At 49.8% G+C, this 118,407-nt stretch overlaps 2 protein-coding genes across 2 annotated transcripts in view; both read right to left on the bottom strand.

The window, feature by feature from the left end:
- Positions 1-7,158: 7,158 nt before the first annotated feature.
- On the bottom strand, positions 7,159-92,436 carry DAAM1 (dishevelled associated activator of morphogenesis 1). Its single transcript, XM_056493067.1, has 26 exons — positions 92,191-92,436; positions 74,644-74,741; positions 57,252-57,466; positions 44,612-44,701; positions 36,175-36,246; positions 34,898-34,992; positions 32,885-33,218; positions 32,374-32,484; positions 32,183-32,286; positions 31,686-31,752; positions 31,243-31,360; positions 31,027-31,165; positions 30,614-30,672; positions 30,100-30,287; positions 29,468-29,773; positions 29,270-29,377; positions 23,945-24,048; positions 19,010-19,094; positions 18,143-18,249; positions 16,346-16,434; positions 15,822-15,990; positions 14,994-15,101; positions 12,572-12,632; positions 11,846-11,977; positions 10,514-10,684; positions 7,159-9,983 (listed from the first exon to the last, which is right to left on the bottom strand). Exons 3-26 carry the CDS (start codon positions 57,432-57,434, stop codon positions 9,774-9,776), a joined length of 3,210 nt encoding a protein of 1,069 aa, XP_056349042.1. The 5' UTR covers positions 57,435-57,466; positions 74,644-74,741; positions 92,191-92,436; the 3' UTR covers positions 7,159-9,773.
- Positions 92,437-116,859: 24,423 nt separating this feature from the next.
- The window catches only part of LOC130254104 (inositol 1,4,5-trisphosphate receptor-interacting protein-like 1), an 8,023-nt gene continuing 6,475 nt past the window's right edge, over positions 116,860-118,407 (bottom strand). The window contains 2 exon segments of the mRNA XM_056493326.1: positions 116,860-117,249; positions 117,251-118,334. Of these exon segments, the coding sequence (XP_056349301.1) occupies positions 116,860-117,249; positions 117,251-118,334 (1,474 nt within the window).

Here is a 118,407-nt window from a genome sequence, read left to right on the forward strand (position 1 = left end):
CATTTCCTGTGAAGAAATTTCCCCTAATATCCAATTGTAACTTCTTTTAGTACAACTTGAGACATTTTCATCCGGACCTGTTATTTGTTACCTGGGAGAAGAAGTAACCCCACCTGGCTACAACCTCCCTTCAGGTAGTTTGGAGAGGTCCCTTCCAAACCACATTTTTTTCCAGTCTAAAACACTCCCTCAGCCACTCCTAATATCACATCACTGTTGAGCAAGTCAGGTACACAGGTCTCTACAGCCACATTTTTAAAAGTATGTTTTAAAAAATATAACTGAATGGTTTTAAACAGGACAAACCACATGAAGGCTGCCTGCCAATGCAGTGCTTGAAATGCTGCTGTGTCCCAGCTCTGCTGAGGATTGCTGCCTCTCACCCAGCACCACAGAGTGGGTGAGGTCTGCACCTCACAATGGCTCCATATGTTCATCAGGGAGAAAGAAACCAGTGGATTAAGCTGCTGTTTAGCTCTGAAAAGTCTGCCTGTGGTTTCAGCTGCTTGTTCTTAGGTGAGAAAACATTACACCAGGTGACTCCTGGCCAAGCCACTATGGGACATCACCCCCACATCTCCCACATGCCCATGCTGGTGTTACCCACTTAGACATCCCCTTTCTTTGGGCTGAAAAACTCAGGAAGCAGGAAGACACTGATGTTTTAGACACTACAAAACTGGCTCTGAGGTTCTAACCCTCCAGCCTCTTTTCTTTTTCCTCCCTTGAGACGAGCCTGGACAAAGCATATTGCACAAATCTTATTTGCTCAAGGATATTTGGACATATTTTAGCACACCAATAATCACGTGGATTATTCTGTGCAAGGTATTCAGCATAAGAGAAAGAGGAGTTCAAGTGATTTGAAGGCCAGTTCAGCCCTGAATACCAGAGACAGCTTCAGTCAAAGGCAAATTAAAAATGAGTCCTTGGGCTCTTTAGTCTCTTGTTGACTTTCCAGCATTCTTAAACCCTCAGTTTAAGAGTACCTTACTGTTTGGCAATGATAACATGCCACTGACTGAACTAATGCATTATATCTCAGAAGGAAAACATTAAGTCTTGATGAATGACAAGCATTTTAGAACATACTGCTCCAACTGCATGCAGTGGAAGTTTTCCTGCTGATTTAATCATCAGATTCATTCAAGTAGTTATTTTCCACTCCTTTCCTAATCTGTGGATGAAACCACCATTCAAAGCAAATGCTGTGTGCATACCTCACGAAGTGTGAACAATTAGCAGTCCAATTAGCAGTATTTACAAATGACAGCCAGATGGGCTGTAAGAGCTGCCATCAATCACCAGAACTGGGAGAGCTCAGGAGTACTAAATACCCCATTGCTGCCTCTCTTTCAGCACTGGTGTTAATTCCTGTGTCCAGCAGATGCCAGCAGAGACCTAAGCAGCCAGCACAGCTGTGCTGATAGTGATCCTGAGAAAAGTCTCAGAAATGCTGCTTCCCACATATGAGCACTCAAGGCAGGGGTTGTGACTGATGCCCAAAGAGCACCTCATCAAAACCCAGTTTGAAAGACAGATTCAACAAATGCTGTTCTTTGGGAAGTTTGTTGTATGGGCTGAAATGAATAATTTGGAAAGCACATCAGAGAAGTGGCATTTTGTGCATGCAAGCAGAGCTGCAAACCTGCAGCCTGGAGGGCTGGTGAGATCAGCCCTAGTCTGTCAGGGTGCTTTGTTCAGCAGCACAGCTGCCTCTGCACTCTGGATGCTTTTGTATTTCACATGATGATTCTCATTATTAATAATAAATGGGTGCACATCTAGGTCTGCTTGCAAAGCATTAGAGACACAAAGTAAGAGCTAGAAAGAAGAGGTCCCAAGTCCTCCAAGGGGAATAACCCACAATAAGATCCAGTTTTGGGGGCCTCATGCCCAACTGCATAGCGTTGCTTTGCTGCTGCAAGCCTTGGGCTTGCTGTGACCAGTGGGGTGAGTCCCAGTGGCTTCACTGGGGCTGAATTTGGGAGGACAAGGCCAGTCCTCCTCCTACAGCATGGCCAGCCCTCCTGCTGTTCCCAGTTTGCAGAAGAGTGATGGGTTTTCAATGCCATCACTACCTGAGTCCTGAAGCATCTACACTCACCACAGCCCAATGCTTGGGCAACAGCTCAGCATTTCTAGGATTTTTTTTCCTAAGAAATCACCTCTGCAAGAAGCAGGAAGAAAAGTGATGTGGAGAGAGAGACAGACTGTGAATCCCTGTCAGTGGCATGAAATGGATGAGTCACAGGGGAAATCAAAGTGAAAGTAGCAGAAACCCCAGGGCACAGCACTAATCTGTCTGGGAAGTTGTGGATGATCTCAGCCAAGAAGACCCCAGCAGGCTGTGACAGAAGGAAATTTAACAAGGGGGCTGTTTGCTGGGGCTGTTTGTACTGGGTGGCAGAGCACACCAGTGTGCCCACAGGCTGCTGGGGTGATCAGAAGAGATGAGCAGGACCTAGCTGTGATTCAGCAGAGAAAGTAAATTCACCCTGAGAGAAACTGCTTGTTATTTTTGTTATTTCTTGAGCTCCTCCAGGTTCAGCTGGTTTCACAAGGACAAGCACTGCCAGAAGCCCACAAAACCAACTGGGGAGCAATTTCTGAGTACTTGGGACCCTTAATTCTGTACATCCATTATTCTCACCTTTATTTTTAATCTTATCTCTTGCATAGTCCATTCAGAAGCTAAGGGAACATTGAAAGGTAATCATAAAGGTAACAAAGTCTTTTTAAAAGCTTTGTTTAGACCAGAGGATTGTGCCTTTCCTCAGGGGCCTTTTTTTGTGTGCACTGAAGAGTGTAAGGTGTTGGGACTGCACATAGACACCAGGCTGGCTCCTATGTGAGATTATGGAAAACACCAGGCTAGCCCAGCCCACCCCACTCCATCAGAGAACATCTGGGAGGATGCTGGTGCTTCAAAACCACTCTGGATGGGCCCTATAAATTAACACACCCTCCCCAGGCTCATCTACCTTCAAGGCAGATGTGGACAAAACCAGCAAAATAAATTTCTCTGAAATTCTCTCACCCTCCCAGCAATTCCATCACAACCCCATAAATGTAATTTGCTTACCTGATTTAGCAACATACTCTGAACTAACCTCAGCATCAGGGATAAAAAATGCTCTGAGTAACCAGGTCACTTACTTTTTTCCAGTGGAATCTAATGTGCTGCAGCACTTGTGCCTGATCTGTGCCTGTGGCTTCTGTGCTCAGTCTGGTGCATTTTACAGAACATTTGGTAATACAGCATCCCTGAGGTCATGTCAAGTTCTGAATACAGCATCTGAATTGTGGAGTCTTTACAGAAAATGTAACTCAAATGGTGATTGCCTCCTGCTATTAAATTGGAAAGATTTGCCATAAAAACTAGTTCTTGCCTGAGTGCTTTTCACTGATTTTGTAGCAAAAAGAGTTTTAGGCAATGATCAGGAGCTGGGCAAAGCACAAAGCTGGGACTTCCTTACTTTTCCTTGAGCCCAGGGGATGTTCTGCACAGAGCCTGGCCAAGTAAAGCCCTGTCGAAGTACACAGCACAAATTCAAGCAGATGGAAAAGCTGCTGGTGCCCCTCAGCACCCAAAACCCAGGCAAAGCCAGGGGCACTGTCGCAGCCCAGCTCACAGCAGTGTCCTGGCAGGGACAGGGCTAGGCAGCAGCAACAAAGCTGTGTCCTCCAGACTTGCTGTGGTGTTGCCCAGGATAATCCTGGTTTAGAGCAGCTCTGCTTGCTGATGCCAAAACCAAAGTGTCCTGTCCCTCTGCAGAGCCACCTCTGAGCTGAGAGCCCATGGGCAAATACTGAATATGGGCCATAAAGTAATGGGAAAATGGCAGTTGCAATGACTTACCTTCACAGAATTGCTCTGAGAACTGGGAAACTCCAGCTTAATTTCAAGTTCTTTGTGGTGTGACAACAGAGTACATACAAAGTGTCAGGAAAGCTGGGTAGAAACAGGCTCCCAGCAAAACCCTGGCACTGGGGCAAGCCCTGGGACACTGTAGTGCAGTGGGACATTCTGGAGTAATTTCAAAAGCCATGGAAGCAAGTTCAGGTGACCCATGAAACTGTTCTGAGTTATTTTATCTTACAAACATGTGCATTTTTGGTGCCTGCATGTCACACACTGACCTGGAGGTTGGGCATTGCCAAAAGCCACAGAGAAGGCACAGGCTGTAACCTTTGGCTATTTGACTTGAATTACAATGGGGAGAATTAAAATTAGCCCTCCTCAACCATGCTGGGGGAAGCTTACGTAGAAAATTTTACATGAGAACTTTTCAGACCACAGTAGAGATCGCAGAGGAAAACAAGAAGCAGAATTGAATTTGTACTTGACAGCTCTAAAATGCTGAAATTGGGAAGTGCCAGCAGATGGCACTTCCCTCAGCCTTTGCTGAGGCTCCAGTGGGGCCTGGGATTTCTCCCTGGCTTGCCTGTACAGTCTCATCAAGCCTGGTTTAAGGATAAAAATTAAATAAAACCCTCAGAGTTTTCAGGTCAAAGCACTCCTGATTCAGAGAACTTTCCTTTTTACATGCATCTATTGGAGGATCCTGAACAACGCCAGGGAGAGAGCCCACAGGAGAGATGTCTGCAGGATTTGCTGCAGGAGATGGAGTAGAGATGGGACTCATCCTTACCCTCCTGCATCCTTTGTGTCCTCTTGGCCTCTCCTGTCTCCCCCAGAAGCAAAACTCAAAGAGTGTGTTCACCCAAAGCACAGGCTGGTGAAATAACCAGCTTTTATTGGAGCTGGGAATCATAGAATCCTAGAATTGTTGAGGATCATAGAATCATAGAATTGTTTGGAATCACAGAATCATTTGGATTGGAAAAGATCTCTAAGGTCATTGAATCCAACCATTCCCCCAGCACTGCCAGTCTCACCATTAACATGTCCCCAGGTGCAGTATCTACATGGCTTTTAGATACCTCCAGGTATGGTGACTCCACCACTGCCCTGAGCAGCCTGTTCCAATGTTTGGTAACTCTTTGGACAAAGAACCTTTCTCTAATATCCAATCTAAACCTGCCCTGGTGTAACTTGAGGCTGTTTTCTCTTGTCCTGCTGTTTGTTACCTGGGAGTTCAACCCGACCTGGCTCCACCATCCTGTCTGGGTGTTGTAGAGAGTGAGAAGGTCCCACCTGAACCTCCTTTTCTCCAGACTGAGCCCACCTCCAGCTCTCCCAGTTGCTTGTGCCTGTTCCTGTGGCAGTCCAGCAGATTTGATCAGGCTGTGTGATGATGGCAAAGTGCAGTTTTACCCCAGAGCATCTGCTTGAGGTGTGCCACGGGGACAGTGGCAGTGGGGACAAGTCCCACAGCACAGGTGGGAGCAGAACTGGCAACATCCCTGCTTTGCTCACCCTTTCCCAAGGGCCTCCAGCAGGGATATCAAATTCTGACAGGCCCATTGGGCCCACTGTCCCCTTTCTTTGGGGTGAAATAAATAGTCCAGAAGTCCAGCAGCTCCTGCCAGAGGGATGGGAGCCAGGTGTGTCTCCCCATCCAGCCATGCCTGCCCTACTTGCTGAGCTGAGCTTTGCATGCAATGCTGCATCAGACCATTGCCACAAGCCCTTGACTCATCTTTTCCAGGGGGAACAGGCTGAGTGCAGGAGGTGCCACCCAACACTGCTCCCAGTCACCCCAGCCTGTGGCAGCAGGGAAAGCTGCTGGGCTGGAGCAGAGCACAGCCAGGGCTGGCTCAGCAGGTTTGGTGCCACCAACCCGGGTGGCCCCATGGGACAATCCCTCCAGGAGAGCCGTGCCCAGCAGCTTCCCTGGCACCAGCAGGTCTGGGCAGGTTGGGATCATCCAGCACAGCTCATGGCTGGAACTGCAGGGAACTGCCAGGATCTGGGGCACAGGAGCCTTTTCCAGGTGAAAAGCCAGACAGCCAGGACATCAGTGGACATGGGCTCACCCAGCACAGGTGTGCCAGTCCAGCACAGTGCCCACCCTGGTCCCCTTTCCTCTGGGATGACAAATATTGTATCTGAAATTTTCATTCTTAAACAATAGATGCTACTAAACCAGCCGTGTGGAAGGGTTTGAAGTCGAGGAAGCTTCAAAGTTACTAGGATATTTATTCCCATCAAGTATCTTGGTTGAATAAAAAGCTGTCCTGACCTCACTCACATCTCCCACAGCCACCCTGCCCCCATCCTGGGGACCATCACACAATGGCATGGTCCAGGAAACCTGCAATCTGCCATAAACCAGAATTTCAGGTCCTCATTGGTTTGTGGGGTTTGGCCAGCTTGTTCACATCTATTTATGGACAAACCCAGACCAGCCCTATGCTGGGGACACGGGGATTTATGATGGGAAGAGGAGCTGAAGCCATTCCTGTTTTCCTTGGGTCCTGTCACCACACAGCCCTGGGCTGCTTTCCCATGGCATCACCAGCCCACAGCTGCCAGGGTGGTGATGGAATCTGTGCTCCCTGCCAGCCCCAGTCCAAAATGGGAAGCCCATGGGGTCAGAGCACAATGCAGATGCTCCCACTGGCACAGGCAGTGGGGCCTGGGGGTGTCTTTGGGTGCTGCAAAAATCACTCAAGAGCACTGGAAAAAAAAGTCTTGATGGAAAGGTGTGTGGGAAAGGAAAAGGTGAGCAGGAATAAGCCAGGAGGGGTTTGGGCTACTGCCAGGGAAACATCACTAGCTAGGCTTGCTAGAGGCACAGTGGCCAGCACCTCTCCTGGAAAAAAGGACAGGATCCAATCCCATACTGCAAAACTGGCTGCTGCCTCAATGCAGCATCCTGGAAAAGCCCCAGTGGGCTTTTGGAAAAAATCCCACCAAGGTGGGAACAGGAATCAGCAACAACAAAACAAGGAGAAATGAACAGGTTCACCAACTGGGAGGCATTTCAGAACCCACATGTGGGTGACAATGTGGGTGCTGCAATCCTGGAGGGTGAAAAAAACCCACCTGCCTTAAACCCAGCAGGGTGGAAAAACCTCCTAAAACCCATCACTCAGGGGAAGGGTGAAGGGGTTATCACCTGAGCCCAGAAATGCCTGCAAACACACCTGAAAAAAAGCAACCCTCAGAGAGCCTCTTTTCCAACAACTGCCTCAATTCCTAATTATCCCATTCTTTTCCCCTAAAAAATAACTCACGCCTCTGCCGTGTACACTCACCGAAATCGTTTTGCTTTATTGCATATTGCCATCTTAGAAAATGTACAGTCTCATAACAATACACAGCATTTCCCACTAGCTACAGCTACTAACATCCTTGCACCTAACAGACTACCTTAGTCACTACGAAGCTAATAAGGTCCAAGACATAAACTTTCGTTTACAAATTATTATGGAGTTTTTTTTTTGTTTTGTTTTGTTTTTGGCATTATTAAAAAAAAAAAAATCATCTTTAAAATACACACCCAAGAGAAAAGAGTGGCTACTTACACCAGCACCAATCTAAAAGTAGTTTTCGACAATGGCACATGGAATTACCTGCACACAGCCTTTGTACTTATTTATAGAGATATAATATTTTTTCTTTTTTCTATTTTTTTTTTAAAGAAAACAAAGAAATGGCAAAGTCAGCCTTATAATCAGGCTGTTGTAAAACAATAAAAAAAAAAACAAAACAACAACCCAAGAGGTTTGGAAGGGCAAGAGGAAATCTGTCAGGAAAGGTCCTGATGTGGCACTGGGGTTGCAGAGGCAGGAGTGGGTGCTGGCAGCCAGGGACCCCAGGAGGAGATCACCCTTTCTGACCCCCACCACCTGTCCAATTAAACACGTGTGACCAACCATTCCTTAAACCATCAGAAGCCAAACTTTTCTTTTTTTTTAAAACCTTTTTTTTTCCTTCTTATTTTATATATTTTCAATTCCCCCCATAGTCCATTCCCTCAATTGTATCAGCCCCATTTTTTTCAGCCATAAATAAAAAATATAAATAGAGGCACTTTAGTTAAGGAATAGTATTATCATTACCTTTTGTCTTTATTTCCCCCTCCTTCTTAAAGCAAAGTGCTTAACTCCACCTTTGAACATAATCTGCAGGTTTTGCAGCTGCTTGGATATGAGGTGCTGGACTTTATTTTTGCACTTACCTGCTTTATTTATTACTGCTTTAAATGCTACTCAGAAAGTCTTTTTTTTTCTTTTTCTTTTTTTTTTTAAATCTACAGTGCGTTAAACGTTGCAATGAAGAAAAGAACAAATGGTAAAACCACAGCTCTTGACAACTCTGCTTTGAGAGAGATTTCACAGCTTTCACTCAGCACACAGACCCCGTGGCCTCCAGGTGCTTAGAACCTTTTTTTTTTTTTTTTTTTTAATACAAATTAGTTTAAACAGCACTTTTGCTATACAGTACATATTGTTAACTGACATCCCATACCCCACCAGTAATACCGATTATCTGACAAAAAAAAAGAGAACAACCAACCTTATTTCAAATAGTGTTAATATCTAGTGCAACAGGGACAAACTCATCTCTCCACAGGAAAAAGAACAAACAAACAAAAAAAAAGAGATCACAAAAGTATTGGTGGTATAAAAAGGTTTTGTTTTGCTTTCTTAAAAAACATACCACAAATAAATAAAAGTAAAAAGTAACAGTCCTCTATATACTCAGCATAATTTAAGAATAGAAATGTTAATATGTTAATGGTGGTTATTTTTTATTCTCCAATTCTTAATTTTCTAAACCCTTAAATTATTACTCCCTGAGAGCTCTGAATTACTTTTATTATTGTTTTTTTTTTTTTTTTGTCTTTTTCATTTTTTGGACTGACATTTGACAGGTAGTTCTGCTTACAAATTTGCAATGACAATGAACAGCAAACCAGTCAAAAAAGGACCTGGCTAAGAGACGAGTGTTTCTTGGCATCGCTGCTTCTGTGTGTCCGAGAAAGAAAAAGGAAAAGAAGGCAGGTGAAAGCTGGTGGGTTTTACCCCAACCCCTTTGTATTTCAGGGACCTTTGGTCCTGACCCACCTTGACAGAGGATACAGTTTGTCCCATTGAACAGAAAGCAAGAACAAAAAGTTACAACGCAAAAGTTTATGCTCTTCGTCTCCTCCGAGAACCGAACCTTTCCCACCGTCCTGGGCCAGAAAACGTTGCAAAGTATAAATACATCAGTGTGGCGTTACAGCAAGAAGCACTTTGGGGTCAAGTTTGTCCTTTAGCAAGGTGGCAGCAGGAGGAAAACGAGCGTTTCCCAAGGATGACGGGAAGAGCATCGCCGGGAGCGCCCGCGGCGCCGAGCTCGGGGCCCGGCGAGTTCCTCAGAACGGTCACAATGAGAGAAAACAAACAAACAGACAGACAGACAACGCATTCAAGTTCAGTCAACTTTGCTTTTTTTTTTTTCTTCCTTTTCTTCTTTAAACCGCTCGGCCTGTGTGCAAGGCGTCCCCTGCCATGGCCCGGGGGGTTCTGAGCAGGAGGGCAGCACGAGGCAGCTTCCCCGTCGGCTCTGGGACCCTGGGGACAACCGGCGGCTTGGGCTTGGCTCCTCTCTTGCTCCAGGACGCGGCATTGTGCTTGTGCATGGGGAGAACTACTTTGTGGAGCGGGGAGGAGGCGGTGCTGGCACTCACCAGCATGGAGCACCTCCCTCCACACCCCACCCGACTATATACACGGTATATACACACGTGCACTCGCCCGCGGGGACAAGGAGCGTGCCACTGTTCCAATCGCGAGGCAGTGTCACTGGGAACTGAAGGAACAACCCCAAACCCACAGCCACTTCAGCAACTGACCCTTAGGCCTGTCTGTGTCTAGAAGTTGAGCTTGGTGACGGGCCTCTCGCGGCCGCTCTCCGCCAGCTGGCTGGTGATGCGCTTGCGGTTGCGCTTCAGCTTGGTCAGGTCCTTGTCGAACACCTCCCCCGAGCGCAGCGCCGACACCAGGTCATCGAACTCGCCGCTCTCCTCGCCCGTCTCCTTCGCCTTCCTGGCCTTGCGCTCGCGCTCCCGCTGCTCCTTCAGCTGCAGGGAGAGCGGGATCTCAGCCTCACACTGGGGGGTGCCTGACACCACCTGGTGTGGTGATCACCAAACTCATGGAACGAGCGTGGTTTCCCACCCCAGTGCTCAGCACGTGAGAGCTGGCAGGGCTGTTGACAGACCACATCCCTGGAAGTGCTCCAAGGCCAGGCTGGGCACGGCCTGGAGCAGCCTTGTCTAGTGGAAGGTGTCCAAGCCCACAGTGAGGGGGCTGGAACTAGAACTAGGGCACTTCCAAGCCAAACCATTCTATGACTCTGAAATTCTGTGATACAAGCCATGGGCTGAGGGTCACAGCAGCTGACAGCACCAGCTCTGCTGCCCATTTCAGCCTCAAGGCCTCACCAACTCCATTAATCAAGTAATCAAAAGTGAAAAGCCATTGGGTCTAACACCACCAGAAGACCCTTCCCAGTTTTCAGTGCTCCCTGTGCCACCATGGGGACATCAGGACACGGCTGCCACTCCCAAGTGTCCTGGGGGTGCTGCCAGACTTGCTGGTGTGTGCTCACCTGTGCCTCCATGCGTGCCCTGCGCTCCTCCTCCTCCTTCCTCTTCCTCATGTTCTCGTTCTCCTGCTTGGCCTCGGTCACAGCTTGAAGGAACTGGTCAAAGATGCCAAAGAATTCGTCAGGCTGCATTTTGTCTGTGTCTTCTCCAAAGTGCTTCACAGCCTTGGAAAACTGGAAGAGAGAAGACAGGGGTGCATCAGTCTTGGATAAATCCACTGGTGAAACTTTCAACCTGATGGAGCAGAGTGAAACACTTCCAGCAGCCACAGCACACAGCAGGGCTTTGCCTCATCAAGCCTTGATTTAAACCTGAAATAAATCACTTGATGTGTTACCTGCTGCCCTGCAAGACCTGGATCACTATCAAGCCCCCTCTCCCCATCTTGCCTCTGGGTCTGCTGAGCCTCCCCTGCCCCAGCTCCACTTTATTAACTAAGCAGCAGTAAAAACAAGGAAGCAAAATATTGTGGGACTGAAGACATAAAACTAATAGTAAACACGGCAGGGGAAGGGAAACTTGCACTTTTAAGTTTTTCTTTGAAGTATTTTTGGGGTATTATTTATCATTGCCACATGCTCTGCTATTGAAACCAAATGTGTTGGTGAAACTTCTGAAAGAGATTTCTGCCCAGGCTCAGGCACAGCCCTGGGCAGGGAAATAGGGAGTTTTCCAGGCTCTTGTGCTGTTTGCACACCATTAGTGTGAGGGAGTTGAATGAGGCCATAGCAAAGGTCAGGACAGGACATCCACAATCTGCCAAAAAGTGTCCTGGTCCCCAAGCAGCCCCCGGGGTGTCCTTGGGACTGACACTCTTTGTTCTCACTTCCAGTCTGAAGGAGACTCTTTGTGCAGAGCAAGTTTGTTAAAATTGTGAAGGCACATTCTGGAGATAAGCATGCTTAAAAGAAAAGAAAAACAAAATCAAAGCACCAACAAATTTATTAGTTGCTTTGATATTGCAGGGTAGACCAAGAGGAACATTTTTAAAGCCTGCCTGTATGATTTAGTTTTATTTGCAGGGGTGCCCCAGGCTCTTCAAAAGACATTTAGTGCATTTTTATTTCTTTGTTTACTTAAGAGACTTAACACTTCAAGATGCAGGGAGGAATCTGAGAAGTGCCACTATATAAGTCAATATAATTGAGGTTAATCTTGCTGATTTTAATCAAGATATTACAATTCTATGCCATGTTACAAGAGATTCTGTTGGGGGAGGGAAGGCTGAAAATGCTCTCCTCATGTGATACAAAGTTTATAAATGTTTCTTTCCTAAGAGAAAACAGGAACACAACTTGAATCTGGACATGTGTTTAAAAAGCAAAGAGCCTTACCAGCTCTTTTGCTTCTGTCAGGAGATCCTCGACATCTGAGAAGCTGAAGCTGGCCAGTGTGATGAACTGGCTGACCACAGACACAAACTTGTCACCTGCTTGCTGAACCTGAGACTTCTGGAAGTCCAACTCCTTTGGGGGGAAAAAGAAAAAAAAAAGGTAAATCTGGTCAGGCCCTGTCTGATGAGGGACAGAACATTGGGAGTGTGGCTGAATCAGTGCCAGGGGTTCTGCCAGCACCACCACTGCTGCTGCCCCTGCCATGCACTGCACCCTGATTACACTGAAGTAAGCTTTTAAGCCAAATCCTGCAGGAAAGCTTATGGAAGCAGGATTATTCAGCAAGACAGTGAGTCCTTTGGGACACCTCCACCATTTCATCACCACTCCAGCTGTGCTGCAGTGCTCCCCAACCCTCAGTGGTTTTCCAGCCAAGGCAAGACTCCTCTGCACATCACAGGTTCTCCTTGGGCATCACCACTAGGCTTACCCTGCCTCCCCTGATGTACTGGACATAACCAGGAGTGTGCCTGAACACACACATGGGAACTTCAGTGCCAAACAGCCCTGAGAGGACACGTGCAGGGCAGGAAGGAGAGGCAAACACATCTCCAGGATGTGAGATAAAAGCAGCTTCACTGGGAGCTGCCTGGCCTGCCTCCCCAAGGAGGGATGCAGTGCTGCTGGGAGCCAGGCTGGACTGTACTTGATTTAAATAATACTTACAGTTTCCACTGCTCTCAGGCCGCTTCTCAGAGTGTTTATTTCTTTCTCCAGCTCGGTCATGCTGTTGGAAATAGCAGGATGTTAATTTTTAGCTTTTCCCAGCAAAATCTACAGCTCTCCAATGAACTTGACCATGGTTTTCCCACTGAAAAGACCCCAACCCTGCCCACACTGCCTCCTTTTTGCACATCAGTGTTGTGTCAAGCAGCAAATCAGGCTGACAGGCCCTAAGCTGGGACTGTCTGAAAGTGGCTGCAGCTGCTTGTTTCAAAGCAAAGCCCTTTTCTGTATTTTTAATCAAGGGGACTGTGCAGGTTTAGCAAGATCAGCAGCCTCCAGCCCTCTCCAAGCAAAAGGATGGCTCAGGAGAGGGCACAGATTCCTCTCCAGGTCCAGCAGCAGATGGGATCATTGTCCCAGTGCACAGAGGACAGTTTTTCAGGGTACCACGGATGGGTGAACACCAGGCAAAGCATCCTTCCAAGGAGCAGCCAGGCTTCCACAAAGGGAGACAGCCCAAATATAGAGAAATAAAAATAAATCACCACGTCTGGCTCTGGCTTTGTTTACACAAGGCTCAAGCCCCTGATGAGCTTCAAATTCAAGTGCTTATGGGTTTCTACCACCATGTCTGAGGGGAAGCTTTCTCACAAAGCCTCAGTGACCACAGGCTTGATGCCTTTCCAGGGGTGTCTGTCAGAGGGCTGGGGTCCCTGGAAATGCTGATGCTGGGTCATGGGGCAAGCATTCCTGGCAGGTTTAGTCTGGGAAAATGCAGTTTTGGGAGCCCTGTGCTCCAGCAGTTCATTACCAGGAGTGGGACTGACAGAGGAGGCAATTTCTGCTTCACAGCTGCAGGACTGGGGGGAATTCAGGGTTTTCCAATCTTGGTTTTGCTCTGGATTGGACCAAACCCAAGTGTTACATATGGTGTCCAGTTCAGAGCGAAATGATAAAGTTTAGGGGGGTCAAGAAACCCCCTGTGCAGGAGTTTTCTTTCCCATACGTGTGTCTGTGCAACAGCTGCACATCTGGAGCATGGGAAAGCCAGAGTCTGCAGGGGCATGGAGCATGCCCTGCTCAGCCATGCCCTCAGCTGAGCTAAAACTGAGCACCACACACCCACAGAACCATGGAATATCCTGGGCTGGAAGAGTCTGACAAGGGTCTCCAAATGCATCTCCTGGCCCTGCACAGGACAGCCCCAAGAATCCACCCTGTGCCTGGGAGCATTGTCCAAGTGCTTCTGAAGCTCTGTCAGGTTTGGTGCTGTGACTGCTGTCCTGGGGGAGCCTGTTCCAGGCAGAACACTCTTCCCTGCACGCCAAGATTTGTCCTGTCACTGTGCTCAACCCCAATGGCTGATGATTATTTTACATTTTATATATGTTTTGCCCAGTACACATTTTCCCTGGGAACCCACCACTGCTACAAGAGACCTTTGAAGCCTGTAAGACCCTTGAGCCACTGTAAACTCCATGTGTATTTCCCAGCACATGGAATGGTTTGGGTTGGAAGAGCCTCAAAGCCCATCCAGTTCCAACCCTGCTGCCACACGACACCTTCCACTACCCCAGGCTGCTCCAAGCCCCAACCTGGCCTGGAACACTTCCAGGGAGGGGACATCCACAGCTTCTCTGGGTAACTGTTCTAACTGCACCCTGTCTAAGGAGGTGCAGTTTCAGCCCCTTTTCATGTCCACAGCTGACACAGGTGACTGCAGAAACGTGCTCACATCCCTGAAGCATCAAAGGCCATAAGCTCCTGCTGGAGTTTAAAACCAAAACAGAGCCTCGTTGATTTCAGAGGTACTGCAGCACATACTTGAGGGCTTTGCAGGGCAACAGCAGATTGCTCCTGAAGTCAAAGGTTCAGGCTGTGTTTAAGGGCTTTGCTGAACTGGGGCAGCCTGTTCCCCACAGGGCAGGGTTAGAAATCTGGTAGCAAACCCCACAAACTCCATGTTGGTACAACAAGGGGCAGGCAGGACCTGGATGCAGGTGAGTCCCTGACAAAGCTGCCTGGTCCTGCCTGTGCTGCAGGCAGAGCCTCCCTGGCACGTGAAGATAAACAGCTGCCCTTTATCTGCAGCCACAGCGCAACCGCTTCCTCCCAGATTACTTAATGCACATTAGAAATTAATTAAATGCTTTTGTGGTGAGATAACAGCAGGAAGCGGCTGCTCCAAGCAGCTCTCCTCCCCCAAGCTCAGAAGTTTAGAGCCTTTGCTGCAAGGGCTGTGATTTAAAGCTGCCAGGTGATGTTTGCTGCTCTGGGCCAGCGTGGCCACGGCAGGGACACAGCCCAGCAGCCAGGACCTGGCAGGAGGGTGAGCTGGGGTGAGGTGACAAGGAGAAGCAGGCTGAACTGAGGGGAGAGGTGCTGCCAGTGCTGCCCAAGTGCCACCTCAAGCCCTGCTTACTTGACTTTGGCTGCCTGCGGGATGTCCCGCAGCTCCTCGTGCAGGTGGAGCACCTTGGGGTATTTCTTCTCCACAACAGTGATGAGATAGTGCAGCAGGGTGATGTTCCTAGAGAGGAGCAGAGAGGTCAGTGTGCAGCATCTTGGGGAGCTCACTGTTCAGACAAAAGCCCTGGTTAAATCCCAGCCCCAGTAATGAACTGTTTCTGCAAGGATGCTGCTTGATGCCTGTCTGGGGACATGGGGTGGGTCTGTCCCATGCACAGCTACAGGGCAGAGCAGCCTGGTCCCTGCAAGCAAGGGATCTCCACAGCAGGAACCCAGGGGAGCTGACTGGAGTGTCATTGCTCTTGTCTTCCACTGTCTTTACTGATGGATGAGGCAGGTATGAGACCTGACCCAGCTACTCTTGCTCTGTGAACAGAGCTCAGCAGGGCAGAGCAAACCAGGCATCAGCATGGGAGAGTGGCAGATGGAGCTCCTGTGGAGAAAAGCCCCTGGAAACAATTTCTCTGGCTCTTGGCATCTTCAAGGAGTTTAAAAAGCATTTGGAAGATGACCTCCCAATCAGCCTTGGCTGCAGTGTAGCCAGCCCAGGAAGGAAAGGCCCCATCAATCACTGTGCTGATCTGCAGCTTGGCTTCCCTTGAAAGCTGTCCTGCTTAAAAAAATGCACACTCACATCACTGGATGTGCCAAATGGGGCAGCAGGAGGAGGGGACTGCTCCCACCTACCCATGTCCCAGAGGTAATGCTAATGACCCCTGCATTCCCCCAGCACCCCTGGGGCCCATGGATGCTACCAAGGAGAAGGGCAGGAACTGCTCACTTGTCAATGCTGGACTTGGTGTCTGCAATCTTGTTGAGGCTGGAGATCTTAAACCCGAAGGCATTGCCCCTCTGGCCCTTGTTCATGTAGTTCCCAAAGGCCAGGACCACCTCCAGGAGCTGCTGGAGGCTGCTGCTCTGCAGCACTGCCTTGGAGCCAGCACGGATGGCTGAAAGCAGAGGAGGTGGGACATGACCCCCTGCCACAACAGCCCACCAGCAACCCCTTCAGCAGCCCCAAAGAGTGACCACCAACCCCTTCCCTTCCCTTCCCTTCCCTTCCCTTCCCTTCCCTTCCCTTCCCTTCCCTTCCCTTCCCTTCCCTTCCCTTCCCTTCCCTTCCCTTCCCTTCCCTTCCCTTCCCTTCCCTTCCCTTCCCTTCCCTTCCCTTCCCTTCCCTTCCCTTCCCTTCCCTTCCCCCCTGCCAGTTCCATATGGACCAGGCTCATCCTGGCACAGAGGATGCTTTTCCCGGGAGTGATCCCTGTGCTGGCACACAGTCCCTTAGCAGGTTGGGTCACTTGCCTTCCACCTTGGGCTTGACCTCTGCAACTCTCTCTGCAAACTTCTTCTTGAAGTAGAGGGACTGCAGCCTTTGCTGATAATGGTTTATCCTGGAAAAGAGAGAGGAGGTGCAGGCTGAGCTTTCCCTGCTCCAGGCAGAGCTCTCCACTGCTCACAGCTGTGCTTACAAAGCACACTTGAGCCAGAGTGATTAAAGAATAATGACCCCTTTTCTCCCTGAAACTGTGCTGGGATGGGAAAAAAAGACAACTGAAGCTCCAGCTGTCCTGGGGTGGATCCCCGTGGGTTCTTAAGCACATGCTTAAGCCTATCCCCTTAACTCAGCAGGTTCAACAAGTGGGTTCTACACCCTGTTGGTATGAACAAACAGTTCTTTCACAACCACTCCTAAGCAAAGGTGCTGATGAGGTCAGGGCTCCCCAAGGCTTTGTGATGAGCTGCAGCTGGAGAGAGGCTCACCTACAACCAGAACTAATGAAACTGGGCCTTCTGACCATCAGAATGATGGACTGGGCTGGAAAGTCCTTTTCCTGGGCAAGTCAGTGATGGCTCTTTTCATGTCAGCTGTGTTTATGCTAACCAAGATCTCACTTGTATGCACATGGCAGTCTGATTTGAGTCACTTGCACCAAGGACTCACAGGACACGCTGTTGTACTAATCAGAGGTGACAAAGACATCATACTTGGTTACAGAGCACAAGGCAAAAATTAAAAAGCTGTGCTGGAAATCAAAAACATTTACACTAGCACATTGTGCCTTCCAAAGGATGAAGGCATGGGAGCAACACTTGGGTGAGAGTCTGTGAAGAAGAAAGGTGACCTGTGATAAAAAATCTAACTCTGAGTGTCACTGAGCCTTGAGGGCTCAGGTCTGAACTTCCCAGCTCCCTCCTGCCTGCCTTTGACACTCAGCAACTACACAGCACATCACCACAGTGCTCATCACTGCATTTCTTGGGGAGCATTTCTATTTTTCATCTCCCAGTGCAGTCTCCAATTGTAAAACTCGCTGACCTTGCCAACAAGTGACTGGCTTGAAGTTCAGCTAAGAAATTCTAAGAGCTCAATGCTCAGTTCAATTTAAATAAGAAGCTTCAAGATTTTAACCCTGCACCTCTAGAGGATGTGCAAGGAGTAGATAAGTTTATTCATCCCTGAAGACTCCTAAGTTTTAAATGATTGCTACCAGGAGCAGGAAAAAATGACATTTCCTTTCAGTCTCATAGAGTCTCAGGAGCCCCGGAGATGAATCAATCCTCAGGTGAGGAGTGGGACTCATTCTACACAAAATGTACATACATCAGGCTTGAATATTCGTAAGGCTGAAAGGGAAAGGAGCACTGTGCTACCATTTTAATAGAATTTCCCACAATGAATAACAGAATGGTTTGGCCTGGAAGGGGCTGAAAGTTGCAACCCCTCAGCTCGTAGGGACACCTCCCCCTTGACCAGGTTAGAGTACAGAATCTCAGAATCATCAAGGTTCAAAGAGACCCTCAAGATCATCTAGTCCAACCATCAACCCAGAAGCACCACAAAATCCATCTCCCCATGCCTCTCCCCTGGCTCTGTCCAGCTGCTGCTTGTGTGGGAACACAACCCTGATTTTAGGACCAGAGCATCACAAATGATCCTTATCATTTGGAGCACCTTGCTTGCTCTCCTGTCTGCTTGACCCACTCATTTCTTGATGTGAAAAACAGTAAGAAAGGCTTATTTCCCAGGCAGGCTCCATGAAACAGCCACCCCCCATCAGCCTGTGCAGGCACTGGCCAAGTGTGTCCCTGGGCACTGACCTGCTCATTTCGAAGAGGAAGCGGTCAGCCTTGGCCATGCGGTCCAGCTCGTGCTTGTGCTCCTCCAGCAGGTCAATGTCACCCTTCTCAGGAACAAACTTCAGCAGCTGAGCACAGAAAGCACAGCACTGGACATCAGGCCCATGCATGCTTTTTCAGGAGTTAAAAAAGTGATTTATTTCCTTGAGTCTAACACCTTTTCAGCATGTCCTGTGACCTCAAGGCACCTGTGAAATCAGTGTTATTGCTGTGCCTGTGACTTCCCCACATTACTCCATCTGCCCTGCCATCACTCAGCTTTTACAACAAATGAATTAAGTCTGCTCCAAGGAGGTTTCAACATCAGCTCTGCCAGAGGAGATGTCAGTCAGGGACTCCCATTTGCTGCAGCTCTACTTACTAGCAGATGGAAATTGTGTGCAATGAATCCTCCCACATCTCTGCTCAAAGTGCAATTACCAGCTCAGCCTTAAGGACAGGTCAATAATATGCTTCCCAAGGGATTCAGAGGGGGTGAAAATGGGATTCCCCTTTGGAGGACTGCACAAACACTGCCTAATCTTTTAAAAATAAACCACCACTGAGCACAAACCTCAAGCTGCAGCCACGAAAAGGGGAAATGGTCCCACCTTGGGGTCCCAGGGCAGACCTGGGGACAGGAATGGCACATGGGGGCCGTGCTTCTCCCAGCACTGATGCCACAACCAAGCTGCTTTCCTGCTGCTCCAGCCCACCTGGGTGGTTTTCAGCATGTGGCTGGTAAATAATTTGGGAACCAGCACACTCAAAGCTGCACTTTGGTCCCAAGCACTTTGCAGTGTTGTCTCACTGTGGCAACCACCAAGGAGCATGAGACATGTTGCCCACCTGTTCCAGCATGTCTTTTGGGAGGTCCTCCTGCTCATCCATCGTCAGAATCGCTCGTTTGATCTCCTCATTTGAGAGTTTCAGCCTGGGAGGTGGAGGAAAAGGAGAATTATTCCCAGCCCAGCATCACAAACAGCTCTACCCAGCATGTTATGAAGGAGGATGTGTGAGAAATGTGGTAGGCTCAGCACAGCCCTGAGCAGTCCTGGCCCTGCTGCAAACAGGGTCAAACCAATTCCCTCTCCTCACACCACAGCTGCCATTCCCTGATTCCTGTTTTATAGTGCTTTATGTAGGGATTGTAAGCAGCACATTAAATATCCAACTTTCAGATGAAACTCCTGCCCATATCAATTCTGCTCCTGCAGTTTCAGCACCCCCAAAGGCCACAGGGCCACTGGGGTTACATTCCCACTGGCAACAGAGCCCAGCCCAGGCTCAGGAGTGCAGCTCTGCACTGCCCTGAACCCACTGCCACAACCCTCAAGGAAAGTCTGGCCAATTCCCACTGCTGTTCTTGGATTTAAACATTGTCTCTCCCACTTTTCCTGACTACCTTCAGTTGGAATCTTCCTCTAGGAAAAAATGAGAAATAAATTGAAAAATTGGACAAGTGAATGTTCAGCACCCCAGGAAACCCATCAGTTTGGTTTTCTTTGGAGGGGTGGGGGTTCAATGCTCTTGGAAGTGTAAGAAGCTGGAAACCAGCCTCTCCTCCACCTTTTTCTTCCTCTGCTTCACCTAACAGGAATTGAAATGCAGCCTCAAATTGGACATTTCCAAAACCACAGACCACTGTGTCACAGCGAGCACCACCAGGCTGGGCTTCCCTGGCAGGGATCTTTCTGCCAGCAGCCCACAATGAGCTGAGGCAACAGGGAGATGGAAAGATGCCCTCAGCTCCTCCTGGGCTAGAGCAGCCATTAATTACAGTTTAATTTGACTGCAAGGAACCGCTCCCTGCAAGGACTTTGATTGCAAAACCACACGTATTCTTTGTGTTGTGGTCTATAAAATAATCTAAATAAAGGGGAAGCCCAGAAACTCCTGCAGCTCCATTACCTACATCCTCTCTCACCCAGCGTGCAGTCATGGTCAAAGCCATTGCAACAGATCCAGTTTAAAAAATGCAATTCCCTGTTCTTGCACGCAGGGGAAAACCACAGGGTTGAAAAGACTTGTCTGAGGAACCCCAGTATCGGTGATCAGTGCTGCCAAGGGATGCTGAAACACTGCATGTGGCTCAAAGGAATGAGCTGAAACCAGAAACACACCCTACAGCAGGATGTGAAACCTTGGAAGTGAACCTGATCAGCAGATCAAAAAGCAGATCAGGAGCTGAGTTGATCACTCAGTAATTAAACAAGGAGGGTGTTTTTCACCCCCAGGTCTCCTCAGGGAGCAGACTGAGACTGTGGAGCTGGCTTTTGGAAGCTAAAGCTGATACAGGAAGGGTGCTGGTCCCTAAGGCCAGGGTAGCAAGGGCTAGGTTTGGCTTGGAATATTTTGCTCAAGACTGGAAGTGAAGGATTAGCTTTATTGAGACAGGTGCACTTACAGACCAGTGAATCTTCATTCCTTATGAGCCCATGCTTCTCATCCTGCACTCAATCCTCTCCCACCTCCTCCTCAAGGGAGCACCCTAGAGAGGGTCTGGTAATTAAGGAGTGAATTAAAATCGACCTCAGCCAGGGGAGGAGGCTCAAAGATTGCACTGAGCAGTGGCCAAGAACAAATCCAGAATCCTTGGAAAATATCCCCTCTGCTGCTTGCAGTAACAAGCAGCCACATCTGGGATCACCCTACCTGTCCCTCACAGTGGCAGTGGCCAGGGTGGGACATGATCTGAGGTGGGAGAGGAAACTGCAGGAGAACCTTTACACCCAAGCAGAAACAGGAATGCTCAGACCACCAAACCAGTCTCCACCCTGATGAAAAGCAGACACTGCCCAGATCTGGGAATTTGGGGATCCCTGGGAGGCAAAAATGCTCCTGGGAGAAGGGGGTGGGCAGGCAGCTACTGCCAATCCATAGTGAACACCTGAAGTACCATCATCATCTCCAGGAGGGTAGGAGAAGATGAGGGTGACTTTAAAAACCATTACTCATTAAAAGCAAAGTAAATAACAAAAATGCATTTAAAAATAAAGAGGCTGGACAAAAAAAAAAAAAAAACCAAAACTTTTCTCAGGAATCATCAGAAGCCCGTGCCAAGAACAAGAGCCTGCCCCTGCCTCAGCAGAGAGCAAGCACAGGGCGCCAGAAGAAAACAGCTTCTCAGACAATGTGATGGGAAAGGGGCCAGAGCAAGCTGGAAGCTTATCTATAACCACAATAATTATCATTGTTGGCAGCAGCTGCCGAGGGCCAGCCGTCTGGGAGGAGCAGGGTCACAGCACTGGCTGTCACAGGGATTTAGAGGCAGCAGCCCCGAGATGGGAGGTGACAGCTTTGTCACAGCCCGGGGACGACGTGGGAAGTGTGAAGGGGAAAAACAAATTCCGCCGGGAAAGGGACGCGCCCTCCCTGAAAAGCCACATTCATTTCAGAGGAAAAAAAATTATAAAAAAAAAAAAAACAAGCCCCTCATGTCACCTCGCTGGGAGAGAGGAATCAAACGAGCCATTCACTGCTGGCACAGCCAGAAAATGATGGAGATTTGATGGTGGATTTGCATCTGGGAGAATGCAGGGCTAAAAATACACATCCATGCATACACACCCATAGAGAGGGAGCAAAGGCAAGGACATGGTGGGTTCACTGAGGGAGACACTGACATCAGCAAAGCATTCTCCAAAAAAACAGAAGGAAAAAAGCAAGTGTTAAAAATATTCTTGTGCTGCATTACAAGCTGGAGGAAAATCCAGTGATCTCACTGCACAGTAATTTCTCCCAAAGCAAGGGAAACAGGCAAAAAAATAAATCTACAGAGAGAGATAAAGTATCTCACTGGCTGTAATCTTTCCACGCTGTGAGCCAGACAATGCCTGGTGAGCTCACAAATGTCTGGGCTAAATCAGGGGCCAAGCCTGAAAAGCTTTTTGCATGTGAAAGTCTGCTCAGCCCCGTGGTGGCCATGCAAGCCAGGTGGGACAGCAGCAGCCCAGCTGCCAGACCAGTCCCTTTGGAACACTGGGACCAGGGACCCACTGCTCTGCCCAGCTCTGGATGGGCAGAGGAAAAAGGGTTTCTGCTGCAGCTGGACCTGATACTAAAAGGATGCTTGGGCTTTATCCACCTCTGAGGCACTTGGCATCAAATCACCCAAAGGGATTTTGGGGAGAGAAGCTCAACTGTAGTTCACCAAGGGGTGAACTCCAAAGCACTTCCAAAGCATCATCTGATGCAAGTCACTGCAACTTCAAAGCCACTCATCCCTGCATGAGGATGTGCCTGGGAAAGCCATATAGGTGGCCTGAGGACCACCTTGCAGGGCAAGTCTGATCCTGCTTCTCCCCTAGGAACTGGCCCTCAGGGAAAGGCAGGCAGGCATCCATCCTGCCCTTTTTGTGGGATCAGTGACTGGCAATTCGTTTCCAGCCATTGCTTTCAGGGAAGAGAAAGGTTTGCTGGCGAGATGAAATTGAGACCTTCACTCAGCAAGAGGTGCAAGATGCCTTTGAAGCTGAGTGCTTGGGTCTCTCCCCTTCCCACTGAAGGAGCTATTTGTGTGCCTAACTTCCCAATATTCCCTTAAACCTCTGGCTGAATCACACCTAAACCCACTGGCCTACGTGTGCCGGGAGCAGCCGGTGCCCCAAATCCCATCGTTTTACTTGCTAATAGCTGCCTGCCACAGACATACTCATTTGCCTGCTGCTTTAAACTCTGCTTTCATCATCAGCCTTTTTTATTTGGACTGCTAGGAAGCAGGAAAATCCCCAGAAGCAGCCCAGAGAAGAGCCAGCCCAGCCAGGGCAGTTTTACCCCCAAATGCTCTCGCTGCCCACAGGCTGCCAGCCACCCCTGGGAGAAGCACCAGGGGCTGAGTTACCCACCCAGAGGGGTTTTTTTTGCAGACTTCAGCCTATCCAAGCTTTCCAGGGAAGGAAATCAGCTGGGCTGCCCAGACAAGGCACCATCTCCACTTGGAAGAATCAGACAGAACCCACAGTCTGGGAAAGCACCAAATTCAGCTGCAAACCCAAGCCACCAGAGATGCTGCTACATCCTGGCCAGTCCTGGGTGGCACACACTTCTGTGCCTCCAGACAGCAGAGTGAATATTTTTAAATTTTACTGATGCTGGATTTTTTTTTTTTTGCTGGGTGAGTCAGAAACAAGTGGCATTTTCTGCTGCTCTTTGGGTATTTTTTTTTTCCAAGCAGCTACACTGATGGCTCATCCTTTCAGATCACCACAACCTGGTTTCCCTTTTGTCAGTACTCAGTCTTACTGGTGTAGTTTACCTGAATAATTCTGGTAATTTTGGCAGCCATTTGGAGATCAGATTAAATTGCTGGTAGCAGTGCTGAGCCTGCCTGGTGAGGGGTGTGAGGGAGGCTGCCAGAGCAGCAGGGCAGCTTTAAGAGGGGAACATCCCCTTCCCAAAATTCAGATGTGGGCAGCAAGGTCCTGGCTGAATTACTGACACCCAGAACAGAGAAACCCTCTTCAACCACCAGAAAGGAGCAAACAAAACCCAGGCTGAGAAAGATAAGAGGTGAAATCAACCCCCTTCCACCTCCTGTGAAAGCACACTGGGTATTCCAGCCCCTCAGGGGCTTTCCAGGGACCCAATTAATGGCCAGTTAATTGCACCCCCCAGGGTCACCCCACCATGAGGATGTAAGGCTATAGCTGGGCTCAGGTGTCACTGGCTCTCCTGCTGCACTGGCTGCTGTCACCAAGCCCCTGCAGGGATGAGGAGCACACCCAGGGCAGCCCAGGGCAGGGCACTAAGATCCCCCCAGTCCCCAGAGGGCACCAGCCATACCTGGAGAGGAGGATGTTGCAGTTCTGAGCTCTCCGGCCGTCTATGACTGAAAGCTCCTTGACTTTGTGCCGGGAACTCAAAGTGTCATCGATGGCATCTTCCTTCTAGGAGAGAACAAGAAGAGGAGCCTGGAGCAGAGCCACGGGGCAGCAAGGACATCCAGCACTCCCAGCACACAGCAGGGTGACACACAGAGGGCCCCCATTAATCAGGAATGTAAAACCCCTCGCCTGGAAGCAAACACAGTAACTCATTTCATAACCAGAGCTGCCTTTGAAGCCACTGGTTGGAAATGTAAATATTTTCTCAGACAGGCAAGATTTAAAAATCTGCAAACACACAGGCACTGCTGAATAAATAAAGGGGGGCTTTCTTAGCATACATACTTGTGATATTCATTAAACCCTCACATGGAATATTTCATTATGGGCTGCTGCACTCAGCATCTCTCCTGTTCCTCACCCCTGCTCCAAACATCTGTGATCACCCTTCATTCATCAGTCCTCCTGAGCCAGATAACCAATACAGCCTTGCAAAAACAACCAGCAGCTTTTTCAGTGAAATCCTCCCAAAAGAAGGGATCTGAAAGCAGGAATTGGTGTGGCATAAGCACCTCTATCTCCTAACTGGCTTAAACATCTTACCTTCAGATGAGTAACAATATTGTGGTTGTGGGCAAATGGGCAGATCTACATAACAGCAGCTTTGCAGGGCTGCCCGAGGAGTTCATGCTGCCCCAGGTTTTAATTTACCATATTGCATATTTTAGTAAGGTTAATCAATTAAAAGCTGGCTATTCAATCCTTCTGGAAGGAACACAATCTGGAGCTGCAAGGTCCTGAATGTTATAGATCCACAATAAATGTCCATGAGCATAGGAGACCTGGCACATGTCCACTGCAAGTGAAACTGAGCACTGAAATCACCATTTCTTTACTAATTTTCTTGTAATGAAGAAAATATAGAGATATGAGAAGTGAGGAGAAAGGCAGGTGGTGGTAAATGAGCCCCAGGTCACCCAGCACCAGCTGCCCCTCTCATGTGCCCTCCCAGCTCTGACCAAGCAGAGAGCTTCAGCCCACGGGTTTATTTCCATCCTTTGAAAATGAAAACTGCTCAGGGCTAGGAGCTTCTCTGTGTTCAGCTGCATCTAAAAATCCAGCTCCTGGTCTCAGACAGTGGCTTTGACCTCAGGCCAGACAGCAGGGAGGGTGGGTTCTGCCTTACCAGCCTCCCCAGCATCAACTTTCAAGCTGCTCCTTCTGGTCATCTCTGCTCTGACCCAACCCCGTTTGTCACACATTGACCCCCTCAGGAGCAGCCACGTGTCCCCATGTCCCTGTCCCCAGCTCACCCTGCCCACATCACACTCCTGCAGGTGCTGACTTACCTGTCTGGAGCTACCATTCACAAAGAAGTCCTACAGCCATAGCAGAAGCATGGAAAAAGGCAGTAAAAACACATGCAGTTCAGTGATCTCAGCAAAACCAGAGGGAACAGAGGCACAGACAAGGGAAACGTGCAATATGGGGGGATGGCAGCATGTAGGCACTTGGGGGTGCCAGTGCTGAACCAGGGGGGCTGCAGGTGAAAATGTGGGCTCCAGGAGGTGCAGAAGGGGAGAGCACATGGAAGAGGAGGCTGCATGAATGGATCAGGCTGAGGTACACTGTGCACAGAGGTGAGGAGGGGACAGGGATGAGGTGGGAGGATGCTGGCCAAGCCCTGCTGTGGCCCAAAGGCACAGCACTGCTCAGCCTGCCGTGCCAGGAGGAAAATTGCTGGTTCTTGCACATCTGAGGGACTGAAATGCCAATGGGACTGCCAGGAAAAACAGGGCTTTTAAGTGGAAATAACGAGAGGAGCATCCTGGAGCAAATCTGGCTGCAGCAGAACTTTACCATTTACCACAGCAACACGCTTCCCTCGAGCTCTGCTCCTCCTCCTCCTCCTCCTCCCTGCTTCTCCAGGGCCCAGCAGCCTGGCCAAGTGCCACCCCAGTGCTCACCAGCACCATGCCCCTCCCAGGACCTGGCTGTGCTGCTGGGCTCCCCCTGGAGTGATGCACCACACTGGAGGCAGGTGCAGTAAAGCTGGCACCACACACACACTCAGAGGAGTTTTCCTTCCTCCTCCCTTTGGCTGAGCTGTGCTGATCTTGTCTTGTGGCTACAAGGCTAAAGATCAGTGTTGCACTGATCAGTCTCTTCCCAGCAGTCTCCTTTGTGGAGAAGCATACACAAGCTGCAATGAGTATCTTTAATTAGAAGCTCTCCCTTCCACTTCAGCCCTCAGACCTGCCCCACGATGCTCACACTGCTGGAGAGGGAGAAGAATGTGCTGGTTTTCTTTGCAGCCCCTGCTCTAGGAGAGGAAGGGTTCCTCATGCATTAAGGCAGAGAAAAGGTTCACTACAAAAATCTCCCTCTCTGCCTCAAACCAGCCTCCCCCCTGCCCCTTTCCCTCCCAGGAACTGTGATCCAGCCTCTGCTGCAGCATGGTGTAAGGAGGAGCAGCCTTAAATGTGCTTTGAATGTGCTGTCACCATCCCCACAAACAATTCCCAGCCCTGCTGCCCCTGGCCCCTGGGCAGGTCACTCTCCCTTGCTCAGAGGAGCTGCAGGCTTTACTTCCTTCATCCTTTTTTGGGAGATGAATTCTTTCCCAGCTCACTGCTAAGCCCCTGGTTCAACAACACATATTTTTTCCACTTGGCCCTGACTCTTTTACATCACTCACTGCTGCAGGACCTGCCAGGACTGCCCTGCCTGTGTCACTGCTACTCATCAACACCATGAGGACTCAAGGCATCCCTGACAGAGGCACAAACCCCTCTGTAGTTTAAGCCCTGCTTGTGCTGGACTTGCCTTTCTCCACCCCTACATGCACACCCTTACACAGCTACTGCCAGTTCTCCTGCCACAGCCAAAAACCCATGTAAATGCTGGTATTCTGAACAGCTGCAGGGCTGAGATGTTCTCTGGGGACAGGGACATCTGCCCAGGCTCAGCTGGGAGGACACAGGCTCTCCTAACAGCTTCAAGCACTGTGAGGCAGGGATGCTGTAAGCCCAGAGGGTTCCTGTCCTCCCCACATGGAAAGGCCTTTCCCAAAAGCTGCAGAGCTCACTTAATAGCCTGCATTTACATCCCAGCCTGTGATGTGGGAAAAGCATTTAAAGGGATGCTTAAAATTAAGTACATGGTTAAGCCTCGTGTCTGTGCAGCACTCAGGGATTCCCAGTCACTCTGGCAACAAAACCAGACAAATCCCAGCAAAGGCAGCCCCAGAGCAGCACCTGGGGGGTCAGAGAGCTCTGTGCACTGCACACACCTCTGCTGTCCCCAAATCCTGCTGGGGCACTGCCAAGGGATGCACCACCTGACCATCTGGGGGTTTGTCTGGGGGCATGGCAGGCAGGCAGCCCCTGATGTCCTGGGGATACTGTGACTCAGGACAGTGACAGGCATCACCACTGAGCAAGTGCCTCAAGACAGGGCACAGGGAGGAGAAAGCCCTGCTGGTCCCCTGCTTCTTCGTGACAGAAACCAAGTTTTGCTGGAGTTGTTAAACCATTATTAGCTCACTGTGCCTCAGGGACAGGCTGTTCACTCCCCCAGCCCCCCACCAGTACACAGTGGTTTGCATGTCTTACAGAACCACAGAATGGCTGAGCTGCAGGGACTGTGAGGATCCTCCAGTCCAACCCCCTGCCATGGGCAGGGAACATTCCACTCAGCCAGGCTGCTCAGAGCCCCATCCAGCCTGAACACCTCCCCTTCTCCTGAGCTCAGGGAGCACATCTGACCCCACACTGCTGCAGGGCCAGGCACCCCCTCTCCATCCTGGGAGTAACACTGGGAGCACCCTGGGCACTGCCAGCTAGACAGACACACCCCTCAGGCCCAGGGAAGTGTGTCCCATGGCTCCACTCACACCAAATGAACCACAAGGAACTTGTGCATCACGTCCCCAAGGGCAGCTCCAGCCCCAGCAGCATCTCACAGATGGGATTTTGCCTTTTTTTTTCCCCATCTGCATCTTCTGCCAGTCCCTGGCTCCTACATTCAGCTCCCTTTTGGTCCTCATCCCACCTGGGGTGTAAGCCCAGCTCTTCTTGCACCATCTCCCTGCTCCTCCTGGCCCCAAACCTAACCAGCCACTTCACCCAGCCAGACCTCAGCCAAGCCAAATTATTTTTAAATTCCTGCCTGGCAATGATCCCAATCACACCAGGTGACTCATGGGCTGGGGCAGGCAAGCCTGAGGGCAAACCATCCTGCTGACACTCAGGTTTCTATTCTTGCTTCTCTTCCATTTCCACTCCTTGTCCTCAGACGTGCCCTCCAGCAGGCATGAGTCAAGCTCCAAAAATGTGAGGGGAACCAGAATTGCTGTGGTCACCTATTCCCAAAACACTGGGGCAGGCAGCACCTACCTCTGCTGGGTTACTCTTGATATTTGCCCTGCTCTAATCCACCCTGATTTTTCCCTCAATTAGCCTCTGGAACAGATTAAACTCTCACACTGCCTAATGAGCTTATGGGTTTGGTTCTCTCCTTCCCAGCACTGTTCCTCTGACTGAGCCTGGCACAAAGGAGACAAGGTGCTCTCTCCTCCCAGGAACACAGCCAGCTGTTCAGCAGCTGAACATCCTTTTTCAGCCTCTCTCCTTGCTTTTTCTCCTGCCTTCTTGAAACACTCATTGCTTTTGTCTATTTTCATCCTGCCTGGGGTAAAATAAGTGTCTAATTTTCTTCATGTGCTTTGATGCTTTCCAAACTGGGGCTATAGTGCTTGAGCAGGACATTAAAAAGCAGAGACTTTTGCCTGCAATGACATTATTTTGGTTTGGGATATTTGTTCAAAGCTCACATTTTGCTCTTGGCTCACTACAAAAATAAAAGAAGAGACCCACCCATGGTAGATGTGGGTAAAACTTAGTCCTTCTTGGCCAGAGAGGGATAGAAATTTTCCACCCAATACAGACACATGGAGCAGTTGTTGTTAAGAGCAATCCAAAAATATTACCCAACTGTGGCCACATCTGGGGGTTATTTTCATAACATTCCCTGTCTCTTTTTTTTTTTTGGTGTGTGTGTTTTTTTGGTGATCCATCTTCAGGGTGCAGGTGTGAATCAGGCACAGTGAGCCATGAAAGGCCACCTCAACACAAAGGCTCTGGCACATGGATGAGGGGACAAAGCAGATGAAGTCAATCTGGCAAACATGGCTTTGGCATGAAACAATGATGGGAGATGTGTTTGGGACCACAAATGATCCCAGAATGGATCCCAGGTGTGCCCACCCCAGGCCAGCTGTTACCTGCTGTCTTTGGTAGGCAGAGAATGTCCTTTCCAGGTCCTCAAGGTCCAGGATTTTGAACACTTTTGTGTCATCTATGTTGGTCCACACAGTGCCTGACAGCTTGTTCTGCAAGACAGTGGGAGCATTGCAGTTTGGGGGTCACTGATCACCATCCAGGACCTCCAGTCTCACTGCCCAAATTACTGCCCAGCTCACCTCTGGAAGCTTGGACCAGTTGAAAGACTTGAGGGCGTTCGTTGGCTGAGGGATGCTCTTCTTCTTGAAGGCTGTGCCCAGAGGTGGTCCAGGGGGAGGCATCATCCCACCCAGGGGTGGGGGGCCAGGGGGAGGAGGGGGGCCACCTGGAGGAGGTGGTGGGGGAGGTGGTGGGGGACATACCCCTGGGAGTGGTGGGGGTGGTGGAGGAGGGAGAAGAGATCCGGGCGTTGGAGAAGGTGAAGGGCCACCAGGTGCTCCTGGTGGCATGGGAGGTCCTCCAGGACTGGCAGCACAGATGGCCCTCTGGGAGAGAAAGAGGAATGGGAACTGGTCATGTGGAGTTGGAGGACACCACCCAAGAAATACCCCCATGCTGATTTTTAATTAATTTGGTTAAAATTTAGGAAACTAAGGAAGCGTTCAAAGACTTCAGCACTCCTGACTGAGGCTCAGTGCAGCTGAGAGGCAGAATCACCCCATCACTAGGGACACACACCTTGGTGGCTCTTCCAAGCCTCTTTCTCAGCCCCCCATCTGAGCTGATGCAGCCCAGCCTCCTGAAACCACCCCAGATCATCTGCAGGGGGGTAGGGACAGGGCCCACAGCAGGGAGCAGTCTGAGGTCTCACCCTGCTCATCTCGTGGAGCTGTGCTGTGAGATCTGCCACTTGCTGCTTGACCTGCTTGTGCTCACTGGACTCCTTCTCCAGCTTCTCCTTCATCTTGTTCAGTGTCTGCATCATCTCCTCCTTCTCCTGGGCCTTGGCATCACACTCCCGCTCCTTCTTCTCCAGCTTCTGCTGCAGCTCTGTGTGCTCTGCAACAGCCCCAGGACACCACTTGTGGGTGACAAACACTCCTTCTGGCCAACAGCAGCCCATGGGGGCTAAACTCCATGCTGCCCTGCAGAGCAGCTGAAGCTGACAGAAGGGAGCCTGTGCTGTGCCTTATTACCCCTTCTGGAGCCTCTCCATGAAAAAATATTATTTGCTCAGCCCATTTCCCATGTCAGCCCCATGGCATGATACTACCTCAGCCCTTCTCAGCCTGCAGATACATATATAAATAAACATATAAATATATGTGTATGTTAACTGTTTAGCCAAGGTTAGAGCTGACACTCTGCATTTCTCCATCACTCACCTTTTCTCATTTTCTCTGCTTGCTCTTTCCACTGTTTCACTTCATTTTCATTGACTAACCTAAAAGGAGAAGAGATGCAGCATGTGAGACAATCCTACTACAGCAAATAGACCATCCTCAGCAAGGCACACAACTAATGAAGTAGGATTTAAGGCTCCCAAACTGGTACACACCCAACTGTGTCTCCCCTCATCAGGGTTATGTAAAATTTATCAGGGAACAAGCAAAAACTCCTGAATCTCAAATACTGCTCACAAGTGCTGTCTAACAAAAAGGATGGGGCTCACTGTTGAGGTGGGGTGAGTGAGTTTTGGGAGGGCAGCAGCTCCAGGGATTCCTCCAGCCAAGGAACAGGAACAGGAACATCACTGTGTGTCAGCAATGAGTAAATAACAGTGCACTTGAGCACTCACATTCGTACAACGTTTTTGATGTTGAAGTTTTCCAGGGGAGTGGCGTCGGGGTCCTGCCCTTTGTCACTCTGAATGACGATCTGCTGCACGATCCTGTCGAGCAGCAGCCAGTACTGGACAGTGTTGCCACTTCTTTTGTCTGCAGGGAAGGAAGGGGAGATGTGAGCAGAGGAGAGCTGGGCTGCCTGTGTGTTTCCTGGCTGCCCTGGCACTCACAAGGCATCTGGAGACAGTGGTGCAGGATGGACATAAAGTGCGGGTACGCCTCGCTGTGCGTCAGCCTCTTCCTCGTCAGCTCGAACATCTGCGTTGCACTCTTGGTGTCAATGTGGACCTGTGGGCAGGAGCCAGGCTAGGTCAGGCCACTGCACCCACAACAGCATTACCTGCTCCCCAAGTCTCAGCTCCAGATCCCCCAGGTCACCCCCACCCCAAAACTGACAGACATACCAGCCCCACTGCCCTGCGAGGGGCAAACAGAGCTGTTGGGCAGCCAGAGGACAAAAGGACTAAAGCAGGCTCTAGGCCTTTTAGAGGAAGGATTTCAAACCTCCATGTTTTACCCAGAAGACCACTCTTTATCCCAGGGCTCACAAGTGTTTTTAAAACTAACTGTGAAACTGAGTGCCAGTGTTTGCATCAGCAGCATCCATACTCACCAGCTCAAATCTTTTGGCAAACTCCAGTTCATCTTCATTTCTAAGCATTTCAAAGAAATCTAAGTGCCTGAGGAAAGAAAGGGAAAAAAAAACCCAGAATAGCCTGTTAAAAGCAGATACAAATGGGACAATTAATAAATTACAGGCAGCTGGTCTGTCAGCAGACCAGACACTGTGAGGCTTGAAACACCAACTGGACCTTCAGCCTCAACTTCCTAGTTACTACAGGATGGTCAAGGAGCCTTTTGGGATGAGAAGAGGTGGATGAGGGCTGAGAGCATCCCCTGAACCCTGATATCCACATCACATCCTCCCCAGGTCAATCCCACATCAGAATGCAGCAAAACCACGCTGGAATTTTTTTTTTCCCTCTCTGGAGACAGCAAGGAATTTCTGTAAGAGGTGTGACTCCAGAGCCATGTGATCTCCCCAAAGGCCAGCACCTGAAGCAAGGGCACCAGCCAAAGATCCCAGGTGTGCTGGGGGTCACCACTCACCGGTCCAGGGTAGAATTTTCGTGCTGTCTTAGCTTATCAATGACTGGCTGGATGCCGAGCATGAGGAACTCATATCTCAGATGGAGTCTGAAATCCAGGCTTTCCTGCAAAGCAGAGGGACAGCTGTGGGCTCAGCACAGGCAGGTGCTCACTGAAATAAGGGCAGCCCAAGGCCCTGTCCCCGAGCTCACCACGCCTGCGCCCTGGCTGAGGACGGCGTTGATGAAGGACATGATGGCTGTCTTGAGGCTCACTTCATCTCGGTACCGGCCCGTGCTCTTGTCCAGGTCGTTGATCAGCGTCTGCCAAACACAAGGTGTCACTGACACGCCCTGTGACAGCCCCAGTGCTGCCCACACAGCCAGGGAACACAGGCAGGAACAGCTCCTCGTGATGCTCCCATAGCTGGTGATGCACCATCAGCTGCTGGCCACCCCAGCACCCATCTGGGCCAACACCAGCCCAGCCAGGCATGCTGCAGCCTTGCAGAGCTGTGATCCCAGTGACCCTGCACAAGCAAGCCTGGCTGGTTTTTTTTTTTTTGTGGGTATCACCTCAAATAACTGTTTCCTCCCTCTTCGCTCAGCTGCCACCAGACATAGTTGGATTTTTCCATAACAAAACATTTGCAAGCTGAATTAGATATTCAGGAGAAAGGGACAGGAATGCTGAACTTCAAGGGCTGAGTGGAGACCCACCTACCTGAAAACGAGTCCTTTCACTGGCATATTTCTGGTAGTGCAGCATGGCCTCCAGTACCTTCTTGTGGCCCCCGGGAACCAGGCACACGGCGCCCATGATTTCCAGCACTGCCACCTTTGTCTTAATATTCTCTGTGCTCAGACTCTGAGCAATTACATTGATGCTCTCCAGGTGGGCCAGGACGTGGGCCCTGCCCAGGGAGTTGTTCATTAGTGCTTTTATACATCCAATGAGCGAGGTATGTATGCGAGACTCTGCTGTCTCATAGTCCATGCTTTTGAGGAAGTTGAGGATACATGATAAACCATCCAGGTCGATGAACCGGGTCACAAACCTGCCAGGAAAAGGGGTTTTCACTTTTTGTTTTCATTTTCAAAGTGCTACAAGTCTGTCTTACCCTCAGAACTAATGTAAACCCAGAATCTTCCTGTATACTTTTTCGTGGGTACCTGTGGCCCAGATACAGGGATGAGGTTGTAAAACCAATTTAATTGGTGGCTGGTGGCATAAGCAACCAGGCACCACCTGCACAAGGTTCTTCAGAGTAAGGATATTCAAAGAGAACCAGCTAACCCAGCCATCAACACAAGTCCCAGGATGGAGGCTAGAAGTTTGCAGTCACGCTGCAAAAAATACCAACCTGAGTCTTGAGACCAGTTTTGAACTGGAAGAAGATCCCAAGCCCTGAAGTCACCTCTCATCAGCTGCAGACATCTCAGTGCCAGCCTTTCTGCCCTCTGCTGCCTCTCCTGCCCCACCACCCACATTCTTCTCCTCCCTCAGGCACAGCTCCCCAGTTTTAAGGGATTTCTGATTTTTACCATGGTTTACAATGCCACTGGACAGAGAGCAGACAGCAAACACAGGGCAGTGCCCCAGGCTGACACAACACTGCACACTGCTGATTTTAGGGCCCCCATGCCCAGTGCCATCCAGGCTGGTGTCCTCTGGCTTGGCAAAAGGCTCTGGCTCGGAGAGCAAACCAGCCAAGAACATCCCAGCACTGGGATGGTTTTAATTCAGAACAAGCCATGCTGATGGGCAGCAACAAAAGGGGAAATTGCAGGCTTGGGGAAAACTGCTTTCTCTGCCTCAGCTTGCTCCTCTTCCAGCCAAAGTCAATAGGAAAGTTGGTGTTCACTTCCCTGAGTGCACAAGGAGGTGCAGCAGGTAAAATTTTCTACAGAGTCTGCAGCATCCCTCAAAAACCACTCAAACCCCACTTTTAAGGGTTTTATAAAGTTTCACTAGCCCTGCTCACTGCAGGAGCCAGCACTCACAAGGTGTCACAGTAATCAGGTGCTCACTCTGGACCCTGGGAATTTCTCACCATCACCACAGGTGGAAGAGGGAAAGGTATTTGCAAGCAATTTTTCTTCCATAACCACAACAGGTCAGGCATTTCCTAGTGGAATGCATTCCCATCAGAGGATGTCAACCTGAGGCACCTTAAGTGTTGCAAAAGTGTGTATGCAGACTCCAGAGAAAATGAAATTAGGAAAAGCTACAGACATTCAGAAAGAGTCCCAGCCTTCACTTATCCTCCCCATCAAAAATTTTTTTCCCATTTCATAAAAGCCTGAAGATTCATGTGACTTTATTCCCTTATAAAGTGCAAGAGGAGTTGAAGTTGAAACAAAGGGCCTAGCTGACCAATAAATATTACTTTCTTGGAAAAAAAAATCAAACTTTAAGGAATTTTTATCTTATGTTCAATACAAAGGAAAATTTGGAAAAATAAAAAAAAGTTGCCTGATTTGCTTGAACAGACAGGGAGGTCTTGGTGGCTCTTGGCCACTAAAAGGACCAAGACAAAAGAACAAAATGACAAAATGTGACACAAAAAAAGCAGCTGGTGAAACAAAAAAAGAAGCAATTAGTGCCTGAGAGTCCTTGCCTCCCTCTCACCCTGTACAGCTCCCATTGATATTCCTATTTAACCCCCTGCTCTGCCAGAGAACTCAAATCCAAAGCCACAACCCCAGCAGTGAAGGCACAAAGGAAGGGAATTGCCTCATTGGTTTTGTCCTCAGGGCAGTCTTCAAACTCTCGATTGTTTTATTTCTCTCCTCCTCGTCTTCCTTCTCCAAGGCGATCAGAGATTTTCTCTGTGACAGCAGGAAGGCAGAAATCAGGAATCACAATCTCTGTGTGCCCCAGGAGGGGCAGCACCCACCACCCACTGTGCCAAGCCATGGGGATCCTGAACCCATCCAGAATCCTTATGGCAATCACAGAACTTGGGAAAAGGAGCAGTGAGGAAAACCTCTCTATGGTCTGCAAGGAGACAGCCTGGACTGGGACACAGGAATGAGGGCACTGTCTCCAAGCCCCCACACAATTCCTGCTCTGCTCTGCACTGGTGCAGCCTCACCTTGAGCCCTGGGGGCACTTTCAGGCACCACAATATAAAAAAAGACATCCAAAAAAAGACATTAGACTATTGGAGATCATCCAGAGCAGGCCATGGGGATGGTGAACAGCCAGTCCTGTCATTGCCAAGTGCAAGCCAGCAGGGTGAATCCCAGCTGGGGACACTGGCTGTGTGCACAGGATGCATCTCCCACACTGGATTTTGCTCTCCAGCTGGGGCTGGGGCTGGGATTTGACTCCTCACCAGGGCTGCCAGCTCCCTGGGCAGGCATGGGTCACAGCTACAGCTAAAGCAGCTCTCCTGCACCACCCAACAGGCTGGGCCCCCAGAGGGTCAGGGTGAGCCCTGCCAGCCCCAGCTGGGCTAATCCAAAGCAGAGAGAAAGGGTCCCAGAGATAGGAGGAGCTGTGCTGACCCCTCCATTTAACCCAGCTCCTCTTCAGCAGCACCAGGGAGATCAAAGGCACCCTCCAGGCATCTGGCAGGCTTTGATCACGAGCTCTGCTCAGGCTCAGGGCTCTGCCTGGCTGGCAGCCCGTGGCCAGCACTGGGTGTTCCTGCCTCTCCCAGAGGGAAGCAGCACTCTCCCTCCTGGCTCACCCCCCCTGCTCACCCCTCTGCCCATCCCTGCAGTGCCAAGGCCAGGTGGATGGGGCTGGCAGCAACCTGCTCTGCTGGAAGGGGGCTGGGACAGGATGTTCTTTAGGGTCCCTTCCCACCCACACCCCATCCATGGCTCTGTGACTGCACAAACGCCCCAGGGGCTGCAGGAACATCTCCACTCTGCAGCTGTACCTGCTGGTCTAACAAAGACACTGCCTCTGCTGACACCTGCCCCCTGCCAGGCACAGTGCTGACAGACTGTCCCCACTGTCCTGTGCCCCACAGGGGCACCAGAGCTCTGGGGAACACTCACAGCAGCCATGGAGTTCAGCTGATCGATGTAGAACTCCGGCCAGCTGGTGGCTCCTTTATTTTCTTCCTGGTCCTGGGAGGGGACAAAAAAAGGGAAACAAAGCCAGATTAGTAAAAATATTATTAACATCCCCTTCCTTTCATGATCAACCACTTCTGAAGCACCCCTGAGCTTTTGCATTGCTTTATATTAATATAAGTGTGACTTTCTGTATTCTGAGCTTACCCCTGACTCCATCTATGGGAACATTAGCTGGTTTATTGAATTGCCATATTTTAAATACAATTACACCACCTGCCTATAACCAAACACTACCCCACTGACACTGCATCAGTCTTGTGATTATCAGCTTCAGGGAAAGCACACTGAAATTTTACATCTCTTGTTTCAACTCTACAGTGCCCTTGAAGTTTTGGCTGCACAGCCTTGAATATGCTCAGGGGGGAAATGTTTATAAGCAATGAAGAGCGTTTAAATGTGACATGATCTAGGCTGCACTCCTGGAGCAGAACCATGACTTATCAACATCCTCAGAGAGACTCCAGGCACAACAGCTCCTCTGGGGACTTCATAAGTCTCTGGGAGGAACATGCATCTGGCAATGTCACCTCCTGAAGGATGTCACCCCTGGGCCCATGATCTGTGACACTGAATGATGCAGAGCCTCATTTGGCCACCCTGGTCCTCAATGCCCTGCATCTGTCAGGGCTCATGAGGGTTTTCAGGCTCTGCCTGTTCTTGCAGGACATGGCTGAAGGAGCTCTGAGCCCAGCTCAGGTAACCAATGCTGCCCATTCCCAGGGGCTGCATGGAGTAAGCAGGCAGAATTTGAGGGAATACTTCATCATTAACCTTTTCCCCACTTTATTTTCCTAAACACATATATATCAAAAGGAGAAGATTTCACAGCAGAAATGCCACACAGGTCTAGGCTGGAGTCAACAAACCTACACAAATCACAAACATTTTCCATCAGAAAGCACCTTCTGATCACAGCCTGACTTGCTGCATGGCTCTGCCCCTTCCCTAACTTTAAGAGAAGTTTGTAAACCTCACCCCACAGCACAAACACCTACAAAGGGGGGAGCTGGACCATCTCCTCTCTGCCCCCACCTCTGTGCACACAGACAGGCAGAGCAGCAGAATCCCAAATATTTACTGTGGCTCAAGAGGTGTATGTGGAAAACATTTGTGCACCCAAACTTCCCAAGCTGCAGAGAGCCAAGATGAGCACACAAGGAGCCAAGGACAGGTAATTTGGATGACACTCACTTTGGGCTGAACAGCCTGTCCCTCCACACCTGACCCTTGGCTCCAGGGTAGGGACAGAACAATTCTGAGAGAACCAAGGGGCCTGGGAACCTCTGCCCTTTGCTTTAACACTTTTCCTGACCCCACAGCCCCTCAGAGGTGGCAGGCAGCTGGGCTGGGCTCAGGCCACCTGTCTGCTCAGTGACAATTCTGTCTGATATGGCCATCAGGGCTTCCAGCTCTGGGCACTCGTGCCAGCCCCTCCTCTGTGCCCTGCACAAAGCTTCTGGCCATTCTGATTTTCCCAGCTTTTTTACCTCACTTGAGGGTCGAGCAAGCAAATGTACTGCAGGGACAGCAGAGCTGGGACACTCATGGGTGCCTTGAGCACGGTCCTGTCACCTGCTGGAGGTGTCACAGAAGGTTTTTGCCATTGTCCCTGGTATGAGGAGTGTCTCTTTCCCACCAGACACCAGCTGGGAAGGGTGGCAAGGCCCCCACCTGGCACAGCAGCAGATGTGGCCAGATGTGCCCAGGTGAGAGCAGGGCAGGGAGTGAGGAGTGGAGGGAAGGCAGCAGGGCTGGCTCAGCCCACAGCCCAGCACCTTCCCTGCTGTGAACCCCTGGGAGGCAGCCAGGGAGGGACCTGCTGCTCACTTAGGGCTGAACAGAAGCACTGGAGCAAATAAAGGTCTCCAGGGGGTGGAGGGGAGGCAGAACAACAAAATTGGCTAAACTGCTCATTTATAATTAATGTGCTGCATTATAAATATTTCCCTTTGCTCGGCTCCCTCGGGCTCTGGCGTTTCCTCCCTGAAACCCCCAATTTAGAGAGTGCTCTCAATTAAGTGCAGCAGAACCTCATTAATTCCGATGAGCAGCTGGGCAGGCTCTTGGAAAGCAGCTTCCCAGCAAAGGGGGCTGCACAATAAAGCAGGCAAGGATCAGGGCAGGGGCTTCCCTCCCCTCAGCTCTGCAGGATGCTGCTCAGTGGTAATTACCGGGGCTAATGGGCTACAGCACACGGGTAAGTGTCCTTTGGTGTGCTCCTGGAGCTAAAGAAATCCCCTGACAAAGCGACAGCCCCGAGGGAAGTGAGTCACAAGGCTCTGCTCAGAGCCAGGAGGAGGAGGAACATCTCCACATCAGGGTGTGGAAGGCTGGGTGTGTAAAAGGGTTTCCCAGCAGGCAGGGTGGGTTTGGGGATGTGGGTTTTGCAGCTTGCCTCTGGGGAGGGGTGCCCAGACACTGAGCTGAGCACTTCCAACGTGAGCATCCCTGGGATGTTCCATCACATCACTGAACATCATCCAGCTCCTGACTCTCTGGGCTGAGCCTTGCTGTGTGTGCTGTCAAGCAGCAAAGAAGTGAGGGCTGATCTGAGGGCAGGAACCCAGACTGAGCTGCTCTGTTAGACACAATGATGGCTTTAATTGCTCATCAACATCCCTCACTGTCCTCCAGCCCCCAATGTGCCACCACACCTGCTCAGCTGCAAAAATTAAACGTGCCAAAGCTGTGCAGACAAGGGCAGACCTTGCTCCATCCCCTGCTTTGTTCCACCTGCTCCCCTCACCTACTTCTTCCTTCCAGGGACCTGCCAAAACCACAAGTCCCTGGTGTCACCATGTCACCCTCTCATGTGTCCCTGCTGTCCCTGAGCTCTGTGTGTGGGGCTGAGGGATGCCAGGGACTGCTCTGTTCCATGCTGGCAGAGGCAGGGGGTGCTGTGATGTGAGCACAATAACTGAGCTCCATCCCAGGGAAAGCAGTGCCCAGTCATCATGCCTCATTAGCAGGAGCTTTCTCAAGTGCAGGTCACCCATCTGCCAGCTCCAGCCATCCCTTGGCTCTTCCCAGGGAGGTCTCTCACTCCCCAGCCTTGGTTTTGAGCCTGACACTTCCCCAGCCTCCCCCTGGAGCATCAGCAGCTCCCACAGCCAGACTTCCTTCTCTTCCCAATGACCATGCCACACAAGAGGTGGGGGCTCAAAGCCATCCCAAGGTGCTCTCAGCCTGTCTGCACCTTCCAGGTGCACCCCCAAAGCTCCTGCTGCCCTGACCTGCAGGAATGCACTGGGAGCAGTGCAGCCTCACAGCACGTCCCCATGGGGCTGGGGAGACACACACCTGTGATGCTCCTCAGTGCTCTGTCTCACCTGCTTTGCTCCCTAAACTTCTGGGAGCATCCTTTAGCCCCTCAGTCTGCAGGGGATGTCACACCTGATGCAGCAGCCTGCCTCCCCACACTCTCAGCCCATGGGGGTGCTTTGGGATAACTGGATCTGCAGCTGCTTTGGGATAACTGATGGGGGCTGGCTGAGTTCCCCACCCCCCTGACACCCAACACACCAAGGTACATCCCACAAGGCTGGCAGGAAAGGGCTGGCTCACAGCAAGCCCCAGAGAGCCCTTCAGTGACAACAGCCAAGGCTTTTCTCCAAGGCAGCAAGTGACAGGACAAAAGGAAATGGCCTCAGGAGGCTTAGATTGGATATTAGGAAAAACTTCTTCACTGAAAACGTGGTCAGGCAGTGGAACAGGCTGCCCAGGAGTGGTGGAATCACCATCCCTGCAGCACTCAAATCCTGAGATGTGGCACCTGGGGCCAGGCAGCACAGGGTTAATGGCTGGATTCAATGATCTCAGAGGTTTTTCCAACCCTAAAAATTCTATGATTTTGGTAGTTCACCTCTCTCTTGGCACAACCTGCAGGGCTGGTCTGCCCCAGGAAAGTCACAAGAAGGGATTAAAAAAACCCTCTTCAATTGGCACCAGCTGCAAAACCAGGAACACCCCCTTCATTTTTACACATTGTCCTGACATACCTTACCTTGCACAGTGTTCCCCAGCCCTCCTTGCTGCTCCACAGCAGCAGAGCAAGGGAAAGCTGGCAGCTCACTGCATTTTGGCAGCCCCTCCCTCCCTGAGTGCTCTGGATGATCCACTGGATGCTGTTTGCAAGGTCAGAGAGAGGCAGGCTTGGCATGGATGGGTTTGAAAGCCAAGGGGCCTGCAGCCTGTGAGAGATGTTTAAACCAGCCCAGCTCCACCAGCATGGCCCAGCCCTTGCCAGGAGTGTGCTGGTGGGGGTTTGAGCACACCACAGCTCCCTCATCCCTCCAGGTATCCCTGGAACAGCACCTAAATGATCCAACACAGCTGCTTCCCCATTGCCAAGCTGCAAAGGGCTGGAATTCCATCAGACTCTCCCCAGGCTGAGCTCCCAGGGTCTGAACCAGCCCAGCCCAGCCTGCTCTGGTTTTCCATATGCTAACACTTCCTATACCCTCTCCTCCACAAACACACACTTTTCCCAGGGTTTAAAAATTATGCTCCCCATAAGCAAATACAGCATGACCAGATGCCTTTCGTAGTCAGCTGGTTCATTGTTTGAAAAGCTTCCCTTTAAAACCCAAAAAGATTGCTAACAGATGCATTTCTTGGCCAGAGAGTGAGAAAAACCTTGCTTAAACAAAAGTGTGTTGTGATTGGAACTAAAGGGGGAATTACCTTGAAAGATAAAAGCCATAAACATTTCCCAGTGAAAAACACCCCCAGCCATGCAAAGAGCCAGTTCCTCTGGGTCAGCCTGAGCAAATGACACCTGGGATGGCATTTCAACCTGCTGCTGCAATAACAGCAGGTATACCTGGATGCTCAGAGCCATGAAATCCTCCCCACGGATCCCAGGTGACCCTGGAGCATGGCAAAATGCTCTGTCCTCCCCTCCCCTCCCCTGCATGCCATCTTTGTCAGCTTTTGCTCTCAGTTCTGCTACTGCAGCAGAAATATGGGGAATTGATGTGATTTAAGTGAAGGAAATGGAACACAAGCTGCAGGAGTGAGCAGGACAAGTGGAAGAAGGAGCTGGAAAGCAAAGCTCTCTGGAGGAGTGGGTGGAAGGCACATTTGGAGGGGAAATAGAGGATTACTGGACAGACATCACTCATTTCCCTATTTATCACATATTTCCCCTGAAAAATCACTGCTGCCTCTTCCTAATGTGAAAGGATCCTGGTTTTTATCTGACCCCTGAGGAAATTTTAGATACAAGCTTTGCTTCACACAGCTCAGTGATGCACCCAGGGCTGGTGATGCCACAGGGTTTTCAGCACAAGCTTACAGAGCTCAGCATCACTTGGCAACCCTGCAGGTCGTTTTTCCTCAACTCCAGCTCTAGAAATGCTCAGCTGGACCCAAAGGGAGAGGGGCAGAGCCAGACCCTGCACGCACATGAGCTGTTTTTTACCTCCCATCCTTCCCACCTGGTTATTTATCCTGAGCTTCTGCCCCAACACCCTGTACCCACCCATATTTTGAGGCTCATAAAAGCCACTCTTTGAGCTGCTTTAACATGGCATGACCTACATGGGCTGCCAAGATCCAAACCTGTGGTTAAACAGGTCCTGCAGACTAAGCACAAAGGGTTAATCATTAACTCCCTCTGGAAAAAGGCCAGCTGAGTCACCCTCTGCCACTGAGGCAAACCCACAGCCAAAGAAACAGCAGATCTGGAAACCCTCCTGCTTCCTCCTGCACTTCCAAGCAATATCCTCTCCTGGAGAGCAGGGCCAGCAGGGAGAGAAGTATTTTGGGATGAGGAATGGAACGAGTCATCATCCAGAAATACCACTGCTAAAAGCAGATTTATCCCTCTGCTGATGCATTTGCACTTCCCTGCTTTATCCCAGCCATAGAGGGGCTGATGGCTGCAAAGGAAGTCTCTCCAATAATCTTTAAATCTCTCTCCTGCCCCCAGCACTGCTGGATTTAGGGCAGACTTCAGTTCCTCCTCGTGTTGCTGCTGACAGAACTCACCAGCCCCATCAGGAGATGCTTTTGTGTCTCTGAGCAACACAGGCTGAGGCAGCAGGGGTGGGACCACGAGGAGCTCATGCAGAGCAGTCCCCAGGGATGGGATCCAACCCACCCTCTCCATGGATGGAGAATCCATGGACAAAGCCTCCACCTGCCAAAACAGTCCTGTGGGCTGGGATACAACCAGCAGGGCACAGAAACCAGGATACAGGTTTCTCTGGGAAGCATTCCAGGGAAGGAAACGTGCCTGGGGAATAGCTGCATTTCCCCTATTTCCTCCCAACAGGAGCTGCCAAGGAGCTGCTGTCAGGCTCCTTCCAGGACAAAACTGCAAAAAATGTCTCATTTTTGGTTCTCTCTTAAAACATCTTGCCCATCAAGGGAACATATAAAACAGCAACATCTGGGATGTGCTCTGCAGAGCTGACTGTGGTGGATGACACCAACAGCAAAGCAGAAGCACCTGCCAAAATCAGCAGCAGAGTAAAGAGCAAAAGCTGCTCAGGGGACAATTTTGGACTGTTGGTACATCAGGCCTGAGACTGATGTCCATCTTTGCCAGCCCCCTGGGACCCACCAGGTGAAACTGGGTGCCACAAGCATCTCAAGCAACAACTTGCTGTTAAACACAGGCTTTGGGCACATCCTGCACTTCCCAAATTGCTGCCACTCAGAGTGCAGCCCAGCCAGGCAGGCAGGACCACTGTCCTACCCCCAGCCCTGCTGCCCTGCCCAAAAACCAGATTCTGCTCCCAGCTGGAGATGTCCAGCCCCTCTCCTTGATGCCAGGCTACCATGTAGGTGATTTGCCTCACAAATACACAGGAGCACAAGTAAGATTTACGAGCTGCCAGCAGTGTTTCTGCTGCTCACTGGTCACCATCACACAGGGCAGGACAGCCTGCAGCCTGCTGTGCACAGAAATGTTCTCCAGCCCATGGAATTCCTGATTTCCTCCATGGCTGGAGCCTTCATGGATGTCTTCTCGCTCATTTTTAATTAAAAAGCAGGAGAAAAGCCTTTGTCTCCATCAGAGCAAGCAGTGGCACATGTGCTGTGCAGCTCAAGTGGGGAAGGAGTGGCTGGGAAGAGCCAGAGGAATGAGGAGCAGAGGGAGCAGCACCAGGATCCAGCCCCAGATGGGTTCCTGCCCCCAGAACCCAGAGGATGCCACAGGCTCTTCTGTGGCTCCTTCCCCACAGCACAGCCTCTAAAAAGCCATGAGAGCAAGGAGGTTCTGGAAAGAGCCACCATCAGCTCCATCTAAACCCTTCCTCAGGAGATTAGATAGCACCTAATCTCCACTCACAACAATAATTACACAGCTTTGCCTGACTTAACTCTCCCATTATCCAGACACACCAGGGCCAGGCTCTGCTTATCCACCAGGGAGTGAGGAGGGAGCATCCCCTGCCCATTCTCCTGTTGATCCAGAGCTGTGCCTGTAATTTGTTAACATCCCTTCTCCCTCCAGTTTAAATCTCGGGCATGGCAGGCCTCTGTCTAACAATAATACAGGGATTTCAGGGGTATTTATGAGAGGCTTAAAACTTAATCCTACATGAGCAAGGTAAGCCTGCTCTTGGCCTAAAATGGGGATGGAAAATCTGGTGCCATTGCTAGAGCAGGAGAAAAGAGGCATTTACAGCAGAGAGCAGCCTCTGAGTGGGGCCAGTGACTGCCAGCACTGCCCAGCCACCCCTGCAGCCAGGTGAGGGGCACAGTGGCCAGTCAGGGAATGGCATCACAGAACCCTAGAATGGTTTGGGTTGGCAGGAACCTTAAAGATCAGATGGTTCCAATGTCCCTGCTGCCAGCAGAGATACCTGCCACCAGACCAGGCTGCTCCAAAACCCATCCTACCTGGCCTGGAACACTCCCAGGGGTGGAGCATCCACAGCTTCTCTGGGCAACCTGTGCCAGTGTTTCAACAGCCTCACTGTATAAACCTTCTTCCTTTTATCTAACCTAAATAAACTTGCAGTTTAAAATCATTAGCCCTTGTCCAACAGCAACAGCCCCTGTTATAATGTCCATCCTCATCTGTTTTCTAAACCCCCTTTAGGTACTGAGAGGGGCTCTAGGGAGATGGTGAGCAACCCCTCACCCCTGCAAGGCCAACCTCAGTGCTCACAGAGCTCCACATGGCCCTGATGTGCTGGCAGGGGTGAGCATGGGGCTGGGGACACTCTGTGGGTGTGGGGACACCCCTCCAGCCTGGATGGGCTTGTTTTCCCAGGGTCACTCCAGGAACATTTCTGACACCCCAAACACCCCTTGGCATCCCAACAGAGCTGTGTCCTCCCCCCAGCTCCTCCCCATCCTGCATGAGAGGCAAGAGGCTCAGCAGCCAAGAGTCTCTCACCTTTTTCTTGCTGCAGTAGATCTGCCACTTCTTCTCGGCCGGCAGCGCGAACATCGCCTCCCTGTGCTTGTCTGTGAGGTCAAGCTCATCCTGGAAAGGGGAAAGAGACACAAAACATGCAACCTGAGCACACTGACAGGTGATGGCACAGACACAGCCCCCCAGACAAGCAGTGTAAAGCAGTGTGGGGCCACACCTCAGCCCAAGAGTGACCCCACAGCATCACCCCGTGCCCCTCCACCTGCCAGGGAATGATGCCAATGCTCATCCTGCTCTTGCTGACCTCTCCTGGCTCTGGGCTAAAAACCTCCCTGCCTTGTCCCTCCCAGACATCTCCTTCATTGCTTTTAAAGGCTGTAAGTGGTTTGGAAAGGACACCCATGAAGCCATCACAGCTACCCACAAGACTCACACTGACAGCTTCAGGTGAGCAGTCTCATCTAAGTCACACACAGCAAAGAAAAATTCAAACAGAACCTTTCATTTTTATCATCATTGCTTGACTGGAGCACCTCACCCTGAGTGGTCCAGCCCATTTCCACTGCTGACACCCTCATATCATCAAAAACTGTAGGTGTTTTGGCTTTTGCTTTGTTTCCCTACAGCTAAAAATGGAAAAGCTCTTTTCCTAATACCTACAGTTCATAGAGCAGTACATCCTCTACCATCAAAACTGGATCACGTCCTGCCTGGCAGAGATAAAGCTGTTTACTGACTGAAGCCTTTATTGGTTTATCTGCTTTTTTAAAGTACACATCCATTTTCCTCTGGAAGCTGGGCTAGCAGCGTGCCCTCCGCAGGGATGCCCGACTGTTATCAAAGCCTCAAAGCTTCCTGGAGCTGGATGTAGGTCAAAGCTGTTATGAGGAACTAAATAAAACATTCAGGCAGGGCTGGGAGGCTGGTTGCTAAAGCCAGCATCGATCTTAGAACCATGGGTGCCTTAAAATCACCACCACTGGTGACAATGATGACAATCACCACTGGTGACAATGCTCCTGCTGGAGGGGTTGGGGGCAGCAGTGAAGTGGAGAAGCTGCAGAAGGTCACAGGAAAGCTCTGCCAACTCATCCCACCCAGACAGTGGATTTAAGTAAGAGGATCCCCATTAAAAATTACACATTTAATTCCAGCAACCAAAACAAGCCCATATGGAGAACTGTTAAAGCTTCCCTGCCTGAACAATATAACACTTACCAGCTAAAACTGGCAGCTCCTGTACCCCAGTCAAAGCTTGGGGAAGGCTGAGCAAGATGCCTCTGGTAAAAAATGGGTCCCTGCATCAGCAAGCCCACAGACCAAGCTGAGAAATTCAGCTGATCTAATTCTATCTCATATTGCACCCAGCAGCCAAGGCAGGCAGCTTTCAGCTATTGTAACCCAAACCTAGGGGCCCCCCAGAACAACCACCAGTGGCTGCTAGCAACCCCAAACATCTCAGAAAGGCTTATCTACCCACTGCAGGTGTTGATTTCTCTTCTTGATGAAATTACTCCTCAAAAGGAAAGGTGGTGTGGAGCTTTTTCTTTCACATATTCATGGAGGAGGCTTTGCCTCTTGCCTGACCTTTTTACCCCAAATCTTCAAACCACCATGCTGCACACAGCTGATGCTGGTGGAGTTCTGGAAGCAGACTTGGGCACCTTTACAACAGAAAAAAACCACACTGCTACAACAGAGACTGGGGAAGAAGAGAGGACTGAGAAAAGCTGAGCCCAGTGTGAGACACATCTCATCCTCCTGCACCCAGGGAGAAGAACCTGGGCTAGGGACTCCTCCAGCAAGTGCCATGCTCAAACATTCCCATGTCCTTACAGTCTGGGAGGTCAGAGATTCCTATCAAGCAGCCAACCAACCTCCACCCCAGCCTTGGGCAAGTCTTCTCACCTTTCCATGCCTCAAAATCAAATTTCACCTCCCCACTGTCTCCTCAGGCTATGAATCCAAGCTCTGCTCTAGCCTCAGTTCACAGAAAGCACAGAATGGTTTGGGTTGGGAGAGACCTTAAATATCATCTAGTTCCAACATTCTCCACCCTCTAAACCAGGTTGTCAGGGTCCATACAACCTGGCCTTAAACACATTTTTGAAAGTTTAAAGGTGACCAACAGGATGATACCTATACAGGGACCTGGCTGAAATTCAGCTCATTGGAAAAGTAAATCTGGGAGTGTGGGGGAGGACAAGGGTCTCTTGATGAATATTTACCTCTGTGGTGAGGGCTTGAGAGAGCACAGGAAACTGCTTCCACTGTGACCCCACTTTCTGGCCATGTGAATCTGATAACCAGGCATGAAAGCACCAGCCAAGCACATCTGCACTTAGGTCCTTAGAAAAATATTTACTGAAACTTTCAAAATGCCCATACCCTAAAAAGACAACTTGTGCAAATGTGAAGATTTATTAACCAGGGGGGAAAAAAAAAAATCTAGACCAAGCTGAAGCCTAAGCAGGAGCAAGAAGGGATAAAACAGAAGAACATATTAGGTAGGTGCTGGCACATGACAACGTGCTAACACATCCAAAAAAGGTGCAGAAATGCTTCTAAGTCTCACACAGCACATTTCATCGTGCCCCAGCTCTAACATGTTCAGTCATCACAGCCCTGCATCACTCAACGACACCTACCTAATGGTATCTTGGTGTTTAAATAAATACTGTGTGGCAGCAGTGAGTTTGAAAATCCTCACAATCAAAGAGTGACTAACAACTGTTATTGGGAGCCACAACAGTGACTCAGCTGTGCAGAGTCAGGGCTTTGCTGGGTTTTATGTGCATGGGGATTCCTGCAGCCACCTCCAGCCTTGGCTTAGGCTCACTGATGTGCCTCTCAGTGCAGGATGCTCAGGATCTGCCCCTTCCAGCTCCAAAAGATCAAGGCAGGACAGGAACAGCAGCTGTTTTCCAGCCCACTGTAGAAATGCAGCTCCCACAAAGCCTGTAACAATCTGTGCAGAAACTCACACCCATATGGGCCCTCAATTAATAACCACGAGCTTGATAATTAGGTGATTCTAACTGGCAATTCATTTTATGGGCCATTTGCAATCCACACACTCCCACTACAGCGTGATGCTGGCAGCTGCTCAAGAGTGAGAACACAACCAGGGGTCAGTGTCCACCACCCTCACTTCAGCCTCACCTTTCACAGCTCTGCCCCTTCCACCTGGCTGCCTCCTGTGTCAGGATCTGCCAGCTTCACTATTTTTAGTACTTTTTTCTGGAATCAGGTCAGTGGCACACTAAACAGCAGCCTCGTTTCACTACCAAAAGGAAATCTCTGCCCAGAGTGTTTTTACTGGAAAAAGATATGCTGCTCTTAAATATTTATCCCATACAGTTAAACTATTCACCTTTACATCAAGGAAACAGGTTTCCACATTAGATCTTCATTTGAATATGGTTTTTAAAAAAAACCTCAAAGGGAAGCTTTGATTCTCAGTGTGTATTTTGCTATTTCCAGGAGGTACAACACTTCCATGCTGTGTGCTCTGTTGAAAGCTCTCCATTCCAGCCAAGCAAACCTCACCCCTCTCTCTGAGCACAGCACGAGCTCTGCTGAAGGTGAGATCTCACACCATTCTCCAAAAAAGCCACTGGAAGAAATTTCAACCCTCCCAGAAGGGAAAGCATCAAGTCCAGTCTCAAACTCACAGCACAGCCACTTCACTCATGCCACGTTTCAACGAGCATCTTCCACAGACTGAGAGCCACAGGCTCTAACGGGGGCTCTAACAGGAGGGAGACAGGGTTTGCAGGATGCTGCAAACCTCCTGACTTCAGGAATGACCTCCAGGATGGGCTCCTGGAGCTGGCTGAGCCCAAGAGCTGCCCACCCATGTCCCCAAGACCACAGTGTGACCAGCATGGGTTTTCCTACATCTCACAGGATCAAACATTCTGCATGAAGCATCTGGGGAGTAGAGATTAAATAAGGAACAATTTCCTACTGAGGGAGTCTGCAACTCCAACTTACCCATACAGGTTGTAAGAGAAGAAGATGGAAAACCTTTAAATCCAGTGTATTTTTCTGGCTGATAAATTGTGTAATTGTAGCACATGGAGGAGACTGGAGGTCACCCACTGCCATAACTGAAATAATGATTGTTTAAAAATTGCTGGTTTGTGCTGGGTTTGTATGTACATACATATATATGATTATAGAGTGACAGAAAAACTTGTTTTGGGCAGAACCATAAACCCATTCACTGTGAGCAAGGATGCCACCCACCAGACCAAGTTGCTCCAAGTCCCATCCACAAATCTTTAAAACTTCCAGGGATGAGGCATCCACAACTTGTGTTTCTCTGGATTTCCTTATACATATGTGTGTGCATATATATATACACACACACATACAAAACATGTCACTGCATCAATAAATGATGATAAAAACATGATAAACAGCAAGTGAATTTACTCCTGCTGGATGGATGCAGAGTTTAGAAACTTCTGTAAGTAAGGCTATAGCATGTGAAGATGAAATCTCCTGCACCATCAAATGAAGCATGAGAGAGATCCAAGATTGTTCCAAAAAACTGGAAAAAAAATAGAAGGAAAAAACAAAGTGTGAACTTTTTGGCAACGCTTGGCATTAAGGGGTCCAGCATGGGAATTAAAAAGCCAATAAATAATGGCCTGTTGAAGCCTGCACTGCCTTCCTTTCTCTGGGGTCACACTGCCTTTTCCCTCTCTTCCAGGCATTCTTCTCCAAGTCCATCCATTTGATTTATCCCAGAGTGCTGTGGTGTCAGGGGAAATGGCAATCAGCATTTCCCCCGCTCCTCATCTCATGTTTTTCCTCTGTCAGAGCAGCAGCTGCTGCTTCCCCTGCCTTCAGCACTCCCCTGCCTCAGAACACACCCTACCCAGCTCCTTGCCTTCTTTTTAGGCTGTTTTCTTGGAAAAAAAAATAAAAAAATACATATTAATCCTCACTAATCAGTGGGTGTTACCCCCCTCCTCCACACCCACCCTACCCCACAGCAGGAGCTGCAGCTTTATTCAGGCAGCTGCAATTCTCAGTGTATGCAGATTTATCTCTGGGGTTTTTTTAAGAAGTCTTTTGTTTTTATTATCACTAATAAAAATGCCTCCTCCTCAGCACACTTCAGCTACAGTACCCTGAGAGCTTAAAAACAACTGCTCAGACAAGCCAACCTCTGCTAATATTATCCCTGTGTATTTTTAATTTCTCCATGACAACTCGCAGCTGCAATTACAGAACACGAGCAAAAATCAACTATTCATATTTCTTAATGAATAAGCAAAACAGATAAAAGATGATTATTCATTTTGCCTTTATGAATTTCCTGCATAAAGGAAATTGCTCACAGCCAAGAGAATGAGTAGCAGCAACAAGGAACAACAGAAGCACTTCAAAGTGCAAACCTCCTCCCACAATGATTTTTTTATCCTATCTCAGAAAGACCCCAGTCCACCCTGCTCAGTTATTGACCTGAACACATTGGACAGACATAAATAAAATATATATTCCTTCCTTCTTCTGCAGGAAAGATTATGGCCATCAATATCTGATTTAGCCCTCCAATAAACTCCAGCTGCAGTTGATTCATGTCACCATCACTTCAAACACCTAACTGAGGCAGACAGCACGTAATGCTTTAATATTTTAATTCAATTAATTATTTTAATAGGCTGAAGGTTTCAAAGGTGCTCATATTTCAATATTAGTGTATTTTAAGAGAGGTATCCACTTAGTTTATTCTTTTCTGTTATCATATACATATCTGTATCTATAACCTCATATACACTTTTTTTTAATGTTATTTATTGAGCTTGGCCTCCTATGACCTTTTCACCGACCTCATCTGGAAAACCTTTCTCCCATTTTAATTAACCCAGGGTACATTTCCAGCCTGAGTTATTGATGTGCACAGTGCACTCTCAGATCACCCTGCAGGTGCATCACCAGTGCACTTTTTCCACACAATTGTACATACATGCTGAAAAAAACAGCAAAAATATCTCTCAGCTTATTATCTACTACTGTGACAGTTTAAATGGATTCAATCCAACCAACCTGAGCTGTCCTTTGGTGGGTGCAGCTCCTACCATAATAAAGCACAGAGCTGGCAAATAAGTAAGGTTTTGGATGTGGACCTCTCATTTCCTTACAGAACCAAAGCAGCAGCTCCCTTTTCAGTCAGATTTTACACTGCTTCTGCTGCTGGCACCCCAGGGAGCTGCTCAAGCAGGACATCAAGCCAGCAGGTCAAGAGTGGCTCCAGATGTCCCCTGCCTGACAGGGATGCTCAGGTAGGAACACTGTGGATGGTTGGTCTGGGGCCAAACTGTGCCAAGGCTTCCCCAGATTGTGCTCTGGGAAGGGCTTCAAAAAGGGGCTGGATGGAATTAGAGCACAACTTGATCCTGAAAGTTTCCCAAGAGGTACCTCTCTGGTTTGTGGGACCCAAAGAATGCAGCCACAGGAAGCAGAAGCCAGCTACAGCCTGATGCTGATGGAGCAACAGAGGATGGAAATGGATGCCTGGATGGGACAAGCCCTCATCACCCACAGGGCTGGCTTTAGTCACACCTGGCATCCTAATGGCATTTTAACAACTTCCTCAGGTGCAAAGGGGTCATCCTGAGAGCAGGTTACTTCTGACCAAGGCTGGGTGAGACTTGGAGCAACCTGCTCAGGTGGAAAGTGTCCCTGTCCATGGCAGGGGGGGCTGGAATGAGATCTTTAAGGTCCCTTCCAAACCATTCTGTGATTTCTATGATTTCTATGATTTCAGGGTATGACACCTAAGATATCCTGTGCAAGCAGGCATCAGACTGGATTACAGATGTTGGATGTGGTTGGGAAAGGGCAGCTGGTCCCTGTAAATAATGGTATTGATTTGAGCACTGGAGTTCATGGGAATTAGGATGGCTGGGCACTCAGGCAGGATCCTCCCTGCAGGGCTGCAAAGGCCTCAGCTGCCAAAAGCTGACCTTGGTGATGTTCCCACGCTGAGCAACACCCAGACTGTGCCAACAACAGATCCTACAGCAGCACAGACAGCTTCCACTGGTATCTGCAAATGGACACAAGGCAGGCACAGGCTATTCCTGGCAGGAATGCTTCCAGCTGAGGATGGTGACAGAGCACAGCTCATCTGCTGTCCAGTCATGCTCAGAAGTACAGCAACACCACCCAGCCACTGAGCAGTCAGGAAGAAGAGTGCTGCTGGAGCAGATTCCCCATCCAGAGAGGCTGGTACCCTCCCTGCTGACCTGAGCCAGAAACACCCAGAGCAAGTGCAAGCCAAAAACCTAAATGCCTCAGCTAAGGTCACTGATGTTACCAAATGAGCTGCCCAGGCATCTCCCAGGGATGTGGCCTCCTCTTTTAGGAAGTGCAAAGTGGAAAGCATTTAGCAGGTAGACTGTATTATTTTTCCACTTCACTTGTACTTCTCCTGGAAACAAAGGGGCTCCTTATGTGCTCTCTGCCTTCAGCTGAGATCACACTGTGCTGTGACATGGCTCCTTTGTAAAATCAGGGGTTAGGAACAGCAAGTTTTTTGGGGAAGCCCCCATGCTGGTTTGCAGCACTAACAGGTACTGCAGTTACTGGGCTGTTTCTGCTGAAATACAGCCTTCCTCAATGGATTGCTTCATTCAGGGAATTCAGGGAACACAGGTAGGCAGAAAACCCTTATTTTCTGACCAAGTAGGTGTGGGACTTCTCTATCAGATGCTTGCCTATCAAAAGGTGCATTTAGAGATTATCTGGGAGGGTGTTAACAACACGAGGTGATGAAAAGCAGCGCCCTGGATGGGAGCCTGGCAGGTCCAGACTGTTCTCACAGAACAGAAAAACAGAAACTGGGCAGCCTGGTAAAAGTGTCCATACAGCACATGGATCCCTGCAGAGGGAATTTAAAAGCAGATTTACCAATAATTTGGTTTGCCTTCTTAAAAGTCATTCTTAAGCCAAGGGAGCTTGGTTTTGGGAGACAGCAGTGGATGGGTCAGGAGCTCCATGCTCAGCATCTGGCTCTGGGTTGACTCTGTAGAAAGAAGTGGCTTGCTCAGGACACAAGAGTTACTGCAATTGTAATGTTTTCCAGACACCAGCCACATGCTTTTCTTTGCAGATATAGGGGAAATGGCTTTGGTCACCATTCAGTGGCTCTCAAAATCCTGAAGTCCTTAATGCTGGGAGGACCAGGCTGCAAAATACAACAGCTGACCTGCAAGCATGAAATGCAAAGCTTGGCTTTGCAGCTGATCCCTCAGCTGCTACTTAAAAGCCGTGTTGTTTTGCAAAGCCCAAAACCTCATACTTTCTCCTTATTGGATTAGAAACCGGGGGGAAAAGCACATTACTGAAGTTCCTAAGTACAACTGGAGATCACAGCAATGAGTTCCCAACCCAGAGCTGTTACTGACACACAGCAGTGCTCACACTGATCACACCACCATTCCCCTAACATTTATATGCTCCCTGTTCAAGCAGCATTTAGAACAGCCAAGAGGAAGGGAAGGCACAGCTCCAAGGGACAGTTACGCATGGAGAATCCTGCCCCAGCACTGCACATCATGAGCCACAGACCCATTGACCAGCAAGAAGCATTTCAAATGCAAAGATTTGATGTCTGTGACAGGGGATACTATCTCCTAACCATCTCCTGACAGCATCCAGAGAGCAGCTTGGATGAAATGCATTAGTTGCCCTAAGTACAGCAAAAACAAATGCTGTGATAAATCTTATAAGCTGCCAGAGACCTTTTTATTGTTCCTCAGGCTCACAAGTTTCCACTACTTCATAAAGAAGCAGGAAAGGGATGCAGCAGCCTTCCATGTGAGGGGAAGGGATAAAGCCCAAACAACATCAGTGGGCAAAGGCTGCACCCATCCTGAGTCTGGGGGCTGGGGACACTGCACAGCCACCCTCCTCCTGGTGTTACCTCCCCAAACCCCAAAAAATTGTCAGCTGCTGGAGTCTGGGCAGAGGGATCCAGGAAAGTTACCTGCTCTGGTTTCACAGGCTAAAAACACACACATCACAGGCAGGATGCAGGGCTGGATGGAGGTTGCTCTAATTTCTTCTGCATCACTAACTCAGAAGTGAAAAGGCTGCAAAGCCCCACCAGGAGCAGCAAATGGAAATTCCTCAAAGCCTGGAGAAGACAAGCACTGAGGAATGTCTGGGGCAGCATCTCCTCTGAACCCATCCCTCCACCAGCAGGGATGCAGGGCGTGGCATCAGGGAGAGGCAGCACCTTGTGCTTCAGGGGCAGGCAAAGCCACACCAGTCTCAGCTGCTCCTCTGAGCATCTGGGCTGCCTGAGGAGCCACTGGAGCATCACTCTGCAGGGATGGAGATGCCACTGTGACCCACCCTACTGAAGAGAGGCACTGAGGGGTCCTGGGTCATGCTGGGGCTCCTCCTATCCTCCCAAACCAAGCCATCCCTGCCCCCTGCCCTGTGCACACACCACACACAGAGCTTTCATCACAAGCCTCACAGTGACAAGGAGTGTTAGGCAGATATAAAGGACATCAGTCATTCACCCATCTGGTGCAAAGTCTAGCTGCTGGCAGAAAATAGAGAGGATTGTTATGGCAAGATCTACCATATGGCACCATTATGTGGAGCTTTGCAAGTGCTTTCTCTGAGCATGCAAGCAAGATTTCAGCCTTTGAAGAAATGCTGTATTGTTAGCCTGGACAGGCAGGAGCCTCTTGAAAGAAGCTGTGGCAGATGGCACAGCTTTGTTCTCTTGGTGCACAGGCAGTTTGTGCTACCCCAGACTTCCTCCTCTCTGGGGCACAGTGATCAGTGATCCTGATGGATCCTACAGGACTGATGGCTCCTGAAACTCCTTAAATCCTGGGGATGCTGCCACTCTGCAGGAGCCTCAGGAGGTGAACACTGCCTGCCCAAGCCAGCAGGGCAATGGTGTTGATGCATGGAAAGCTGCACAAAACCATAAAGCACTGTCCCAGCCAAAGGAGCTGCAAATCAGGAAACCTTGCAGAAATATTCTGCTTTTGTTTGTGCCTCTCTGCCAGCACCTGCTCCTCCCTGGGTGGCTGAGCCTGGCCGGAGCCCCGGCAGGACAGGGGACAAAGAAAAGCCTTTCAGACAGGGCTGGTGCCTGACATCCCAACAATGCCCCAACAAAAACCATTCAGACCAGGCTGGGGGAGAGGCAGGCAAAGGGAAAAGGCTCCTCTGGGAGGAAGCAGTGATCAGTCAGTGACCACAACAACAACATCTGCATCTGCCCTGAGCCAGGGAAGAGCCCCTGCCTGCTGGCTGGGACAGGAGCATCGTCCCTGCAGCGTGGGATGAAGATCAGGCATTTCTGATTGCTGAAATTTGTGCCCAAGTGAAAAAATAAAATCACATTTCCCTGTTGTTCCTAATGCAACTAAGTGAAAAACACTTGCACAGGCACAGAATAAACCCCTAAATATTTATCTATTCTATTTACCTATCCTAATTAAAATCCAAAGTGTCCCTCTAACACAAAACAGGCCAAAAAACAGACACTGGGAGAGCAGCCCAAGCCTTTAGCTGACCTTGAAGTCACAGCTGCTGCACATCCCTCTGCAGCTCAGGCCCTCAGCCTCTGCTGCTGGCATGGGACAATCACCAATTTCTCACACTAGGGATGTTTTCTGCCTGAGATCAACAAGGCACACTTAAAACCACACAAAGCTCAGGGAATACTTTGCAGGATGGCTGCAAAAAGAAAGGGACTTTACCCTTTGATGCAAGCAGCAGGCTGGGATCTGTGGAGCAGGGATCCCACTCTGTTGCTTGTGTCTGTGGGAGGACTGTCCATGCCAAGGGATCAGACCTAGTGCTGCAATGTCCCCATCCCAGCCTGAAATCATCCCTCCCACTCTGATCCCTGATGCAAACAAGTGGGGCAGAAAAGTCAGAATTAAGCTGCAAGAAAAGAGTTGGCAAAGGACCAACTCCAGCTGGCAAAGCCTCCAGATCCTCTCCAGCTCCTTCAACTTCCAATGGGCTGAGACAGGACTTTGGAGGGAGCCCCAGCCCCACGGAGCAGGCAGGAGCCATCCCTGCCAGGAGGGCCAAGGATGGCATCAGGCTCCTGCAGGGTGGAGATCAGCCCAGCACCTCTGAGTGCTTTCTCTGTCTCTCTTCCAAATGTTACACAGTGGGTTTGTACAGAACAGTGGGATCCTTTCCAAACCATTTAACTAATGCTGAAATGTAATACCCGACACCAACAGGTTACAGAGAGCAAAGGGAGTGTTGTAAGGACGGGCTGGGGGGATGTGCAGCTTCACTCTCCTGAATGGGAATCTGCCTGCTGGTGCCCACAGGGCAGAGCTGGGCTTCCCCCTCCCTCTGCCCAGTGCTGGCTTGGGTTGAGATCTGCCTGATGGATTTTCTGGGGAGCCAGGGGGTTGCAGCTGCAGTGCAGGAGCATGGTGGGCACACACTGTCCCCCTCCCTGCATGGCTTCAGCCCCCAGGGAGCCAGGAGGCTCCTGCTGCCAGCACACCCTGCAGCAGCAGCTGCCTCCAGGCCTTCTTCCCACCCTTGGCTGGGGAAAAATAACTAAAAAATCTCAACAGCGTGGAGAAGGGCTGGGGAGCAGAAAGGGCACACCCAGGCTGGACTGGCCCCTGCCTCACTGCACACAGAGGTTCCCTGTGGCACTGCCACTGCACAAAGCATCTGGGTGAGTCTGGTAGGGATGTTTTGAAAATCCTGGGCTGAGATGAGGTGCACAGGCTTGGAGGGGCTCCAGCAAATGAGCCTCCAGAGCTGCCCCCTTCAGCCCAACAAGCCTTTGGTTGGGGCATGGGAAAAGTGATCCATGGGAAAAAATTTCCCCAGAAAACTTGATTTGGCCAAGTTATCAGTGGAGACTAAATCAGAGACAGCCACTTCTTCTGAGCAAACCCAACCCAACCAGAAGAGTCCTGCAGGGACACTTCATCCCCTTTGTGCTGTGATGGTGTCTGCCACATCCTGCCCTTGGAGAAGGATGTCTTGGCAAAACCAGCTCTTAGAACACAACCTGGAGCTTTCCTCCACCAAGAGGCCTGGCTGAACAGGTCCATGCTGCCTGGCATCTAATGGCATGTGCTACACCTTGAGTGTCACAGTGTCACAGCTCCCAGCTCCCTCCATGCATCCAAGCACTGCAGGAAAACCTCACTTCACTGCTGAATGAACTCAAAGTACAACACCATCCAAATTACCACACCAAAATGTTTTTGCTTAGAGGAAATTAAAGCTTTTTTTGGCTGTCCATTTTTTTCTTAATCCATGTTTCTCCAAGTTTTGGCACTGACGGATAAAGAAACAATATCCTGACTTTCCAAATCTCAGGGTAGCCCACACCTGACAATTTCTGTGAAGCTGAGTGCCCAGCAAATAAAGTCACTTTGCACCTACAGGGAATGTTGCACTTTACAGCTTGGACCTGCTGTAAAAAGTTAAGAGCTTCTAATGAGAGACCACTCCAAACTGGCAGGACTTCAGGGAGGAGCAGAGCTCAGGGCTCAGCAACACCAGCCTCCCTTCATGCCTGAAAACCCAAACCAAGGCTGGGCAGACCGCAAAGAGGGGGTTGAGGGGGCAGAGGGAGAAACCCCAAAAGCAGAAGTGAAGGGAGCAGTATCCTACTCACCACCAGCTCGGTGAACATGGCATCCAGCTCCTCCAGGGGCGGCATGGGCAGCGAGGGCTCCATGGTCTGCAGGGCGAAGCTGCTGTCATTGCGCAGCCGGTACGTGATCTCGGGGTGCTCGCTGCTGCGGAAGCAGCAGAAGATGAAGGAGATGCCGCGGCCGCTCCTCTTCCTCGGGGCCATGGCCACAGTCCCGGGTCCCTGCCCGCTAGACCCTGCGGGGAGCAGAGGAGGGAGGCTGAGGGCCGGCGGGAGGAGGGCGCGCCCCCCACACGCTGCGCACCGCGGGAGGGGCGGACGCGCCTCTCCTGCCAAGTGTTTCTGTCAGATCGGACCTTTACAGCCCTGGCAACCTCGGCGACCACGCCAATTAAATAAACGCGTTTGCTCCGCCTCGTGCCAGAGCTGGCAGCGGCGGGGGTCACACCGCTGTCCCACTGTCCCACCGCTGCTGCCAGCAAATCCCCACCACGCCGTGGCAGCCAGGCCAGCCCCCCTCATACCCACACCTCATGCCAGGAGGATGGAAAATTCAGGAAACCGCTGTCAGAACAGCTGGATGTTCACCCACCGTGGGTGATCCAATCCTTGAAGACCTCACGTGGCTCAGCATGCCCTGAGCTGAAATAAAAAATATCCTGCACGCTTCCCTCCGCTCTTAAACGTGGCCCTAAACATCCACCAGCACGGCAGCTCTTCTTCATGGAAAGTTTTGCTTGGCTTTAATTAGATAAACCTTACTTGCAGCTCCAGTAAATATTTACAAGACGCGATTTCAGCTGATAAAAATCACACGGTGCCGGTAGCTCAGATTTTCCTCAGCACTGCTGACGTCGGGCATCGCTCGCCCGGGGTTTGCTGATTTCTGAAACTCTGGATGGGAGCAAAGCCCAGGGCAGGAACCTGCCTGCACAATGACAGCAAGGACCAGGCAAAAGCTGCCCCAAAATTGGGACTCTTAAGTCAGCACACAAGAGGAGGGTCACCGATGAGGAATGAGGAGTGTGGAGAAACACTCTAATGAGAAAAATCAACCAGCAAAGTGGGGAATTTTTGAAAGCCTAAACATTTGTCTTACAAAGTTACACACCCACATATTTTATCTCTGCAAAACAAGACACTGAGATGTTAAGAGACTGGACAGCCAGCCAAGGTTGAAATATGGATGACTCAGATTTATTAACAAAGCTATGAAGAGACTCGGGGGAAAAAAGGTCAGCATTTGGAAAGGAGTGTCTGATCTCCCTGGAGCCTGCCATTCCCTGCAACTATGGATTTATACAGCAGAACAAACAGCTGCTGTGCCCTGTGGAGAGCCAGGGCTGGGGTCAGACCCGAGGTCAGGCCCTGCACCACCACAGCATGGCAAACACTGCCCTCTGAAAGCAGGGACCTAGCAGAAAACCCAGGCTCTAGCCACAGTTCCTGAACAGAGGATCTGACCCTCGAGATGATCTCGATGGCACGTTGTCAGCACACGGTGTAATCACCTGCTGAACCACGAGCTATGGGAAACAGCTACTGGATCTTCACGCAGGATAATCCCAGGCTGTGCAACTGCTCTGTGTGCCCAGCCTGCAGAGTCCCCCCCTTCCAAATCTCATTTCACATTTTCCCATCTTGGAGGAGTTTCAGCTGCCATGAGAGCTCTCTCATCACGGCTCCCCGGCAGCCAGCACCGCAGCAAATCCATTAGTGCCTGCTGGCATCCCCTCGGTGTCAGCAGGGCTGGGGACCTGCTGCAGAGTGCCTCTCCTGAAGGAGGGAGGGAAACAGAAAGCCAAAGGCACACGGATTTCTGTGCACTCCAACATGGAAGAAAACACTGCAGGTTTGGGTTTTAAAGAGCCACAAGGAGCAGGGTGCAAAGGGAGATGCTCTGTCCCAGCCTACACTGGGTCCTCAGATGTGCACAGTTTGGTCACTTGGTCATTCCAAGTCCATGGGTACAGCCACACCATTCCCAGAGCAGCGTCTGATCCTGATCCTGCTCCAGGAGCTGGTCTGGAGCAGACCCAGCTCTTCCACAGGGCATTTTCCATCCCCTTTTCAACACCGTGTCAACCTCGTCCTTGAAACCTGCTGCTACGTACAGGCTCTGACTTGGGCTTACAAAAACGTGTGGAAAGCCTTTATCAGAACAACACCTGCTCTTCAGAGATAGGCACTCCTGACAGTGTTTTATGAGGAGTCTGAATGACAGACCAAAAGGCAAGGTTTTATTTTGGGGTTTGAAGCAGACAGCCATGTAGCAACCAATACCAGGTACTTTTGAGCTGCTTCCAGTTCTGGAGCTATTGAGGTTCCTCATTTTCATCTATAAACAATTTAAAAAACCAAACCACCCTATAATGTAGACTGAGTGGGCTGTAGGTTATTAGCAACCAAGGCTAAAAAAAGGTTAGGGAGAGAATATGTTAGCTACCAGGCAAATAGCATTAAACCTTCAGAAGGCTGCTGAATATTCATTGACATGATGGATCAAAATCAAAACACAGCTCCCTGGCAGGTCACTGGGAGCTGCAGACAGCACAGCTTGCATCATCAGAACAAAGTCCAGCTACACAGGCTCCCCCTCCCCTGCAAACCCTGCAGAAATTGGTTATTCAAGAAGAAAAAGCAGCAGCCCCTGGCAATCTGGAGGCTTGTGCTAAGGAGAACAGAAGGGACAAGTTCTATGCCACATCATATGTTAAGTGTCCTGCTCCTACCTTTGACTGCTAATTAGATCAATAAACTTAAGTCAGATTGTGATCTGATGGTGCCTTCTGGCCTCCAGTATTGAACAGGCCAGAATAAATTAAGCTTAATTGCTCCTGGATGAACAGAGCCAGGGAAGATAGGCTGGGAAGGGTCACTGAGGGAACTTGTAGCCAAGGCCAAATCTCAAGGCAGGACTGATGGGGCTGAATCATTCCCAAACGATTCAGTTTTCACAGAAACAAGGGTGAAAATGTGTGTGTGATGGGCTCAGACTGGAAAGCCAGACTGAAGAAAAGGAGGGGAAGGAGTGAGTGGGACCAGGAGGGACAGAGGCCACCCAGCTCAGTGATACACAGAGATAGGAGTTCAGCTCTCCCCAGCCCTAAAAAGAAAAGCATCAAGCCTACATCGCCCTGAGCAGTGTTTAAATGAAATCAGTCATTAGGAGAAAATTGGACCCTGGTGTCACTGCCTTTGCTTTAAGGAAAGGAGAGCAGCAATTACCACTTGCATATTCAACAGCCTCCTCAGCAAGCTAAATTAAACTGTGTGGAGCAGGGAGCTGCCAAAGCCTGTCTGTGACCATGCCCCAACCAGCTGGTGGGGAGCCAGCACCAGTACTGCAGCACTAAAAATACCCAGCAAGGGCACAAACACATGCAAAGGAGCACAGCTCCCCTTCACATCCCCTCTCCAAACCCACCCAGCAGCCAAACCCTCAGGCATGAATATCAGCTTGTTGTTTTCTTGGCTCCCCTCCCAAAATGAGGATGCAAGATCCTGAGTGAGCTCTTTCTCTGAACCTGGAGCTCGATTCCAGCCTTGCTCAAGGAGGGAGTAGTTTTGGTGAGAGTGTAACAGAGCTCACTGACCCTCCCTGCCATGTCCTCACCAATTTCAGCATCTTGGCAAATGTCAAGCTTTGCCTGCCTTTGCTCTGCAAGAGCTTCAGCACAGCCTGGGAGGCTCCCAAACAATGGAAATATTCCAGCTCTCATCCATCACTGCCAAGTCACTTCCTTGGCTGGTGATGGCTGGGAGGCACTTGGCTCCAGCAAGGACTTTAGGAAGACACCATCACTGTCACCAGGTGTTAGAGCCAGGTGTCCTGCACCCCTTTTCTCAGCACTCAGCAGGAATTTGGCATTCCACACAGTGCACCCTATAGCTGCCCATCCCATCACTGAGCAATGCTCATCCTCCCTCGGTGCTTCTCCCCACGAATTCAACACCCAGAACAGGGCACAGCACAAGATAGCTTACATCAGTTTTTAAAATAAACAATTCTAGATGATTTTTCCTCCTCTGTAAGCCACATCCACACCTCCACAGCAACAAAAACTGGATGCTCTCACAGCATTTTTCAGATCAGCATTCCCTGAGAAGCACCAAAACCCTTCCCAGGCACATTTTAATTTTTCACTTTACAGACCCAAGAGAGTCAGCACTTTCCTTGGCTCCACTCAGCAACCCAACCTCTTCTTGGGTTTGGTTCTGACTGTGAGCCCTCCAAAGTGTGTTCATGGTGCTCTGCCCATCCAAGAGGCAGCAGCACATCCCTCTCAAGAGAGAGAAGTGCTCCTCCATTTCTCATTTCCACCAAAGCTGGTGCATAGAAACACTTATTACTGAGGAGGGGATCCAAGTATTATTCAGTTTTAAAAATAAAAGGTTTGACATTGAGCTCTTGCATGGATGAAATGCTCAGAAATAGGACTGCCTTCCCCTGAGCAGGAATCACCTTCCCTCCAACAAAGAAGCTTAAAGGATCTGTGCCCATTACCAGCACCTTTGCTCCTGTTTAAAGCAACCAGAATGATTTTTTTGGCCACAAATTCTCATGCTGATTTCCAAAACCCCCCTTCTCCAGTGTAAAGCTGTTTTCAGGCATAGGCTGTACAGGGGAGCAATGTTTGTTTTTGGTGGAAACCAGTGCATATCGTCAGGAGGGGGCAAAAAGCCCAAAACATTCAGCTAAAAGGTTTTAATCTATTGATTGCTTTTTCTCCTCTCCAAACAGCAGCCAAAAGGGATGGGAACAGCACTCTTTCCATGATGCAGCTGCCAGGAGGAGCCTGACTCATCACCAGTGCATCACAAGAGCTGTGATTCTCAGCACAAGCAAATCTCAAAGTTCCATGGATTTATAAATAGACCCACCAAATTGTGAATTACCTCTGATGCTCTTTGCTTGTCCCAGAAATCCTATTATACTCCATGGACAACAAAAAGAGTGTTTGGTGTCTCCATACCTTGCTTGGTACCTGGTACCTGAAGGCCACCAGCACAGTGTCCCTGATGCCATGAGATGTTTGCAGCCACAGGCTCTCTGCTCACTCCAGCAAAGCCCCATCTGCCAGCATCATCAAAAACCCAGTGCTTGCCTAAAATGTGTCACCTCCTCTTTCTCTTCTTCCCTTTTGTTGTGGCATTTGTCATATCCTGAAGCACACAACTGGGCCTGCTGGCTCACAAGAAAAGATTTTGCTCAGCTCCAGGGCAGATGAGCTTTGGGGGCTTGATGGCCACACCCAGGGTGCAGCAAGAAAAATTAGACCAAGTTTTCTACAGAGTGAGGGAAAGACATGGTTTCAGGAATTTGTAACACACCAGAAAAGCCCTCCTTTTTCCACTTTAAACTTACACCTATCAAAAGTGCTGTGAGAGACTTTTTGGGGCTCCCACCTGGAGGTGTTGATGCTATTCAGGGAAAAGAGCAACAACCTCCACTGTGCTGTGACAGCACCATGGCCTGCTGCCCCTCCTGCACACGAGTGAGGGCCCTGCCAAGGGCAGCACACACGCTGCTGACTCTGTAATCCACTTTTCAGTGGTGCACAGCAGGGTGAGGCTGGATCTGTCTCAGAGCTCTCCAGCTGAAATCAATCCTGCAGCAGCGCCGCTCGCTTTGGCAAGGCGGCAAAAATCTGGAGCAGGGCATGGCTGGTGGTGTGCTGCAGGATGCTCAAGGCATGGAATCAGGCTGGGATGCAAGGAGAGGGCTGGGGGCTTGCAGCATCCATCAGGAGCTGGCCCAGGGATCCCCACACAGCCCTTGATCCCCCGTGGTGCACGGCTCAGTGAATGTATTAATCCAACCACGAAAGATGCTGCTGCAGCAAAACTTTGTTTAGTTTTTGAGGATTAAAAACCAAACCTTGCTGGAAGTTTCCCAGCCATCTAGATGGTGAGCAGCACAGTAACACTGGAGTTCTCCACTGAAAGGGCAAATTTCATCAGTGACAAGCTGAGCACCAGCACCAGATCCTCCAAACCACTACAGATCACTTCTCACAGGAGATCCAGCAGATCAGCTCAGGCAAATACCATTTATTTCAGAAACAAGGATAACAACATGGAGCCACAGACAAGACCCAGTTTGCAAACCTATATAAATATATATATATATATTTCTTGATATTCACTAGGGCACTGAATGACCCATTTTCACAGACACACACATCCCATTTTCCCAGAAACCAGGAGAATTTGTGGTCTTCTTTATGTAGAATCAAACCAAAAAAGTGGGATGGGTTAGCACTGGTGGGAGGAAGAAACAGTTTTCAAGCCACATATCACTCCCCAAAATGTACTCTATGATTTGCATCCTGAAACCCAGGCACAATTATCCAAACCCAGGAGACTTTCCAGGAAGGCAGAGCTGGCAGGGGGGCTCTGCAGGAAGGATGCTGGGGCATTCCCCTGACCTCCCTGTCCCAGCCCAGTTTTAAAAGGCAACACAGAGATAAAACCAGCAGAAAGGAAAGGGGCTGTGTGCCCTGGTGCTGTCCTCACCCCACTCCTGTTTTGGGGCAGCAGCTGTTCTGGTGCTGCACTGTGCTGGGGCTCAAAGGGGCAGACACAGCCCTTCCAGAGCTGAGCTTACCTGCAGGGAGGGATCAGCACCCACCCAAGGCTCTCCTGAAAGCCTGGAGCCTTGCAGGGAAGAGCCTTCCAAAATTCATCCTGTGCCACCTGAACCTGGTCTGCCTTTGGGATGTCCTGGCAGGGTGATGCCAAGCCCTGTCCAGGCAGCCCTCAAGGACAAAAGCAGCTCAGAGAGGGGGATGCAGGATCCCTGGGCAGCTCAGGGGGCTCCCACAGCCTCGCTGAGCTCTCCCATCCTGGCTCATCCCTATCACCCAGCACAGGCTCAAGCACCAGTCCAGCCCCACTCCCCTTCCACTGCTGCTTTTGGTCCCAGCTGGGAGAAGACTGCCCATTCAAAGCCCAGCACACCTCCAAAGGTGCCAATACCAGCTTAAAGCCCAGCCCAGATATCACAAGCCCTGCCTACTCCCTTTGACAATGCAAATGCTGTTAATACAAACTCAGCAGCCTGGCAAGCCAGAGAGCTGTATTTCCCACTGGAGGAGGATATTTGTTTGCCAATTAGCCTTTTCCTGGAGAACAACAGTTCCATCAACAACCTCCCTTTATTGTAATTCCTTCCTTTTTTTCATCCCTGCTCCTCCAATGAATATTTGGGCTGTGACTGTGATTTATCATATGCAAACCCTCACTGCTGAGCTTTCCATTTCAGTGCTCCCCATTTCAGCAGTAATCCCTGGGGTGAGACTGGCTGAAGGCAGGCAGGATTTTTTTCTTCTTTTAAAGCCTCTTAATTTTGCTTCACAAAGTGGAGTTTCCAAGTTGCTCAGCAGCAGATGCTCCCAGTCCATCAGCACAGCAACATCTGCCATGGGGCCACCACCAGGACAAGGCTACAAGGAGCTACTGCCTGAGTCCCAGAGGGCTTTTTTGGGGGGTATTTGGAGTTTTTGAGGATTATCTGTGCTTAAGGTGAGGCTACTGGATCCACAGGTGTTCAGCATTTTGTGGTGTGGAGCAGGCTGGTTTCTTTCTCTCTCAAAATGGGAACTTGATGAAGGCTGCTGTAAATAGGAGTCCTTCCCAGCAGGGACCCTGATGGCCAAATATCATTAAACTTCAAGATATCATTAAACTCATGGTACAGAAAGTGCCCAGAGCAAACAAAACACACTTGTCAGATCTCTCAGCTGGCCACCCATCTGCAATGCTGATTTCCTTTTAAAGGTTTTTAAATTCTGATGCTAATCCAGAGTGATTTTTCCTCCCTAAAGTACAAACCTGGAGTTGAGAATTCCTTGATAAGTACATCTAATGGCAGAAAAAGCCCTGCTGGCCACTTTTCCTTCCAGTATGACACTAATACCTCCCTGTGCTCCAGCAGATGAACACCAAAAAACAATATATGTGAGCTCACATCAGGCACAACATGACCCCAACAGCTCCCACCCAGCCTGGGAAAAAACAGCAACTTCTACCACATTTCACTGAAATACTGTTTGCATTTAAACAAACAAACAAAAAATAATAAAGATCAGCAAGTGAGATTAATTGGAAGGCTTGGTCACATTTATTTTATGTGGCTACAACAAAATGCAGCTTATGGGAAAAGCCCTGCTTTGACCAGGATGGATTTGTACCATCCTGAGCCACTTGATTTTGGTTTTAATTGCCTAATTATCCAACCTCTGACCAAAGGGATGGAATAAAGGAAGGCTCCTCTTCCCCTGCTGGAGCATCCAGAGGGGAGTGTCAGTCCAGTGGAGCTCCCAAGGGAATGCATTTAAAAATCAATAAAGGCTATTTTAATGCTTAATCCAGGGAAGTATCAGCATCAGCAGGGTCAATACAAACCGAATTTAAACACACTGAGTACATGCACAGGATTGTTAGTTTTTCCTCTGAGCAATGATTTAACCAAATCTGGTTTTCCCCAGAGAGTTTGGAGTCCAGACAGGGCATCCACAGCATCTCTGGTGCTTCAGGCACCCTGCCTGCCTTCATCTCTATGTACTGCTCAAAAAATGAGCCTCTGCACTCCACTTGAGCAAACATTTCAGTGAGGAAACCCCCTGGTTGTCCCCTGGAGGGACAACATCATCACAGCAACAGTGGTGACATCTCTGCCATGGCTACATATGGGAGTAGATTTCTCTTCTTTGGAGGTTTTCACACTGCACAGCACAAATTGCAACACAAGCTTCCCACCCCTGTAGGTATTTATACAATCATCTCCCTTTTAATTAAAAAAAAAAAAAAAAATAGCCTAGCAATTGCAAACAACTGCTTTGAAAAACTGACCCAAGGGGATCCTGAGAGGCTCAGACACCCTGAGAGAACATAACTATGTTTGATTTTTTAAATTTAATCACATCTGCAGCAGGAGGGCAAACTCCCTCAAACCAGTCCTGCCCCTTTCCAAGCTGTTTGTGGCTGGAATGATTCATTTTCTCTGGGTTTGCTGCTAATTCAGAGGTGTTGTAGTTACAGAGTCAAGGTCTGTCCTGCTGCTCACCCCAGTGAGGATGCTGGGGATGCTCAGGGAGCTGGGAGGGGACACAGCCAGGACAGCTGACCCTGAGTGACCACAGGGACACTCCAGACTGGTGGAGTTGTGCTCAGCAGATAAAGCTGAGCTTTGCCTCTCCCCATCAGCACCAGTCTGGCTTAGCCAGAATCCAAACCCATGGAGAGCTTCAACTTTTAGAGGTGAGTCCTGGGGGTGGCTGGGTCCTGCAGAGCTCCTCACACCTGGGCAAGGCTTCAGGTGCTCTGCTGTTCAGTTGTAACCACTTAATTACTGGTTTGTCTGAAGTTTGTTTGGTTTTTTTGGGTTTTTTTTTTTTCACTAAGAGTTAGGCTTGAAAAACACTAAGGAGATGAATTTTCTCGTGTTCAGGCTTGGTTGTTTATTAAATGTCATTTAAAGTACCAAGAGTTCAGCAACACTTCCAGCTCCCAGCTAAAAGTGAGCAAAATGGTGATGAATCTAGCTAGCTACAAGGTTTCTTGAAGCTAAACAAGTCCAGTAGAGAATTAACACCTATATTATTTATATCTTTGACCCAGTAACCAAACTCCTGTGACCCTCAGTGCAGCACTGACTGTCCAACCAGAAACTACTGCCTGAAACCATGAAGAGGAAGAACACCAAAAGGAGACACCACCCAAAATCCTCCACTTTGTCCCACACCTATTACTATATTCTAAAACCCTCAAATTTAAAACCCTTCACCATGTGAAATCACACACTTCTATTTAACTACACACCTGTGATTTTAACTCCATCACTCAAATTTGGAGCTTCTCCAAGGTCTCAGGTCAAAAGCAGTGTGCTCCAGGGGGTCAGTGCCAGAAAGCACAGAAAGATCAAAATCTCAGTTTTCTGGGGTCCAACAATCAGTGACTTGTGGCATTCCTTCAGAGCTCCCCTCCTTTCCTGGCTTCAGACTGACAGCAGGTCTGCCAGATCTGCAGTGAGAAAATACATCCCCAACACCCAGAAACACTCAGAAACACTCTCCCATTCCTTCTGCAGCTTTTGAAACACCTCCATCAGCAAAAGTGGCAATGGAGTTGGCTGATAGAGGTCTCAGATCATCCACAATCTTCTGACTGTGCACAGGGGAAGGAAATGAAATGGATTTTGGATAACAAATCTGTGCTGCATTTTCCAGCACAAGACCTGTAACACTGAAGTGAAAGGTTGAAGAAAGTGCAAATTGGATTTAGGTACCTGAAAATTCCAGATTCACTCCACCACTGACAGAGTTGTCACAGGAAGGGAAAGCAGCCTGGAATAATTGCCTCTCCAGGCAAAAACTTTCAAAATGCCCTTAATGCAGATTCTTAGAGCTGGCAAGAGCCCATGGACTGCAACATGAGCCCTGAGAGCAGGCAGAGAGGAGAAAAAGCATCTTCCAGGCAATCACAGGCATTTTTTCCCCAGCTGAGCTCCTAGTGAGAAGAGCAACCCATGCATCAACAGCAGCACTTGACACATGCCAGCACTTTCTAAATTCACTTTCAGTGGATTTACCAACACGTCCTATGGAAAAGGAATGTGTGCTATGCAAATCCAGCCTCAGACTGCTCCCTGCCTAATCTAGCTTTAGATTCAAATGCTTATTACCATGGCATCTAATCGGGTCATGTGTAACAGACAGGTTTAGTTTGGGCTCCCAGGACTTCAGCTGGGTTCTTACTAAGGCACTGAATGGAGAAAGAAAAAAGGGAACAGAGACAATAAAAAAAAAGCAACCCAACACTGCAAAGAATTCAGGTTTTGGCAGAAAGCAGGCCTGGAAAGAAGCAATGACACCTAGCAGCAAAAGCCAGGCTGATATGCAAACACTTGGCAGCTCACCAGGAACACACTGAATGTCAAGTCCTGTTTGCACCCCATCACATCCCTGCAGGGAGGTTGGTGTCTGCTCTTTCAGGGTGTCTCCCTTCCCCCTGAGACAAGGTGATTAAATGATCTCACACATGTACCAGCAGCAGCAAGCCCAGCTGGTCACACCATAACCTCCAGACTGTCTCACAGCTCTCTGAGCACCCACAGCAGCACCTCCAGAGCCTGGGACACAGAACCAATCCAACTAAAGCACTCTTTATGGCTTGGATGTTCATAACATTTATGTGTATTCCCTGGTGTCTAGTACTGGCTGAGGTTTCATTGCATCCCTTAATAAAAAACCTCCACAACACCCTTCCAACTTGATGGCTGCTTTGACAAAAATCACAGCAGCTCCACAGATTTGAGATGAAAAACCAATCTGAAAGAAAGGACAAAACCAGGCAATGGAGTTAATGAATTGTCAGTGATGGGAGAGGAGGAGATGGACAGACTGAGTTTAAAGCTTCCCTTCATTAGCAAATTAAACTAAAATCGTGGGTTAACTTTCAACAATGCATGTTATTACTGAGAAGAGTGTGGCAGCTGATAATCTGCCACTCAGGCACATGGTTCTCTATACTTCATCATTTACTGAATTAATAATCAAATGCTTTGAAAGGAGAAGAGAGAAAAACCCAGAGAAACCAGAGGCTGCAGCTCTCAGTGCTCTCATCAGCCTGTTCAAAGCCCAAGCCAGATCTACCAGTGCCTGCATGGCTGTGCTGGTGTCTGGCCAGGCTCTCCCCCCAGCTCACAGCTGCACCTGGAACTGGTCTGGGGGACTTTTCTCCTTGCTCCTGTAGCTAAAACAACCAGCAGGGATGGTTATACCAGGTGGAAAGACCCCTGTTTCCATGCAGCCCAGCCTGTGGCACAGAAGGAAGAGACTCTGTGAGGTTCCTGCCTGAGGACATGGATGGAGGAGCTGATGGAGGAGCCCTTCCCAGCACCAAAACAGCCATGCAACAGCATTTACCAGCTCACAGCTGCTAAACACTTCAGCAAAGTCATGCTCACTTGTGAACCAAAAGAAGAAAAACTCACATTCTGTATTTACAGCCACTGCCACCTCTACAGCAGTCTCCAGGACAGGGGCATTCCCAGTGATGGCTGTGAGGAAGTCCTAGGGAACAGATCCATGGCACAAACACTCATGGATAGCTCACACACAAGTGAAAAAATATTTCCAAGCCTCAGAAGCTGCATTGCTGGAGCTGTGAATAACACACAGGCAGAGAGCATGGCTTGCTTATGATGAGCCAGGATGACAACCCAGTGGAAATGTAAAAATAATTTAATGAATAAGTATATTTAGATTTATAATCCCACAGCAGCTTTATTTATAGGGATGCCAATCACTTTTACACAGATATAAAATTGGCTGGCAGAATGCCTTAGACTATATCCAGAAACCCATCTGTAACAAATCTAAGCTGTGATATCCCCACATTTGTTTGGCCAAACAATAAGGCTGATGCCAGCAATCTCCACTTTAGATGTGCAGATGGGCCATGGGGGGCTCAGAGCCTCCCCACAGCCAAAGATGGATGAACTCCCCTGTCACCTGCTGTAAACTGCCTGGGGAGAGGACCAGATGAAGGAAAACCAGTCACCATCTGGGCTGTGTGGATTCCAGCACCAAGGCAAAGCTGCATCCAGCTGGCTACAGGTGAACCTCTCTCAGAACCTTCCATCACTGAACTGGGGAGCTGTGAGCAGGGTAAAAACACCCCATGGAGCTCTGCAGCACCTTTAGAAGGTGGGGGCATTAAAGTAGGGCTCTGGAATATCTTTTTTTTTTTTTTTTTTGATTCATCATTCAAGACACAAAGCTGGGACAGAGGAGAAATTAACTGGAAATCATCACTTGGCTCAATCTCAAAGCAGATGAGGATTTCTAGTGATCCTTGCCCAGGATCTCACAACTTTATCTAAGCCTGCAGATGTCAAGGGGGAGAGGCTGCTGTGGATTTCCACAGGGCTGGTGACCACCTGGAAAACTGAAAAGTCACAGCTAGTTCACAAGAAACAAAGAAAAACCCACTCTTCATCCCCAGGGACTTCTGGGGACTGGTTGTCCCAGAAATGGGGCAAAACAGGGATGGCTCCATGTCAAATACAGACTGTGGGTAACTGCAATTCATGCACAAAGCTTTCAGCATCCTGGCAAATGCCAAGGTGGAAAAGGTTACTCTGGAATATTACTTTGAATAGCTCTGGGAACAAACCCAGCATTAATTTTCAACACTTATTCAGCAACTGATTTGAATAAACTGAGGAAGGCTCGTGCACACATTCTGGCAGTGTTATTGGGTAGACTTCTGCCTCTGCTCCTGAGATAATTTATGACAAAACAACTCCCAGCAAAAACGATCACTTTCCAGACCAATGAGCATATTCAACTACCCTTGGGGACAAGGTAACCTCTCAAGATCCCTTCCAGCACAATTTCAGTAACATTTTACACCACAAACTATTTTCACACTGGCATTTGCTGTGATTTATTCCTGGAAATAAGTTTGTCTGAAGGAATAACTGATGGAAAGAAAAAAAAAAAAAAAAAAAAGAAACATAAACCAAACAGTTTTCTCGCTCAAGGACAAAGCAAAGTAAAACAACCAAGCACAGAGCTACAGCATCCTGGATCCAAATGTTTTCCAAAACATTTCCAAATGTTTCTCAAAGCTTCCAGATGAAGCTTTCAGAACTAGGCTGCAAACCCTCCAAAGCCTGGGGCACTGAGTGTGGCATCATGGTGTGCTGCAGCAGAGACACCAAGGAGATGGCTGGTGGGGGCTGTGTCAAAACACCAGAGCCCTGCACAGAAAACACAGTGCTCCAGAGAAAACCTGCCCCTGCTTCCTCCACAGGGCATATTCCAGTGTGACTGATTGCCACATGGCCTCAAGCTGTGTCAGGAGAGGTGCAGGTTGGACATCAGGAGGAATTTCTTCACTGAAAGGGCTGTCAAGCAGTGGGACAGTGCCCAGGGCAGTGGTGGAGTCACCATGCCTGGAGGTGTTCAAGGAACAGCTGTGTGGCACTCAGTGCTGTGGTTTGATCAAAGATTGGACTCAATGATCCTGGAGGACTTTTCCAACTTTAATGATTCTATAAATACACGTGGCCAGATGTCCTCACCTTCTCAGCAGGCTTTTCAGTTAATTCCAAGCAACTTAAAAAGATCCTTCCCTGCATCTCTTTTGGAATTACAGAAAAAAAAAATTAAATAAGAAAATAATTCAGTAAAACAATAAAAAAAAGTTTAAAACCCACTTATGGAATGGTAAGGAGAAAAACTCTACATTTTCTACACTCAAGCTAAAAATGCTGAAATTCTGTCCACACACCACCAAACGTGGATGTTTATGGTGACTACACAGAGGAAACTGAGACAGTTGTGGGAGATGCTGGTCTGAGCCACAAGCAGAGCAGCCAAAGGATGAGCAGTGAGGTCTCAGCAGTGCTCAGCCTCCCCATCCCACTGCTGGCACAGCCTCCACCAACAGCAGTGCCTGTGAAGCAGCCTCTGAGCCCTTCCAGGTCCAGAGCTCATCTCCACCTCCTCAACGTGCTGCTGGACACAATCAAAGCCCCTCCTATCAACTCTACATGGGCTTTGGATTAGACCTTTTGTAGAGTAGGAAAAAAAAAAAAAGAGCCTTTCTTGAGGATGATAAAGTCTAGACACTACAATATATTTTCCAGCTAAAAATCCCTCCCTTGATCTCGGACTGTCACGATCAAAGCCACGATCCCGTCCCGAGCCCTTCTGAAACTTCAGCTTCCAAATGTGCAAGTTATTTTTAAAATCTAAACCAGGCCAAGCCTCTTGTTTGGAGTTTTATGAGGAAAATGGGGTGTGCTCCTCCCAAAGCTTCCCCCACCACGTCTGGAAGTGGCTGGTGGGCACATGGTGGAGGAGCAGAGCAGGGAGAGCAGAGCCCCATGTCTGGGGACACCCAGATCTGCTTGCATGGGGGGACACAGCTGAACCCCCCAAGGGGGCTGGGCTGTGGGGAATATTCCCCATCCTTGACTGAGACAGAGTTTTTTGCAGACCAAACATTGTTTGCATCCTCAGGATTTGTGCCTGCCTCTGGCACCTTCTTGTCACAGAGTGTGTTACCCTGGAGACAAAGAAAAGGAAACAGCTTGAGATCCTTTCATTTTCTACAGAAATTAAATAAAACTAAGCACTATGAACTTCCTCTAGCAAGTAGCAGGATGGTCAAGTGCACAAATAACATCCAGCTCTGCACCAAGGGACAAGCAGGGAAACAAGATGCTCAGAATGATTCTCCAGTCCATTGGCTAAAAGGAAAGAAGAAATACACTGCAAAAGACCTGGAAAAGCCCTGCAAAAGACCAGGAAAGCCAAAGAGGCATCATCCTCTGCCTTAAGGAGAGGTGGTGGAAGACCAGCCAGCTCATCCCAGACCAGCTGTGCTGTGTGATGGACACCAGAGCTCCTGGATCCCATGGCCTCTGCAGGACAGGAAACCTGTGGTCAGTCCCTATCAGTGTCCAGACTGGAAAAACACAAAGGATGGATGGTCTGGGATGATAAGGAGCTTGGAGAGAACTTTGAAGGGTTTTTTGAAAGCAGGTGACCACCAAGATTCCCCTCCCACATCCTAAGGTAGATTTTTAACAGGGATATTCTTCAAAGAGAGATGGGGACAGGAGGTGGCTCACACTGCAGAAAGAAGAGAACAACACAGAGCATTCACATGCTCCAATGCTATTTAAAAGCCAAATGAGGCTCCCTAGTGAGCACTTAACTTAACTAAGCAACTTCTACAGCACCAGGCAAATGAGCCACATCACCTCCTTTTCTTCCAGCATCCATCTCCACCACTCTGTCATCTCCCTTCCCCTCCCTGCTTCCACTCTCCTCCACTCCTAGCAGCTCTGCTCCTCCTCCCCACCTCTCCCTGTGCCCAAACCAAGCAGATCTGGCAAGGCTGAGTGAAGCAGGCAGGCACACACCACTAGGATGAGGAATAGACCTGCCACCCCCTCCAGCATCCCCCACTGGAGGCAGGAGCAGTGGCTGTGCTGCACTATCACACATTCCCAGTGCTTCAGGAGGTGTTGTCTGAACCACCACCAGCTTTCCAGCTGGGCAAACATCAAGGAAAAAATCAGGTTGACAGGCTTTCTTAGGAGTGTTTCCATCAAACAGGACTTTTCCCACCTCCACTCACACTGGAGCAGAAAGAGCAAAGGCCCCTGGCAAGGCACTGCTGGTTATGACAGAGGGGACAGAGGATTTGCCAGCATCTCCCCAAACTGCTCCTCTGGAGCTGGGACAGGATGTGGGGATCATGCCCAGCTTCAGCTCTGCCACAGCAGAGTCCAACACACGCCCCATCACTGTGACTCACCTTTACTCTTCCCAACAAACACAGAGAGAAGATGGACTCAACCTTGACCTTCACACAAGCAACTTTCCCTGAAGCCACCAGATCCCTTTGGTCCCAACTTGTCCCCTCCAAACCCCTTCCCTTTCATGAGCTTCTCCCAGAGAAGGAGAACAAAGCCCAGCTGCACATCTGTAATCCCCACAAAGCTACCAACCTCAAACATCTGCACAGGTGAGCAGAGAAACTGATGGCAAAGGCTGCTTCTGGATTTAAAAGTACCTACACCCATCAGGGAAGCAGCATGCACCTGAACCCTTGCTCCCAGGGTTTGCACATTGGACATGATAAATGAGGCAGCTGACAAGGCAGCACCTCAGAGCCCAACCCCTGCCACGCCAGCTCAGGAAGAGACAGAAACCAAAGGGAAAAAAGCAAATTCTCCAGCCCCACACTGCCATCAGAAGGGCCACTCATCTGCTCTGGGTGACAAACACTGAAGGGAAAACATCACAGAATTCACTCAGGCACCAGGGCTGGGTTCAGCACCTCACTGCTCTCCCTGTGAGATTTCAGTGACCTCCCGTGTCTCTCATCTCCTGTGCTAGAGATGGGAAATGTGTGCACTAACAGTCCCCATTCCCAAACCAAACATGCAGACACAGGCTGAAAACCAGCTAATTCCCAATCCTGCCAAACTTACAGTGGTGACTTATTTCCAGGCAGAGCTGTGATTTTTACAGGGGATACCACTGGCTTAAGGAGTCAAAGCTGTAACTGTACGGGTGAAAGAAAAACCTTTCATTCCTGTAAGGCCTTTTTTTCCCCCTGCTCCTGAGATGACAGGGAGCAAGAGAGCTGTTGCCAGTCCAGCAGGGTGAAGGCTTGGCTGAGAGCAGCCTCATTAAACTGGCTGGGTCGTTCATTGCCAATCCAAACACTGGGTCCTCTGATCACCGCATGACAGAACCACAGGCAGCTCACAATTAAACCCGTGACAATCAGGAAAAATCCCTACACCCCCCCAAGCTGAATCCACCAACACCATCCCCACCCTCCCTGCTTTCATTTATTTATTTATTTGTTTACTTACACAAGCCTCATGACAGGTAACTTGGAGGAAATCGGGTGCTTTAATGATTGAGCACACTTGGGCAGCCCTCTGGAAGATAAGCACGCCCTTTGGTAACCCTGCAACAGAAACAGAAGGTACAAACAGACAGTAACTAATTATTCTGATTAAATCTTGGAAGACCTGAAATACCCGACTGCAGCAGAACAAAGCCAGCGTGCAGCAGGGGCTGCTAGCTAAAAAAAAAAATAAAAAAAAAATAAAATAAAATAAAAAAATAAGTCACACCCTTTTTTTGGAAAGCATTCACCCAAATAAACCTTAAGTGCTTCTGTGCTGTTTTTGTTTGTGTGTGTTGTTTCTTAAGGTCTGGGCAGCTGATGGGAAATCTCTGCCATGCCCTGGAGGGATCCCCTTGCCTTCAGCTAAAATTAGACTTCAAGGGAAGGCGGGTATCCAACCCACCCTGCTCCAGCAGCCTGGGGGTTTCCTCCCTCCCCACTGAAACCAAACACAGAGGGGGTTTGGATTAGAAGAAATTAAGGAAAATAAACAAATAAACTGCACTCCTAAGGAGAAAGGTGGGGACAGCAGGTCTACCCCGCTGCTAGGCTGGGAGGGAGCTGAGCCAGGAATGAGATGGGGCAGTGGGGAGGGGGTCACAGGACTGGGCAGGATGCAGTGGGATGCTCAGGGCAGCAGGGAGGGACTGGCAAAGCCCACCAGCACCCACCATGGTGGGTATGGAGGGAGGCACCTGCTTCACTGCTGCCCAAGACACCGGTGCCAGGAGCCTGCCACAGACCAAGACAAGGGGATGTGCTCAGCAGACATTCCCCTACTCTCCCTGCAGGAAAATCATAATTCTCCTCCACCCCTTCCCTCCCCCCCACCACACTAAATGCCAGTGGAGCTCAGGGGAGTATTTAATCTCAAACCTCAGTAATCAATCAGTTCACCCTCATGCATGAGAAAGAGTCACAGCAGTAAGCACCAAATCCCATTTCCATCCAGCAGTACGATGGTTTAATTATGTACAAAGCATTTCCCTTTTATCATAAATCCTGGAGAGATCCAGGCAGCCCCCAGGTTGTGGGTGGGGAAAGACACGGTGGTGGGGAAGAACATGGGGAAGGGGTGGAAGAATGGGAGGAAAAACCATTATGGCAATTAGTTAAAATGACAATTTTCTATGGCTGCTCCACTTTGCCATTGGCACAGCCATTGTTTGACCTTGCAATCTGCTGTCCCAGAGGATGGGCAGCAAGCCCAACATCAGCCCTGCCACCAGAAGCTGCATTTGCTTCATTCCAACACACCAGGAAGGGTATGGGAAAGAGGGCATGGAAAATGCAAGATGGGCACACATGGAAAGACCTGCCCAGGCTGTGATAGAAATAACAGCAACAGAGCCTCTCCACAGGTGCTGCCAGACTTACCCCAAAGCCTGCTCACTTCAAAAGGAGCCTTCCTAGCCAGGTCTGAGCAGGTTTGGAATCCCTCTTTACCAACAGCTGTTATTTCCAAGTGCAGGAAGGGCTGGAGCAGCAGGACCATCACACAGCTGCCAGTGCAACAGGTAGGCAGATGAGAAATACAACCAGAGAAATGTCCAACCAGGCCAGCCCCGAGGGGCACAGCTCACAAATGGCCATGCTGACATACATACATATTGTTTCTAAACATAAACACGTGTGCAGACTTTTCTAATACACAGGAACCAAAGAGGGGACACCCTGCTGAAAGCCCATGTGCAGCCCCACTGCTCTCACAGAATGAAGGAAATGAGAAGCAGAGAGCAGGCACACACCCGCCTGCCACGGCGTGCTTTGGCTCTGGGAACGTTTCTGGGCTCTGCAGCTTGAGCTCTGACCTCCAAGAGATAGAAAATGGTCCTGGAGCTGCTCTGGAGGAGAGGTGGAGGGGTCCCTGGGGGCTCAGCCAGGCAGGAGAACAGGATGGAGAAGTGCTCATGGGGACAGCTGACCCAGTCCATGCCCAATGTCCAGAGGCCTTCAGAACACCCACTGTGCACAAGATTAAGTGAGGAACAAACACAATCCCAAACCCCCAGTGCACAGCAGAAACCAAGGTCCCCTCATCCATCCACAGTGCTCAAAGCAAGGGAAACAAGCTCAGGATTGGGAGGGGAAGGTTGGGGTTACCTCTGACTCTATGTGCAGCACAGCAGTGTTTCAGAACCCTCTTTTCCCAGGCAGATCCAGTGGCAGGCTTTGTAAACACATGTGCATTGCTTCCAAGGGCTCACAAAAGCAGCTTTTGGAAGGGGAGGTGGTGCAGCAACAGGAATTTTCCAATTCCTCTTGAGAGGAAGCATCACTCAGAGATGTGGAAGGAAAACCTACCTGTAACCCAGATTTCTGCACTGTGGTCTCCTTCACAGGCCAATGATCCCACCCCTCCCTTTTTTTTTTTTTTTTTTTTTTTTTTTTAATCCCTTCAATTTCCCCAAGATCTCTAACATCAGGAAATGCTTGGCACAACAGACTAAGCCCTCAAATTCCACACACAGGGAAACCATTGCTCTTACACCCTGCCTGAACTCTTTAGCCTGGGAGGTGCACAATTAACAGGGATCAGGCACCATCAGATGCTGGCAGCTGTATCCTCATCCTCTCCCAAAGAGCAGAACTTGGCAGTGCAATTCAGGACAGAGATACTCTGTGCAGTATCTAGAGCAAATTAAACCTCCCAGGCACAGCAGCAAGCATGGATTTATTGATTCATGGAAAATGTCCTTATAAATTACTTCATTCAGATCAACGGGACAAGACAAGGACTCTCCTCAGCAGTGAGAGGTTGCACTGCAGTCATTTCAGTCCCATGTTCCAGAAGAAATCTCTTTTTTAGAGCAGACATTTCTTACAGGGCTTTGGAGGGCTGGCAAAGGGCAACACAGAGGCCTGAGTGGACGATTTTTTTGCAAGCAAATAGGAAAAACCACTGCTTGACATCAGTTTCACAGCTGCAGAAACTCCATCCACACCTGCTTGTGAAGCTACATTAGAAGTGTTTGCTCTCAAAGTGGTTTCTCCTGGAGCATGGGGCTCCCAAACACTGTGGCTTGTTGATCTTATCTGCTTCTGATGGCTTAATGTGCTTTCATCAAGCTCAAACTCCCTTCAGGGCTACCTGAGGTCTGCATGCAGGATGCTGAGCCAAGGCTAAGGCCACTTTCTGCAAGTGTTTGTTCCAGTGGCTAAAAGCAGCTCCCATATAAATAAATACCCAGATGTCCCTGCTGGATGCCATTTTACAACTTCTTGAAAAGGCAAGAGGAGCATTCCCACTCCCCAGCACAAAACATTTCCCCAGCTTTTATGCACGTGCAGCTCTTCCCTGCACACCCATCAGCCAAACCAGGGCCAGGCACTGCCCTTGCACCATGGGCTCAGCAGCAGCCCTGCTCCTAAACTGCCTCTTCTGCTCATCACAGCTCAAAATGCCATTCCACAGCTCCAAACCACTGCCTGTGCTCCCTGTCTTCATATTACCTGCCAGCTTTGAAAACCAGCACCCACCCAAAGCCCACTTTACAGCAGCCAAGATGCTGAGTCACATCTGGATGCCTCCAGGATGGAGGGCTTCTAGGAATGCCTCCTCCTCCTGTGAACTCCCCCGCTGGAAACACTGAAACTACAATTATCTCAGCACATTAATAACCAGGGCAGCATCTCTGGCAGCAGGGTGGGGCAGGGAGTCCCAGCAGCAATGAGTTCAAGCTAGCAGGGCACACACAGCTGTGTTTGTGGTCCCTGCTGATCTGCCCTGCCTCAGCCCTTCCCCCAAACACACCCTGGGCACTGATCAGTGCTCTGATAAATAAACGTGCCTGGTCACATCTCTTCCCTCAAGCCACCATGGAGGTGGAGGGGGTGCCATCCCAGTGCCCTGGCTCTGCAGAATCAAAGTTAATGGCTTTCCCCATCCCTGGAGTGATGTGGTCCCCTCTCCTCCCAGCCCCAGGGCACAGCTCCTGGCTGCCCAGCATCCTCCTGCTCATGGGATCACATGAGATCTCACCTTTCCCAGCAGTGGAAACTGCAGGGCTGCTCTGCTCCAGGGACACAGGAGGGGAAGGACAAACTGCCCTGGCCCTGGAGAGCAGCTCTGCCTCCCTGAACTAACAAACTCACTGAAGACAAGGAGCTGGTCACAAGGGTGAAGCTGATTTTCCCTCGTTTTATCTAAAATTTGGGGCAGGCACCAATTTCTTCTCTGTGGTGGCCTGTGATGGAAGCTGAGGGAATGGGATGAAGTTGTGTCAGGGAGGTTTAGGCTGAATATTAGAGAAAGGTTCTTCCCCCAGAGGGTGGTTGGGCACTGAACAGGCTCCCCAGGGCAGTGGTCACAGCACCAAACCTGCAGAGCCCAAGGAACATTTAGACAACACTCTCAGGCACAGGGTGGGGTTCCTGGGATGTCCTGTGCAGGGCCAGTCAGACTCAGTGATCCTTTAGGGTCCCTTCCAGCTCAGGACATCCTATGCTTCCATGATAATTTACCTCCCCTCTCCATCTGTAAGCCAAATCAGGGATAAAGCAGGTCAGTGGCTCATTATTTAGGAACCATGATGAGACATATATATATATATATATACACTTTTTTTTTTTTAATTAAAGGGCAACTAATTTACTTAAACACCTCAATCTTACTTAATTATCCCAATCCAGGAGTTTGCTGGTGCATTTTTTGTTTTGTTCCTTTTTAAATAACAGAAGTAATCATCCCAGGGAGGGCAAACACCCATTTCCCATGAAGTCATCCGGGCTGGGACAGATGAGCAGAGTGTGAAGGGCTGGCACAGAGGGGGATAAGAGGGTTAAATCCAGCTGCTCAGAGATAAGCTGGTTACACACCAGGGCAGCAAATGGGGGAATATAGGTTTGCCAGCCTCCAGTAAATACCTGCACAAGGCACTTGCATGGCTGACACTGGGTATTTAACTCAGATGTTGCCAATATTAGAGACCCTGAAGCCACATCTCACTAAAGCTCTCCTGAGCTGCCTTCCTGGCTCCTCTGAAGCCAGCAACAGTGAAAAATTAAATAAGTGACTAATGGCTTTGAGGCCAGCATGGCAGGGAAGATGCATCAGCACATTTCACCTGTTGTTGTGACTTTCTGGTCTCTCAAGGACCCCTGTGAGGCCTGAGATGCTGTCACACAGGACAAACCTCAGGAGAGAACACACCCAGAGACCACCCAGCAGCTCTGGCAGAGCACTCACCCAGACAGAACAGGGTGCAAACAGGCATCCCCCAACACAGCCTGTGTGTCCAATCCCAGGTACATACACCCCCAGTTTGGAATAACACATTAAATTTCACCACCAGCCTTTCATTTCCCTTTTGCCTTCCAAGACTAAAACTTCTTCCAGTTGCTGCTCAAGCTGACCAACAGCTTTTTATTTCCCTTTGCATCCAGAAAGACAGAACTGCTGCTTCTGGGAATTATGCAGAGATGGAGAGGGACCTTTTCTCTGTCCTGAAGCCACCAGCCATGCCCAGGAAGGTGCAGCTCAGCCACTAAACTTTAAACCTGTCAGACAATGGAAATCTCATGGCTACACTGGAATTCCTCGTGCTTCCAAAACCTGCATCACACAAAACTCTGGAGCTGGGGCCCTCCACACAGATGCCCATTGGGCATCCCACACTTGGTCCAGACACAGGTAAGCAGGAGAGAGTCCCAGCCATGGGATGCCCCAATCCCACTCTTCCCCCAGCTCCATCCAGAGGCAGCCAGCTGCATCCCGTGTCAGTGTGTTTTCCATAATCAAAAAGGGAGTTAGCCTCCATAACCACAAGCCAAAGGGTATATTTAGCTCAGCTGGAAGACAAAGGAGATCATGTCCAGCACAGATTAAATTAGCTGAGCCTGCTTAGGCCAGGAGTGCCATCCATCCCAGCTCCCACAGGCTCATTCCCAGCTCCACACTCTAGTGGTCCCCCATGCAGGAACAGAGCTGCTCTATAAAAGCTCTGAAAAGCAAAGAGGTAGAAGAATGGGTCCAACAGGTTTCCAAAGCCTTGGGCAGGACACAGTCTCTCACAAGGGTTTGTGTCACCTGTCTAGACCCTGCAGCCATGGCATGGGATGAGGTGCAGGAAGCCACAGGGCTGCACCTCCTTCAGCCCACAGTGAGGAAGAGGATGACAGACAATGGAGAACCCTCTGAAACCACCCCAGAGCTCCAGTGTGTCCCCTGCACCCAGCACAGCACAGGAGGGCAAGGACCTTTCCCTCATGGTGCTCAGGACCTTTCCTTCAGACCTGCCTCCCAGGAAAAGGCTCATTTCTCCTGCCTAATTTCCATGGATGTACATTCATCCCCCACCTCCTTAGCTGCAGTCTCACACAGCTCAGAGATGCAGCCAAAGCCGTGGTTATTTTTACATTTTCCTCCCAGGAGATGCTGTCTCCACAGGGCAGGGCTGCCATGCCTCATCAGATCACTGCACCAAACCACCTCAGCCCCACGACAGCAGGATGAAGTCGCAGGGACACCCTGCCACCAGGTATTTTTCTGTCTCACTGGCATCACAACTCAGCAGCTTTTCAGTCAAGAGCATCACAGAAAAGCTAAACAGCACCAGTCCTAGAAGCTGTTCCAGCTCCTCTCTCCATAAGTCCCACCCAAGCATTGAAACCATCTTCTAATCATCCCAGTTTTAGATTTTTCTGAGGCTTTTGCATGGAACTTTTTGTCATGCAACTCTGGAAGGCACTTGCTTCGTGGACTCAGGATTCTCAACTTGACCCAAACTTCCCCAGCACAGAAAGTGACTGGGTTTGGCCATGCCATGATGTCAAGGTCCACAACATGAATTCCTTGATGGGGCTTCAGCACAGCATTCCATGTCCTTACACCCACATCTCTTACAGGGCACTTTTACACTGGGAGAAGGAAAAAAAGCAGCACTTCCATGAATAACCCAAGAGCTTTTGGAACTTAGGGAGTGGGGAGATGGAGAGCAAAATTCCAGGCATGCAGGGAAAAGCTGGTTTGTGCACCCCCAGGAGAGGACCAAGCGGGGCAGAGGGTGATGTGCTGCATCCACAGCACATCTGCAGCAGCTACACCCTGCAGGTTCACCCAGTGTTCTCCTTTCCCCCTTTCCCTGAGACCACTCTCACATCATTTGTCTATAACAGCGAGGCCAGGCATGCAGGGAAGGAGGAATCACCTGTGCACGGCTTATCTGTAGCTACTTCACAAATAAAAGTGATCATAATGAATGTTCACACCCTAGAAGAAACCCTGGTGCCCTTCCCCCTCCTACACCTCCCAAAGCAGAGCACAGCTCCAGCTGCTCTGCAGCCTTATCTTGATGCAGAAACAGTCTGGGACAGAGATAGAAGGGTTCCCCCAAGGCACAACTTATTAAAGGCATCTTCCCTTAATCGTTCTCTTCAAAAACGCTGCACCAAAGCGCCGTTCCCGTTCCCGGACTGGTTTTCATCACAGCAAACACCTCCAGGCTGGCAAGGTCGTGTGTCCCCCTGGGATTTTCCAGGCTAAAAATCAACCTAAGACCAGACAGATACAGCCAGCCAAGGCACTTTGGGGGACCTGCAGCTGAGGAGCTCCCAAACCCACCCAGGGATGTCACAGGAACGGGGGCCATGGAGGTTCCCTCTTAACCCAGCACTTTTCCCTCCAGCCACCGTAGGATTGCACACTTGCAGTCAAACACCTCCTAATCCCAGGCTGGGAGAAGCAGAGCTAGAGAACAGGCACACAAAGAGGCAGCAGCTCGCAGGATCCTCCCTGCAGCCAACGCCTGGCTGTGGATCCAACGCCATCCACTTCCATCCCACCCTGCCAGTAATGCATGCAGAACGGCTGGGCGAGGCGCTCGACAAAAATCTCATTTAGAGATCAAGACAAGCTTAATTGGTTTCCAGCCAGACCTGCACAAAGATGGGTTACTCCACAAATACAGTTGCTAATCTGCCCATTATACTCCCTAAGCTCCCACCCACAATGAAAAAGAAAATAAAGCGAAGATGCACAAAGGAATGCAGGATTTTGAGCGTGTTACTTCCAGCGAGGAACACGCCACGAGTGGTGGATTCTGCAAGAACAAGGGGTTTGCTTTTCTTTGAAGGAAAAGGATAACCAAGCGGTAAACAAAATAAAAACAAAAAGAGCTAACATAAATTAAATCTGCATTTTCCACAGGCAATCCCCAGCCATTCTAGATTCCTGAAGAGCATTTCCATCAGCTATTGTTTCTGTGGGCAGGCAGAAGCAGGGGAAAAGCTTACATGGCCAAGGAGATGTCACGTCACAAGTGACAGAGTAGAAAGGATGGGGAACCTCGTGATTAAAAAGCACAGGACTGAAACCCTGGAGAGCTGAATTCACTTCCGAGCTTGGCTGCAGAAAAAAAATAAAAATTAAATTCGCGAATTTCCTGTGTGATCACATCCTAGATGATTTATTCAAAGCCTGGTGTTGAAAAGCCAAGGGAGGGGGAAGGAAGCAGGAGGAGGAAGGGGAAGACATAGTCCTGTGAGCTTTTAATAAGCTTGGGGTTAGAGCAGCACTGCTAAGCTGTGAATATCCATCTGTATGGGGCTCTGCATGACCTGGAGCTGCTGCTGGGAAAGCCCTGAGTATCCCACAAGCTGAGGTCAGAGCCTGCCCTGCTGCTCTGCCCAGGTGTGTGCCATGGGCTCACACCACCACAGCCCCCAGCAGCATCCCACAGCCTTCTGTAGTGCTGGATTCCCAACAGAAACACAGCCACGTGCAAAATGGGAAGGTCAGGGATGGTTTCCCCTCCTGCAGCTACAAGAGAATTTAGAAAGAAGAACACAAAGCTGTCCCCTGAATGCAGCCCCAGCCCAGCTGCAGCAGCAGCACAGGTAGAGGCAGCACAGGTAGAGGCAGGTGATGAAAGGGACATTTGGTTACAACCTTCTCCTCTCCTGCAGCAGCCCAGGATGCCCAGCTCCAGCAAAGAAGGCTTGTTCATTTTCCTGAAAACAGTTCCAGTTCTGCTAGGTGGGAAGTGCTGCACCCAAGGGAGAGCTGAGCTGCAGATCCTCCAGCAGGACAGAGCCAAAAACCAGAGCCTGAAAGGACAGCAGTCCTGTGCTTGGGACCTTCACAGCAACATCCCCTGGGCTCCAGGGCACCTCTGCAGGGCCTTTGGCAGCAGGTCAGTTCAGAGTAGAGCAGAGAGACTGAGAGGTGTTTTTCCAGGACCTTCAGCCACGATGGGTGCTCACAAACACAAGCCCAGTCTCTGGAGTTGGACAAGAGCTTCCAGGCATGGAGATATGGAGTTGGTGCTTCCCAAAATGCTGCTGTGGGAAACCCAGGGTGAACAGATCCAAACTTTCCCTTTCAGCAGCGAGACAAGCTGTAATTAGCAGCACTGGGTCCAGCCCAGGGGCTGGATAAGGACGTTCCCGTGACAGATCTGACAAGGCGACTTTGGATATGTTTTCCTTGGCTTTTTTTCCCCCCTGGAAAAATGAGCACCCATTTTTCACAGGTCTTTTTGCCTCCACTCCGTGTTGCCTGGAGTCAGTTTCCCAGAGTAAGGACATTTCAGAACACACTGTAACAGCCCATTACCACAGCTGAACTCGGGTCTTGCCATCCCTCCTTCATTATCCCACACCCCATGGCATACTGAGGATGCCAGACCCCAAAGACACAGCCTCAGTTTGATTTTCACCAAAATGAAAAACACAGTCCAATCCACAAGGTAAAATAAAAACATGAACATGAGGCCACTGAGCTACAGCTGTGAGACATCACCACCACTGTCTCACACGTCTCTCACCTAGTTCAGCCTCATCCCCAGAGCCAACCAAAGCTTCCTATGATGCAACTACAAGCAATCCTTTGGAAATCAATTCAGAGAATTTTGAGGCTAAAGTCCTTTTTTGCTCTATTTTTCTCAGGATGAAAGCTGTCACACTATGAATGGCTTGAAAAGCCTGATGGAAGGTAAGTCCTAGTGTGCCAGCTAAGGGAACAGCACAATTTCATGACTAGGTAACCCAAATCACAGCCTGTCACACATCAGTGAGTTTGAACACAACTGTGACCATCACTGCATCAATTAAGAACTGACAAATTCTGCTGAAGTCGGTAAGTGGAAGAGCAGCATTTAATACATAAGTAAATGGGGGAAAAGCAATGAGCATAAAGGCTCAATTCCACCCCCAGCCCCAAAAGCAGAGTGACTGTAGGGATTACAATATTTACCATGCTCCAAAAATTTTCCTCAACATCTTTTTACTCCTTGTGATGGGCAGGGATTTCTCGTGGCTCCAGAGCCACCAGCTATTTCACATGCAATTTGCCAGCAGAACTCTCCATGGAAAAACAGATGGAGCTCATAAACGGATGTGAGTGATCCCCAAAAAGGTTCCAGCCTCCAAAACGCTGGGACAAGGAGATGGCACACTGAGGTCTGCAAGCCAATCTCCCAGAGCTTTGCTAAGCAAATGGCTTGTGTAAAGTTCCTTTCAGAACACCCATTTGAAGCACTGGCATTGTAAACAAGGTTGCTCCAGAGGCACCTGGGATTAGCACTGTGCAAACAGTCCTTGGCATGACTTACCAGAGCACCCAGGAACAGATCTGCAAGTTCAGCTTTTCTCTGCCTGATACTCACCCAGCACCATGGAACAAAACCAGAGCTCTGACAGTCTTTACCTGCTGCCTCCTGCATGGAGTTTGACACAGCACTTGTCACAGGACTTGATGGAAGAAGAAAACCCAAGGCCAGCAGTGTGGGGCTGGATGAGATCCAGCAGCAGGCTGGGCCAGTGTCCCTCTGCAGAGGCACAGCAGCTGAAAGCAGCGCTGGGGATGTGCAAGGAGAGCAGTGCCAAGCCAGACAGGGCAGCTGAACAGCACCAGGCAGCCCCAAGGCTTAAGGCACAGGGCAGCCTCTCCTCCCTGCACTGGGCACACAAGCCAAGACACTCCTTGTGCCTCGGGGGCAGAGGGAAGGAAACCTCAGCCAAAGCAGTCCTTTGCATGAGATTCCTGTGGAAGCCAGGCACGACAAGGGCGTCCTCCTCTCCTGACACATCTCCCCACCCTCAGCTCTGGCAAGAAGGTGCTGTGCTTCCCAGGGGCAGCAGCATGAAACAACAGGAACATGAAGGATGACTGGAGTCACGGCAGGGAAAGCTTTACACAAACAGATTTACAGTCATTTCCATCCACACGAGCATCCTTGAAGGAAACAGCTGCACTGGAGCACAGCTGACACAGACTCTCCAGGATGGGACATGAGCTCACAGCTCCTCTAAGCACCATTCATTAAGCTGATGCTGAGGCCAAGCAAAGAACAAGCACTCAGAAAAAACAAACAACCCACACCTCATGGCTAGGTAAGAGTCAGGTGAATGTGCAGCTCCAGAGAGCCACCTCAGAAAGGTCTGGACAAAAGAAACACTCAGGAGCAGCAGCAGGGCAGACCCACCATGGGCTGAACTCTATGTCACAGCACATCAGAGACAGAAGACATCTACCCCACTGCCTCCACGGCCATGCCACAGCAAACAATTAATCCTGCTTGTTTGGGGTGGGGGAAATGGTCTCTGAACTGCACCTCCATCCTCCTCTTCCTCCCTGCTGGACCTGGGAGAAAATCCTGCCAACAGAGTTTGCCTGTAACAGGCACCAAGCTGCTAGAAAAACACCTGAGCAACATAAAACATCTTTCTACATCCCCCTGTAACACACAGCACTCTCCTCCTCACACCTCAGACCTGAGTGGCTGCAGATCCCACCCTGAACAATGCCCCTCTGCATCCCCCATTTTAGCACTCCAGGTTTTTAAAACTCCAGGTTTTTTGTATTTTAATGACAAGTGCTGACCTCTCCTCCCAGCCCAAGTGGTGCAAAGCTGGCTCCCAGGTGCAGAGCACAGCCCCAGCATACAGACAGTTGTGTTCCTGCCCAAAAACAGGGAGGACTTTCCTGCTTGGTGACAGTCTGCCCTCAAATGCCCTGCGAGGATGCCCTGCTCGCTAGAAGGGGAGGCAAGCTGATCCTCACTCCTGCAGAGCAGGGGATGAACCAACACCCTGCAGAGCCTTCCCCAAAGCTGCCAAGCTCTGCAGCTCCGTTTTGCATCTTGGTACAGAGCCCAGTGCTGGTGTTCCACACACCACCCCCCAGAATCCGCCTCTGAATGGCACAATTTTGAATTGCTTCCTCCTGCCATACTGCCCCAAGGCAGGATCTGCAGCAGCCCAGCCCATTGCCACGGGAAACAGGATGAAAGCCCCGTGTGAAAGACAGGCAGGGAGCAGCAGGGAGCCAGGAGCACCAGGACATCCCACTGGGGTCTCCTCGGGATGGGCACAGGTCAGGTGGATTAACTGGGTCCTTCCCCTCTCTTTATCTCACCATCTCTGGCTGCTGCCAAGCTGTTCAGAGCTTTGGCACGGCTGCTTTCCACCCAGGGCCTGCACAAAAGGGAAGGAGCAGCCTCAGTGCAGAATTCCTGGCCACAGTCCAGACCCAGAGGTCGGTAATTGGGTCACTGGGTTCAGCTTCCAAAAACCATTCCTCCAGGAGGTGTGGTAAAGGCGGGCACGGCCACCCTCCCCACCGCAGACGGAGCCGGACACTCCTGCAGCGCCTGCACCACACCCTGCACACCTCCCTTCATTACCCTGCCATTAAATCAGCACAGGTGGCACAGGGTCAGGGCAGCCTGGACAGGGAGAGAGAGCCCTGACCTCCACTCAGGCTGTGTGGACAGGGCAGACATGACTGAGGTGAGCAGCACGTAGCTGAGACATCGCTATGCAGCGCTCAGCCCAGGAATGCAGAAGGGAAACATGAAGCCACTTGTCTGGCACGGCAAATAACCCTTCAATCATCCACCAGGCCCTGCCTGGGTTGGGAAAGAGAGGATCTCTGGTTGGGAAACAGAGGTTGTCTCTCTGGTTGGGAAACAGAGGATGTCTCCAGCCAGCAATGCACCAGCTCCTACCAACGCACCACGCCGCGCTGCTGCGCTTCCTCCGTGCCTGCAACTGAGCTCCAAACACAAAAAACAAAAATCCAAGCAGCAGCAAAGCCAGTGGCACTTACTGCAGGAAGAGAAGAGGGTTGAACATCAACCAGCATTAGCACCCATCAGCACTGGCATGAGGAGCAGCTAGCTGGTGGGTAAGAACACGCCTGTCCAACACCGCCCTTCCAGTCACGGCAATGTCCTGAATTGTTTTTTTGAATGTTTTGAGTTTCTCAAGACTCAGTCATGAGGAGCAGAACATCGAGAAACTTTCTGAGTCACGGTCACACTGACTCACCTGTGAGTGTCTCTAGGCTGGGCCATCCCATCCAGGCTGGCTGACTCAGGAAGGGACCATGAGCAGCCTCCTCGCCCAGGTGCTCCAGGCAGCACAAACCTCCTGCACTGAACACATTTACATTCAATTCCCCCCAAAAGGTGAACGCAGGAGGGAGCAGGAACAGGATGGGGCAATCAGAGACTCATGTGAGGGCACAGAGGCTGCTGCAGACCTGGGCACAGCATGGGACAGATGCCCTTGGGAATGACCCCACCCAGCCCCACCATGAGGAAAACACAGGCCAGATGTTCAGACAACTTCAGGCGTTAATTTGGTTAATTTGCTGCAATTCAGGTGGCTGGTGTTCAGGCCACACCAATCACCAAACAAAGCACTGTCAGCTCAGATCCTGAAACTCTTCAGTCAACTAACCACGTCCTCATGGTGTGCCAGGCCGCTCCTCTCATTTCCATCTCCTTTGGTTTTCTTCTCAGTGGCCACAAAGATATGAAAGGTTTATGACTCACTGAGCTGAGATTTTCTGTGCTACCCCAGAACTCCTGGTTCCTCAGTGTATTCCAGAATGTTATGACGTGCCACAAGGACAGAAGACACCAAGTGCAAATGGTCTCCTGAGAGGGCAGGAGGCTAAGCAGGCACCAGCACAGCTTTTCTCCCAATTAAGGAAGAAAGAAAAGAAGAATCAAAGGCAAACAGCAAATTACAACATGTATCTGGCAAGGGGCTGTGCAGCCTCTAATTTCTGCATTAAATAGAAAGTTGGGAATCACAGAATGGTTTGGGTTGGAATGGACCTTAAAGACCATTTAGTTCCAACCCCCTTCCTCTGGTTTAGGTTGTGCAAAGAGTATGCCATGAAGAGTGAGGGAATGCAATACTCAGAAGAGCTTCTGCTGGAATATTTAATGACATTCCAACCCTTAACTAGCTGTTTCTCTCATCCCCTAGTATGGTAAACACATAGAGTGAGTAAATCTATGTGACTTAGCATCTAAATTAACCAACACACAAGTCAGGATCATGTATTCAGTATTTCTGCCCCAATTTACGGCCCTTTGCTCAGATCAGCTCCTTTCTTTCAGCATGGCACTGACATCTGTTGTGTTGCATGAGTGAAAAGCACATATATGATTATCTTAAAAGAGAGAGAGGGGAAAAAATCAATGTGGACATGATTTGAATTTTATGGCATTCGGCTGCCACAACTTGCAAATAAACAGCTGTCCCAGCAGGTCCATGCAAGCTTAACAGCACAGCAGTAAAACACAAGGTTTTTCTTCCCCTTTAAAAGGGTTTTACTTATTAAAAAAAAGGATATTTTTATAAGAAAATAAATTGCAGGTTGAAGAATCATAGTTAGGTCACACTCAATTCCAGCAGAACAAGCACATCCTGCTTCACATGGCCTCACCAGTCACTCCACAGCAGTGGCAGCTTTCTGAAGCCAAGTTAAGATATTTAATTACCAGCATCAAGTCAGAAACCAAAGCGTCCAACAAAATCCTCATTTGTGAGCGAGGCCTGCAGAAATGTCGCTGAGCAGGCTTTGGCAATCTCCAAAGCTGACAGCTGGATGCCCTGGCTTATCGACTGCTAGAGCACACGCAGAGAAAAGCTCTGAATAGTTGCAGTGCTGAGCAAGGCAGCCCTGCCAGCCTCTTAAAAAGGCTCACAGAAATAGGCAGGCTTCATTTATTAATACTTCAGAGATAAAAGTGGCCGTGCAGGAGCAGCTCAGTGGGAGTCAGCGCAGGAGGAGGATGGGCAGACCACCCGCTCTGGGTGGTGCATCTGTCAGGATCCCCACACCACCTGCTCAGGTTGTGGATGCACCAGGTGTGTCTGCAGCCTGGGCACGTGGTGGGCTGCTGAAATGCACCTTCAGGGATGGAGCCAGCAGGGATGGTCAGTGCATGGAAACTCCATGGCAGGAAGGTGGAGCGAGAGGAGCCACGCTCCCGGCTGGCTGACAGACAGAATTTGTGGGAAGCCCAGTGCCCCAACAGCTCCATGTCCCCACTGCCTTGGGACCCTCAGCTGTGACATTACAGCGCGGGAAAGAGAGGAGGAAGGAACCAAAACAAAGCAGAGAAGCCAAGGGAGATAAACACGATCCAGTCAGACCAGCTGTCCCCGGGTCTCGCCTGTCCTCACCGAAGCAGCCAGCCCGCCGTGGCTGCCCCTTGCCTGCTCCCTCCTGCACCCCTGCCAGAAACAAAGGCTCAGATAAGGAGCCAGCTCAGGTCAAGACCGGTTTGACTCCGCTTCAAGCCCAGGGGAGCGGATTCAGCGCTGATTTTACACCTCACCCATCCTGTTTGCCTCCCCGGGGCAGAGGCCAGGACACAAGCAGGGTGCACGCTTGGCTGGCTGGACCCAAAAATCCCAGGGCCGTGTCAGGGCACCACTGGCAGAGCCACACACCAGCTGGGCGCTGGCCAGAGCCAGGAAGCGTCACTGCTTCCTCCTGTCCCGGTGTCACACAACACTGGGCGGCCGGAGATCGTGGACTTTGGCTTTTGCTTCCTGCTCCTGACAGAGCAGGGGCAGGTCCCGGCATATGGCCACGGGGAGAGCAGGGTGAGTCACTCATTAATCGAGGAACAGCAAGGTGGATGTCTGACCCGCAGGGTTTGGGGGGAACTGCACACCAAAACAAACGCCAGGGCTCGTGGAAAAGGGTCCAGATGCTGCAGGACCCACCTACTCCTAATGGAACCCAAAGAGGGGCAGGCAGGGAATGCCCATAGCTTTGGAATACATTGCTTTTGGCAAGGGAGGATAACAAGGTTGCACCACGTTCACAACTGAGGCATCACTACACACCAGCACCTGATTTTGTAGGCAGTGTCAGAATCAACCTCTAGAGAGGGAAAAAAAGGAAAGCGCTGGCTTCTCCCTCTGCGTGCTGCCGGGAGAAGCTGGCTGGCTGTACAATGCCAGGCATCTGCAGTGCTCAGGTCTGGCCAAAACCACCAGGGCAGCCTGTGCCATGGGCTCCCCAGCACCTGAAAAGGATCTCCTGATCCTCCACCTGCCTCCGATTTCTGGGCAGCCCCTCGGCCCCAGTTTGGCAGCACAGCCCTGTCGGTTCACGTGGCTTTTGTCAGGAGGAACATTATCATTTGTCTTTGCCTTAAATTAACCTTGATCCCCTAAAGATGCCGACAGACTGTTTCACACCAGCAGCGATGCAAGAGGCAGCGTGCTGTGAAAGCCACGAGCACTGCAGACCCCAGGGACGAAACCCCACTGCCCACACTGAAAACCTCGTGCCAAGCAATAGAGCAGGATCCAACCACAGCCATCACACACCAGCGGCAGCGGGTGCCAACCTCAAGGATCCACGCACCAAGGGCATTGTCCCTCCTCCAGGCAGACCCTTGAGCAGAATCCTCCCTCCCACAATTTTTGGGCGGGTGCAGCCGGTGTCAGACCCGATCTCCCCACCTGGTGCCTGAGCCACAGATCTGCTCGTAGCCAAGCCACAGCCCAACACCGGCACATGCCAAAATCCTACAGCCACATCAAAGCATCGGCTGGACCAGAGCACGCCTGCAGCAAAATGCGTGACACCAGCACCAGCTCGGCACATACGGATGATGAGGCAGCCCCAAACTGCTGTGCTATGGGGAGGCACTCAGGAGGCTGAGACCCCCCAAAGCCCGCGGGAGCCCCATCACGGGGGGGTCACAGCGGTGGTGTGGGAGTCGCCGCAGGGGTGGGAGCCGCCGTGCCAGCCGGCGCCGGGGCTGCAAGCAGCCTCCGGAGGCGTTGCCATGGAGAAGGCAGCGCAGCAGCAGCATCCCGCATCCCACGCCCCCGCCTGGGCGCCCCCTGCCCGGCGCCCACCGGGCTGGGAACCGCCCGGGACACGCGGGGACCGGGGGACACGCTGGGGCTGGAGGACACGCCGGGGCTGGGGGACACGCCATGCTCCGGGGGACACGCCATGCTCCGGGGGACACGCTGGGGCTGGGGGACACGCCATGCTCCGGGGCTCCGCAGCGGGGCGAGCACCGCGGGCCCGGGCGCTCCCCGCGGGCAGCAGCTCCCCGCAGCGCCCGGGGCGGGCTGGGACGCGGGCTCGCCTCCCTCCGCACGGCGGGGAAAAGGCAGAAAAGTCCCGGCTCCCACCCCAGCACGGCCGCGGGGTACGGGAGAAGGGCAACACGCTCCGGAAAATCCTCCCCAAACCGAAGGGGAGGAGCGCCCAAGGGCTCGCAGGACTCACCGCAGCGCGGCCGCCGATCGTGCCGGGGCGGAGGGCTCGCTGCCCCGCCGATCGCGCCGGGGCGGAGGGCTCGCTGCCCCGCCGATCGCGCCGGGGCGGAGGGCTCGCTGCCCCGCCGATCGTGCCGGGGCGGAGGGCTCGCTGCCCCGCCGATCGTGCCGGGGCGGAGGGCTCGCTGGCTGCCCCGCTCCGCCCGGTACCTGCCGGCGCGGCGCTGCGCTGCGCTGCGCGGCGCGGAGCCCGCCCGGCCCCTGCCCACAATGGGCCGCGCCCGCCCCGCCCGGCGCGCTGGCGTCACCGCCCGCCCGCCCCGGGACTGGGAGTGACGTGCGGGGCGGGGATCGGACAGCGGGGTGCCCTGCCGGGGTACGGCACCGGGGGTACCGCAGCGAGGGTACCGCACCCGGGGTACCGCACCCGGGGTACTGCACTGGGGGTACCGCAACAAGAGTACCGCACCAGGGTACCGCACCGGGATGCCCTGCTGGGGGCACGGCACCGGGGGTACCGCAGCAAGGGTACCGCACCCGGGGTACCGCAACAAGAGTACCGCAACAAGGGTACCGCACCGAGAATGCCGCACCAGGGTACCGCACCGGGGATGCCCTGCTGGGGGTACCACACCGGGGGTACTGCAACAAGGGTACCGCACCCGAGGTACCGCACCAGGGATGCCCTGCTGGGGGTACTGCACCAGGACGCTCCAGGCCCCGGCACTGCCCGTGCTGCAGAGGAGGAGGAGGGCAGGCAGGAGGACCAAGATAAAGTTTCACCCAGCTGGCGACATGGGGGACACAGACACACGGGATCTGTGTTGCAGCTGCCTGGCAGAGGCCTCCCAAGATGCGGCAGTCTCCGCTTGGATTTAGGAAATCGATTTTCCAGGGGTTCCCATTTCACGTGAATTACAGCAGCAATTGGATACACGGTTGGGTTCCCACATGTATGGGAATAACCTCGCTGCATGAGATGGCAGAATGGGCAGTTAGTGTTCTTGGTGCAAATCAAAACTCAGATCAAATTAATGGCGTGGAACATTTTACCTTAAGTAATTTTTTTTTTTTCTGGATAAGAGGTCAAGCTATTTCCATCTTGTATAATTCTTTTTTCTTTCTTGGCAATAACTATATGGGAAGGTTTGCAAAGCAGGAAGGGGTTTACTGTGATAGTGTTTCATATGTAGTCGGCACAAAAATTGATACAGAGACAAAGGAAAGTTGGGAAAGTAAAGAAAGAGCATCATCCTTAGAGGAGTTGATACCAAAACATGGAGTAAAATTACAGAATCACAAAACGGCTTGGGTTGGAAGGGACCTTCAAGATCATCTTGTTCCAACCCCCCTGCCATGGGTAGGGACACTTTCCACTAGACCAGGTTCTCATTGGCCTTTTTCATCTGGGCCTTAGCCCATCCCTAAACATCAAAATCTATCCCTGTACTCTTCCTAGGTCACCTGTCCCTGCTTCCATTGGCTTTTCCTTCTCACTCATCAGTTTGGGGAGCAGGTCTTTGCTCAGCCATGCTGGTCTCCAGCCTGCCTTGCTTGATTTCTTGCCTGTTGGGTGTTGAAGCAAATGGGAGGCAACAATCACAGAGGCAGTTTTTGGATAAAAGGTGTCAAGGGCAGGTTATCTGGGACAGCAAATACAATGATGGTGTTGTGAAACTGGCGAGACAAGAGGACAAACATCTGTACCAGGGCACAGGTTCTGAGAAATTATAACTCACAAAATCCACCACAGTCCTTGATGGAGCAAAATATGTGGTGGAAAAACGGAGATCTAATGGATATAGGAGATATTGATTTCCTAAAGGCTCTGACAAAATCCTTCATCAAAACATATTGAGGGGAGTAAGGAGCCATGAAAAAAACCTCAGTGGTTATAGACAAAAGCCACAAAGGCCAGAGTGGGTGGCCAGTCTGCACTGGAGCTATGAGATGGGGAGTTTCACAGAGACCTGAGCAGGGGTCTGAGCTCAGCATCTTCATCAGAGATGTAGGAGTGGGGGTGGCTGGGGACATGGTGAGGGTTTCTGGTGACACTGAGCTGCATGGGAAGGCCAATGGCACCAAACTGCAGCAGCACCTTGGGACACTCAGTGACAAAATGACAGATGGAATTCTCTGGAGACAAATATGAAAAAATGATCCCAAAAGTGATGAGCCTCACAGGGAGCACACCTTACATCATGCACATGGCAATGGGCTCTGAACTGGCTGCAACCCCCCAGGAAAAGGATCCCAGGTTATAACAAGGAATTTGATGAAAGCCTCAACTCATTGCTGAGCAGCAGTCAAGAAAGCAAATAGACGGGTAGGAGTTAATGTGGTAAGAGGGAAAACTGCTGCACAAATTCCTGGTTTGCTCTCCTCTTGAATACTGTGAGCAGCTCTGGCCTCTGTTCTCACCAAAGAACCAGTGATCAAAGATAGGGAGCATTTTTCACTGAGGTAAAGGGTTAGGCCAGGACTATTCAATCCAGTATTTCTATACAAACCTCAGGCTCAGGAAGTCCTGGAGCTGCATGCAGTCTGCTGTAAGCTTGGAGAGTTTATGGGAAAATATCCCTGAACACTTCTCATAGCCCTGGCTTATCATACACCATTAGCTATGAGAGGATGCTGGGCAGGATGGTCCCTGCCTCCCACCCAGCAGAGCTTTCCTTTTGCTCTTCCATTCATCTTTTCTTCCTCTTAAAATGCCTTCCCAGAACCCCACTTCCTACTCTTCTCCTCTTGAAGGACTTTGTTTAACCATGGAGTGATGGCTTGATCTGGAAGCTCCCAGCCTGGGTAATCTGCTTAATGGTTGGCATCTGGAATTACATCTTCCTCATCGAAGCAGCTCAGCCATTTTCTTGTAATTGCCTCCTTGGAACTTGTTTGGACGCTGCTTATCAAGCCCCATTGTGTTGCTTTCCTGCTTGTTTTTCCAACAGATGCCTATTAAATTAAGCTCCTGTATTCAGGCAGGAAAACCCAATAAGCAGCTGCCCAGAGCCTCTCTGGATAAGTAGGACACATGCAATAGTCATCGAGTGACATTGATGAGCATCCGGCCCAAGAAGGGAGAGCATGGGTACCAAGCCTGCCTGGAAAATAATCCTGTAATGCCTTGTAACAGGAGGGGGTTGCCAGGGTTTGCTCATTGCATGAAAAACTAAACCAGGACTTTCTCAGAGCTGAGGGAAAGAAAATGGGTTTCTTGTTCTAAATCTGTAAGGATATACTTGGTAGTGTTCATCATTAGATGCTCGCTAGACCCTAATAAATGTTCTCTGAGACCATTCCATGTCAGATCAATACTGTCTTATCCCTGGGGAAAGGTTTTTATGTGTCTGTTCCAGTGAAACTTAAAAGGACACTCTTGATTCAGCTGACAGTAATGGAATATGGAACCCATCCCCTTACAAGAATTAAATAAAATTGATTTGGGGGGGAAAAAGCCCTCTCGAGGTTATAGTCTTTCACGCTGCACAGATGATATTGCTCAGCAGAAAAACAGGCCACAGCTTTTATTTAATTGTTGTTCTGGTTTAAACAGAAGACTTGCACCAAAAGGACAAAACCACCATCTGAGCCCCTAGCACCATCCCAATCCATTGGAGCTTATGGGCAGATTTCCATCACAGCAGCCAGGGCTGGTTTTGGCTCAAAGGTAGGAGACAGCATTGTGCTTTTTGTTCTTTGATTGGAGGTTTTTAGAGGACCTTTAGCAGTTCTGTATCTGGGCTGGGATGTTCTGTGTGAAAACAAACCACACCCTAAACCAATGTTATCTCCAACAGCTCCGAGCCCGATCTCACCCCAGGATCCACATCAGCTCCCTGCAGCTGGCAGGGGGAGGAAAGCTCCAATGTAACATTTCAGAGCCTCAGAAGGGAAAATAAACGCATTCCCAAGGCAGGACTCAGCCGGCTGGGAGCGTTAGCAAAGACTCCGTGGATTTAGGCCCTGATTCTGCAAAGTCCTTAAGCTTGTAAGGAATTTGTAATTTGCTTGTAAGCAAATTCCCATCCGCTTCAGTGGCATTTAATCACATGTACATAAGTGCTTTATGGTGTACCAGGGAGTTGTACCTTGGTGGAGGTGGGGATATTGGGAGCCCAAGCAACCAAATTCTTTTCCAGTGTGTTCAGAGGAGGGTAAAATCAAGGAATCATATTACAGAATCATAGAATGGTTTGGGTTGGAAGGGATCTTAAAGATAATCTAGTTTCAGCCCTGTTGTCATGGGCAAGGACACCTTCCACTAGACCAGGTTGCTCAAGGCCCCACCCAGCCCTAAGAAATAAAGGTCTTTAAAGGTCTTCCTAAGAAATAAAAAATATAAGAAATAATTGGAGAGCAGATTGTGAGACTTATTGCAATCAGCTATAACAAGGTCTTGCTCCAGCCATGCCCTGTTTAAACCCACTCTGCTGGGAGATGCTGAGAGAACACAGCCTCTCCTGGCTGCTTCACCTGAGAGAACACCATGCCCTATGGGAAACAGATGACTCAGATGAGCAGCAGAGAGATATAAAGCACTTGTAAGTGTGCTGGGGGTGTAGGAAGCCCTAAATTATCTCAGTGCCTTGGTCAGAGCCCTCCACCCCACCCCTCTCTGTGCTCCTGTCATTGCCTTCCTCCTTTCTCCACTGGTCCCTGCAGCTGCCAGAAGCCCCTGGTGCTTCCCCTGCCATCCATCCTCTTGGCTGTTTCCTGTGAGATGCTGTGCCTGTGGCCATGCCCTGGTTTGGATCATCTTGGTACCTGGTGTGTCTTTGGCAGGCTCCTGACACTCAGCTCCTGATTGCTCACAAAGCCAAGGGTCAATCTTCCTCCCTGGACTGTGCTGCCAGCACCAGGCTTCACCCACAGCCTCGTGCCAGCCTCAGGTGCTGGGTCTGGGGGAACAAGTATTGTTCAGGGTGGCTGGATGGCTCTCTCTTCCCTCTTAGACTCCCCAGCATGGCTAGAAAACAAGCCATTCCTGATTAGGAATCTGTAACTTTGCCCAGGTCTTTTTTCTCCTTCCTATTCCTAGAGATGATTTGCACTGAATTGCTGCAAAAGGTACCAAACAAACAACAATAACAAAAACCAACCAACCAACCAACCAACCAAACAAACAAAAACCAGAACAAATTTTCAATGGATGACATTTCAGTGCCCTGTTTTCTTCCTCACATCCGTGGTTATTTATCTCCTGAGAGCAGGGAAGGAGGTGAGATGAGGGGTAGCATCCAGGGAAGAGGTGAGGCAGGAGGAAGAGGAGTGAAGGGCTGGGAGAGGGGTGTAAAGAAAGGCGTGCCTCTCTCTCAAGGCCAGGGATTGCTGCAGATTTCCACCAGCTGTTGCTGGGGCTGTCAGAGAAGGGTTTAACAGGGATGTGTGCACACATAGCCTACAGGGAGAGCTGCTTTTATTTGTTCACATCTAGCAGGGGTTGAATTTATTGCTTTTGCAGAGAGGCCAGCAAAAAGCCAGAGCATCACTTAAATCCCATTTAAAACCTCAGATTAAGGCTTTGCAGGAAGGGAAAACAGGGAGGTGGAAATGGCCTGACCAGATCTGGCTCCGTTGCTTGGGGGAGTGGGCTACAGATCCACGTGGCTACAACAGCCAGGGGGACAAGTGAGGCTGTTGTTTCATCAGTGGAGCATCCTTTGCTCCAGACCTGCAGCAGGGGCAGAGTGAGGAAGTGCCAAGTCACCTTACACTCATGATGAGCTTCCAGCCTCTTATTGGAGCATAAAGCACTTAACCCCCAGGTCATCAGGTGGGTCCCAACATAATTCTGCTGTCCATTAAGGAAAGGAGCTTATCCAAAGGAATTAGGAACCATCATCAAAGGGTTGCATTTGGAATATCTTAATCCTCATGATTTTTGACATGATTCAATATTCTATACCCATCTTATTTTTGCAAGTTTCCTAAGGCACTTCTTGGCAGAATTTGCCCAAAGTGATTCAGCCAAGGTCATTCTCAGTCTCTTGTCGACCTGGGAATGGCTCATAGATACCCCAAGTGCTGGCTGAGCACAATAAATCACAAAACCCTCTCCATCTTGCTCACTATTTTGGTCCTCCTGATCTGTCCTGCATCATTAAATTTTTACAGTGCCTGACTCCAGATGACTTAAAGTTTGTGCCTCCTGTCTCCAGTAACTGCAGAGCTAAGAGGTTTTATTCCTCCCAGCACAAGGGCTGGAATGTGAAGACTCAGCGACCAGCACAGGCAGGAAAATGTCTCCCATCCCTGACAGCTGTGTAACTGGACATACGTGCTCCTGGTATCTTTCAGAGCATCAGTGTGGCTTTTCCAGGTCCTGGTGCTGCATTTCTTTCTAAACAGCAGAATTCAGGACAGATCTGTTACAGGACTTGAACAACGATGTTGCAGCCAGCAGAGCAGCATTCCTGCTGCATCTCTGCCAAGGGACCACATCCTGCATGGATGGAGGGAGCTCAGTACTGCTCCAGGCTCCCTGCTCCATCCCTGGGCACTCCTGGGGTGACATCAGCACCATGAGATCATCTCTCTTGACTGGCTATATTTTCTTACAGCTTTTCCCTGGAGGGCTTCTGGTTACTCTCTGGTTGCAGTTTCTCTGCTGCAAGGACTTCTGCAGGCTCGTGTTCCCTTTTCCATGGTGCCCAGATGTTGCTCCACCCCAGGGTCTCCATGCAGCTGTGGCTCCATCGGCTGTCAGAGCCACTGAGCTCGGAATGTTTGTGATGGTGAGGTATTGCAGCCACCTCTGGCTGATGCAGGCTGTACCCACAGCAACAGCCCTACTGGAAGCTTTTCCTGGCTTGGCATGGGGTTGAACTCTGCAGGAAAGATCTCTTTCAGCCTTTTCTCTCCCCAAGCACACAAACCTCTCCTCCTCCATCTGCCTTGCAGTAATTTTAGGTCCATGCACAAGGCTCTGCTGATACTCTGGCAGGATGTCCTTGGTATCTAAAAGCTGCCCACGGCTGGTGATGCTCAGAGGTCTCAGACTCGGGTTGCAGCCTTGGGAGAGCAGAACCTCCCTGGTACGGGAGGAGCCCCTGGGAGTGCAGGGATGAGCAGCTGGGGGCATTAGGAGGTGTGGCAGTAACAGCAGCCTCCCTGTGGTGGATGGAACCCTGAAAATGCCTTCACTGCCTGGGATTACTGGTGACAAAAGGGTGTTGCTAAACAGAGAGGGAAATCATGGCACAACAACAGCGAGAGGGACCTCCCCAGTTGCAGACTCCTTAGTCACAGTTGGATTACCAACCCCATTCTTACATTTTCCATGGGGGCGGCATGAGTAAGAGCTGACTCCTAGGGATGTCTGCTGCCTCCAGAAACCCTTAAGGAGAGAAATGCTGATGGGGCTATCAGGCTTGGCTTTCATCCTCTCCTGTGGCATGCTGAACGGTTGTACAAAGAATGGGATGGTGACTCAGGTACGGGACAGAGCCAGCCCGGGGGCCGGGATGTTGAGGATTGCCCCAAGCATCCCCCAAGGCAGTGTCACTGGGAGGGGATGGGCGTGCACAGTTCAGCCTTTTCCACAGTATCTGCAACGCCTCAGTCCCTCCAGAGGTTGTATCTGGGGCACGGACTTGCCTTGGAGAAGAGCCCCCAGCCCCTGCAGCAAACCTGCAGATCAGATCTTGGGAGGTCTCAGCATCTCCCGGATGCTGGTTTATGTACAAGGGGCGATGTAAATGATGATCACAGGGCTCAAACACACACCAGGTATCCTGCAGCTCCCAGCCATGGGTATCCCGGGAGCCCCAGGACCCGGGCTCAGCCTCCCCACAGCCGGCTGGGCTGTTGGGGTGCAGGAGAGGAGGATGGCAGCCCCCAGCTCCCTTCCCCAGGGTGATCCCCTCTCTGTGGAGACCTGCGAAAGGGAGGAATGGGGAAGAAGGACTTTCCCACTTGGGCAAAGCCGATGGGAACCAAACCTTTCTCCCTCAGCCCTGACTGCCGAGGCGGTGGGAATCTGAGCTCAGCCCCTAGGCGACTTAATGGGCTTTTAAAAAACCCCTTTGTATTGGGTCCATTCTTCTTCCCGAAGCTTGCTGGCCCCGCTCCAAGGGGAAACCTTTGATTCTACAAACACACCACAATTATCATCCCGAGGAGTCTCAGCTATCAGGCTCCCCGCCTCCAAAAGATCAGCAGGATGCCGGAGAGGTGCTTAAATCATTTCACCCTAAGAAAGCCGTGGGCTGTAACAGCTTCCCCGTTGCTCGGAAAAAGCCACCCATCTCCCAAAAGCTTGGCTCGGTTTTTCTGCCAGTGATGCTGTCGCTAGTGGAGGCAGGGCGGGCAGCGCTGCGGAAACCAGGCCACGGGCTTCCCGGTGATTTCATCAGTCCTGGGACCCAGCTCCGCAGATTTATGAGCTCACAAGAATCTCGCCTTGGAGTTATCTCCCCCTCCCCGCTTTTTATGGCTGTGCAGAAAGGGATCCGGCGATAGAGCCCTGCTGGGTGCCGTAACAGGCTCGCTCTGTTTGACAGATGCAAATATTTTTCTCCAACATTGCCCAGGTCCGTGTGCACGGGCTGCTCTCGCCAGCGCCGGGCAGCTCGACTCGGCCTGGGGGAGACGCAAACCAAAAGTTTGCCAAGCCCTGCCTCCACTCCCTGACTCCTATCCCTTGCTCACGACTCCCCTAAGCTCTCCCCCAGGTAGGTTTTTATTCTTTTTAAATTGTTGTGTGGGTTTGTTTTTTTTGTTGTTGTTGTTGTTGTTGTTGTTTTGTTTTTATTTTGGGGGGGGTTTTTTGGTTTGGTTTTTTTTTTGTTTGTTTGTTTGTTTGTTTGTGGGGTTTTTTTTTTGTTTTTGTTTTTGTTTTTGTTTTTGTTTTTGTTTTGTTTTTTTTCAGAAGTATTTTTATTTTCTTCGGGTAGTACGAATCCTGCCCTTCTGCAATGCTCTCCAGTCTAATGCTGGGGTTTTTGAAGGGGCTAGGTGTTCCACTTCCAGCAGGAGTCCAGCACTTCTCTCCTTGCCCGAATCGCCCTTTAAAGCACATCATCAGTACTCTTCTGCAGCTGTTTTTCTTAGTAGTCTAAATAAAGCTTTCAAGTTACGACTCCTTGATGTGAAGCCAGATTCAGAGGCTGTCAGTTCCTTTGTGTATCCTCAGCTTGTCCGGGGGTGTTTTGTTTTATTTTGGGATGGCTGCTTGCTGCAAAGCTGTGCATTTAGCAGCCCATTCCTGCCCTGTTCTGCTCCTTGCCAGTGACAATGTCAGCCCTAAAGCACCACTGAGTCTGGCCCCTGCAAACCCTTTGCACCATGCCTGCCTTTCTGCGAGGATAAAGGATTTTACAAGCGGGAATTTGCTCCGGCCATGGGCTCACCATCACAGGAGCCCCAGGGAAAGATGTTTCACTGTGGATGAATGTGATGGTCACACTGCTGTGGCCAAGCCAGCCAGTTCCCTGGGCCAGCCCAGCATGAAGGCAATGGGAGACTGGGCCAGCTCTGCCACCAGGAGGAATGTGGACCCATAGCCAGCTTAGGGACCCTCAGATCACTCCAGAAATCCGTATCTATAGCTAAATCTATACCTCAGCAACAGGCTGAGACCAAAAATCCGCTCCTATCCTTTATCAAAACCACTGCCGCTCACTTAGGATGCTCCAGGCATGATTCAACACTCATTATCTTCATTGAGCTGGAGATTAGGCTGCAATATTCCCAGATAATAGCTTTATTAGCACTGTATTATTCTTTCTACATTATTTATTTACACTGAGTCAAGAACACTCAAAGCTTTCACTGGAACAGTAACACCAGTTCATCAGACAACATTTTATGCTGTGCTTCTTACAGGAGCAAAGATCCTGTGTACAAGCTACCTCAGGACAAAAGTAGTCTTGCCAGTGAGGTATTTTTGGCTCAAGAAAGTGTTATGGGTGCCCCACCAGATGCTAACAGTGTGGAAAGGTCATTTTCTAGACTTTCAGCACAGGCAATGGACTGTTGTTACCTGCTCTGCCAGGGCTGCTCCTCACTTGGGGACAACTGATACATGGCACAGCTCACCAGGGACTTTTTCTTGAGCTCCCATGACCTGTGTGCCTCCAGCCACCCATCCTGTCCCAGGATGGCACAATCCTCTTTTGGCTGGAACAAATTGCATTCTCTCTCCCTCTCTCCTGAAAAAGGAATTGGACTGATTTAATGATAAATGCATTGCCTCTTGGCTTTGGCCTTGCTCATCAGCTGAGATGATGAGACAGCACATGAGCCACTGCACAGCTGTGGTAGCCCAGAGAACCAGCCCTGGGTGCAAGGAGCTGGCCCCAGGAAGGGCTGCCTGGGAGGTCATGCACTATGTGCTGGTGAAGTAACCAAGGGCAGATTTTCCTCTGACTTCCACTGCAGAGGATGACTGTGGGGAAACAGCAGCTGAGTATCCATTAATTGGATAATTGCTCTATCCTTAATGACCTTGTCATGGAGAACAGGAACTGACAACCTGGCCCTCCAGTCAACCAGCTCTTCCCTGGGATGCAAAGGACCTTTTCTGGCACAGGGTACTCGACTTTCTCCATTTCTTTCCAAGTGACCCTCTTTGCAATCAGAGCTGCTGACCATCCTATTAGCACACTCCCAGTCTGGATTGAAGCGTCCCACGTGATGCTGGGTGGTTTTTTTGGCCCACATTCTCCCTATGAGCTCTTGGTACCCATTGCTTCCAGAGCTGAGCAAAGCCCCACATGACACCTGACACACTCTCCAGGAGGATGCTCCAGGAATGTCACATCACCCACCTGAGTTCAGCAGGTGCAAAAGCAGAGCTGAACATGCACATTATTGATAGCTCCAAATGGCCCTGCTCTTCCCAGTGCACTCCTGGAAGAAGGATTCCCACTTGGGGAGTGACTGCTTGTGATGTACCCACCACACATGCTGTGGCCCCCCAACAAACCTGGCACATGCTGGGGGCCAGCTTTGATGTGTATTTCTTTGCTATTTGAAACAGTCTTTCCTGGAAGAGCTTGAACTGGAGGCTATATAAAAAAGCTGCTGCTGTTTTTATTGGGCTACCATCCATCTGTTTATAACACAGATGCCTGAGTGATTCTGCTGGCAGGAAGCAGAGGTGAAGGGGCTCCTTTGGAAGTTCTCAGAAATCATCTCCACGTCCAGGACTCCTTTTAGAGATGTTTAGCATCATCCATCTTTCAAGGCTCTCTCAGCACTGCCACATCTCCGGGGTTTGGTATAAACACTCGAGAGTCAGTGAGATAGAGCGGGGCAGGCGGTGCAGTTACGAGATGTCCTGAGTCAGAAGTGGTGCAATTTGGAGCTGCTTGGAAACGCCCTGGCAGGGAAACAGGGGATCTGGGAGACACCTCTCCATTCCCAGCCCAGCCCAGGGGCAGCCTGCCAGCCCCAGAGCCCTAATGGAGCTACAACACAAACTGCTCTTTTGCTTGCTGTTTGCGCTCCACATTAACTGTCTGGAAGAAGCTCTGGATAATATTTGCTTGTGTGTTCCTCGTCAAAATCCCAGCTCCAGCTTTCTGGAGCTGCTAGCAATGTTCTGCCCTGGCAGTGCCTCTAATTGAAGCTCAAGTCAGCCAAGAAGGGATGTATTTGTCCCTTCTTTTGTACCACAGAAGGGGAGTCTCCATCCATGTCCCCACCTGTGGTACACCCACCTACATCCTACCTTGGGCTTTTCTACTGAACAGCCACCACCAGCCCAGCTCCACCTCTCTCCCATACCCATCCTTTCCTTTGGGACATACCTTCCCTGCATGCAGATGTCCTGGTGCCCTCTATGCCTCCTGCAGCTGCAGCTCCTGGCACTTGGGCTGCAGCTAGATGTCTTGCCCAAGTCCAGAGAGTGGATGAGTGTCAGAGGAGGGATGTGGACATCCCTCCCTGTGCTGTGCCTCCAGGCCAGCCCCAGCTGTGTGTGAAAAGTGCACAAACCGGACATTCAACTTACCATGGCTTTGCACAAGGCCGGCCACGGCCAGGGCTGCCAGGGAATTATCAGATGCTCTTGTGGCTCTGCAGAGAAGCCAGGATTCTAAGGGAAGGGTTACTGATTGCATTTTGGCCCTGGGGAGCTGTGTTGGACAAACTGCTGTATAATCACTGCACGGTCCAGCCTGCAGAACAGCACTGTAATATTTTTCTCTTATCACCGTGCAGCTTTGGAAGCTCTTGTTTGATCTCCTTTATCCATGTGAATGTGTTCAAGAATGCAGCAGCCTCTGCCTGTAGAATAGTTCCTATTGTTCCCTTTGTTCATGTGTCTGGGCTGTTTCTCAGCCTCCTCTCTCCCTTCCTGCAAAGGGACACACTCTGCATGGTCAAAAAGTATCTTTACAACTTGATCTTAGATATGAACTCAGCCATGAGAAAGGCAGAGGTCATATTTTCCTGAATATTACAGCTTTGTGTGATGCAGAGGGGAGAGTGGTGAAAGGTACCCTGAGCTCACACGGTGAATTAGCTGCTTTTAACTTCAACCAGGATCTACTCACCCATGCCCAACCTGCAAGCTGCCCCAAATTAATGCTGAAAATGGATAGCATTGGATTGGGCATTTTTGGCTTATCTATCTGTTCTTCTTGAAGTGCTGACCCTCTTAGTTTGAAAAAATCCACAGTAACACAGCAAATCAGCCTGGAAGAGAAACAAAGAATCTGAAGGCCATGAGAAATACAGATCCGCATTTCAATTTTTTATCCTGCTTTTTCTCTGATACAAAAGCCTATACGTGCTTTCATGCTGAAAGCAGGCTGGAATTGACTTAGATATTAAAAGTATTTAATTTGGAGACTTATTTTTGTAAGTGTGGAACTGAATTCAGTGCTTTCAAAAGCAGGCCTCCAGCTTTGCAAAAATGTCTCTCCAATTTCTAGATCAGCCCTTTCTCCTTCTCCTTCCAGACAGGTCTGCAGCAGGTTATCCTAACACGATCTGCACAATCTTTACACCCCATCAAGTGCACAGTTTCTTCAAAACAAACCTCAAACAAACCTCAGCTCCACCTGAAAACCCATCTCCTCTCCATCATCCTTGTGGAGAACCTGTAGGAAAATGTCAAATTATACAAATGAGAACTTTGGCACAGCTGTGTTAGATCAGGGCAAGTTAATCATCAAAGTTACAGCTGGAGGTTGTTAATCTGCTGGTGATTTCCAAGCAAATTATTTTTTACATTCTGTTTACAAAATAAGAGAATTGATATTATTGGTTGAGCCTGGAGGCTGATGCCTCACCAGCCATGGTAAAGCAAAGATGACAACTTGCTTGCACACTGAGGAAGGTGTGTGCTCCTTAATTAAGCCTGAGTCATCACTTCCATTGGAAGCAGGATGGAAGGGGCCAGAACCTGCTGAGAGCCTGATCCTGCCCTGCCTGTGGCACACACCACTGGTGAGACAGGTTGGAAATCACTGGCTCAAGGCTGGATGTGTGCTTTGGCTTTCCTACCTACCTCACTGGGAATTAATTTAGAAATCCTTGCTGGGAATTCCACCTTAGACTGTGCTTACGTGAGCAGGAGGCCAAATAGTTATTTCAATTTATTTTATTTTAGGTCTTGTTACTGTTTTTGGTACTGAATGAAGCCAGGGAAATCACTTAACTGCTGTTCAAGTCTCATGAATGTGCAGAGCTGGTAATCTCAAACTTCATAAATTGTAAATTAAGGTTCCCAAAATAATTAAATTTATACTTGTTTATTTTTAAGTAAGAGAAGTTGTCTCTTTTTATTGAGGTTTTGTGCTTTCAGGACATGATGTGGCTTTTTTCCCCCCACATGTAGCAGCAGAAACAACCCCAAAAATTAAGACTTCTATTGCAATTGCCTGACCCAGGAAACAGGAATTTGAAGAAACATCCACTTCCTAAAGACCCCACTGAGCCCTTTGGACATGGGCAGTGTAGGTAGGGGCAGACATTTCAGTTCACAGGGACCAAGTTCTTTTTACCCTGGTCTCTGAACCTGCTATTGCTGAGCATCCATTATTTGATCTGCAGACTGAGCAGGGAAAAAACCCCAAAGAGCAGCTAATTTTCAAATTTTCTCTCCTCTGCCTTGTGGCAAAACCCCTTCCCAGAGTGCAGAAAGCAGTAAAACCCTCCCACCCAGCACTTCTATTTTCAAGCAATGTCAAGGTGAAAAGCTTCCCCAGTGAACCCTGAGTGTCTCTTTCCTCTGCTCGGTTCACAAAGCAAAGAACAAACCTCCTTTGCTGTCCCTCCCACCTCCCTGAATCCCTTCTCATTAAGGAAAGAAAAGGTCAATATTGGTGGTGTTGAAATGAAGCACAAGGACCGAGCTGCCTCCTGTGCCTGGTGCAGGGTGCTGAAAGAGCCAAGCGTGAAACAACATTTTCCAGAGCCTCCATCAGCTCAGGGGGCTGCTTTGGCCTGCCAGTGAGCAAGGAAGGAGCCTGATTTCAGGAAGCAATTTGCAACCAGCCCCTAAGGAGACTAAGGGGGGAAAAAAAGCACCTGTGAGCAGGTCATAGCTTGGCGTCTCCTGACAGGAGTTTGAAAAGTGCCTGGCAATTTGGGAAATTCAAGAGGTGGTGGACAAGTCCCACCAGGAGGATGCTGAGGAAACCTGAGGCTTGCCACACCAGAGATCTCTTGGTGAGGCTCCCCACCTTGGCCCAAGCCACTGTCTCCCCTCCTCTTAGCGCTTGTTTGTAGTCCATCCATGCAGTAAAGCTGCCACCTGAGCCTCACCATGATCACAAATTCTCAGAAGTAGCATGGACAGAGGATGTTTCCCACCCCACCAATCTACCCACCCATCTTATCTCTCTGAAGCTCTCTTCTGCCTCTCCACAGCTTCCCCTCCATGGCCTGGTAGATGGACTCTCCTGTACTCTTGTGTTTTTCTCTCTGTTCATCTCCATCCACTATTGCCTCTGCTCTTAAATCTTCTGGCACTCTGGGTGCAGAGAGATGCCCCTTTGTTCTGTATTTATCTGCCATCACTTATGATGCTGTCCTGGGTGCATTATGAGAGATATTGCCTAAGCCTGGGTGAAAAACAGGGGCCAAAGCCCCTTGGGACCAGCATCACAGTGATTTCTATGCTGCAAACTGAGCAGGGATGGAAGGCTTAAATGTCCCTGAACTTTGCAACAAATACTGTCCTGTGAAAAGGAATATTTTCCCCTTTTATTGCCCTGATTTGGTATCAAACCAAGTGTTTAAAAAGCCTGACTTTTCTCCAGGGAGGGAAAGTTTGATTTTCGACCAACCTACCTCTTGCAATCTTAAATCTGTTTTAGAAGGAACATTTTGTTTTCTTTTTCAGTGCAAACAGACATAATTTCTACACCACCCAAATACTCCTTTCTTGTGCACCAACAACACAAGGCATTTACCTTGGCAGACCAGGTAAAACAGTGCCCTGAGGGCCCTGGTGGTGAGTTACAGTGTCTAACACTTCCCAAGTACAATCACAATGATTTATGACCGCTGACATGACAAAGATTTTGTCTGGTAGTGAGGAGTGATGGCTGATGTCCCTCTAAATGCTTATCACTTCTGGCAGCTTAATTGAATCCCGTTAACAGATGCAACAAAACTGAGAAACATTTCTCCTTCCTAGGAGTCCTCATTGGAGCACAGCAAAGATGGTGTTGGCATTATTTCCCTGTTTTCAGGAATTCTTCTTTGAAGTCAGAGGGTGCAGAAATGATCTTCCTAAAAAGGAAATGCCACCAAAGTAGTATATTATCTTCATATTTGATTTTAGGACACTTTGGCAGGAGAACAGCCTGCCATGATGGGTGGTAAGAAGGGAGAGTTGCTGCAGTTTTCCCCTGTGGACTGAGGCATCCCTCATTCAGCATGCAGAGGACTTGGGCTTACATCCAACTTGGAGCCTTGCCCTCCTCTTGGGGGTTTTGAAGCTTTTCAGACCAGTTGAGCAAAACCTCAGATAACTGTGACAGCCAGGGCATCCAGCCCTGGCCTGCGAGGTGTTCTGGGAACAGCTCTGCAACACAAGAGATGCAAGGGAGGAACCCAGGCACTTCTGACTGGCCTGCAGGCAGCTGGGAGAGCTGCAGGAGATGCCTGGGTGGCTGCAGAGCTGCCAAGGGGCAGTGTTTGCTCAGCACCCAAGGGAGCAGCAACCCCCAGGCTGCTGGAGGCAGGTGGAGGGAGAAAGCTCCGTACTTCAAAGCTGCTGTGTGCAGAGAAGGCCAAAATGTGGGAGATGGTTTTCAATAAGGTTCATCCAGAGCAGCAACAGACACCTGTGGCCTAGAAGGACTTTTAGGAAAGATAAAGTTGTGCATACAGCATGTCCTCTTGCAGAAGCTGAGCTGTGCTAGTCTCTCATCCAATTTCATGCACCAGGCTGTTATCTTTTTCTTGGGAAAGCCATGGAACTGGGCAGAATTTAAATTATACCCCAGAGAAACTGGCTTGCTTCTCTGACAGAGGTCATAATGAGGGAGTTTGGATTCCAGTTATAGCTCAGCACAGCAGATGTAGCTGGTTTTGCAGATGATAAAAATACAGCCTTGTCTCAGGAATGCTGCCGAAGTGAGGCATGCGTGTGGCTGGCTGCTTTTTTTCAGAGCTGTTGTTTAACTCTGGCTGTACTGTACAACAGTTGTTCCCATTGGGAAATCAATATTTACTGACTAAACAGCAATAAGACAGGCTGGGTGCCATCCAAGCATGCAGCAGGACCTGCTCCAGTGAATGCCCACACCTCAAACTGTGAAAAATGTTACTCCTCTCTCTTTTTGGGGTAGGAGTACTTTTCATTACCAGTGATGAATACTAGTTTATTTTTACTCTGCTCTGTATGCTTTCCAAGGCCAGCTTGCAAGGAAGGAGGCAGCCACTGAAACAAGAAAGCTACATTATATACTGTCCTCTATCACACACAGCTCACCTCTTCTGGTCAGAATTGAGTGCTTGGTGCACAGAATTAGCATCCTCCCTAAAGAAAAGCAATTTATCTGAGAAATCAATCACAACTAACACTTCAAATCTTGAACTTTCAACTCAAGCTCCTGCTTGCTGTCAACTGTATGTCATAGAATCATGGAATTGTTTGGGTTAGAAGGGACCTTCAAGACCACTTTGTTGAAACCCCCCTTCCAGGAGGGACACCTTCCACCAGGAGGCTCAAAGCCCCATCCAGCCTGGCCTGGAACACTGCCAGGGACAGAGTGTTACAGGGACCTCCTCAGGGATCCTGCAACTCCAGTGCCTGCAGAGACCTTTCCCTGGAGGACAAACAGCAAGGAGCAGATCACTGAGGCTCAGCTGGGACTAGCACAAACCTGGCAATGTGAACTTGGTGCTTTGCTGATCCCCAAGGCTCTGCCAATGGAGGAATGCACTACAGGCAGGGTGGCACTGCCACTCTCACTTTATCTGGATACTACCATGAGTCCATGTCCTCCTGGATTTGCAACAACACACTTGAAGCTGGCTCTGTAATACTGCCTGGCCCTGTACTCCCTCCTGTTTGCAGAAACACAGCTGTAAGGAAAATGTACTGTCTCTAATCTCTATTTACACAGGATGGTGATAAAGAAATTCCTCCACAATCATTTAATCTCTCTTTGGGCTGACACCACCATCTTTGCTCAGCCCAGCTCCAGAGCAGCAAGACATGCAAACACGACACAGTTATTTGTGGGCTAGGGAAGGACAGTCACGTGCAAACAATCTCTGTACCAAAGTACCCCTCAAGTCTTGTGCTCAGTTTTGAACCTCTCACTGCAAGAAAGACGTTAAGGGGCTGGAGTGTGTCCAGGGAAGGGCAGTGGAGCTGGGGAAGAGTCTGGAGAGCAAGTCTGATGAGAAGCAGCTGAGGGAGCTGGGGGGGTTCAGCCTGAAGAAAAGGAGCTCAAGGGGAGCCTTCTCACTCTCCAAAGCTCCCTGACAGGAGGGTGGAGCCAGGTGGAGTGAGTGTCTTCTCCCAGGTAACAAGTAACAAGAGGAAATGGCCTCAAGTTGTATAACAGGAGGTTTAGATTGGGTGAAATTTCTTCGCTGAAAGGATAGTCAGGCATTGGAAATACACTGTCCAGGGCAGTGGTGGAGTCACTATCCCTGGAGGTGTTCAAAAGGTGTGTGGGTGTGGCATTTCGGGACATGGTTTTGTGGTGGGCTTAATAGTGCTGCGGTAACAGTTGTACTCAATGATCTCAGACATATTTTCCAACCTGAACGATAATGTGATTCTAAGTTTTTTGCTGAGCACGATGAGTGAGAATGAGCGAGATGAGTATCCCACCAGGCAGGACAGTACTGAGAGGAAGGACAGCCCCATCTTCTGGAAGCCGAGGTGATTGAAGCTCTTGCCCAATTTTGGCAAGCGATCGGAAGCAAGAAGCCTGCTTTGGGGTGGGTTCCTGCTGTAAACTCAGCTGGCTGTCTGCAGCAGTGAGGTGCCACTGGCATACGTGCTGTCCCCACCGTGAGCTGGCCTGCTCGTCTCAGTAAGCTCTGAGCAAGCTCTGCATGAACTCACTGGCCCTAAAGGATTGGCAAAACAGGAAACTCTTTCAAAGTCTAAGGATTTGATGTTGATGTTTGAATTTCCCTTTCATATCGCTGCAGCATTTTTGTCCAGGCGCTTTATCCCTGCAGCGCAAAGCTGTCATTTATTTGTAGTCAGAGATTTTGTGCTTTTGAAATTAAAGCCAAGGCAGACAGAAAATAAAAGTATTCCAAGATACTTTAGTGGATTAGACAGGTGTTAATTAGGGGAAGCTGAGTCTTTCCAGCCCTTGGGGCGAAGCATATCTTGCGTACAAATAATTCAGAAAAAGGCAAAGCTGTTCTGTCTAATGAGATTTTTGGTTCTATACAATTTGAGGAAAACACAGAATGTACTCATCAGTGGAAACAGAGTTAGAACACAGTGAGAATAACTTAGAAGGAGCTGACAAGGTCTGAGGCCAATGCAGAATACATGGCCACAGCTGGGAAAGCAACATCCCTGCTCAGACAGGTACACAAGCAAGAAAATGGGCTGAGAAAACAAGGCAGGGTTATTAAGGGAGCTCCTCTGGTCACAGTCCTACTGTGAAATGGGTTCTGCCTGCTCACAGTCCTACTGTGAAATGGGTTCTGCCTGCTCACAGCCTGTGATCACAGGAGCAAGCAGGGTGTATCTCACCCTCTAATCAGGAGCTTCTGGGAATCAGCTCCCAAAGCAGCAACTGGCAGTGATGGTTGTTAAAAATACACTCTCGAAAGCTGCACCTGGAGCTGGCCACATTTTCCTGCCAGTTTTTGGCAAATTCTGTAGTTGGAAGAACTATGGAAAAAAAATCCACCAAGAATTTTTGAGTATAACCCCTTAGGTCAAACTCTGTCCCACTTGTTATCCAGATCAACAAATGTTAATGCCCTACCCCTGAATTAAAATTCTCATCAGAGCCATTTTCCCCAGACAATGGCCTTCTTGCCCTGGTAAACACAGAAAATGGGCATTTTCTCAGAGGAAGTAATTTGGCTTTTTGGACAACCCTTCCACATACACACACATAAAAAAAAAATTCCGATAATCTGGGACAGTATAATCAAACAAAACCTTTTCTACTAAAAGGAAACACTTTCCCCATGCCATTGAGATGCTAAGGGACAACACATTACTTTATTATTACATATTATATATGTAATTATATATGCATAGTATTATTATTACATGTTATCTTAAATGAAGAAAATTAGATGTCCTTGCATTTCATTTTACCAGTACACATACCTTCTATTGAAGTTCTGTCTTTACTTTAAAAGAGTGATTCATGCATTTAGCTTTTGGTTCATTTTAAACTTATTTTAGGGGTCATAATAAATCTCACCTTGGAAGTGCAGGATGATTAATTTCTCAACTACATGTTTGCTTTGAAGTGTCTGTTGGCTGTTAATAAGTCCTTTTACATTTTTTTCAAAGTCACAAAACACAAATACACGTGAATGCTTTGGGCCAAAGGAGGGGAAAAACCTGTCTGACAGTGGGAATTTAGCTGAAAGGAGGAGGGGAGCTGCTGTCTCACCACTCTGGGGAAAAAGTGCTGCATTTGTTCAACCAAAATTGCTGTATATGGAGGCAATGGGAAATTTGGGACTGGGTCTGCAGAGATACTGATTTAAAGGGTGGAGTCTTGGGAAATGAAAATTACATTTTGTTAGAAAACCACTAGTGTTTTCACAGCACAGATTTCATAAACCTAATGTCTGTCTGACTGAAAGTTAAGTGCCTTACAGCCCTTCACTCAGTGTTTGCTTAGTGGTGAATACTGTAATAGGCTCTGTGTCCAGCTCACAGCTGCTATTGGAGTGTGTCTAGAAACACTCATGCCTCTAAGACATGGAGAAACATGTAAACATGTGGGCTCAGAGGAGCCAAGTGCCAGCTGGCAGAGCTGGGCAGCCACCCTCTGGAGCCACTGGCTCAGGCTGGCTGAGGATGCACCTCCAGTGCTCAGGAGTGAGATTTTTTACAAAGGCCACTGTCAGAGCAGGATGCTAAACTCAGGTGCTGATGCTCTGGACCACTGCAGTAGTGCAAAGATCCTTCCACTCTCAGGGAAGCATTTCACCAGGAACACTGATGTGACAAAGTAATTTCCACCCAAGCCAGCAGGTGTGTTGCCATCATAGCACAGAAGGGGGAAGAAGGGAGAAAAAAATCAAAGCAAGTTGGAATTGAGCAAGGGATATGCATGAAAGCAATTCTCTCTGGAAGACAATTCACAAAAAATCTTTATTTTGCTAAAATATTTCACATTTCTGTTAGGGAGAGTCCTGTAGCTGTTGCACTTCGTTCACTTACTCTAAACCAGAAAATGCTGCTGAACATCATGTATTTCCTTTGAAAGAAGCTTAAGATCATTTGATTGTATTTCCTCAACTGATCTTCCACAGCCACCTCACAGAGACAACCCTTAACAACCCTTTTCAGAGGTGAAAGTTTTCCCTAATATCCAATCTAAACCTCCTCTGGCACAACTTGAGGCCATTTGCTCTTGTCCTGTCCATTGTTCCCTGGAGCAATGCCTGACCCTCACCTGGCTGCTCCACCCTTCTGTCAGGGAGTTGTAGAGAGGGAGAAAGTCTCCCCTGAGCCTCCTCTTCTCCAATCTCAGCCCCTCCAGCTCCCTCAGCTGCTCCTCATCAGACTTGAACTCCAGACACTTTCCCAGCTCTCTTCCCTTCCCTGCACTAAGGCCTTTGCCACCACTGCTTTGGGACCTGTTGCAGCATTCCACACTCCTCACAGGCATGTTTTTATCTAACCCTTACTTGCTCAGAGAGAGAGATTAACCCCTCTTCTTTGTAGTTACCTAACTTCTTGCATTTTGCATCACCCCCACTAAAGAACTGAAAAGAACAGCTGCTAGAGGAAAGTAGAGAAGGTCAGCAAGTACTTTGTGAACAATTCCCATCCTTTATTCACCAGTAGGTGTGATTTGGGCTAGCCAAATGATTGGAAATGGTTGTTGCCCTCTTCCCCAGCTCAGGGTGCTTTAACAAGACTAGGAACCAACTAGAGACAAGGGAAGATTGCTGTTCTGGAGAGGGCAAGAACAGCCATTCATTCATTCATTCACTTATTATCCTTCTGCAGGACCGGAGTGGAATACATGAACCTCTGGCTCCAGCTAGAGGCCACTCACGGCTGGGTTTCTGAGCTGAACAGAGCTCTCCTTAGGAAGCATCACTCTGCTCTGTTAAGATGTGTGGTACAATAGGCCCAATATCTCAGAGGGAACGAGAAGACCAGAGACCAGAGAAATTTCATCCTAGGAAGTGGCTGAACATCTCTCATCTATGAGAAGCAGAGACTAAGTGTTTTTTCTCCTTTACTTTTGTGTGAACAAACTCTCGGCTTTTTCACTTTAGTCAACACCTTTATCTCAACATACTACTTGTTTTCCATCTTATTTTCTCTCCCCTGTCCCACTAGGAAGGGAAGTGATAGATGACACCTGGCATTCAACCAAGGTGAACCCACTACACTCATCTTAAAAAAGGGGAGGAAGGAGAACTGTATAAACAAGTGATATGCCAGCCTCACCTCTGTGCCTGGGTAGATCACAGAACACATCCTCCTTGAAGCTCTGCTAAGGCACACAGAGAACAAGAAGGTGATTTGGGACAGCCAAGGGTGAATCCTGCCTGAGCCTTAGTCCTGCCTAACCCACAGTGGCCTTCTATGCCAGAGTGAGTACATGAAAGGATAAGGGAAGGGCTACAGGTGTCATTATCTGGACTTCTGTAAAGCCTTTGACATGATCCCCACAACACCCTCTCTAAATTGGAAAGAGATGGATTTGATGCCTGGACTGTTGGATGGATAAGAAATTGCATGCACAGTCGATTCCAGAGATCAACAGCTTAGTCAGGATGGACATGGGTGACCAGTGGTGTCCCCCAGGGGTCTGTTGTAGGAGGAGTGTTTAATACCTTCATTAATGTCATAGACTAAAGGGATCAAGGGCGTCTTCAGCAGAGCAGGACAGCTGCCAAACCTGAAGGACAGGATGCCAACCAGAGAGATGTGGATGTGCCTGAGGAGTGGAACCAAGGCAATCTTACGTGGTTTAAAAAAAAACAAGTAGGAGAAGCTGCTACCTGGTCAGGGTAGACCCCAGGATACATGCAGGAACAGTGTGGGCCATGGGTGCAAAGAGCAGGGGAGCTCCTGCCTGTCCCTGCCCTGTCTGCCTGTTGGGTCTGCCCAGAGCACCTGGGCTGTGAGTGCAGCCACGTGTCCCCTGTGGCTGTGTCTGTCCCTGCTGTCCCTGCTGCCCTGCTGGCACAGCCCTGTCCCTGGCAGAGCCGTTCCCTCCCCGGGCACAGCCCATGGCTGCTCCCTGCTGCGGCCTGGCCTGGCCCCAGAGCAGGGTCCCCGTGCGGGTGGCCCCGGGGTGGCCGCGTGTCCCCGGCCGGCTGTGCCTGGGCAGCTGCCTCAGCCGTGAGGGATGCAGAGCTGCGGGAGCCCACGGCTCTGTGCCGCCCGCGCTCCAGAGCTCCTGCTCCGGCTGCCAGGGCCTCGGCGCCCCGCCCTGTGCCCTCGCGCCCCGACGGCCGTGCCAGGCCCCGCCTGCCGCCCTCATGGTGCCCCTGCTGGCCCCAGGGCTGTGCCAGGCCTTCTCCAGGGACACCTTCCTGCAGCCCTGCAGCCCCTGCACGGGCCCAGCACAGACCTGCACGGGGGCTGTGTGCCAGGGCCTGCAGGGACAGCGCCAGGGCCGGTGGCTTCCCAGTGCCACAGGGAGGGTTTAGGCTGGAGGAGTGCAGGAAATTCTGGCCCCTGGGGCTGCTGAGGCCCTGGCCCACGCTGCCCACAGGAGCTGTGGCTGCCCCGGCCCTGGCAGTGCTCCAGGCCAGGCTGGGTGGCGCTTGGAGCATCCTGGCCCAGTGCAAGGTGTCCCTGTCCTTGGCAGCAGGGCTGGGACAAGGCAATTTCTGAGGAGCCTTCCAAGCCAAGCCAGTCTGTGATTCTGTGATCACAGGGGCTGGGGGCAGCTGGGCTTAATTTCTGATTAGAACCTGTTCAGCACTGTCAGTTTGGTTGATTTCAAGCAGACAGCTCACGTGCCCAGTTTCCCAATGTGTGACTTTTACCAGTCGTGTAGGTCTGGCGGAGATCAATAAAGTCTGCAATTTTGTATTCTGCAAGATTGCATTTTATTGAAACAAGAGCAAAGCAGTATCTGGCTTGCCACTCATAATTGCACTAACCATACAAAATAATACAATATAGGTAATATATACATATGATATATAATATAAATTATATAGTTACATCAATATCTATTATCTAAAGTATATATATTATATGTATGTTATGTATGTATAAATTTATCTATTTTATGAAAAACCTTCCAACCAAAAGTGCACTTACAGTATTAATGTGTCACAACAGATAGTAACACTTAAAATATGCTCCATTGTTATCATTTAACCATAATTACCTATTCAACTCTCCAAAATTATTTTATCAAGATATATATATATTTATCAAGATATATATATATAATTATTAATATTATTTTGCTTTATTGTAATAATCTATATATGTGATAATTTATACTCTTTACAGTATGTAACTTGTATACACAAAATATATATATACGAGAAAAACATCTAGATTCTTATACATATAAAATTTCAGGTCAGCTCCAATACAGTTTGTCCAATGCTGACCTAAAGGTGTCCCTTCTGGCGACAAATAGAGACACGGTCCATTGACTGATCCTGGCCAAGCAGCATTGATTTTTCCTCTTAGTCTCTTTTGCCATGTTTCTTTTTTCTTTTACTGTCCCACATTCCCACTTCTTTCATATTCTAAATTTTGGCTCTTCTCAAATGCCTGGAGCAAGTGTGTGTTACAGGTGGGGATTGGGGACTTTGGCCCCACAGGTACAGCATGTTCTCTCTTCAAGCGCATTCTTAGGAGTGGGGAAGTTCCAGCTGGGCTTTATACAGATCTGGGTGCCTTTTTTGGAAAATGAAATTATACAAGGAGGTAGAATAAACCGTCCCATGTCCCTCCACCTGCTGAGGCAGCAGGAGAGGCTGTGGGACCTTCGCCAGAGCCTTTGCACGAATCATCTTCTCCTTAAATTTGTACTATGAGGTGTCTCTCTGCTGCCAGCTGCGAGCAGCACAAGCACAGCTCTGTGCAGGAGAATCTCTTTCAATCTTCAGGTCTGAGGACTGCCAAGAGCCGACGTTGCAGATCCAGGTACTCGCCCATCCCCTGGGAATGGGCAACCGGATCCATGGCCAGGCGATGGAAGAGATTGTATGGCTGAGCCGTTTGAACATCTGGGGGTAAACGGATGACCTGAGGCAGCCTCTGGTTTCCCACAATGAAGTGGTTGAGGCGTTTTGCTTCCAGGGATGAGCGAAGGCTCTCGCTAATATCAATCAGTCGCCTCAGGAAATGTCTCCTGCGCCATTGTGACACAGGAATGGTGTTCAGGAGGTGCATGACAATGGTTTTCATGGTGTAGGTGGAAAAGCCTATGCCCAGCTGAAGGCGGGTGAAGAGCTGCAGGCATCTCAGGTGCAAGCTGTCAGGGGGGGGCCCGCCTGGCGATGTGCTGGAAGAACTTCACCTCTGCCACAGCATAGGTCTCAGGCCACAGAGTGCGTGAGATGCCAGCATATCCAGGCTCGCTACTCACAAAGATGTCGGAGTCACCTCTCCGCACCCCAAACTGCATCACAATTCTGAAGCTTTCTATGCCATTGGTCACCTGGAATTGGCAGGAGCGTCTGGAGGGCAGCAGCTTTAAATGCCAGTTGTGTGACTGAGGCAAAGCTGGCCAGATGGCTCTCACCAGCTGGTAGAACCAGCGGGCAGTTTTCTGCACATCCAGGTAGGAGTTGGTGCACAGGGTGTCCAGGAGGCTGGGATCCTGATTGCTCCTCAGCTCCTCCTCGGGGTGGTGCAGGAAGCACAGCATGTTCTCAGCCTGCTGCTCCTTGCTGCAGGTGCACTCCAGCTGCACGCGGACACGGAAGTTCCTCCCCTGCCTCTGCTCTGCAGAGTCCAGCTCCAGGTGGAAGCTGTGGCCTCGGGGAGGAGTCATGGGTATGAGCACACGATACACAAAATCCTGCTCACGTGGACTCCAACCTTCGAAGGCGCTGCCCACCCCGATGGCTCTTTGCAGGACTGGGTAGAAGCTGTTTCCCATGACATGTCCAAAATAAACTGTATAATTGTCCATGAGGTCAGTTGTCCACTCACAGCCCGCCTGCAGGTCCTGTACAGGCCACTGTATGCGCTCCACTAGCCTCCTTCCTATGTTCTCTTGAACATGATCATCTATGTTATTTCCAACATCATCTCCTTCAGGCTCCTCCCTCCTTAGGTTGCTTTGGCAGCCCATCAGCCATAGGACCATAACAAGGACCAGGAGCACAGCAACAGGTAAGACCTCTAAGAATTGCTGCAATCTACTCTGCTTCCAGGCCAGCTGCTCCATCTCCTGCTCCAGCCAAAGCCTTTCCAGTTCCTGGCGTTTCGCACGCACCTCCATGCGCAGACGTGTTTCTTCATCCTGAACATCACCCACATGCCGCAGATACTGGATGAGGCTTTGCACGAGAATGAAAAGGAATGTTATGGCATCCATGGTCTGCAGGAGGATGAAGAGAAGGCTGAAATGCGGCCAGTAGGGAGAGAGATGACAATGCGAGCAGCGGGGATGGGAATCCTCAGGAGTATGAGGGA

Source organism: Oenanthe melanoleuca, chromosome 5 (genome assembly GCF_029582105.1).
Source record: "Oenanthe melanoleuca isolate GR-GAL-2019-014 chromosome 5, OMel1.0, whole genome shotgun sequence".
In the NCBI taxonomy this organism is placed as follows: Eukaryota; Metazoa; Chordata; class Aves; order Passeriformes; family Muscicapidae; genus Oenanthe; species Oenanthe melanoleuca.

Bases quoted from the DNA above. Each gene is read 5' to 3' on its own strand.
- DAAM1 (XM_056493067.1), bottom strand. From the start codon at position 57,434: ATGGCCCCGAGGAAGAGGAGCGGCCGCGGCATCTCCTTCATCTTCTGC. The intron at 44,702-57,251 runs GTGAGTAGGATA...TCCCCTTTCCAG, and splicing joins CCATGTTCACCGAGCTGGTG to GATGAGCTTGACCTCACAGA. The intron at 32,485-32,884 runs GTAGGTGGGTCT...TGTGTTTGGCAG, and splicing joins GTGAAAGGACTCGTTTTCAG to ACGCTGATCAACGACCTGGA.